This window comes from Miscanthus floridulus, chromosome 17, assembly GCF_019320115.1.
Source record: "Miscanthus floridulus cultivar M001 chromosome 17, ASM1932011v1, whole genome shotgun sequence".
NCBI classification, from domain to species: Eukaryota; Viridiplantae; Streptophyta; class Magnoliopsida; order Poales; family Poaceae; genus Miscanthus; species Miscanthus floridulus.
Genome location: NC_089596.1, coordinates 97,597,668 through 97,741,846, shown reverse-complemented (window position 1 = coordinate 97,741,846; position 144,179 = coordinate 97,597,668). Strand labels below are relative to the sequence as shown.

General features: G+C 45.8%; 2 protein-coding genes, 1 non-coding gene and 3 pseudogenes across 3 annotated transcripts; 1 reads left to right on the top strand and 5 right to left on the bottom strand.

Annotated features, from left to right (window-relative positions):
* Window positions 1-26,694: 26,694 nt before the first annotated feature.
* On the top strand, window positions 26,695-35,950 carry LOC136517753 (lipid phosphate phosphatase 2-like; annotated as a pseudogene).
* LOC136518242 (uncharacterized) lies at window positions 27,579-28,228 on the bottom strand (annotated as a pseudogene).
* A 10,240-nt stretch (window positions 35,951-46,190) lies between the features above and the next one.
* On the bottom strand, window positions 46,191-47,990 carry LOC136517235 (AP2/ERF and B3 domain-containing protein Os05g0549800-like). The gene has a single exon (XM_066510764.1). It carries the CDS (start codon window positions 47,978-47,980, stop codon window positions 46,616-46,618), a length of 1,365 nt encoding a protein of 454 aa, XP_066366861.1. The 5' UTR covers window positions 47,981-47,990; the 3' UTR covers window positions 46,191-46,615.
* A 46,911-nt stretch (window positions 47,991-94,901) lies between these two features.
* On the bottom strand, window positions 94,902-95,804 carry LOC136518784 (uncharacterized; the record flags this gene model as incomplete). The annotated part of the gene is made up of 2 exons (XM_066512474.1): window positions 94,902-95,579; window positions 95,673-95,804. Coding segments are annotated over 2 exons (660 nt in total), but the record flags the coding sequence as incomplete, so codon positions are not given.
* A 1,498-nt stretch (window positions 95,805-97,302) lies between these two features.
* Window positions 97,303-97,375, bottom strand: TRNAF-GAA (transfer RNA phenylalanine (anticodon GAA)). Its single transcript has one exon. It is a non-coding gene; the product is annotated as a tRNA-Phe (tRNA).
* A 1,238-nt stretch (window positions 97,376-98,613) lies between these two features.
* On the bottom strand, window positions 98,614-120,400 carry LOC136518847 (disease resistance protein RGA2-like; annotated as a pseudogene).
* Window positions 120,401-144,179: the final 23,779 nt, after the last annotated feature.

Here is a 144,179-nt window from a genome sequence, read left to right as displayed (position 1 = left end):
TGGTGCAACTTGCAAGGCCAGAGGACCACCGGAGCAAGGTGGCCGGTGGCCATGGCGCGCGGCGGTGCTGCAGAGCGGCGGCACGGGCTCGTTCCGGCGCAAGGGTGGCCGGAGCGGCGTCGTTGACTCGCAACCGAGCTCCGCCATTGCGAGGCGGGCACGGTGCGTGCGAAAAGAGGAAGAGAGGGAGGCGGAGCAGGGCTAGCCACGGCGGCGTGCACTGCGGCCAAGCTCCGACGAGCGACAGCGCGGAGGAAAAACGTGTGATTGGGCCTCACCTCCGGTCGAATCGCGTGGCGAGCTGGTTGGCAACGTGGTGCGCGAGGTGGTGGTGCTGCGGGCGAGGTGGAGGGTTCAATGGTGAGCTAGGACGGCCAGGCAAGCGAGCTCCGACGAGGCGTGGCGCGCGGTGGCTATGGCGGGCGCGTGGTGAGAGGCAGAGAGGCAGCGCGGGAGAGGAGAAGTGAGGAGCGCTGGAATGCGGTGGGCGCGTGGGGATTCAAGTCATGGCCAGCAGTGCCAGAGCTGCCGCGGCGTGTGGCCGCGCGGTCAGGAGCCTGGCGACGGGTGGCGCCACGCGGCGGTCGGCTTCTGCCGGCGTCAGGACGTAGGCGCGCGAGTGCGGGCGAGTGGAAGGCGCAGCGTGGGCCTGGGCCGGCGAGGCGGTTGCTGGGCCAGGGCGAAGCGCTGCGGGAGCAAAGGCGCGGCGCAGAGGCAGGCCGGGCCACCTGTGCGGCTGGGCCGAAAGCGAGGCGGCGGCCCGCGAATGAGAAAAACAAACCCTTTTTCATTTATATTTTCAAGAAATTTTTAAATGCCATCTTTCGACTATTATTTTGAGCAAGAAAATGACATCTTTTGAAAATGTACCAAAAATGAAAGTTGCTTAGAATTTAATTCTCTACAACTTTGCTTTTATGACCAAAGCCAAATTCTTTCTAGATTTTGAATTGTAAATTCAAAGTCCAAGTTTAACTCAAAATCCTAATTTTTGGGAATTTATTTTTGAAGCCAAATTTCGAATTAATTTGAATACAACCTTGCTCCAAGAATTTGAACTAAACAATCCTAGATGATGTACAATAGTAGCCAACCATGTTTTACTAACCTAGCAAGCAAATTCAGGGCAAAACAAGTCTAACAAAGGTATGCAACATTCAGGTTTCACAACGTGTTTCAGATGTTTCGAAACAGTGTTTCAATTGTTATTTACATGATTAGGCATGTCTGATTAGAATGCTTGATGATGCATGATATGTATGATTTGCAGTGACTAAATGCAGGCATAACACCAGGGTGTTACAGCCCTCCCCCCCTTATAAAAATCTCGTCCCGAGATTTGGGTTACGAACCATTTGTTATAAAAATCTTCATAAGCTTTTTGTAGATACTCTCCTGTTTCCCAAGTTGCATCTCCCTCATCATGATGATCCCACTGTATCTTGTATGTTTTCACCACACTATTCCGAGTAGCACGTTCCTTAGTGTCTAACACCCGGACTGGTTGCTCACGATACACCAAATCTGATTTGAGTTGGATACCTCGAGGTTCTATTCTTTCCTCCGGAACACGCAAACATTTCTTGAGATGTGATACATGGAAAACTGGGAAAATGGTACTCATTGTCTCAGGTAACTCTAACTTGTAGGCTACCGGACCTCTTTGTTCCAAGATCTTGTATGGTCCTACGAATCTAGCGGCAAGCTTTCTTCGGATTCAAACCTTTTCTTCTTCATTGGCGTGACTTTCAGATAAACATAGTCACCAACTTCAAACGCAAGGGGTCTCCTTCTTTTGTCTACATAGCTTTTCTGACATGATTGGGCAGCTTTCATATTCTGCTGAATAATATGAACTTTCTTCTCGGCTTCTTCTACAAAGTCAATGCCATAATACCTTCTATCACCAGGCTCGACCCAATTTAATGGTGTTCTACATTTTCTGCCATATAAAGCTTCAAATGGGGCCATCTTGATGCTTTCTTGATAACTATTATTATAAGTAAACTCAGCCAATGGTAACCATGACTCCCATGATCCCTTAGCAGACAATACACAGGCTCTTAACATATCCTCCAAAACAGCATTCACTCGTTCAGTCTGACCATCTGTCTGAGGATGATAAGCGGTACTGCGAATTAAACTAGTTCCTAAGCCTTTGTGTAAATGTTCCCAAAAGTGAGCCGTGAACTGTGAGCCTCGATCAGATACTATGGTCTTTGGTATACCATGCAACCTCACAATTTCTACGATATACTTCTCGGCATATTGAGGTGGTCGATAATCTGTTTTGACCGGCAAGAAATGAGCGGTCTTGGTAAGACGGTCCACAATTACCCAAATTGAATCATGTCCTTTTTGAGTAGTGGGCAAACCTGTAATAAAATCCATACTTATATCATCCCACTTCCAACTAGGGACTGATAAGGGTTGCAACATACCGGTAGGTTTCATGTGAATGGCTTTCACTAGACAACATGTGTCACATCTGACAACATATGCTGTAATTTCTTTCTTCATTTTGGTCCACCAATAATGAGATCTTAGTTCTTGATACATCTTACTACTTCCGGGATGGATAGATAGCTTAGAAAGGTGAGCTTCATCCATGAGTTTATTCCTAAGCTCTCGATCCTTGGGAACCACAAGACAGTCGTCAAACCACAACACGCCCTGTTCATCCACTTTAAAGTGTTGAGACGGCTTTTCTTTTAATTTCTCTTTGATGTGGAATATCCCCTTGTCGGTTTTCTGGCCTTCTATTATCTTACTCTCCAAAGAGCAACTAATCTGAATACTATGTAACACAGCAGGATGCATTAGATCGAACCCATCTTCAAGTAATGGCTGCACATTCAAATAATGTGACTTTCTGCTCAAAGCATCTGCCACTACATTGGCTTTTCTAGGATGATATTGCACATTCAAGTTGTAATCCTTGATCAATTCCAACCATCTGTGCTGTCTCATATTTAGCTCTGGTTGGGTAAAGATATACTTAAGACTCTTGTGATCCGTGAAAATATTACACACATTACCAAGTAGGTAATGTCTCCAAATTTTTAGGGCGTGCACAACTGCAGCAAGTTCAAGATCATGTGTTGGATAGTTGACCTCGTGCTTTCTCAATTGACGTGATGCATAAGCAATGACTCTCCTATCTTGCATAAGAACACATCCTAATCCAGTCTTCGATGCATCGCAAAACACATCAAATGGTTTCTCGATATCTGGTTGTGCTAGAACAGGAGCAGTGGTCAACAGTTTCCGCAAAGTGTGGAAAGCTGCTTCACACTCCTCTGTCCACACAAACTTGTGATCCTTCTGTAGGAGACTCGTCATTGGTTTGGCAATCTTCGAGAAATCTGGTATAAAGCGACGGTAATAACCGGCTAATCCTAAGAAACTTCTAATCTCAGGAACTGTGGTCGGTGCTTTCCAATTCATAACTTCTTGCACCTTACTTGGATCTACTGAAACTCCATTCTCTGACAGAATGTGACCAAGGAAGAGAACTTCCTTCAATCAGAATTCGCATTTGCTAAACTTAGCATACAATTGATGATCCCTCAGTCTGGTCAAGACAGTTCTCAGATGCTCTTCGTGATCTTTCTCGTTCTCGGAGTACACTAGAATGTCATCGATGAACACTACCACAAACTTATCCAATTCTGGCATGAAAACTGTATTCATCAAAAACATAAAGTATGCAGGAGCATTTGTCAAGCCAAAGGACATGACAAGATACTCATACAACCCGTATCTGGTGGAAAATGCAGTTTTCGGTATATCCTGTGGCCTAATCTTGATCTGATGATAACCGGATCTCAAATCTATTTTTGAGAACACCTTGGCCTTGGATAATTGGTCAAACAGAACATCAATATGTGGCAAGGGATATTTATTCTTGATGGTCACAGCATTGAGTGGCCTATAATCTACGCACATTCTCAATGTGCCCTCTTTCTTCTTCTTCACAAACAAAGCGGGACATCCCCATTCAGACTTGCTTGGCCGAATAAACCCCTTTTTTGACAAATCTTCTAATTGCTTCTTTAGCTCAGCTAACTCATCTGGAGGCATCCGATAGGGTCTCCTTGAAATCGGAGCTGTTCCGAGGACTAACTCAATTCCAAACTCAATCTCCCTATCCGGCGAAAGACCAGGTAGCTCATCCGGGAATACATCCGGGAATTCACACACTACTGGAATCTGATGAATAGGAATGACTACCGTAGCACATGTAACACTTATAAGGTCTGTTCTCCGAGGCAATGGTACTTGGAAAGTACCCTCACCTAGGGGATCCTTAAGGGTAAGTACTCGACTTCCGGTATCTATGACTGCTCCCCAATCCTTCATCCAATTCATCCCTATAATGACATCCAAAACTAATCTAGGCATAACTATCAAGTTCACTCGGAACTTCCTGCTACCTAATTCAAGGGTTGCCCCTCGAACCATCCGGTTGGTCAAAACATCAGCCCCTGCTGAACTTATACGGTACCCATAACCCAATTCTGTGCATAGTTGTCCATGTTTCTGTGCAAATGCTTGACTCATAAAAGAATGCGATGATTCAGAATCAAATAGAACAACTGCAGGGTTTTCGTTGATAGGAAACTTACCAGCAGTGACGGGCTCTCCCTCTGGAATTTCATCCACTGTCGTACTATGCACTCTAGCATTATAAGTCTGCTGCTTCTTCTTGGGCGGGTACGGACAAAACCTCGAGAAATGGCCGGGTTGATCACAGTTATAGCAGGGTCCTCAAACTGTCCTGGCAGATCCCACAGCTCCCTTGGAACTGCCTTGTACCGCAGTTGCGGCTGCTTTGTTGGGCTGTACTGCCATCTTGTATGGCTTTTGAGGTCCACGAAAATTCTGACTTCTTGGCTGAGGTGGCCTGAACCTAGCGCCAGGTGCCGATGGGCGATAAGGAGGACGACCTCCCATAGGTGCTCTAGCTTGAGATGGCCCACCTTCAAAGGCTCTCTTGGTGTCTTGGCTGCGGTGCTGGCGTTGTTATTCTTCTCCTGCTTCAGACAATCGCTGATGAAGTCATTGAATCTGACTCGGTTGTTGGTACCAATATGCTTCATCATTTTTGGATTGAGTCCCCTCTTAAAACTGGCTATTCTTTTAGCATCTGTGTCAACCATGTCGGGAGCATAGCGACACAAGTTGTTGAAGGCATGTAGGTATTGTGTCACAGTTTTGGTGCCCTGGTTCAATGCCAGAAACTCTCCCAACTTCATCTCGGTCAGCCCGAGTGGAATGTAGACTCCATGGAAGGCCTCAGCAAACTCTCTCTAAGAAATCTGAGCATTTGGAGGGAAGGTGGTGCGATGGTGTTTCCACCACATTCCCGCCGGTCCTTGCAATTGAAGTGCAGCATACTCCATTTTCAGAACCTCAGTCATCCTCAACACACGGAATTTATCTTGCATCGTGTTGATCCATTCCTCAGCATCGAGTGGCTCTATTGCTTCCTTGAATACTAGCGGCCTGGTGTCCATGAAATCTTTGAAGCTGCTATATTGGTTCACTCCCATGCCACCACCTTGATTGTTACCACGTTGAACATTGTTGGCGATGGTTCGCAGAAAATCCTCCATGTTCTTCTGGGATTGTTTCGCATTGCGCTGACTCCCGAGCAGCTGTGCGAGGAACATCTCGGGGGTAAACGGGGGAGGAGGTGGCAAATGCGGTTCATGGGGAGGTTCATTGTTGTTGCCATGGTTTCCACCACCACCACCAGTCTCCGCACCGTTAGCACCGGTCTCAGCGGCCTCATACGTGGTTCGGCGAGTGTTTGTCATCTGCATATTTCAGCAACAAGTAATGATTGAGTGAAGCTGTAATAATTGCGGGTGAAGAAAAATTATGCCGTACTGAATTTACTGGAGAGAATAAATTCATACAATAAAACAGAGGCATAACAATCGCATCCCAATTAAAACAACAGCACTTAATCAAATTACTTCAACGGCAAACATCGTGTCCATACAACCAATTTGCCAGCATACATACACTAGACTTTTATGCGTTCAGATATCGCATTCGAAAATCAGTTCCAACCACATGCCAAGTCTCATACGTTCGAAGCAACATACCATAAGTTACATACCAACAAAAGAAAGGTCATCGCGACAGGACCTAGATACTAGCGCAAGGCAACTAGCCTACTCCTCGGGGACATCGTTGGGATCGGAGACATCACCATTGCCCCCAGGTGAAACTATCGGCTCGTCCTGGTTGTCGTCGTCGATGTCCATGCCAGCAGCGTTTGGTGGAGCATATGGGCCAACCCCATTGTAGAGCGCGTGAAACTCCTCGTGCAAGTTGCCATTGTATTCCTCTAGCTCATCGACTCTCTGCAGCAGAAGGTTTCTTGCGTTCCAGGCTTCATTCCTTTCCTGAACCAACTGTCCAATCATGCGGTCTGCATTGTTGTTGGCTTGAGTCAACGTATGCACTCGCTGCATAGCTCTATCACCTCTCTCAACTGCCTGATCTCGCTGTAAGTTCATATTAGCCAACTGCTCCTGCAAGTTAGCTATAGCACGTGCCTGTCTCTTCTTCTGCTTTTTCCCTTTTAGCTTATCCTCACTACGCAAGCCAATCAAAGTCCAGTAGGTACTCTCGAGACCCTCATACGCTCTGATGGCGGTGAACATAGCACTCATTGTCTGGTTGTCGCTAGCCTGTCCTTCAGCTGGACCTCTGACCAATGCACTTCCCTAAGGCTGAACCCAAATGGCATCACGAGAATCATCCCTAGGAAAAGTACCAGCTAGAGCTGCTGCAAGCTCACTGGGAAATCTGCTCATAATGTCCCTGATGACACAGAAGGCTGCTCCTCTGCACCCTCAGCTAGAGTGCGACCCTCAAACTCCAAATGCCAACCATCCCAATCTGGAGCATCACCGAGAGCAGGAACCGTGATCTCCACCACTGCTAGTCCATCCTCTGCTAACTGGCTCTCATTCCAAGAGTACACCGGCTCTTGACCCTCTGGGTACCCCACATCATGGAGCACTCTCCAAAGCAAAGTTGGCATGCCAAACTCGCTCAAGAAGGTGTCCGTGGTGCGGTGCTCCCTTAGGGCCAACGGACGTCGAGGTGCTCTTCCTCAGGTGGACTTACGGGCGGTCTGCTTCGTGCGGGCCATCTGTAGCAAAAGTTCTCTTATTACCTCGAGGAAACATATTTTAGGTGATACAACTTTTATCAAAATGAGATAATCAATTTATAAGGGGAGGAATGCATAAGATGAATGAAATGCACAAGTAACATGATGTATGTACGTGCCGTACGTTCTCACAAACTTAGGAAATAAATAATTTCTAACGATGAATTTGGTGGCATACAACGATCTCTCAATACGTAGCTAATACGTTCTACACGATAGCGTTGTTATGTACCTGCAGAAGATTCATTTCAGCCCAATTCCCAATGAATGCATAAAAGCAGTAAAGTTTTATCTACACGCTCTACACGAATTCCCAGATACGTGTACAACGGTAGTAACTACCCGAACCATCGTCCTATTAACGGCATCGCCTCAATAGACGGAAGACCCATACATGAGATACCTTTGTAAAACATGCGTAGAACATGTAATTACTCCAGCATCATATAAGCATTCACCCTAGATCGGCGGTGTATCCGATCATGCTCTCACCACTCACACTTACCGAGGCATAGAGGCAAATGATCCATACATTACCACTCAAACAAGTGGCACTCATACAATAACACGCCGTATGAGCGACGAAAGAGAAATATGATGCAAGAACCCCAGTCAGTACTTAATTAAGCCACCTAAAGTCCTTAACTGGGCATAAAGGATATGACCACTGGCACACTTTATAGTTTGGAAATCACGTTTTTCAAATGCCTTTTTGTTTTAAATACACTTGTGAACAATAACACGCTAAACCATGCTCTGATGCCAGCTGTAACAGAACCGACCAATTATACGAAATTAAGTAAGAAAATTATCCGCCAGAGCAAACAATTTAGCAAACTTAAGCCCGTATAACCCGGTAGTCCATGAAATCACGAAGGATTTCAAACCAACTTCCATTCCAGCCAAGATCGTAATAAGTTTAGCGGTCACCATCACATATTACATAAAAGTTTGCAATCTCAGATACATCAGAGTTTCAACGTAGTTATTACAAAACCAGTTCGAATAAAAGTAGCGGAAGTCATTTGTTCAAACCACACACACACGCGCGGAGTTCAAATATAGTGCCAGCGAATGATCATCTCCAACAAAAGTATCAGACAAGACGTAAGGAATGACCATGCCCATGGTCCTAAGCATCACCCATCGCAGGATAAAGGCAGTTGATACAGTAGCCATAATACATCTGCCCATCTGCAACAAGTGGGAATAAAACCCTGAGTACAAGAAGGTACTCAGCTAGACTTACCCGACATAACCGAAAATAAATGACACCAAGGATTATGAAGGGCTTTATAGTAGGGTAGCTGACTCATTTGCAAAAGAAGCATTTTTAGCATTTCAAGAACCTTTCTAAAAGCATTATTGCCAAGTTAATTATTATGAACCTGTCGACTAGATTTGCACCTATACTAGAGTAAACATGTGATTAAGCAGATAATGATAACCAATTATCATTAAACAACTTCCATACTGTCATATTCATTATAACCATCCAAGTGTTCCATAAACATTTACTACGATGAAGTAACTCAAGTCAGGTGCTCACTATCCAGGAGCGATGGCGATTCGAATCGATTCCTAACCAGCTGGTGATTTATTCCTTACACAAACCTCACTCACCCGCTAAAGTGAGATATTGATCACCGAGTCAACTTTCCAGAAATCTCGAGTTTGCCAGGAACCACATGTACCCGGGGGCCGACCGACTGCACTTTGGTCTTATCATCCCGCCCCCGTGTCCTACCACACCTGCTCCGGCACAGTGCGTTGCGGGCAATCTACTCGGCCCGAAAAATCTCCCAGCTTCACGGTCGGAAGGTACTTTATCTGGCCAGCTAAATGTAAGGCATGTGTTCAACATGACTTGAGGCCCAACAATGGTCGGTCCTTAATCGACACAGACGGAAAGCACTACAGTCCAAAACTCTGCAAGTCTCCGTCTGGTCTCAACTTCATTTAACACTTAGTTATACCATGACTTCATAGTCATCCAAGCAGATCCAGGTAACCACCTATAGCTGGCAGGTGACAGGAAATCACCCGACTTCTACCGGTCTAAGCCAGCTAAGCATTGACTCGACTGCGGATACCAGGGTAACAAGGATATAGTATAACAAATGGTAAACAAGGTATAATGCAGCAACGGTTGCAAACAACTCCTGAACGTAATGCATCAATTAAGTAAAGCATTGAATTAATAATTGCAAACCGGGAGAAAATGCTCCGGGGCTTGCCTCTCTCGAAGGAGCTCGGACGGTGATCGGGGCACTCTGGAAGTTCCTCAACGTCCTCCTCGTCGGCTTCTGGCACTTCCTGCGGCTGCACCTCGAACTGCTCCTCGGGCTCCTCGGTTATGACGACTGGGTTCTCGGTTTGCGATCCTGTATGATGCAATGTGCGTAAGTGCTTATGCAATCGGTGCATCGGATGAGATGAATACAATGGATATTTTTGAATGCAAGGTAGTTGACATCATCCAAGAAAATATACTACAAGCACATGTCATCTACTGCATTCTCTTCTACTACTAATATGTTTAAGTCAACACATCTTATCAAATGCTTCAAAGATACACCAAAGCTAACATTATTAACTAACTTGCATTAAAGAGGATTATTTTATTTCATTTTAAACTAGGGCTACAATAGCAACCTATATTTCTGGTGCTTATAAAAATCTAAGAAAATTACAGTAGTATAGTACTACTCTAAGTAGACTACCATAACATTTTCATGGCATTTGGATAAGTAAAATAGTCTACACAAAAATCACAAGCTATGGCAAGATTATAAACATAAAAATACTTTGAACTGTGAAAAGTGTCCAACAATAGAGTTAGTATTTTTCCTATGTTCTTCATAGCATACAATGACTGTACAAAATTTATCACATGCATGTTTTATACAAAGTTTGCTCTCTAGCTAAAATAACAAAAATCAGCCATTAAAGGTACTTGAACTACACCTCAAAATTTTCCCACAGCTCATGCATGAAACATATTTTTTCTAGGAAGCACATTACATAAGAAGATTAACAAACTTGGAATCATATTTTTCTGAAGCCTATAGATTTTTCTACACATTTTTCAAGTTATCAGCAATATACATGATTAAATAAAGTTCTACAGAAAAGTATCTCAAAAATGACATGCAATATTTTTAACAGATAGATCTAGTCACAAGAAACACAACAAAATTTGTTTCAACAAATTTGGAGCCAAAATGAGTACACAAACATTTTCTAAAGCATTTAAATAGAATTCTGAAAAATCATTTTTGAAAATCCTTTTAAACTTAGCCGACACAATTGCAGGGCGCACCCGGTGCTGTACACCCAGAGAGCCTGCCACGCGGGACCCAGCGGGTCAACCGGCCCCACTGGCCAGTCACCCGGAGGCAGGGGACGGCTTTGACTGGCCGGATCTCACCGGCGGTGAGGTCGCCGGCGGCGTGGTCGGCACTGTTGGATTCAACGCAGCGATGCGCACCCGGTGGTGCAACTTGCAAGGCCAGAGGACCACCGGAGCAAGGTGGCCGACGGCCATGGCGCGCTGCGGTGCTGCAGAGCGGTGGCACGGGCTCGTTCCGGCGCAAGGGTGGCCGGAGCGGCGTCGTTGACTCGCAACCGAGCTCTGCCATTGCGAGGCGGGCACGGTGCGCACGAAAAGAGGAAGAGAGGGAGGCGAAGCAGGGCTAGCCACGGCGGCGTGCGCTGCGGCCGAGCTCCGACGAGCGACAGCGCGGAGGAAAAACGCGTGATTGGGCCTCACCTCCGGTCGAATCGCGTGGCGAGCTGGTCGGCAACGTGGTGCGCGAGGTGGCGGTGCTGCGGGTGAGGTGGAGGGTTCAATGGTGAGCTAGGACGGCCGGGCGAGCGAGCTCCGACGAGGCGCGGCGCGCGGTGGCTACGGCGGGCGCGCGGTGAGAGGCAGAGAGGCAGCGCGGGAGATGAGAAGTGAGGAGCGCTGGAATGCGGTGGGCGCGTGGGGATTCAAGTCATGGCCAGCAGTGCCAGAGCTGCCGCGGCGCGTAGCCGCGCTGTCAGGAGCCCGGCGACGGGTGGCGCCACGCGTCGGTCGGCTTCTGCCGGCGTCAGGACGCAGGCGCGCGAGTGCGGGCGAGCGGAAGGCGCGGCTTGGGCCTGGGCCGGCGAGGCGGTTGCTGGGCCAGGGCGAAGCGCTGCGGGAGCAAAGGCGCGGCGCGGAGGCAGGCCGGGCCGCCTGTGCGGCTGGGCCGAAAGCGAGGCGGCGGCCCGCGAATGAGAAAAACAAACCCTTTTTCATTTATATTTTCAAGAAATTTTTAAATGCCATCTTTCAACTATTATTTTGAGCAAGAAAATGACATCTTTTGAAAATGTACCAAAAATGAAAGTTGCTTAGAATTTAATTCTCTACAACTTTGCTTTTATGACCAAAGCCAAATTCTTTCTAGATTTTGAATTGTAAATTCAAAGTCCAAGTTTAACTCAAAATCCTAATTTTTGGGAATTTATTTTTGAAGCCAAATTTCGAATTAATTTGAATACAACCTTGCTCCAAGAATTTGAACTAAACAATCCTAGATGATATACAATAGTAGCCAACCATGTTTTACTAACCTAGCAGGCAAATTTAGGGCAAAATAAGTCTAACAAAGGTATGCAACATTCAGGTTTCACAACGTGTTTCAGATGTTTCGAAACAGTGTTTCAATTGTTATTTACATGATTAGAATGCTTGATGATGCATGATATGTATGATTTGCAGTGACTAAATGCAGGCATAACACCGGGGTGTTACATATACTTTACCCTTAATTTAATGATACTTAACTTGTAACATAAATGTTACTATATCCTTTTTTTATATAACTTTGATCAAACTTTAAATTATTTGACTTCTCGTAAAATAAGAATTGCATCTTTTTATGGAGAGGAGTAACTAAAAAGAAGAAAATGTCACTCGCAGAGAAGACTAAAAGAGGGAGTAGTCTACCTCAGGTCAAATGCAAAGTACTTATTTTCTCAGGCGTCAATGATTTTGTGCCCTCTGATCATGATCCAACGTTAATTAAACTTCATTTCTTCATTCTCAAATCATCCCCCATTCGTAAGAGAGGATGTAGTAGCTGAGCAGGGCCCTCAAAAACTAGGGCGTGGGAGGAAGAGAAGACATTGTCATAATAAAATCCTCTCCAAAGAGAGATCCTAATGAGGTGCCTAGTATCAAATTAATTCAATGGCCCTCGGATGAGAATCCAACGGTCCTTGAGTCTTGTTGAAGCAATGGTGTACTGTGGCTGATTCCTCTTCTTTGCGAAAACTCCCTTGTCTCTACTCATCACCCATCACTCACTGAAACTCCTGTCGCCCTTACTATGGCGGATTAGGCTCGTGCCATAGATGGAGCCAAGTTGGAGCCACCGGCTGGCCTAGCTCTTTGAGGCAGGACTACCTCGTCATGCAAGTTTTTGGCCCAATTTATTGGATCATCTAAAGATTGTTAGGATCTATCTGATCTAAACGTACGAGGTTAGCTTTTGCTCCTGCTTTTTCTTCGGTCCACAAGCTTTCTCCCTCTCTTGTTTTTACCACCGTACCATATACCTGTTCGCTCGGCTGGCTTATCAGCTAGAATCTACAGTATTTTTCTCACACAACAAAACAGCTTCAGCTGGGTTGTGTATCAACCGAACAGAGCCAACTGGGGAACAAGCTCGGGGAGCAAGCCTGAAGCAACCAACTACCATCCCAGGTCAGCATTCAGCCTTCTCCCTGCAAATCCGCCTCAGAAAGCCCCTGCCCGATTTCGACTGCCCTGGCTGGCCACCAATTTCATAAAAAAAAACTACAAAACTCGCATTATATGTACTGCCATCGTGCAATCAGTCTGTAGTCTGTGCAGCTGATCTGTTCATCTCTGCTGTCGTGCGGGGCGCGAGGATCGGATCAGAGGAGATCGTCTCGTCGCGGACGCCGAGGCCGTTGACCTCTGCAGCTACGCAGCTGCAGGACCGCCAGGACGCAACACGCAATGCCTCTCCTGTCTGTAACAGAACCGACCAAATCATAAGAACGCAAGTACAAAAACAATCACCGAAGCGATCAAATTCCTGTACTTAAGCTCCCATAATCCCGGTAGTCCGGAAATCACGAAGGATTTCAACCAACTCTCGACATACAGACCAAGATCGTAGTGATTCAACACAACACATCATCCGTTACAACATTTCATAAGTAGCATTCAGATTACATCCATCAGAGTTCAAATAAATATTACAAACCAAGTTTGAGTGTGCGGAAGCATCATAGTTTAGTACAAAACATCATAGTTTTCAAATACATTGCCAAGATCAGAGTCAGGTCCCACAAAAGCATTATCAGGTACGAGAACTAGTAGAGACCGTGCCCAACGGTCTAGTCTTCATCCCCAGCAGGGAGAAGGCAGTACTTGCAGCAACCAAAGAAGAACTGGTCATCTGCAACAGGTGGGAAATAAACCCTGAGTACGAGAAGGTACTCAGCTAGACTTACCCGCCTAAAACCAGAAATAAAAGACACCAAGGATCATGCAAGGCTTTTCAGGTGGGCTAGCTTGACACAGTTGCATAAAAGAGCTTAAGATTATAGTAACCAATTTAAACTTAGCATCAAGCTTATCATTATTTACCTGTCCGCTAGATTAGCACCTGTACTAGAGCACTCACTTATTAGGAGCAAACAATATTAACCATAGCAGGTATAATAAGGTTGTCATCATCATATCATCATTTCCGAACCATTATGTTATTAAGTGTATCTACATTGGAGATAAGCCCGTCAAGTTCTCACTAACCGGGAGAGACGGCGATTCGAATCGAATTACAACTCAGCTGAGGGGATATTCCTAACTCTCACCCTGGCATACTTTGCAAGGGTAGCCGTGGGTCACCTTTGGAACATCTCAGGAACCAAATTCGCGGGTTCGATCAGTGCCAGCACTCTCAGGGATTACCCTTCTGCCAGGACGATCAGGACTTTTAAATCACCTGCCCTTGGACTCACGCCTACGGCTCCCTTCCGAGGCGCACTTTATACTTATCGACTCCCGGCCTGAGGCGAGCTACTCGGCTTCGCGGTCGGTCATCAGGCCAGCCAACTAAGAGAGAGGCATGCGTTCAACATGAACAGGAAAGGCTCCAAGAATCAGTCCTTAAGCGACACAGACGGAGTCACTGCAAACCGGCAAGCCTCCGTCCGGTCTTCATTTCAAATTAAGACTGGTTCTTTTCCACGATAGCAAATATAGCCAACCGTGCCACATGTATCTTCCTATATCTCGCAGGTGACAGGAAATCACCCGACTTCTACCGCGTTAAAGCAGGGCTAAGCACTACTCGAGCCTGAGCTACATAGGATTCAGGGTAACAATATCTGGACAAGGAATGGGTAACCAATGCAGCAAGTGTTTGCATCCAACACCTAAACTTAATGCAACAATATATGTAATAATAATACTGTAACTGCAGTTCGGAAAATAGGAGGATTAATATGCTCCGGGGCTTGCCTTTCACAAAGTTGCAAGGACGGTGGTCAGGGCACTCAACGGCGACCTCGTCTGGCACTTCTCCTGAAGGCTGCTCCTCCTGAACTTCTAGTGTCGGCTGCTGCTGCTCGTTCAGTTCCTCGAATTCCAGCAGGGTTACTCCTTCCGGTACACCTATTGCATGCCGATGCACGAGATAAATATCATGGATGCATAAGGAATGACATGATGCTCATGATGAATGAATCACAATGGGTGTTTATGAAAACATCACTGGACACTCGTTTACCGAGTAATTAGCTCTATTCAAATCACTTTAAGCATGTATCCCACTTAACTTAAATACAAGAGCAACTTACCTAACTTGCATAACCTAAGATACAGATGCTCATCTTCAGTTAAGGGCCTAACACCTAGGAACAGTACCATGAACTTAGAATAGTACAGACATGCTTAAAATAACAGTTAAAGCTTCATATGCAACAAGTAGTAACTTAATTCTATCATAACCAGAGTTCTATAACTCCAAATGACTTGCAAGAGGACATTCTGGAAAGCTTATGAAATTCTCTACAATTCACTTGTAAACATCAAAGCATGATTCTGAAGTTAACCAAATCAAATTCCAGTAGACCTAGAATCTGTCCAGAATGACGGGGTTGCAAACTTAATTATTTAATGATGGTGCAAAAGCCTAATTTGCCAAACCAAGTTTACCAACTTGTTTTTCATATCTTAGAAACCTCAGAAAGTATAGTGCTAACTTCTAAATAAATTATTTAATATCCTTTTCCAATTTATTTAGTTAATTAGGTGATTTAAGCAATATATAGTAAAACTATTCATAAAAATCTACAAAAATTACAGTAGCTATCTCATGCTGCACATAGACTACCATAAAAATTTCAAAGCCATTGGACCAACATAACTTGCTGTATCCAAAATAACAGATGCCATGTCTATTTCTAGCATAATTAGGAAACCTTATTAAAAAGTGTCAAGCAACAGATTTCCCATTTTTCCTAGCATCCTTCTAGCATAAGAATAGCACCCATAAAATTTCACCTTCTCTGGATCTATAGAAAAATTATGAAAATTCACACAAGATCCACCTATTAATAAAAGGAAATTCTATAACTTAAAAACTATACATGCACTAGCTCTGAAATTTTTACCAGAGATTCTAATAAACCAAAATAGAGGACCCACAAAATTTCATAATTTTTGGACCATAGAAACTCAAGATAAAATTCAAACAAGTTTGCATGCTTCTAAAAACACATTTCAAAGTCCTATTTAAACCATCAAAAATTTCTAAAACAAGTGCCCATATAATATTTTTGTTAAATACTAGTCATGACCAGGAACTTAACAAAATTAGAACCCTAGCATTTGGATCTATATACAAGGAGATACATATTTTTCAAGATGTACATAAATCTGTGAAATAAATAAAACAAAATCGGAAAAACAACTCTCAGCCCTACTCGGGCCAGCCCAAGAACGGCGGCCCGCGAATACACAGTCGCGGCCCAAGACTTGGCGCGGCCCAAGCTGGACTCCCACGGCGCGCGTCAGCGACTGACAAGGAGGGCCCGCATGACAGCGAGAGAAACAGGGGAGGCGCGACGGTCGGTGGCGTAGCTCGCCGCCGGTGGTTCCTCCGGCGAGACCATCGGCTCTACCGTGTTCGTCACACACGCGCACACCTAGTGGAACCCTCAATCGAAGCTATCGTCGTGGCTACTGGGGTTAGCGACGAGCGCGGCGGCGCACGGCCACGGCACGGCCGGCTCCGGCGAAGATACGGCGTCGCAGCCCTAACGGATGGCGCTACGAGCTTCGGTGGTGTTCACTGGACCTGGCTGCAGGCAGCGGAGGGATGGGAAGGTCGCGCGGACAGCTGGCCGCGTGGAGCGCCAACTCCGACGAACTTCCGCCATGGCTGTGGTGGGAGAAAAACCGGCGATTGGCCCTTACCGATGCACGATTGAACCGGCTGAGAGGTGGAGTAGGTGAAGGGGATCACGGCGGGGCTACAGGCGGACGGGGCAACGCGTTTTCGCGGTGGTTTGCTCATACGGCAGCGGCGATGCTTGGTCAGCAATGGCAGAGGGCTGCTGTGGCGTGGCGCTGCGCGCGGTGAAGGCGAGAGAGGGAAATGGCGAGACGCAGAGAGAGTGCCGAGGCGTGGCTTTCATCTGGAGCTCAAGCACGCGACGTGGAGACCTTGGCCGAGCATGGACGCCACGCGGCGAGATGCTCCTACGCCGGTCGGCCATGACGGACACTGCCGTTTTCTGAAAACGGCGATTCAGTCCTCCATTGTCCCGACTGACAGAGCATGTTCAACGATAATTATCTCCTAATCCGTGACGAGTTAGTGGAAGACATGAACATCAAAGCTGTAGACCTATCTTCCCTCTACAATTTCTTTTCAATGATAAACACCTAAAATGTCATGGATCCGAAGTTACATGAAGCTAAAGTTGGCTTGATGCAACTAGAAAACACTATGACTTAGAATATTTTTCTAAGTGTTGAAAACAGCATGTATCTCTGACTTGTGGGCCATGTTTGACCATGTTCCACACATTTTCATGACTTGGCTATAAAACAACTTTTGTTCCTTACTAAATTAGCTACAACTTTGCTTTAGGTTGCTCAAGCATGCATAGACTCTAAGTTACACTTTTTAAACAGTCAAACAGTGAGACTCCAAGGGTCAATTCAAGTCAAACTTGCACTTGAGGGCATTTTGGTCATTTTGATCTACATGAACAATGTCCCAACAAGTAACCTAAGTGTAGTTAAGGTGTATTAGACCATAATCAACCACTTTACAAAGTTGTTATACCACTTCTACTGATCACATGTGATAAAGAAAGTAAAAACAAGCAATTCATACATATGTTTCAATACAATGTTTCACATGTTGCATGACCTTGTTGTTATCCTACACTTGTCACATTACTACCATGTTGCCATGTTTCATGGTATAAGAATTTCATGTTGCATTCACAAGTTGCACTACTATTATTCATAAGCACTCAAGTACGAAACACATACAATTTCAAATGTTGCATATGTATGTTTCAATGATAATGACATGGTGATATAGATAATGCACATGTTTATGAAATGACATGCAATTAGTAGAAGCCAAACACCGAGGGTGTTACAGCCCTCCCCCCTTAGAAAAATCTCGTCCCGAGATTTGGAAAGCGTACCAATCAGTATAGAAAGCTGGATAGTTTTCCTTTAAATAATCTTCCCGCTCCCAGGTTGCATCCCGTTCACTATGATTACTCCAAACTACCTTATATAATTTAACCACTCGTGTACGAGTCACTCTTTCTTGAGTATCCAGAACTTGCACGGGCTTTTCCTCATAAGAAAGATCAGATTTCAAGTTGACTTTCCTTGTTGCTATTCTTTCCTCGGGAATACGAAGACACTTCTTCAGCTGGGACACATGGAATACCGGAAATATAGCTCCCATCTCACGTGGTAGATCGAGCTTATATGCTACTCTTCCACTTTTCTCGATAATGCGGTAGGGTCCAACATATCGAGGCTCAAGCTTCCTTTTAATTCCAAAACGCTTGACTCCTTTCATAGGGGATACCTTCAAATAAACATGATCACCTACTTCAAACTCAATAGGTTTCCTTCTCTTATCAGCGTAGCTCTTTTGTCTAGCCTGAGCGGCAGTCATATTCTTTTGTATAGTCCGGACTTGCTCTTCGGCTTCTTTTACAAAGTCAATACCATATAATCTTCTTTCCCCGGGCTCCACCCAGTTCAAAGGAGTTCTACACTTTCGGCCATAAAGAGCTTCAAAAGGAGCCATTTTGATACTCTCTTGATAACTGTTGTTATAAGAGAATTCAGCGAGAGGTAACCAGTCTTCCCAAGAGCCTTTGCAAGAGATAAGACAAGCTCTAAGCATGTCTTCAAGAATTTGATTAACACGCTCAGTCTGTCCTGATGTTTGCGGATGATAGGCAGAACTGCGGATTAGATGAGTGCCAAGATTCTGATGTAAGCACTCCCAAAAGCGAGCCGTGAACTGAGGTCCTCTATCAGAAACAATGGATTTGGGTACACCATGGAGACATACCACTTGTTGAAAATAAATCTCAGCATAATTGTGAGGATGATAGGTAGACTTGACCGGAATAAAGTGAGCAGATTTAGTTAGACGATCTACGATAACCCAGATGGAATCACAACCCTTTTTGGTAGTGGGTAGTCCAACAATAAAATCCATACTAATTTCTTCCCACTTCCAGCCAGGAATAGATAGTGGCTGCAATAGTCCGGGCCTCATGTGAATAGCCTTGACTCTGCAACAGTTATCACACCTTGCCACATAAGCTGCGATTTCTTTCTTCATCTTGGTCCACCAATAATATAGCTTGAGATCTTGATACATTTTACTGCTACCAGGATGGATGGACAATTTTGAAGAATGGGCTTCCTCCATAATTTGATTTCTAAGTTCTTTATCTTTGGGTACCACCAGCCTATCATTAAACCAGAGAATTCCCTTGTCATCGACTTTAAAGTGCTTGGTCTCTTTCTCTTTCATTTTCCGTTTGATATGAAACACACCCACATCAGTCTTCTGGAGTTCGATAATTCGACTTCTAAGAGAGCAATCCACAGTGATATTGTGGAGTACTACAGGATGAAGGAGGTGTGACAGATGAAAGTCTTCACTAACTAAGGAATTGCAATGGGCCTTTCTACTTAAGGCATCAGCAACAACATTTGCCTTACCAGGATGGTAGTGCACTTGAAGGTTGTAGTCCTTGATCAATTCTAACCAGCGCCGTTGACGCATGTTCAACTCGGGTTGAGTAAAGATGTACTTGAGGCTTTTATGGTCAGTATAGATGTTGCACACATTACCTAGCAAGTAATGTCTCCAAATCTTCAGGGCATAAACAACTGCGGCTAGTTCTAAGTCATGGGTAGGATAGTTGACTTCATGCTTTCGAAGCTGGCGCGAAGCATAAGCAATTACTCGGCCTTCCTGCATAAGAACACACCCCAAACCGGTGCCACATGCGTCACAGTAGACATCAAAAGGCTTCTCGATGTCAGGTTGTGCCAATACAGGAGCAGAGGTTAGTAAGGTCCGCAAAGTGTGGAAAGCCTCTTCACACTTCGGAGTCCACACAAACTTCTCATCTTTTTGCAGTAGTCGAGTCATGGGCTTGGCGATTTTTGAGAAATCCGGGATAAAGCGACGATAATAGCCAGCCAATCCCAAGAAACTTCGAACTTCTGTGACCGTAGTAGGTGCCTTCCACTCAAGGACTTCTTGCACCTTCGTAGGGTCAACCGAAATTCCATCACCAGATAACACATGACCTAGAAAAGGTATCTTGTTCAACCAGAATTCACACTTGCTGAACTTAGCATAAAGCTGGTTGTCACGTAACCGAGTTAAAACAATTCTCAGATGTTCCACATGCTCTTCTTCATTCTGAGAATATACCAGGATATCATCAATGAACACGACGACAAATTTGTCCAATTCCGGCATGAATACCGAATTCATCAGGTACATAAAGTGTGCCGGAGCATTTGTCAACCCAAATGACATGACGAGGTATTCGAACAAGCCATAACGAGTAGAGAAAGCTATCTTAGGTATATCTTCAGGACGAATTTTGATCTGATGATAGCCAGACCTCAAGTCGATCTTAGAGAATACCTTAGCTTTGGAGAGTTGATCAAACAGAATATCGATGCGAGGAAGAGGGTACTTGTTCTTGATAGTAACAGCGTTTAGGGGACGATAATCCACGCACATGCGTAGAGACTCGTCCTTCTTCTTCACAAATATAGCTGGACAACCCCAAGAAGAAGAACTAGGCCGAATCAATCCTTTCTTCAATAGCTCATTCAACTGACTCTTCAGCTCAGCCAACTCATTGGGCGGCATTCGATAGGGCCTTCGAGAAATGGGAGCCGTACCCGGAATGAGTTCTATTTTGAATTCTACATCGCGGTCCGGAGGTAATCCAGGCAAGTCATCAGGAAAGACATCTGGAAACTCACAGACAACCGGTAGATCCTTAATGGCTTTGGCTAGGGTAGCATTGGCTGTATTGTGAATAGAGATGTCATGAGGTAACTGCACGAGAAAACCCTTCTTATCCACAGGATCCCTCAACATTACTACACGGGTTGACGTGTCGATCAACACTCCATTCCCGCTCATCCACTTCATTCCTAGGATTATATCAATTCCTACCTCCAGCGGACTTGCGAGCAGTGCGTTTCGTGCGCGCCATCTATAGCAAAAAGTTACAACGTAAGGGGAGAATCATTTATGGGATACGAAAGTTTAATTAGCCGGGACAATCATATTTTAAAGGAGGGAGTAATGCAAGAAATGCCATGTATGCTTGAACATGATGCATGCACGATCCGTACGTCCTCACCATCCTAGAAAAATTTAAAGGCTAGCGAATATACGGTGGCATACATACGTTCTCTCATATACGATAGCTAGTCGATCTACAACGATACGTTGTTAGTGTACCTGCAGAAGATTTCATTTCAGCCCAATAATTTCCCAAAAAGTATAAAAGCAAGCAGTACACTAAATACTCTCATACATACATCCCCTGATGCATATACTCTAGTATCACAGCTACCCGTCAGAGATACCCACAATTATGTACTCTCATAGATACATGATCAAACATGTAAGTATGAGAGCAACCACAACTACTCTCCCCTAGACCGACAGTTGGACGGTCATGCTCTCACAACTCACACTTACCCAAGCGTAGAGGTATTTTGATCCATACATTACCACCCAAGCGGATGGCATCCATACAATAGCACGCCGTATGGACGACGAAACAGAAACAAGCAGGAACCCCCAAGTTAGTACTTTAATAAGCCACCTAAGAGTCCTTATTCGGGCATAAGGGATATGACCACTGGCAATACTTAGTATTTAATTTAGGATTTTCACAAATACTTTTGTTTTAAATACACAAATGACGTGTTTAGTGTCAAATCTTGCTCTGATACCAGCTGTAACAGAACCGACCAAATCATAAGAACGCAAGTACAAAAACAATCACCGAAGCGATCAAATTCCTGTACTTAAGCTCCCATAATCCCGGTAGTCCAGAAATCACGAAGGATTTCAACCAACTCTCGACATACAAACCAAGATCGTAGTGATTCAACACAACACATCATCCGTTACAACATTTCATAAGTAGCATTCGGATTACATCCATCAGAGTTCAAATAAATATTACAAACCAAGTTTGAGTGTGCGGAAGCATCATAGTTTAGTACAAAACATCATAGTTTTCAAATACATTGCCAAGATCAGAGTCAGGTCCCACAAAAGCATTATCAGGTATGAGAACTAGTAGAGACCGTGCCCAACGGTCTAGTCTTCATCCCCAGCAGGGAGAAGGCAGTACTTGCAGCAACCAAAGAAGAACTGGTCATCTGCAACAGGTGGGAAATAAACCCTGAGTACGAGAAGGTACTCAGCTAGACTTACCCGCCTAAAACCAGAAATAAAAGACACCAAGGATCATGCAAGGCTTTTCAGGTGGGCTAGCTTGACACAGTTGCATAAAAGAGCTTAAGATTATAGTAACCAATTTAAACTTAGCATCAAGCTTATCATTATTTACCTGTCCGCTAGATTAGCACCTGTACTAGAGCACTCACTTATTAGGAGCAAACAATATTAACCATAGCAGGTATAATAAGGTTGTCATCATCATATCATCATTTCCGAACCATTATGTTATTAAGTGTATCTACATTGGAGATAAGCCCGTCAAGTTCTCACTAACCGGGAGAGACGGCGATTCGAATCGAATTACAACTCAGCTGAGGGGATATTCCTAACTCTCACCCTGGCATACTTTGCAAGGGTAGCTGTGGGTCACCTTTGGAACATCTCAGGAACCAAATTCGCGGGTTCGATCAGCGCCAGCACTCTCAGGGATTACCCTTCTGCCAGGACGATCAGGACTTTTAAATCACCTGCCCTTGGACTCACGCCTATGGCTCCCTTCCGAGGCGCACTTTATACTTATCGACTCCCGGCCTGAGGCGAGCTACTCGGCTTCGCGGTCGGTCATCGGGCCGGCCAACTAATAGAGAGGCATGCGTTCAACATGAACAGGAAAGGCTCCAAGAATCAGTCCTTAAGCGACACAGACGGAGTCACTGCAAACCGGCAAGCCTCCGTCCGGTCTTCATTTCAAATTAAGACTGGTTCTTTTCCATGATAGCAAATATAGTCAACCGTGCCACATGTATCTTCCTATATCTTGCAGGTGACAGGAAATCACCCGACTTCTACCGCGTTAAAGCAGGGCTAAGCACTACTCGAGCCTGAGCTACATAGGATTCAGGGTAACAATATCTGGACAAGGAATGGGTAACCAATGCAGCAAGTGTTTGCATCCAACACCTAAACTTAATGCAACAATATATGTAATAATAATACTGTAACTGCAGTTCGGAAAATAGGAGGCTTAATATGCTCCGGGGCTTGCCTTTCACAAAGTTGCAAGGATGGTGGTCAGGGCACTCAATGGCGACCTCGTCTGGCACTTCTCCTGAAGGCTGCTCCTCCTGAACTTCCGGTGTCGGCTGCTGCTGCTCGTTCAGTTCCTCGAATTCCAGTAGGGTTACTCCTTCCGGTACACCTATTGCATGCCGATGCACGAGATAAATATCATGGATGCATAAGGAATGACATGATGCTCATGATGAATGAATCACAATGGGTGTTTATGAAAACATCACTGGACACTCGTTTACCGAGTAATTAGCTCTATTCAAATCACTTTAAGCATGTATCCCACTTAACTTAAATACAAGAGCAACTTACCTAACTTGCATAACCTAAGATACAGATGCTCATCTTCAGTTAAGGGCCTAACACCTAGGAACAGTACCATGAACTTAGAATAGTACAGACATGCTTAAAATAACAGTTAAAGCTTCATATGCAACAAGTAGTAACTTAATTCTATCATAACCAGAGTTCTATAACTCCAAATGACTTGCAAGAGGACATTCTGGAAAGCTTATGAAATTCTCTACAATTCACTTGTAAACATCAAAGCATGATTCTGAAGTTAACCAAATCAAATTCCAGTAGACCTAGAATCTATCCAGAATGACGGGGTTGCTAACTTAATTATTTAATGATGGTGCAAAAGCCTAATTTGACCAAACCAAGTTTACCAACTTGTTTTTCATATCTTAGAAACATCAGAAAGTATAGTGCTAACTTCTAAATAAATTATTTAATATCCTTTTCCAATTTATTTAGTTAATTAGGTGATTTAAGCAATATATAGTAAAACTATTCATAAAAATCTACAAAAATTACAGTAGCTATCTCATGCTGCACATAGACTACCATAAAAATTTCAAAGCCATTGGACCAACATAACTTGCTGTATCCAAAATAACAGATGCCATGTCTATTTCTAGCATAATTAGAAAACCTTATTAAAAAGTGTCAAGCAACAGATTTCCCATTTTTCCTAGCATCCTTCTAGAATAAGAATAGCACCCACAAAATTTCACCTTCTCTGGATCTATAGAAAAATTATGAAAATTCACACAAGATCCACCTATTAATAAAAGGAAATTCTATAACTTAAAAACTATACATGCACTAGCTCTGAAATTTTTACCAGAGATTCTAATAAACCAAAATAGAGGACCCACAAAATTTCATAATTTTTGGACCACAGAAACTCAAGATAAAATTCAAACAAGTTTGCATGCTTCTAAAAACACATTTCAAAGTCCTATTTAAACCATCAAAAATTTCTAAAACAAGTGCCCATATAATATTTTTGTTAAATACTAGACATGACCAGGAACTTAACAAAATTAGAACCCTAGCATTTGGATCTATATACAAGGAGATACATATTTTTCAAGATGTACATAAATCTGTGAAATAAATAAAACAAAATCAGAAAAACAACTCTCAGCCCTACTCGGGCCAGCCCAAGAACGGTGGCCCGCGAATACACAGTCGCGGCCCAAGACTTGGCGCGGCCCAAGCTAGACTCCCGCGGCGCGCGTCAGCGACTGACAAGGAGGGCCCGCATGACAGCGAGAGAAACAGGGGAGGCGCGACGGTCGGTGGCGTAGCTCGCCGCCGGTGGTTCCTCCGGCGAGACCATCGGCTCTACCGTGTTCGTCACACACGCGCGCACCTAGTGGAACCCTCAATCGAAGCTATCGTCGCGGCTACTGGGGTTAGCGACGAGCGCGGCGGCGCACGGCCACGGCACGGCCAGCTCCGGCGAAGATACGGCGTCGCAGCCCTAACGGATGGCGCTATGAGCTTCGGTGGTGTTCACTAGACCTGGCTGCAGGCAGCGGAGGGATGGGAAGGTCGCGCAGACAGCTGGCCGCGTGGAGCGCCAACTCCGGCGAACTTTCGCCATGGCTGTGGTGGGAGAAAAACCGGCGATTGGCCCTTACCGATGCACGATTGAACCGGCTGAGAGGTGGAGTAGGTGAAGGGGATCACGGCGGGGCTACAGGCGGACGGGGCAACGCGTTTTCACGGTGGTTTGCTCGTACGGCAGCAGCGATGCTTGGTCGGCAATGGCGGAGGGCTGCTGTGGCGTGGCGCTGCGCGCGGTGAAGGCGAGAGAGGGAAATGGCGAGACGCAGAGAGAGTGCCGAGGCGTGGCTTTCATCTGGAGCTCAAGCACGCGACGTGGAGACCTTGGCCGAGCATGGACGCCACGCGGCGAGACGCTCCTGCGCCGGTCGGCCATGACGGACACTGTCCGTTTTCTGAAAACGGCGATTCAGTCCTCCATTGTCCCGACTGACAGAGCATGTTCGACGATAATTATCTCCTAATCCGTGACGAGTTAGTGGAAGACATGAACATCAAAGCTGTAGACCTATCTTCCCTCTACAATTTCTTTTCAATGATAAACACCTAAAACGTCATGGATCCAAAGTTACATGAAGCTAAAGTTGGCTTGATGCAACTGGAAAACACTATGACTTAGAATATTTTTCTAAGTGTTGAAAACAGCATGTATCTCTGACTTGTGGGCCATGTTTGACCATGTTCCACACATTTTCATGACTTGGCTATAAAACAACTTTTGTTCCTTACTAAATTAGCTACAACTTTGCTTTAGGTTGCTCAAGCATGCATAGACTCTAAGTTACACTTTTTAAACAGTCAAACAGTGAGACTCCAAGGGTCAATTCAAGTCAAACTTGCACTTGAGGGCATTTTGGTCATTTTGATCTACATGAACAATGTCCCAACAAGTAACCTAAGTGTAGTTAAGGTGTATTAGACCATAATCAACCACTTTACAAAGTTGTTATACCACTTCTACTGATCACATGTGATAAAGAAAGTAAAAACAAGCAATTCATACATATGTTTCAATACAATGTTTCACATGTTGCATGACCTTGTTGTTATCCTACACTTGTCACATTACTACCATGTTGCCATGTTTCATGGTATAAGAATTTCATGTTGCATTCACAAGTTGCACTACTATTATTCATAAGCACTCAAGTACGAAACACATACAATTTCAAATGTTGCATATGTATGTTTCAATGATAATGACATGGTGATATAGATAATGCACATGTTTATGAAATGACATGCAATTAGTAGAAGCCAAACACCGAGGGTGTTACACTGTCTCCTCTGTGAGTACTGCGCGTTCAGTTCCATTTCCATCCGTGTCGTCTCCCTCCCCTGTGCTTGCCATGTCCGGATCACGGAGGTTGCAACCTGCCGCGCCAACAAGCTGCTGCTCCCTCTCCTAACCGGCCGTTGCAGCTGCCATGTAGGAGCTGTACCAGCCCGCCTCCGCCTTGATTTCGTCAACTGTCCTCCTGTCCTGACTCCTGTCCATGCGATGACGCGATCGTTCGTTCACCATCTTGTTCTTGGATTGCCATGCCAGAGCCAGACCAGCCGGAGGAGATGCCATCGCCGATGCCGCCGCCGGCCATCCGCCTAGGGCCTCCGCACCCGTACCTGAAGACGCACGGGGGCAAGGTCGCGAGCCTGCACCGGTTCGACTGGGCCGTGCTGCTCCTCCTCGTCGCCGCCGACGTCGGGCTCAACCTCATCGAACCGTTCCACCGCTTCGTCAGCGAGGACATGCTCACTGACCTCCGATATCCGTTGAAGAGCAACACCGTGCCCGTCTGGGCCGTGCCGGTACATACTGTTGATTGTAATCCTTGTGTACTAGATTAGCTTACCATATTTTTTAGCAGCTATTTAGGCGCACTGATTGTGATTGTGTTTAAAGATCTTGATTAGTTTCCTTGTAATAGCTTATTTAAGCATGGTAATACAATAAGAAACGTTGCCGCTTTGCAGCAACAAAGATCATCGTGTGTCCACTGTGTTCGCGTGTGTTCATCGTCTTCTCCCTCTCGCCGGTTCGGGATTCTGACATTTGGTACAAGAGCCAGGTCCCGACGTCGCCATGTCGCAGTCACCATCCAAGAAGCTGCTGACTGGTGATGCCTCCGGCGAGAAGAAGGTCCAGTTGTCGAACTCACCGCCACGTCGCCGTGGCCGCTCTCACAGTCGCCGCCCGCGCAACCAGGACGCCAGGTCGCGCGTCGTCGAGCGCATCATTGAGCGACCATCAGCGAACGCCGCGTGGCCGATGTTGACCCGGACCAACTATCCGGAATGGGCCCTGGTCATGGAGGTAAACTTTCAGACCCTCAGAGTCTGGGACGTCGTCCACCATGGCATCGCCGAGGACCCCGACGAAGATGAGTACCACGACGACCGACAGCGCGATGGCCGGACTCTTGCGCTCAGTACCCTTCGAGCTCTGGAGCACCCTCGCCGTCAAGCGCACGGTGAAAGAGGCGTGGGACGCGGTCAAGAACTTGCGGATCGGCGACGAACGCGCGTGCGACGCCAGCGCGTAGTAGCTCCGCCGGGAATTCGGTAACCTCTCCTTCAAGGAAGGGGAGAGCATCAACGAGTTCGGCATCTGCATCACCGCGCTCGCCACCAACCTCCGCTCCCTCGGCGACAACATCACCGACGCTGAGGTAGTGAAGAAATTGCTGCAGGTGGTCCCTGAAAGGCTGAACCAAGCCGTTGTCTCCCTCGAGATGTTTCTTGACCTGAACAAGGTCACCATCGAGGGGTGGTCGGACGGCTGCGCGTGTTCGAGGAGCGCGCCAAGCCCAAGGAGGTCACGGACGCCATGGGGCGCCTGATGCTCTACGAGGAGGACTGGGAGGCCCGCCGTAAAGCGCGCCGTGAGCAGGAGAACTCTGGTGGCAGCGGTGGCCCCAGCAGCCACGGGAAGCGCGGAGGGCGCGGACGCGGTCGCGGCGATGCAGGATCCTCGACGCGTGACGGCCGTGATGGCCAGAATACAGGCGTCGGGAACGCCAGTGGTGAGAGGCCACCACCCGGTACCCTCTGCAACAACTGTGGCAAGTCTGGCCATTGGGCCAAGGATTGACGCGGGAAGAAGAAGGGCGCGACACATGTCGCGCAGGCTGAGGAGCATGAGCACGCGCTGATGTACATCGCCGCGGACGCCGAGGTAATCGCGCCGTCCGTATCATGCTGCCACCCCAGGTCGCCACCGCCCGTCATTGAGCCACAGGCGCGTGTCCACCTCTTCGAACCGAAGGTGCTCCTCCACCTCAGTGAGGAAGAGAAGGAGGCTGTGGTGTCTCACCGCTGGGTACTGGACACCGGGGCCACAAACCACATGATAGGTACACGCACTGTCTTCGCCGAGCTGAACACCGGCGTCAACGGCACCGTCAAGTTCGGGGACGGATCGGTGGTCGACATCCAGGGCAAGGGTACCATCCTCTTCGCCTGTAGATCGGGTGAACATCATCACCTTGATAGGGTGTACTACATCCCGCGCCTCACCACGAACAACGTCAGCCTGGGGCAGAGGACGAGGATGGCCACAAGGTCGACATCGAGTCCGGCATACTGCGCCTCTTCGACCTAGAGCGGAAACTGCTGGCGAAGGTGCACCGATCACCGAGCCGGCTCTACTTCCTCGACATGAACATCGCCGCTCCAGTGTGCCTCACCGCACGTGTCGGCGACGTGGCGTGGCGCTGGCATGAGCGGTATGGTCACCTCAACTTCCAGGCGCTGTGCAAGCTCGGGCGTGCGGACATGGTGCGAGGACTACCGGGGATCGACCACGTAGATCAAGTCTGCAAGGACTGCGTCCTAGCAAAGCAGAAGAGGACGCCGTTCCCCAAGGCCGCCAAGTACCAAGCTCAGGAGGAGCTTGAACTGGTCCATGGAGACCTTTGCGGCCCGATCTCGCCATCAACACCGGCCGGGAACGCCTACTTCTTGCTGCTCGTCGATGACATGAGCCGCTATATGTGGCTCACTCTTTTGCGCTCAAAGGCGGATGCACCAGCGGCGATCATGACGTTCCAAGCACGCGTTGAGCGCAAAACCGGCAAGAAATTGAAGGTGCTCTGCACCGACAACGGTGGTGAGTTCTCCTCAGTTGAGTTCTGTGAGTACTGTGCAGGAGAGGGCGTCTAGCGTCACCACTCGGCCCCATACGCGCCACAGCAGAATAGCGTGGTGGAACGTCGAAACCAGATGGTCGTGGTGATGGCGAGAAGCATCCTGCGCGCGCGGGGCATGTCGGGCCACTTCTAGGGCGAGGCGGTGCACACCGCCGTGTTCCCCCTCAACCGGGCACCCACCAGCGCGCTCGACGGGATGACCCCGCACCAGGCGTGGTACGGGAAGAAGCCGCCCGTGCACTTCTTCAAAGTGTTCGGGTGCGTCGCCTACATCAAGCGCCTGCGCCCGCATCTCAGCAAGCTCGACGACCGTGGGCAGAAGGTTGTCTTCATCGGGTACCAGGACGGGTCAAAGGCGTACCATTTCTTTGACCCTGTCACCGAGCGCGAAGTTGCCTCGGTCGCCATCAACGAGCACTCCTTCACCATCGCGGACGACTATGAGCTGCGGCGCCAACATGCCGAGGCGACGACCCAAGAGCCGACGTCTCCTAAGCAGCGCTCGCCGGCTTCCTCACCACCGACCACGTCACGCTCGTCGTCGTCACCTGGCGCACCGAGCTCACCGCCACCTACGTCGCCGGTCTCGACACCATTGATGGCTGGGACGCAGGTAGAGTTCGCGACACCACTCACTGTTGACCCAAACCTTGATGCTGCTGATGATGATGAGGGGGAGCACCGGTACCGGACGCTGGACAACATCCTTGGCACGGATGCAGCACCCGGACTGGCACACCGCGACACCGTGGAGGCTGAGCTGCATGCAGTGAGCCATGCCGTGAGCGTGGAGGAACCCAGGTCGCTGAAAGAAGCTGACAGCGACCCCAACTGGGATGCTGTGATGGAGGAGGAGATGCAGTCGATCCGCGACAATGAAACATGGTCGTTGGTCGAACTTCCGCGCGGACACCAAGCCATTGGGTTGAAATGGGTGTACAAAGTGAAGCGCGACGAGAACGGGAGCATCGTCAAGTACAAAGCCCGCCTTGTCGCCAAGGGCTACGTGCAACGTCCCGGCATCGATTTCGAAGAGGTGTTCGCTCCCGTCGCTCGACTGGAGTCGGTGCGCCTGCTCCTCGCCATCGCAGCGCACTACGGCTGGGGCGTCCATCACATGGACGTCAAGTCGGCGTTCTTGAATGGAGAGCTCCAGGAGGAAGTCTACATCCAGCAACCTCCTGGCTTCGTCGACGACAAGCACAAGCACAAGGTGCTTCGACTTCACAAGGCACTCTACGGCCTCCGTCAGGCTCCACGCGTATGGAACCAGAAGCTGGATGCCGAGCTACTGTCGCTCGGGTTCACGCGCTGCGTCGACGAACACGGGATGTACACCCGTGGCAAAGGTGAAGGGCGCCTGATCGTGGGCGTATACGTCGACGATCTTATCATGACTGGAGGTAACACAGATGTCGTGGGGAGGTTCAAGAAGCAGATGCTGAGCACCTTCCTTATGAGTGATCTTGGGCTCCTCTCCTACTACCTTGGCCTCGAGGTCACCCAAGGAGTTCATGGGATCACACTGCGCCAAAGTGCCTACGCCACCAAGATCCTCGAGAAGGCTAGGCTGGCAGGTTGCAATGCAAGCGCCACGCCCATGGAGATGAAGCTGAAGCTTCTGAAGGAAGGCTCGACGCCAAGTGTGGACGCCACCGAGTACCGCAGCCTCATTGGCAGCTTGAGGTATTTGTGCAATTCCAGGCCGGACCTGGCGTACGCGGTGGGCTACCTCAGCCGGTTCATGGAGGCGCCGCGGCAAGAGCATCTGGCAGCTGTGAAGCGCGTCCTTCGCTACGTGGCGGGCACGGTGCACTGGGGTGTGCACTACCATCCGGGAGGAAAGAAGGGAGCAGTGTCTCGGCTGCTGGGCTACTCCAACAGCGACCTAACAGGCGACGTTAACGATCGGAAAAGCACAAGCGGTCTCATCTTCTTCCTTGCCGGTGGGCCGATTGCATGGCAGTCGGCGAAACAAAAGGTGGTTGTGCTGTCGTCCTGCGAGGCGGAATACATCGCGGCTGCTGGAGCTGCGTGTGAGGCAGTTTGGCTAGCACGGTTGCTGGCTGAGCTCGTCGGAGGAGCCGTCCTCGCACCCAAGCTCAAGGTGGACAATAAGTCTGCTATCGCCTTGATGAGAAATCCTGTGCATCATGACCGGAGTAAGCATATTGATGTGAAGTTCCACTTCATCCGGGAATGCTGCGACAGGAAGCTGATCGACGTCGAGTTCATTGGTACTGAACTGCAGCTGGGCGACATTCTCACCAAAGCGCTCGGGCGCATTCGGTTTCAAGAGCTTCGAGGAAAGATCGGCATGCTTGATGTAAATAGTAAGCACAGCAAGGCTTAGGAGGAGATTGTTGATTGTAATCCTTGTGTGCTAGATTAGCTTACCATATTTTCCAGTAGCTATTTAGGCGCATGATCACTGATTGTGATTGTGTTTAAAGATTTTGATTAGTTTCCTTGTAATAGCTTATTTAAGCATGGTAATACAATAAGAAACGTTGCCGCTTTGCAGCAACAAAGATCATCGTGTGTCCACTGTGTTCGCGTGTGTTCATCGTCTTCTCCCTCTCGCCGGTTCGGGATTCTGACACATACTATATACACACACAGCTAGCCTTTAATCCCTGCGAGAGAACTTGCAGAATTACTCATCTCTGGTGGATTAGTAAAAGATTGTTGCTTTGGAATTAAACCGCGCAGATATACGCGGTGATCGGCCCGATCATCGTCTTCGTCGGAGTGTACCTGAAGAGGAGGAACGTGTACGACATGCACCACGCCATTCTAGGCAAGCTCTTGGGCCTTGGCCCTCGCGCCATCAGTTTTTTCAGCTGTTCTTCTGCAGGCTCTTCTGACTTGTGGGTTCGGTTCACGTGGGGTGGCTGAGCAGGGCTTCTGTTCTCTGTGCTCATCACCGGCGTCCTGACCGACGCGATCAAGGACGGCGTTGGCCGGCCGCGCCCCCAACTTCTTCTGGCGATGCTTCCCCGACGGAGTGCCGGTGAGTTCTCTGTTCTGATTTTTTGCTCTTGATTATCACCGCATCGTGCGCTGAAAATGAGTGATTCGCTCGCTCCGTTGCAGAAGTACGACAACATCACAAGAGGTGTCCTATGCGACGGCGTCGCGAGTGTGATCAAAGAAGGGCACAAGAGCTTCCCAAGCGGCCATTCTTCATGTAAGCGACCAGAGACCACCTGCAGGCTGCAGCTCTGAAACCAAGACATTCAACAGTCTGCTGACTGATCCTGAACATACCTTTCCTTCATGTCCTCCACTCCAAAATTCTATTCCAGGGTCCTTCGCTGGGCTAGGCTTCCTGTCGTGGTACCTGGCGGGCAAGATGAAGGCGTTCGACCGGCGCGGCCACGTGGCCAAGCTCTGCGTCGTGCTCCTGCCGCTGCTGCTGGCGGCGATGGTGGCGGTGTCGCGGGTGGACGACTACTGGCACCACTGGCAGGACGTGTTTGCCGGTGGGATTCTTGGTAGGCACTCTCCCCTGTTTCAAGTTTCAGCTGGCTCACCTACTGTCCGTGTCGTCCATCTGCTGCCAACTACGGAGTACTCTTCTCTTCTGTTCTGAATAGAGATGAGATCTCAGGCTCACGCGCTCGTTTGGTTTGGTGTGGTGTTGTCCCTGCAGGGTTGGTGGTTGCGTCGTTCTGCTACCTTCAGTTTATCCCACCGCCATCCGGTGTGCATGTGCAGTTGCTACACGAACGACAATCCAGCCTGCATTTGTTTATTTCCAGCATAGTACAGCGCTCACGTACACATTACATAACACGTAACGTAACACCCCCGTACTTACCTCTATAAACATACGCAGCCGTGGGAAGCTGAGTTAAAGGCCAGGGCTTCTCCACCGGCTTCAGGAGCCGTTTTCTATCAAACGGGGTAAAGTAAAATAGCTTCACTTGTGAAGCCCTTAAAAATATGCTCTTACAGTGATTTGGGGTGGGATGGAGCAAAAAAAGTGGCTTCTCCCGGCTCCTCCTCCAGGCCCCTAAAAACATGCTCTCACAGGGAAGCCATTTTGCCAAACGGTTTACCAAAACCGCTTCAGCTCCACAGGTGGAACTGTTCGTGGAGCTGAAGCAAAAAAAAAATGGCTTCACTGGTGAAGTGAAGCCCTGCCAAACGGGGCCTAACTCAGTTGGAAACATAGCATGCATAGGAAGCTGAACTAATTCAGTTGATCGAGAGTGTAGTAAATGTATGCATAGACCATTTAGATTCAACTTCTCATCAAGATGAATTTAGATGTCTATTTTCTTCTTAATTGATTATTAGTTATAATTATGATTATATATAATTAATATAAAGATGCTACCTGCTTCCGTATAGTTTTTTTTAACAAGTTATGGTCAACGGGTACATTAGGTCACTAGTAACCTTCTTACTTATTACTAGTTCGAGGCTTGAATCCAACACAAGACGCAACAAAAGAGATAAATCCTTGAAGTTATAGCAAAATTCAAAAATATCTAGCCAACAATTTGGTAGTCTTTAATATTCATTGATAATAATAGGTATTTATCTATTTTGTTTTTTTAAAGATACCCACCTATGCTACTCTGCCATTATGAAACAACATAAAATGAACCCCTCATTCTGTTTGTGCATTGCTCACCTCTACTATGAAACATACTCATAATATAAAGCGACCCTTTAAATTTAAATCTATATTACCCACATTGCCATTATGACAAATCATTTTAGTAATACCATAGCTTTATTTGCATCTAAATTACCTAATTTACCGTTATAAAAAATAAACTAAACTATCCCCTCAAATTTACATCTAAATTTCCAACATATGTTATTATGGAAAAAGTTTAAATAAATATGTATGGCATTTCTGTATTGATAGTATAATTGTAAGTATTCTATTTTCTTATAAAAGTACAACCACAAATATAATTCTTTGATAGAGGAAATTAGATACCGGCCTTGAGCAGCGGAGGAGGTGAGTGTAGAAGAAAGGTGGCCATGGCCTCCATCGATTTTAAGATTCATTTGGAGCAACACAATGGTTGTTAGATTCAAATATTAATACATTATTTCTTGAGGCTAGCACTGTTGGCATCTCCTAGAGCTGAGTTGCATTGTAGCATTGCCGTCAATCTTAGATGTCATGGAGTACAATCTAGAACATATAGTCCTTATTTTTAATGAACTTCAAAACATAGTTGTAAGTAAAAAACTATAATAAACACAACAGTTTCATCTTAACATGCAAATAAAAAAACTTAGCAGCTAATAAGTTTGAAGGTTGAAATTTTGATTCATAAGGCAGGCTGCAATAAGATTCATCATAACTTAGGCTAAGATTTCAAGTAAATACATATTGAAGACACATGAAGCCATGAAGGTGCTAGGGGTGGGGTGTGTGTGTGTGGGGGGGGGGGGGGGGGGGGGGGGGGATGAGGGAGAGCAGTACCGATATTGTTGAAATAAAAAAAAGTAGATAATCGATAATCTATCACAACTGAAGAGAGATTGCACAGTATGTATTAATATGACATTAGGAAGTTTTACATCAATGAATGCACCGTTAATATGAAAAGTGTGCATGTAAATATTGTCTCGAGGGCGAACACAAGAATAATGGCTCTTAGGGGCTCGTCTTCCTTCTTCCTCCAGCCCCCCTCTTCTTCTTTATCTCCTTTTTCTTCTCTCTTCCCCTCTCTTCTCCCTCTCTATTAACTCCATGGAGCTTTGGTGGGTAGGGGGCTTGAGCCCCCACAGTCCCCACACTAGGTCCACCCCTACGTGTACCATATGCTGTGAGAACCTCTTTGGTTACCCATTACGTGTATTTATCTGCACCATCAGTGGACCAAGGGCTTGCATACAAATCATTCGATGCCATTTCGGTTAATTTATAACGGTGTCGTGTCAAAAATGTTAGTTTCCCTATCACATGTGTGACCTGGTGCACTCTAGGTTCTGCTGTCACTATAATCTATTGATGTGTTACACCTTATGCACATGCGCCGCTGGGTCATGTTGGCATCAGTTGTTCACCAATGCTTCGAATTAGAAAATAAATAAATAAAGATAGCATAGAAAAAAATTGTTTAGGTATAGTACTAAACACACACTTTTAATAATTACATCTACTAAGATTTTAGTCCATATATAAGAGTAAGGATCGATGGGCTAGCTAGTTTGTCTAAAAGGTACTAAAAGAGAAGAAATGTGCAAGGGAAAAAAAACCAAACGTTTTTGTTTATCTGAGCTTAATTAGGTCTGGGCTGAAATAGGCCCAGTTTTTTTCTTTAAGAAAAAGGCCCAGTTTCTTGGAGCAGGCCTGATGTCATAATGGGCCAAAGTGTGCTCTGCGTCTGTCTCACAGTCCATCTATGATGTCTTTTTCCAAGATTTATTTTTCTTCTCTTTTACAAGAGTACAAGACTAGTTGGCTTATGTGTGTTGCCCGTGGAGTTGCAGGATTTTGGCCCCATGCGTACTTTGAGCACATTCTTAACCCTGAATGCGAGGGCCAAGCGCAGTCAACAACCAACTCGAACCACCACCGATCCCTGTCCACCAGAGAGCCTGTTGCGGTGGAGATGAGCACCACGAGCCAGGAAGCATTAGATTCCTTGGAAGAAGGACGCAGAGCTCGGTGACAAATCGGAATGCTACCTGCTTTATGAACAGCACTAGCTAGCTTCAGTCTTCAGAGTCGGTTCCTTCCTTCCTTCCTTCCTTCCTTCCTTCCTTTCTTTCTTTCTTTTTGCTCGCTTGATTGATAGATGTTCTAGGTGCTATTTTGTGTCGTCCTGTAAAGGTAGGTAGGTGAAGTCGAATGAAGAGATTTTCGTCCACCACAATGTTCATATGTTTGAGGTAGTACGATGATGATGATGATGGTCACCGGCCGATAGATCAGTGCATCTGCATGATTAGCACGACGGAAGCATGCAATGCAAGCGACAGATTCAGATTCCTGTGTCATGGATGAGCACATCTCACCTAGCTAGGAGTAGTTATCATTGCCAGAGTATAAAATGGAAGTGGTTTCTTCCATATTTTCCTCATGGTTCAGTCAGTCACATGCTGGGTGTTTCATCAGTAAAGACAGCTGGTGGGCACGCCGCGGCATGACACCACAGATGGCATTGGCATGTACTGTACTGTATCACTGTTCTAGGTGCTCAGCTACAGATTAATAAATAATACTAGTAGAAGAATTACAGCTCGTGTATTTTGACTTTTGACTTGCACAGCCACTGTAAAGGACGAGTCCACCTGACCATCTGGATCATTAGTAGTAGTAAGTAGCAAGTCGATATTATTATTGTGATTTTGTACTCCAGAGACGACTTGGTTAGTCCAAGACTTGAGTCTAGTACTACTGGACATTGGACAATCGTACACGGGGTACTATTCTTGATGGGATATTGCTGTGCTGTGAATTCTCCCGGCCGGGCCGGGCCGTTGGAAAGGCTAGCTCCTGAAAACTCTGCATGGCAACGGCATATGGGAAACGATCGGTTTGGACTGTTCGCTCGTAAATTTTCAGTCAGGAATAGTGTTTTTCTCTCACACCAAACCAGCCAGCAGTAAATAATCCACGATCGTTTACGGCCTCCTGAACAGGCTGAGATCAGATCATTCACAGCTGACAGCTACCTAGCTCACATGTTGCCTCTGCTTTCTTCTTCCACGTGATTTTCCTTTTGCCCTTCCCCTAGCTAGCAGTACTCTGTCTCCGACGTACTCTCCGCCATCTGCCTGCTACGCGATTCGGACATTCAGGTGATAAACGTTTCCAGCAACCCCCAACCAGCCATGTTTGCTCGAACTTATCAGCCATGGTACAGTGTTTTTCTCTCACGATAATTAAGTGAACAGTACTTTTCAACCTAACTTTTCAGCGCAACCAGCCTTCCGATGGAAAAGAGACGATGATCAGCACAAATTCACTGAAACATTGAACCCTGCAACTGCATGCATGCTCCATCCATATACTGCATATATACGTGTGCAGTTTATTCTTAGCTGTGATAGAAATAAAACAGGATCACTAGCCATAGATCTAGCATGTGTATTTGTATTTGGAATAAACAGCGAGTCCTCGAACATCTACTAGTGCGGGATTAACAGATAGAGTGAGAGGGAGAGGGGGTGGAGGAGGTGCAAACAATCGGCCGCCTTCATAGAAGACAAGCTGGCTATGGGGTTGCTGATGGTGGCGCGGGGAAGCCCGGCGGCGAAGACGCTGTCACGGTGGTGACGGTGCAGAGGCGGCGGTGGCCGGTGGCGGTTTTTCCGTCGCTGACAGCACCCCCTCTCTCGATCGGTTAGGGTTTAGGGACTGTAGGTAGGGCGTCTGGCGGCTCAGGTGAACCTCGTGCCTTGTGCCCTGGCCCCCACCTCCCTTTTTATGGCGCTGTGCGACGAGGGCTCACCAATTATGGAACGGTTGGGCGTCCCGATCAGAACGTGGATCCAAGGATCCAATTGGTCGTGGTTGGTGGAGATCATCAAACACGTTGTGCATGTGGTGTGTATTGTGTAAGTAGCTGGTCATCATGGTCCATGGAGACGCATCATCAGCCTGCAGAGAAAGAGACACATGCACAGCACACTTGCTCCTGTTCTGTGGCTCTAGGCTGTTCAAACAGTAGAAATCCAGCAGAGGTTTGAACACAGTGATAAGGTTTGAATGGATCCATCCATCAGGCCACTTGGCTGCTGTGGTGTGGTGGTGCTAGTTCCATCGTCCCCCACATGCAAGCAGAGAAAAAATGCAGAGCTGATCTGAACCTGACACGGTGACTTGACTGTTACCTTTCTTTGCCCCCAAGGCTGCGCAACGTCGTCCCTGCAGAAACTTCCGTCTCATGTCATGTGCAACCTTGCATTGTCTGGGTGAGCGGTGACCAGTTGGTGATGTTTGTGCTGTCAACGGGTGCCATTGAACGCTTGTGGAAAATTAGCGCTCAACTGCATGCTCAGCGTAATATACTGACCATCAGTATTTATGCATGCACTTTGTATATATATATGCCGGCAGATATCACTCCTGAAACAGCATATTTCAAATAAATATATATAGCCAAGTCACTAGCTAAGCAGCTATATACAATCTCTAGTGGTAACTAACGACAAATTTTACGTCAGACATATGCTTAGATCGAAGTTTGCGTGAGCTCAACATGCTCGATCCCTTATTTGCTTGCAGTGTCAGGGGTATCTTTGGCAACATCAAGTTGCACTGCACTCTCGCTCAAGCTTCAGAAGCAAGAAACCATTGAATGATTCCTCGCTCCATTTTGTCCCATTTGAGGACTGACCTCTCGATCCAGCGATTTAACGGCGAAATGACGGCATGAGATATAAATTAAAATAAGCACACGTACTTACTTGGTCACCATCTTCTCCTAAGTCCTACCTGTCAGTCAGTCTCCTAATAAGTAACAGTCGTTGTCTTGAGCTCTCTGAACTCTGACCGGCACCTGATGCCATCTAGCTATAGCTTGTTCAAGCAGCAGTGCGAGCATCCAGACAGGACAACGCGGCCAGCACATGGGTTTAGGCCCTGTTTACATCCACTGTGTACACACATCGGGTGTTACATGGGGTGTCGCATAAGATGTTTGGATACTAATAAAAAAATAAATTACAGAATCCGTCAGTAAACCGCGAGACGAATTTATTAAGTCTAATTAAGCCATCATTAGCACATGTGTCACTGTAGCACCGCATTGTCAAATCATGAACTAATTAGGCTTAAAAGATTCGTCTCGTAAAGTAGCCACAATCTATACAATTAATTATTTTTTTAGTCTATATTTAATACTCCATGAATATGTCTACATGTTTGATGAGATAGGATGTAAACTTTTTGGGAGGCTTAGAGTTTGGACGAACCATCCAGCCAACTGGATGGCCATGGCCTAGCTACGAATAGTGTGGAGATGGCTACCCATACATTTGAAAAGTCCTTATTTTTTGACTCGCAAATCCTTAGGTCGTCCGTCCATCCTTCCTTCGTTTAGTATTAGTACCCAAGATGCCTGTTAATGTAGATAGGTACCACTGGATTTGTTTACGACTTTGAAGTCTCAACCGACGACCTGATTAGGCCACCCTTTTAATTTTTTTTCTTATTATTAGGTTAGAAAAAAGAACGTACTACAGTGGTGTGGTAACGACAAGTTGTGTGGCTATTCCTTATCATGTGTCATACCATGGCTAGATGCCTAGATCAGAGTAGATAGCAGAACATATCTGCAGTGCGGCAACAGAGTTCTCTGAAGATGACAGGCACAATGCAGCTATAGATCCTGCTGATGCTCTCATGGTTATCAGTAAACAGCAAACTGAAGTGTATGGTTAACTGAAAAGTCATCGTTGGACTTGGCAACCATGCATGTTGCTTTTGAGGTACTATTGCTTTTTCTGAAGACATGTGGATTCCGTCATCTGTTGTTGTATCAGCTTGAGGTTGAGGGTCATTATACTCATTCTTTTTTTCTGAAGATTAGTGCTACAAATGGGGTCTGAGCTGAGCACTAGCTGTTGGACTAAGCTCGGTTCTGATGCGCTAAGCATGGGCTTGTATATCTATCTATATCAAGTTGACGTTTGCCTAGCACCCACCGATCGCATGGCATGTTCTCCCAAAACACACGTAGTTATCCATCCTCCCCCTATGCCCTATCCATCAAATTTTTTAAACTACCAGTGACAGCGTCGGTGGCAAAGTGGCACATGGTGTATTTTTACCGCGTCTTCCCGTGCTCCCCAAGCAACAGCAAAATTTTTACTCCAACTTGCTGTTGGCTTGTTGCATGCACATAGGTCCAACTTCAACTACAAGCTAATAGGCTATGAGTATTTAGAGTAGAGATATCCTTATATAAAACTGCAGATTACTCCTAACAAGCTAGTAGTAAGTAAAACTAGTGTTGCTTCTTGATGCGGTCAAGTGTGACAAAGACCGGGTCATCAGGGTCGTAAACTTCACCGTGCCTTACATCTCCCTGTTGATCGAGATAGTAACTTTTTTCTTCTCCAGGATTCACATTTTAACGGTGACGACCCCGACCCGGTAACCGTTGACTCCAAGCCCCCGACGAGACATTAACACACGGCGGCAAGCAGTGCAGATGCAGACAAGGTTTAACAACTCACTGGAGAACACACACGGCTTTCTCGTCATGGACAATTGGATATTATGGCCAATGAGCTTAGCTAGGAAATCCAGGCGTACGTACGGCGAGAGAAGACGAGGCCGAACCAAACGAAATCGACCTAAGACTGTCCCCGGCAAGGAGACCTAGACCCAAAATGCGTCACTCACAGTGCCTTTGCCTACCAAAAACACCCTCCAACGGAGGACCCAAACCCACGACGCATTTTGGCTATCAGCTGAAACGTTACGCAAAAAAAAACATCCCTCTCTCCTCGCTATGCAAATCGCCGCCGCTGCCAAGGTCGAGGAGGAAAGGAGGAAGCGGAGGAGGAAGGAAGGAGCCCCTCCGCCGCCGCCCGGCACTTGCACGGGCATTGGCCGGCGCCACCGCAGCCACAGCAGGCGGCCCTGCCGAGCCCCACACGGCTTGCGCGAGGGCGCGCCCCGTCGGCCCGCTGCTCCGAATGCCGCCATTACCGCCGAGCGCAAGGAAGAGGAAGAGCCCCGCAACCGGCGCCCCTGGCCGACGGCTGCCGCCTCAGCGCGCGTCCTAGGGCGCAGCCCCTTGCAGATCCGGCGCCAAACTGGGCCGGAGCCGCCGCCGCCGCCATGGGTGTCGCCCAGCGCCCGCCCAGGCGCGGCCCGCCCGAGCGCCACACGGATCCGGCCCTTGGACCGCTGGATCCGGAAGCCGGGGCAGGGAGGCCGCCCCGGTCCGCCGCAGCCGGCGGCGGCGGTGCACAGCGGCCTTGCCGCTCGCGAGCCCATCCCCGACTGCCGCAGCTACCACCGAGAAGGAGAGCCCCGCTGCCGCCCTCCCAGCAAGCCGCGCGGCCATGCCAACAGCCTGCTCCGGCTGCGGCGCGGCGGAGGAGGGGAGAGAAGGATGCGGCGGCCGAGTGCAGACTCCTGCGGTCGCTGTTGGAGAGAGCGAGTTTACGAGTGCGTGACCCTTTCCTGGGAGACCCAAAAGCTGGAATAGGTGCCGTATTTAGGTGTGCGAGACAGTCTAAAACGACGCAAACTTGCAAAGTCGCTGGGTCAGGCAGGCGGAGGCGGGCATGCAGAGTTGCAGAGGCAGCAGGTCGTCGTCAAGGCACCACCAAGTCGCCAACGCCGGGTTGACTCGTCATCAATAGCCTGCTGCCTGCCAGCGTCCAGCGTCGTCGTCTCCATTCCATCCACTCCGTCCGGCTAGATGGGCTTGGCGCTAGCTGCTGGTTCACTTCACTCGCTCAACCAACGAGTGCAACCGCGCCTTGCAGGTGTGTGTGTGTGTGGCTGTGACTCCGACTAGCCGCCGCGGGGACTGTTGCGAGCTTAGCTGCAGGCTGCAGGCTGCAGGTGGTCACTGGCCGGCCGGCGTGCAGCCTGCATAGAGGTAGTACAGGAGTAGGTGGAAGGTCCTGGCTTTGTCAACGGTGGCAGAAGTCGGGCCGTCTCTCCTGACTCTGATCTGGTGTGCTGTCTCTGACTCGTTGAGTGAGTCTCGTGAGACTCTCGCTCTCCGCTGTCTGTGACTCTATGTGTGCCCACCCGGCCACCCATGTCTGTACTCTGCAAAAAGTGTCGCTGGCTAGCAATATTTTGCTGTACAGTACCCCTCGATCTCACTCACTCATCAGCCGCCGAGAAGGATTCCAACGGGAAACAGTGTCCGGCCGGGGTGGCTGTGGCTCATCTCATCAGTCGTCGATCAGGATCAGGATTAGGTGGCAGGCAGGCCAGGCCAGATTGCAGAGAGGCCATGATGAGTTGACGCCTACACATACTGCTTCCTGCTTGCTAACTGTGGGAACGAATTCTCTGGATCAGCTTTTCGTCAGCAGGAGAGATCGACTTGCTGCCGATGCATCGCCAAAATGGCAAGGATCAGGCCATCAGGGTCTCTGCTTGCAACACAGAAATTTTTTCAAAGGAATGAGCTCTACTTCAAAGGAAAAAACATAAGAACATGAAATTTTTCCGCATTCCAAATAGACCCTTAGCGTGGGCTGCGTATATTAAAAACGGCTCAAGTCATGCAGCTCAAAGATTGCGTACTATTATGAATTCAGATATAGGCGGTAGTGTCAAACTGGGAGTACAAGACTGCCGATAATAACTCTGAGCGAGAATAGACCTGATCATGGACCACACACGACCAAGGCCGGATAACGAGCTGGCTCGGCTCGGCTCGTTAAGATAACGAGCTAGCTCGGCTCGGCTTGTTATCCTAACGAGTCAGAAAGCCAGCTCGGCTCGGCTCATTAATAGCTCGAGTTGGCTCGTTAAGCTCGCGGCCCAGGTATAAAAAATACACAAAATATAATATTTGTATTTATCTAAAGTTTGAGGATAATGATAATATAAAAGAAATGCATCTATACCGGTTACCAGTCAATTTATAGGTCTAGACCAGTTACCAGTCAATTGTAAAGTGTAAAACATGAAGTAATACAAAAACTAATATAAGTTTTGATACTTTTTTTCCTGAAAGCTTGGCTCGTTTAGCTCGTGAGCTGGCTCGAATTGGCTCGTTATAGCTAACGAGCTAAAATCTTGGCTCGGCTCAGCTCGTTATCATAACGAGCCGAGCCGAGCCGAGCCGAGTCGAGCCAGCCATGAGCCGAGCGAGCTAACGAGCTTCGAGTTTTTCGTCCAACCTTACACACGACCCAACCAATCTGACCTGATCTGTCCCCAAAAAGAATCGACCCAACTTAGAATAATTTGGCTTGGGATAAACTAAAAAATACTTACAATTCAAGATTGATCGAGTAAGTTAGGTCCTATTTGGTAGAGATCCACTCCCTAATTATTAACTCTTTTGATTTTTTGGTGCAGTGATTCTTACTATTCAGAATTCACTCCCTGATTCTTACTATTTAGAATTCAGATATAGGCAGTAGTCTCAAACTGGGAATACAAGACTGCGAGGACTCTAGGAGTATGTTTCAGTGCAAGGGAATTGCAACACTAAAATATATACTCCTTCCATCGTGAAACATTAGGATTTCCGAGTTTATCCCAATTAACTCAAATTATTCTGAGTTTGACCTGATTTCTACATAAGAGTATTGATATCTAGAACATATAGTAAACTATGAAAATTTTAAATTATAATAGATCTAATCATGGGTATTTGTTGTTGTAAATATTATTATTCATTTTTTTATAATATTGGCCAAACTTAGAATAATTTGGCTTAGGACAAATTCAAAAATACTTATATTCCGAGATGGAGGAAGTAAGTGAATGAAGTCCCGTTCGAATCTCCATAGAAAAACGGCAATGGGGTCCAACAAACACTTGGATTCTATAATTGCTAATTCTAGAATGCAGCTATCTACCCAATCACTGCTATTTAAAGATTTTCACTATGCAAAGACAATAATCACTATGAGAATAAGATCCAATGCAAAGAATCCTCACAATATCTTTAATCTAAAATCCAGAGTTTACATCATTATCTAGAGAATTATAGCACTGTGAGAATGAGACCCAAATGGCGCCTTATGCTTATTTTCTTGTTAGCTAGCTTAGGCATCTAGTGGTTAGTTACTTGCACAACAATGAGACCTTAGTTCTACTTAGAGCCATTGTGAATTTGCGTTATGTAGTTTGCATATATGATAATTGGTGTCAAGTTGCTAGCCATTACTTTGACCATTGATAGTAGCTCCCTCTATCCACATATATATAAAGACTTTTGGGATTCTTAGGAAAATTAAGCAAGGATGGAAAAGTCTTTATACCCATCATTAAAGCAACCGAGCCAACTTTTGATTGCCAAGCTCTAGACTGGATATTCAGAAATCTTAATATACGTGGACACTACAGGGGTCATCTTCTTACTCATGGACGAATGGAATAGTATAAAATGTATAGAAAATTTTGTAGAATTATAATACTTTTAAAGACAAATCTAACCATATCATTTGTAAAAAGTTCAATCAGAGTAACTAAAAAGATAATGATGTCAAAGTTTAAACTTGTGTTGACTGTGTACGAATCTCGAAAGAATACACTTAGGGCCCTTTTGAAATGCATGAATTTCACAGAAATTTTACAGGAATCAGTTTATTTTCACATAAAAAACGCATGAAGTGGAAAAGATTCCCGCGATCCAAAGAGAACCTTATTGGTGACTCGCGAGAGTAGTATACATTTGCTCAGAATGCATGAACTATTTCTTGCTTATTAACAAGGGTAATACTCACTTTGTTCCAAAAGAAGAATAAAAAATCTCGTTTCCCGATATGCTACCAATATATATAGAAAAATAATAACATTATAATATATAATAAGTGTTGCTAGATTAATGATGGAAAAAATTATAACACAAATATATTTAAAGATATAAATATTTATACTATTTTTTTATAAGTTTAATGGATTGTTTAACTCTCGGGAAGGGAGATTTCCAAGGGCAACTATTAAGATAAAAAGCAAGCTAATATAAATGGAGCATCCATCTTTGGTTGAATAATCTAGACGTGTAAAATTAAGCGCGTGCACGGTGTGCACCACGTCATGTCGAGCATCCAATGCACAGATGGCGGCCATAGTTTATCTGTTTCGATCAGGATCGCAGCAGTCGGTGGAATTTATCTCGTCTCTATCCAAAGCCGGTCTAAAACCGTTGAACGTTGCTCGATCGTGTCTCTTCCCACTGGAATTTACCTCGCATCTGTCTATATAAATTAACTAAGATAAGATAGATATATTAGACGCATGACCGAACCATTTTTTTGTTTTCAACTAGAATTTTAAAACCAGGAAGAAGAAAGTAAAACTACAAATAATAATATCATTGCTTATATATACTACATATTGCTATCAACCTGCATTCTCTAGAAACCCGCGTGCTTCGTTCCTAGATGCCACGCGCACTGTACGTTTTCTCCATCCGATCCCCATGTTCTTTCAATCCTATCGATCATCAAAGTCTCCAAACAGCTAAACGTACTTTCCGTTGCTTTCCGGCCGGCCAGTGGTGTAGTCTCAGCCTCTCAGGATAGCAAGATTCACAAGAAAGACATCTATCTCAGCTCACTGATCATCATCACCTTATTAACACTGTCCGGCGATGACCAGCTGAAAATTCGCAAACATTACATCGCACCCACACTGATCATGCATGTGTTGTGATGCAAAAGCTTGAAGAAGAGGACCATTAGAAAGGGGCACACATATGTCGAGAATATATATAGGCAGAGGCCACCATGAACTTTTGAACTTGCTGAAAATGACTACGCATGCAAAGCATGTATATATTGGTGACACTACAATCAAAACATCTTGTTATTGTTTGTACGTTCCCTGAGATATGATTCTTCTCTGTTGGTATTATTGGTGACCTTTATCTGGTTACCTAGCTAGCTATAGATACATATCGTCTCCCCTGTGAAATAACGTATATGTCATTCATTCCACTTTATATATTTTCCGGGACATATGTCGATCGATCGTATCACATCACACTGTGGAGATATATCATCAGGTGCATGTATACATGCAATTATGGGGGGCACCTCCCTCTCCCTTTCCTTTTCCGCGCTGGGATTGGGCCGGATCAGATAACTCCAGGAGCCTTTTTGCACTTCAGGTGATACATGCAATGCATCTGGGGGTGCAGGTGCAGCACACACCCATCACATCTTAACCACATGAAAGCGCCAGAACAAGGGAGTCAAATTTGCAGCACATATACGCGCTATCCGCTCGCTTATAAGCAGTACTTTTTCGAGCAAACAATCAATATTTTTCTCTTACAACAAATCAATCTTCTCTCACAACAAATCAATCTCTCGAAGAGGAAGAGAGATGAGTTCCAAACATTGCTTCTTATGGCATGCATGTAATAATCTCCGATCCATGGCTTCTTTTCTTCATTAACTAGTATACACTTGCCACAAAAAACACATGCTGTTTAGCTAATTAATTTACGGCAGATAGAGTTATGCGAGAGATTAGGACAGGTAGTACAAAGATAAAGAAGAAACTAAACAAAATGAACAATCCAAGGATGAGATCAGATGAATGAAGGTTTAAAAATGCAAGAGCTAGCACCAAGCTACTAGCTAGCTACCACCACCATGCATATTATCATCATCCGAGAGCGAAGCAAGCAAGAGGTGGGATGGAGAGCAAAAACGTTAGCTAGCTAGGTCAGCGCGAAGTCTATGCATTGCTTCTTGAAAACCATGTGTACTGGAGTAGACGAGGCGATGGCGTCCCTAGCTCTCTTGTTCGCCACGGCCACCATCTCCTCCTGCTCCGGCGCCGCTACGACCGCTGGCCTCGGTGTCGTCGTGAGCAAGTCCACGCCGAAAAGCCTCACCGCCTTCACCGCGGCGTGGGGCGGTGTGGCCGTGGTCGTCGTCGCGATGACGAAGGGTGGTGCTGCCGTGGTCATCGTCTTGGGCCGGAGCTTGCAGTCGATGAAGAGCTGCTGCTTGCCGGCGGAGCGGTAGAACCCGACGGCGTCCCCGGCGTGGAGCCTCTTCTCCTTGACGAAGCGGCTCCACCCCTTTGTCAGCACGTAGCTCTGGCTGCTGTTCCAGTACGAGTACCGGAACCTCCACACCTTCCCGTCGGCGTCCTCGAAGTTGAGGAGCACGCCCTTGCACTGGCCGCCGCTGACCGCCGCCGCGGCGGCCGGGACCGGGAGCTGCAGCGGGAAGTGCTTCTCCGCTTGCTGCTTCGGTATCACCAGCCGGTTCAGCTTCCCCACGTCGCTCGGCGTCACCGTCTTGTCGAAGAGGTGCTCGCGCGCCGCGGAGGCCGCCGCGGGCGACGACGATGCGGCGGGGTTGTTCTTGGCCGGCGGCGGCGAGGCCGCCGGGGACGCCGCGGCGAAGGCGCGCCGGTTCTGCGCGAGCTCCTCGCCGTAGGTGTGCTTGCGGAGCATGTCGACGACCTCGGTCTTGGACCGGGACGCGAGGAACCGGAGCTCCACGGCGGCGTCCGGGTGCGATTCAGCCAGCGGGCGGAAGTTAGTGACGGCGTCGCGGCCCCGGAACCGCTGCGCGGCCACGTCGTAGGCGCGCGCGGCCTCGGCCTCGCCCGTGAACGTGCCGAGCCACACGCGCTGGTGCCGCTCGTAGATCTGCGCGCCCCACCGCCCGTTGGGCTGCGGCACCACGCCCTTGTACTTGGACGACGGCAGCTTCCCGTTCCCGTTGACCCCGCCGCTGCCTCCGGCGGCGCGCCCCGCGCCGCCCGAGCCAGAGTCTGCCTCCGCGCCCGGCTCCGCCGCGTCCATCACCGCGCTGGCGCCGCTGCCCACGCGCTGTAGCGGCTTGCCGGTCGCCGCAGCCGGAGCCGGCGCCGGGTTCTTCCCCGTGGACGCGCCGCTGCTCGCGTCGTCCACCAGGCAGCTCACGCTGTCCATCCGATCACTACTACACCCACGCGAAAGGGAGATGCTTTGGGGAAGATTCAGTTCAAGGAGCGGAAATGGTGGGGGGAGGACAAGTGAAGGGTGTGTGCGTGTGATATATAGTGGGGGAAGGTCCAGGTGTGGCATAACACTAAACCAACAACAACACTTCTCATCACTCCATATATACTAAAGTATACATGGGCATATGTTCTTTTTTTGTTGTGTTTTATTAAATACCAATATATGGCTTTTTATGTAGAACATGATAATTTTTTGATGGACTGATTATTAGTTAGTATAATATGTGTGTCATGGACTCATGCATGGGTGTATGTGTATACCTCATGGGCTTGTGTTGGTGTGGGTCAACTCAAAGTGAAAATGATGTGATGGTGGCATGGTGCACCCCAGTGGCCATGCATACATGGTCTCACTGTCACTGATATTACTCGTGTAATTATCCTTGCCTTTTTTGTTTTCATTATATTTCTTTTTTGAGAGAGCTGAGATTTTTCAATTTTTTTGTGTGTACATGCATGCTTGGCTTCTGATGTTGCTCTAGCATTTGGGAGGAAAAGTAAAAGAAAGCCTGGAATATCTCTCTCTCTAGATTAGTGCTGCTAGCTACTAGTCATGTTTGGCGATTATGCTCCTGCAACTGCTGGCGCAGGTCTTCGTGATGGTAAATGGTGATCGTGACGGCGTGGTAGAATTTTCAGGACTTTCTAGAGGATGGATATGCATCAATCGCTGCGTCAACAGTGCTCTTGACTCCAAGATTTACCTAAATATTCACTGTGTACACATATTCATGGCTTTGACTCAATTACCCGAAATGCCCCTCGTTACTTTTGTTGTTTTTTTCCATGAGACTCTACAGCTCTAATGGTACCAACCATTACTGCTTCTTTTTTAGTTAATATAAAATTGTTGGGCTTCAAACTTCTTCGTAGAAGAGGAATTAGATCATGATTATTACGAAATCAACTCGAGTTCAAAACAAAAAAAAAGGTGCTTGACACTATTGATCAATACGCAACCTAAATAACCATCATTGTAACGCAAACAGTTGCGCAACTCTTGACTCTAGAAGCTGGCACACATTAACCATTTCTTGCTGTCATAACTGCCAAAACTAAAGGCAGTGTGTCTCCGTGAATAGAATCTAAAAAAAAAGTTTTTATATAACCATTATAAAACACAAAATCATTCTTTATGAGTCAAACTGTCCAACAAAGTCCCGCCACTCCTGTCAATAACAAAGAAGCAAGATTTTGCACCCTATGTATAGAACAATTATAAAACAAGTGAACTAAACTTGTGTGTGTGTGTGTGTGTGTGTGTGTGGGGGGGGGGGGGGGGGGGGGGGGGGGGGGGGGGCTATAATAACAATTTTAGAAGATAACTCCTTTTATTTACAAAGGTGGTCTCTGAAGTCTCCTTGTGTCTAAAAATACTCTATGGTTTTCAGAGATGTTCAACCAATTTACGGGGACACTAAAAAATCTACTGCCTCTGAAAATGATTAGTAGATGCGGGCCTCTTCATTTTAAGAGACTATCATGTGTAATTATGTCTTGGTTTGTACATTATGCCATTCAATTTGTATTGACTTCATCTCTACCTATTATGTATGGTTTTCTAATTATGATGTAGTCATTATCGAAGCAGTGAGATATGTGATAGGAGTGAGATATGTATTAATAATATCAAATGTAAAATATTAGACGATGACCTCTATTTAAATGTAATAATAAAGAATATAAAATTTTAAAAAATGAAGGTCACTGCAGGTTTGAAGCCAATGACCTGATAGTGATGAGTATGACACTACCACCGCCGGTTTGCTGTGATCCCTCAGTGCAATGCAAGCAGCTGACTAAGTACGGGCTTTGATACGCGGAGAGGTCAAAATCGGTGCATACGAAATATTGGGGAGTGAAGAGAGATCAGGAAGTTGCCGTCAAAAAAAAAACATAAAAAGAGAGATCAGAGAGATGGCTTTGGGTGTCTAGCCTTTTGTTTTTGACGTACAAATGGTCCCAGTTTGGCCTCTTTATCATCCAGCTAAGCAAGCCGGCCTATCTATCTTTTTTTGTGAAATGGATATGTATGTAGACACACATGGTTAATTAGTTTACAAATAAATTAGTAGACGCATCAATATATTAACTAGTATTCTAGTAACGATCATGCTCACTGACCTTACTTAAATATGGTCAATGATCCATCCAATGGGACATATAATATATATGTTTTATATTCTCCCACATGATGCTAGCTAGCTAGCTTGAACAGAAGTCGGCTCACAGAATTGGATTTTAGCATGCATAATACCAAGTGTTGTTTCAACAAATATGCGTGGATCTATGCATCTTCACATAATTCAGAGCTAGTTGACAAATGACAAGTAATAAAGCAGATAGCTCAGCTCAGCCGCAAGTTGGCCGGTTCAGGATATTAAGTTTCAGCGTGCAAGCTAGCTGGACTGATACACACACACACACACACACACATACATACACAAGAAGATACACTAGCAGGTAACACAGAATTTAATCTGGTCAGGTTTGACATTGCTGTTGATGATGCGGTTGACCGATTGTACGTGCCGCTATCGATCGATCATATCGCTGATTAATTAAGAATGAGGAAATTGGTTGTATGGTCGTCGAAGCAGACGACTTGGTACACGCCTTGCAACATCTTACAGCTCACGGAGTTTCAGCCACTATGTGCAATGGGCTTTAATTTCGATCTTTGCAACAGTTTTGCTGTTTAATGTTTTCTGCGCCGCCTTTTCTTTTAAGAAAAATAGTCCCTCCAGTCACATATTGGATGTCGACATGTGCATGATCCCCAAATTAACTACAACTTTGGTATACTAATATTTTTTTTGTTATTATAACATATATTATCACAAAACAACTAACTAAAGATAAATCTACTCATATATTTGAAAAATATCTAAACTCATAACGATGTAATTTGTAGTCAAGCTTAAAATATCTAACCACGTGTCTTTGGGGACATCTAGGGAAAAATGGTTAGCTGCACGCAACCCAAAACAATACTTTCTTGATTGCTACATAAATGGTTTTCACACTAACGGTATGTTTACTGTTAGTTTTATTCAAACTGTTGGTGGTGATGTATCGCTGCCGAAATTGTTGGTGAAAATAATTTTTAGTGTCGATTTGTGATACGAACCATTGGTGAAAATGTTCACAGTAACTCAAATATTGTGGGGCTCGTGTCACCTCTTTTTATCCACATCTCATTCTCTCCTTTATCTCTTCACTCCCTTAGTGTCCCTACTATCTCCTCATCAGTCTCCATCTCACAGAGAGAGAGAGAGCACTAAGGAACAGACGCGACAATGGTCCTGGCCATGCGCAGAGCACAGGCAGCGATGGAGGCGGCCGAGCGTGGACTAGGTATGAGAGGCGGTCCAGACGTGACGAGGCACAAGTGTTCCAAGCACAGCAGATGGGGCAGCAAAGGTGTGCATCGCCCTTGGCTCGGTTGCCCTCGACTAGGCAGCGGTTGCTTCGATGGTAGGGCTCGATGAACTTGATGGACTTGGTTGCTGTTTTTTTGTTTTGTTTTTTCGATTATCACTGCCAGTTCTTATAATGAATCATCGTCGACTTTCACCAGCAAGGACAAAAGTGGGCGATGATAGGGGTTATAGAGGCAACGGTGATAATGTTTTATGTGGTAGTGCTCAATGCATGGACGTGTATTGCTCTAACTCATAGATATGAGAGAGATCGTCTCCCTGAATGCCTGTTGGATGGTACGAGCGATGTCGTCCTAAGAAACTTCACTAATTTTGGACCTGGGGGTATGTTATTATACTGTTATGTCTGAGTTGCTGGATCCACCTGCTTAAAACAGACAGATAGATAAGCTCGGCCAATGAAGCGTCAACAGTTGTGTGTGGGTATCCGATTTATTGCTGATGAACAGGTGGTGTGGGTATGCGATTATTGCAATGAAGTGGAGCGTGGAGAGTGACGACCCAGGTCCACACGCCAATGATTGTCCATGTACGCGGGCACACCTGGCGAGACGCCGAGACGCGAACCAGAAGAACAGAGCAGAGAGGCAAGCAAAAGGCCCAGCTGCCTCCATCCCCTCGCCGCGCCACGTCGGCGCCGTGAGGGCCACGTTCGCCATGCGGCGGATGGGAAAGCGAAGGCCGCCGAGGATGCAGCGGCTGGCTGGCACGGGGGCGCTACAGCTGCGGGGTCCGGTCCGGGGCCGAGGACGGGGAGGGGGAGGCAGGCGCGCGCGGCCGCGGCGTGGTGTTCACATGAAGTGTGGACCAGAGCAGCCGGCTATCATCTCCTCTGTGTGCGCGTCAGATGCATCCCCCCTCCCCCTGGACAGCGGCAGCGGCGGCAGCGGCAGCGGCAGCGGCGGGCAGGGGCATGCAGCTGTATCGCCAACAGCAACAGTGGCCGTAGCCTTTGCTTATTAGCTCGGGTGCCCTGCCCATCGGTCATCGGTGTATCTCCATCTCCATTTCTATCCATCCCCGACCGGCTCCACCCCTGCCAGCTGCCACCGCTGCCATACATGCCAATGCATCTCTCTCTTATTGCACACTGCTGTGCCCACGAATGAACCCCATGCATCGATCGAGACTCCAAATCTTCTCTATTTGCAACAAGGCGATTTATTCCGACCAGTTTTTAATTAATTGTACCCACTTAATTGGTGGTATGCTTTTCTTTTTTATTAAAAAGAAAACTAGTATTTCAACAGGACATTCAACTTCTTGTGGTTATCTAAGGACAGTCCCAATGTAAAAAACTGATTCGGTTTCCATAGCACAAGAAATCATCTATAGAAACTACCTTTCACAGTGAAGGTGTCTTTGTGTAATAATTATTTTCTCTTTCTCTCTCCCAACTCTATCTTCTTCCTCTAATGGAAGTGTGGCACGAGCCCCTTGGAAACTGGTAGTTTCTCCCCAATGACGATTTCATGGTTTTTTGGTGCATAGGGTCAAGAGAAGACCTGATTTCTTCATGAGGAAACTATTTCTAGGATTTTTGTTCTCTTTCTTCATTAATTACGTTGCCATGTCAACATTTTACCTACGTGGCAAGTCGTTTAATGAGGATAGAAACCATCGTCAATACACCATTAGGACTGCCCTAATACCTTTATGGCTTTGAAGATTTATCCTGCGATCATATCATGCTTTTCAATTCGTCCGAGAATCAAACGATGTACAACTTATATATATAGGCTAAAAGATTTAATGACCGCGTCGTGGTTTCCAATTCATTTGTATATCGGATTCTGTATCATGCACGAATACTATACTCTAGCTAGTACATGCAGACGAGAGAGTGGTAGACCATTTAGACGGTCCGTACTTTATTTATTTTAGAATCAGATTATGCATCATGTTTGTATATGTTACTCTAACTTATACAGACATGTAAAAAGCTCGACCTGTGTGTGGATTGGCAGGTGTGTGTGTGGTGGGGGTAGTCACAACCATACACAACGGTACCCTATAGCTCACGTGAGACGCCTACAACCAGCGGCCGGATTTTAGACCTGTGTTTCGGTGTGGAATATATATAGAACATAAGAGATTAGATCTTTTGGATCTCGTTGGACGGTTAACTATAAGCAATGAAAGAAGAGAAAACCCTCCGCCATTTAATACTACTTCTTCCTTTTCAAATTATAACACGTCTTGTTTTTTATATGTTGTTTTTATTGCTATGTATCTATATATTTAAATACATAGAAAAACTATATATCTAAAAGATTAAAACGTCTTGAAATTTAGAGGGTAGTGGGTAGATTAGAGATGGAAAAGAAAGAGAACATTTTTATGTGAGCTACTAGCTCTTCGCAATATTAGTAAAGCGGCCGGGTGGGCCATCAGCAGGTGCTGGATAGCGGGCGCGCGCGGCGTATATCAGCTTTCCGTAAAGTGGCATGCGTGTACGTGAGTGATCGATGTCGATCGGATACGGAGATTAACTAGTTTAATCGTGGTCATCTGCGATAGATGCGGGTGGTTAAGGGCATCGTACTAGCTCCGCGCGTGGCTGACGCCAGCGCATTCCTATTTCGCGTGTGCATTGACAGGGCCAGTTCCAGCAAGCCCACTGGATTTGCGTTCGGACGCATGCACGCGCGTCTTTTTATCCATTTTTACTTAATCAATATTGTACGCGTCGAACGTGACCTCATCACAAGCCCCAAGTTGTTCACTCTTTTTTTTCTTCCTCGAACAAAGTTGTTTACTCTGTAGCACCACAGGCGGCAGCACAAAAGACACAGAGGGAGAGGGAGAGAGAGAGAGAGTTTTTTGGTATGACACGTATCTATCTACAACTTGCTTGCTTGCCGATTTTTTTTTTTGACATCAGCTTGCCGACAGTTTAGTTTGCGATGGAACAAGAAGAGGCCGGTGCTCGAGCATAAAATATCGATAATAATACGCCACAGGTGTCGGTCACACGCGCTCTAAAAAAACACTATAAAAAAACTCCTCAAATGTGGCCGTCCGTTTTTTCCGCTTTCTGCTGTGCCTTCTGTTGTAACATGGCTTTGGCGGGTGGCGAAGGCCCCCGACAACAAGGTGTCGCCAAGGCGTCTTCGACCGTTTTAGGGTGGAGACCCGGCGCTGACTAAAGGAACTTTCCCGGCTATGCTCGAAGGGTACTAAATCTCCTTCTCATCGTGGACTGCGCCAAGGCCAGGCACGCCGCTCTGGTGGGCGTCTCCGGTAATACGGGCGGAGGCCGTCTTATCTCTAAACTAATCAGACGAACGATCTTGCCTAAGTGCGTGCAGGTACTCAAGCGCAGGCGCTCGCGGTCCGCGTAAATGCGCCAGCATGGCCCCTGCGCGGCCGGGCGGAGACCTACAGATGGTGTCTCCGCGCGGACCGGCGGAGACTCTCCAGGGCGATGGCGCGCCCCTGAAGGTGGAGGGCCAGCGGCGAGAACCATGGCCCCCGCGCGGCCGGGTGGAGACCCGCGGGTAATGTCTCCGACCGTCCGGCGGAGACCCGCCGAGGCAGCGGCGCACCCCTGGAGACGAAGGCCAGCGCCGGGGACCCAGGCCTTCGGGCCGAAGACCGAGGTATGGTGGGTCGGCTGCTCATGGAAGCCCATCACTTGAAGACGGTATGGCAGGTTTGCCCTGCGAACAAGAGGCTAGCGGCGGAATATTCCAGGAATGTACTGTAGCAGTTGAGGGGTATTGTAATAAATTCTGTTATGTAGTAGTTGAGTCCTATAAATAGGGGGACACTTGTAACAGTGCAGGGCGGTTGGTGGATGAATTAATGAAACCATAGCTTTCCGTGCCATTCCCCTACTCATCACTCTCCCCCCTATCGTTCCTTCCCGAGCCTCCGCCCAAGGGCGACGTCCGACAGAAGGAGGCCTTGGTCTCTCCCACGTTGTTGGAACCGCAGTTTCAACATTGGCGCCCACCGTGGTTTGGCCAAGGCAAACCAACGATGACAGGGAAAAGAAAGACCACCACCAGAGCAGCAGTGACCACGGGTCAGCGAGGAAGGCCTAGGCGCAACATTCGTAGCGCCTATGCAACCTCGCCAGCGGAGGATGACACCAGAGCAGATGCCCAGGGCCAACCAACGGAACCCCAAGATCCAGAGATCCAAGATCCGGAGGCCCAACCAAACTCAGCCACAACACCCGAGCAAGAACTACAACAGCTGCAAGCACAGTTGCAAAGAGCGCAACAAGAGAGGGACAGAATGGCAGCAGCATTCACAGCTAATCAGCAAGCTATTCAAGCGTCATCACAAGCAGCAGAAATAAGGCAGCAGTTGGCAGTCCTACATGCTGAGATGCTAAGTATGCAGCACGCAGTACCGGCAACAACCTCCGCAATCCCAGCCTCCGCAGCAACACCAACCGCAACCATGCTTCAAGGTCCTACGCTAGTGATCAGCCAGCCGACGATGCCATCTCAGGTGATGCGGAGGCCTATCGATCTCAAGTCCCCACTATCTGAAGGCATACAACAGACGCCATGGCCAATAGCCCAATCACACTACCAAAGTTCAACGGAAAGACTGACCCCCATCAGTTCATTATGAGTTACGAGGCAGCAGTAGCCTCCACCGGCGGAGACGACGCCGTCTTGGCAAAGTCATTTGTCATTGCAGCCGAAGGCGACGCGCTGGCTTGGTATTCTATGCTCAAACCAAGTATAGTCTACTCTTGGGAGAACCTCCGGGACAAGATATTGGCAAACTTCAAGGGGCTAACAGCATAGTCGCTGACTTCCACAGATCTGTTCCAGTGCAAGCAAATGCAGGGAGAGACACTACACGACTACTTCCAGAAATTCGTGCAACTAAAGGCGAAGGCACCAGACGTCCCAGACGAGATCGCAATCGAAGCAGCGATCAAAGGCCTCCGAATCAGGCCATTCGTAGCACACCTAGCAAGAGAGAAACCAACTTCCATATGGCAGTTGTATAACGAGTTCGAGAAGTACTGCAGATCAAACAACGACCTCCGCAAAAGGCTAGAGGAGCAAGGTCAAAACAGACAACAAAACAGCAGCAAAAATTCCCAGAAAACATATACCAACCAGAATGTATCAAATCAGAAGCCAGGCCAAGGGCAAGTGCTCAGCATCAAGGGTCAACCTCACCCCGAGCAAGGGCAATAGGCAGCGCCAACACGGCCGAAGACCCAGACAAGGAACCAAGGTCGGCAAGGTTACCATGGCAAAAACTAGAACAGAAACCAAAGCCAGAAACAACGCAGGCCATATTGCATTTTTCACGGCGAAAATGCAGGGCACAGCACCAAAGATTGTCTGGAGACAAAAGAAACACAGGAAAGAATAAAGAACAAGCAGACTGCCCAACCTCCGACACATCAGAGCGCAAGAGAGGTCAACACCACCTACACAACTGGCCACCAGCAGTACTGCCCAATGTACCCAGCGCTAAACGCAACCCAAATACATCCCTCCACACTGGCCTCTGCCTATTACCCAAACTTCCTACCAGCATGGCGGCCATCACCTTCGCAGCAGCCTCCGCTGGGTAACTACAGGTCGGAGGCAAGCCTGACCTACATAAACCCAAAATCTCCCCATATAACCTACCTCGAAACAAACCCACCAGAACAAAACCGAACAAGGTTCGAGCCTCCGCCGCCACAGCACCACATGCAGCAATTACCTCCGCCACCACCTCACAACCCACCCCCAACGCCAAAAAATGAGCCAAACCTAGAAAACCAAGTCAACCCTCATGGAGCACTGCCAACAATAGGCATGATATTGCCAATCGCTGGAGGATCATCAATGGAGTTTCAAACTAAAAAGCAGAAAAAGGATCACCTCCGCCTGGTAAACAATGTAGCAGTTCAAGGCCCGGCGAAACACTCAGATTGGTCCAGAGTCCCAATCACCTTCACAGAAGAAGATCTCCAGCTAGAGAGCTACCCTCACGCAGACGCAATGGTGATCAAGACCAACATAGCAGCATGGGAGATAAGCAGAATACTGATCGACACTGGCAGTTCAACAGATACCATCTTCGCAAATACCTTCGACCAAATGAAGCTCAGCAGAAATCAACTTCAGCCCTCCGAATCCCCTTTAATAGGATTCAGAGGCAAGCAGATACAAGCATTAGGAAAAATCTCGCTCCCAGTGTCGTTCGGAACCCAAGCGAATGCCAGAACCGATTACATAACCTTCGACGTCGTTGATCTGTATTACCCATACAATGCAATCTTGGGCAGAGGATTCACAACCAAATTCAACGCAGCCCTGCATATGGCCTACCTGTGCATGAAAATACCAGCACTCCATGGTATTATCACAGTTCGAGGTAGCCAAAAAGAAGCAAGGAACATAGAGAAAGCTATCTACAGAGCCCAAAGAAACATCAATGCAGTCGAGTCGGTGAACAAAGAACTAGAGCCTCCGGACATGCCCAAAGGAGAAACAGATATGGCAGGTCAAGAAGAGACAAAGCTAATCCCTCTACAAAAAGAGTTACCAGACAGAAAAGTAACAATCAGCTCAAAATTGAGCAAGACAGAAGAGGAAGAGCTCATGGTAACCCTAGTAAAAAACAAGGACATCTTCGCCTGGTCAGCCTCCGACCTACAGGGAGTCAGCAGGGACATCATACAGCACGAACTAGATATCAATGAAAACATGAGACCAAGAAAGCAGAAATAGAGAAAAATGTCAGAGGATAGAATCCTGGCAGCAAAGGCGGAGGTGCAAAGACTGCTAGATGCAAAAGTGATCAGGGAAGTCAAGTATTCAGAATGGCTTGCAAACGTAGTCTTGGTACCAAAGAAAAACGGCAAAATGAGAATGTGCATAGATTTCACAGATCTGAATAAAGCTTGCAAGAAAGACCCTTTCTCATTGCCAAGAATAGATGCCTCCGTCGACAAGGCAGCTAGATGCCAGAGGTTCTCTCTCCTCGACTGTTTCTCTGGGTATCACCAAATTTGGATGAAAAAAAAGACGAAGACAAGACAAGTTTCACCACCCCATTCGGGACATACTGCTACACCAGAATGCCTGAGGGACTCAAGAATGCCGGAGCAACCTTTGCCAGAATGACAAAGGAGGTCTTGGGATCACAGCTAGATAGAAACATCATAGCCTATGTCGACGACATAGTGGTCATGAGCAAGAACAAGGATGATCATGTCTCCGACTTACAGGAAACCTTCGCCAACCTCAGGACAGCTGGCCTCCGCCTCAACCCAGAGAAATGTATATTTGGAGTCACAAAAGGGAAGATGCTCGGTTATATCATAAGCAGCGAAGGCATCAAAGCGAACCCGGACAAAACCAGAGCAATAATGGCAATGGCAGAGCCCAAAAACAAGAAAGAAGTACAAAAACTGACGGGAAGAATAGCAGCGCTCAACAGATTCATCTCAAAATCAGTAGAACGCAGCTTACCCTTTTTCCAAGCCCTGAGGGGCGGAGACAACTTCGAATGGGGGTCCAAGCAGTCGGAGGCATTTCACAACTTGAAAGAGTATCTGGCAAACTCACTGATGGTCTCTGTCCCAGAATCGGACAGCCACCTATTGCTGTATGTAGCGGCCTCCGACCATGCAGTCAGCGCAGTCTTAGTCCACGAGCTGGAAAAAGAATCAGGCAAAACTCAAAAACTAGTTTATTTCATCTCAGAAGCACTGTCCGGAGCCAAGCTAAACTATATAGAAGTAGAAAAAGTTGCCTACGCAGTGCTGATGGCATCGAGAAAACTAAAGCATTACTTCCAAGCCCACGAAATCTCAGTCCCAACGTCGTTGCCACTACAAGACCTGCTCAAAAACAAAGAAGCCTCCGGCAGAATAGACAAATGGGCTACAGAGCTATCATAGTTTGGTATCTCATATGTCCCTAGAACAGCAATCAAATCATAGGCATTAGCTGATTTTGTAGCAGATTGGACACCTCCAACAGAGCCCAAGGTACAACCAACAACTCAAGGTTGGATAGCATTCACGGATGGAGCCTGGGGCCAAGCCGGAGCAGGAGCCTCCGCCGTCCTAATGGCACCCTCCGGCGTCGGACTGAAATACGCAGCAAGGGTAGAGTTCAGATCAACAAACAACATAGCAGAATATGAAGGCCTGATCTTAGCGCTGAGCAAAGCAAAGGCCCTAGGGGTAAAAACATTGACAATCAAAACATATTCTCAAGTGGTCACTAGCCAAGTAGAGAAAGAATACACAGCAAGAGAGCCAGAACTAATCAAATACCTATCAGTTGTCAGAAATTTGGAGCGGAGATTCGAGGGTTTCACCCTGAAGCACATCCCAAGATCAGAAAATGCAGAGGCAGATGAATTGGCAAAGGCTACGGCAAACAACCTGCCACTGCCACCAAACACTTTTTACCAGATCTTGAAGTCTCCGGCAACTGCGGAGACATCTAAGGCACTAAAACCCATACTACACCTGCAAAATGAAGATTGAAGAAAGGTGATAACAGAATTCCTAGAAGGCAAAACCACCGAAGAAGATGAAGCAAAAGCAGCAAGAATACAGACCAGGGCAAGAAATTACACAATCATAAATGGTGTACTGTACAAGAAAGGAGTAGTCCAGCCTCTCCTCAAATGCATATCGCAGAGCGAAGGCATAGAGTTACTTCAAGAAATACACTCAGGAATTTGTGGGTCGCACATTGGCTCCAGAGCTTTATCATCAAAGGCAATAAGGCAAGGCTTTTATTAGCCAACACACATACAAGACGCAGAGCAGACAGTCAGAACATGCAAAGCATGCCAAACATTCTCTCCAGGACAGTCAAAACCATCATTGGAGACCCAGCTTATACCTCCGACATGGCCGCTGCAAAGATGGGGGATGGACCTGGTCGACCCATTACCGCCATCCCAAGGAGGAAACAGATTCACAGTAGTAGCAGTGGAATATTTCACAAGATAGATAGAGGCAAAGGCGCTGGCGAAGATAACCTCAGAAACTATCAGAAAATTCTTCTGGCAAAACATCATTTGCAGATTCGGTGTACCGAGGATCCTGACAGTAGACAACGGAAAATAATTCGATTCAGAGAACTTCAAACAATTCTGCAAAAGCATAGGGACAAAACTAGCCTTCGCCTCGGTGTACCACCCAGAGTCCAATGGTGCTATGGAAAGAGCAAACAGAATAGTGTTTTCAGCAATATCAAAAACATTGCTGGGCCTTCACAAAGGAAAATGGATAGATGAATTACCCAGAGTTATTTGGTCACACAATACATCCGTCTCAAGAACAACAGGATTCACACCATTCAAACTGCTTTATGGAGAAGAGGCCATGATGCTAGAAGAAATAAAGCATGAAAGCCTCCGCACAACGAGTCAGCTGATGTTGCAAGATGAAGAATATGCAAAAGAAACAATAGAAGCAATAAGACTGGAAGCAGTCGAAAACATTGCAAAATATCAGTCCCAAACCAAAAACTGGAGAGACTCCCAGGTGGTAAGGAAAGACATAAAACACGGAGACCTTGTGCTCAGAAGAAAACCCAACGCACAACTTGTCGGCAAGTTGCAACCGAAATGGGAAGGCCCATACACAGCAAAGGCAGTAGGCCGACCTGGCTCTTTCCACTTGACTGACAGCGAAGGCGTCACGACAACCCACACATGGAATATTGACAGCCTTTGTAGATACTACATCTAGGCAATGTACCAAAGGGCAACCTCCGCAAAATATAAGCGGAGGCCCCTCCATGCATTTACCTTAGTTTTTTTACTTCAATCAAAACAAAATGTAAAAGAGCCTGCACTCTTTTCCTCACAGGGGAACTCCAAGCGGAGGTGAGGTTTTTAACGAGGCAGGCTCAATGTAAAAATCCTCTAAAAAGTATAAAGAGGTAATTACCCAAAAGAATGCCCCAAAAACCCAAAACCGAAAGCGGCCAGCTCTGGCGCCGCAATATTCGGTAAACAAAAACTAAAGGTCCTTTCAAAGCGCCAGCCACAGGCAAGGGCAATTTGAAACGACCTTTATGGCCAAACAGGCCTTCGACCTTGACAAAGACCTGACCAAAGTCAGGCATCAAGGCAAAATTTTCTTATGGCCAAACAGGCCTTCGACCTTGACAAAGACCTGACCAAAGTCAGGCATCAAGGCAAAATTTTCTTTTGGCCAAACAGGCCTTCGACCTTGACAAAGAACTGACCAAAGTCAGGCATCAAGGCAAAATTTTCTTTTGGCCAAAGAGGCCTCCGACCCTTGACAAAGACCTGACCAAAGTCAGGCATCAAGGCAAAATTTTCTTTTGGCCAAAGAGGCCTCCGACCATTGACAAAGACCTGACCAAAGCTAGGCATCAAGGCCAAAACTTTTGGCCAAACAGGCCTCCGACCCTCGAATAAGACCTCAACAAGTTCAGGCGTAAAGAAAAAAAACAACCTCGGCTAAACAAGCCTCCGACCTTAAAAAAAACCCTTGCATCAGAGGCAACAAATTTGTGACGCCAGAACCAGAAAAAGGTCTCCGCCATCCAAAACAGGATAAACGATAAGTGCCTGACAAAACACCGCCACCAATGCGGCGCCAGACCTCTTTACTTCAAAAAGATCCCAAGGGGAACAAATAATTCAGGGAAGATACATGCCATTAAAGCCAAGATACGTTCCAACTAACAACGTACAAAAATGTTAACACTCGAAAGCCACCACCCCACTATAAAAACGGATTCCCCCCATGCCCTTAAGAAACTCAGTCGGCATAAGGCGCAAGGGCCCAAGGGGGGAGCAAGGCATAGCACAGGCAAAAGCCATAGCGATAGCCATGGAGGCAGGGGTCTCCTTAGATACCCAAGTCGGCCGTAGATATTGTACGAAAACTCGTAAAATCGAAGGCAACAGTAGATAGTCGGAGACGGTGGGAAAAGAGAGAGGGCCTACGGCACGGTGATGAACAGCAAAGGCCTACGGGAGCAGGGGGATATCGCACGAAAACTCGTAACATCCCCCTGACGCCGGAGACCTAACCTGCCATCTCTAAAGATCAACCATGTCCCACGGGTGTGCGGCGTCGGAGACCCATGTCTCCAGACAGCTAAAACACCCAGCTGAAGAAATATCAAGAGTCTCTGCCGTCTGCACAAGCTGCGCCAAACCTCCAGTCGGATCAAACACCGATTCGGCAAGCCTCGCCAGGCGGACTTCAAGTACGCCTCCGCCGGTCGAAAAACCGCGGAGACTTCTACCCCGGCCATCAAGCAAGCATAGAGAATGAGAAAAAATGGGGCGAAGGTCCTAGCCACCACCTCTGTATCGCGCTCGATCGCCCAAGCAAAGGACAACGGTGCGCAAGCTCGAGACTAGACGAGATATGTAAACTACCACGACGGGCTCAAGCCACCGCACAAACAATCAAGAAAGTGAACCTGTCTTGTATTCCATAGAGCGTCGAGAAACATTCTTACAGGACACCAACTTGGAAATAAAATCCTAACTATTGTGGCGGAGGTCCGCGCCAAGCTAGCGCGCGAGTAAACCCAGCGCGCTCGTCGTCTATGTCAAACCTAATTGACTCAAATACGTCACGTGCAACGCTGCGGGGAAAGGCCGAACGCCAATACTCCCAAAGCTCTCCGCTCACGTAAATACCGTCGTTGTAGAGACTCAAAGGAGCAACATCTTGCGCAGGCTCCCGATTCGGAACCTGCGCAAGGTTAGAATTTTCCACAAAACCATTTAGAACAAAATAAACTTTATTCACAAAAGTCCAGCTGGACTGCAAGATACACACTAGAACAACTAAATGCTACAAAGAGCCTAGACCTCCGGCGCATCAGCCACAGCGGAAGTCTCTGGAGCGGAGCTTGCACCAGCTATGGGCGGGCACGGCACCTGCGGCCTCCGACCACCGCCACCGCCGATCATAGATCCCGCTGGAGCGCCACCAGCGGCGGAGGCACCGACTGCAGTCGCCGAGCGCGGAACCGACGGAGGCCTGCCCGCAAGACCCTTCTGCGCATCCTACAACATAGGCTAGAATGTCAGGGGCAAAAGCAACGAAAGCCTCCGTAGCATAAAAAAACGGCTATAAGGACTATAAATACCTTCGCCCTCTTGTCCTCCGCCAGTTTCTGGGCAGCAAATCTCCCAAACGGAGCCCAAAAGTACCCGATGAAATTTCTCAAGGTTTTTCACAAACCAAGAGAGGTCTCACCGAGCTCCTCCGGACCAGGCAGCGCCCCCTCCGGAATACCTTCCATATGCGTACACCTGCCGCGTGCCAAAAGTTTAGCATAGTTCATCACTCCAGCTAGCGCCCCGTAGTCTGTGCAACCGTTGATCAGACCGGGGAGCTTCGCAAGGTGACGTTTTAGCCAGGAGGCGAGGGCATACACGCTGTCTTCCTCCGGAGGAGCAGAGGTTTCGCCTCCAAGCTCGGCGATGGTGGCCTGGTAGTGACCAACGGTTGCAGCAAGGACTCCTTTGACCGAGTCCAAACGCCTCGTCGTTAGAGAAAGTTGCTCCCTCACCGCTGCTGCGGATTCCTTCTCGGAGGCAAGCTCTTGCCGGAGACCCTCGGCCAGCTCATTCGCCCTATGGGCCTGCTCGACAGACAAAACCTCCGCCTCCCGGGCCTTGGCGAGATCGGCCCTCAAGCCATCCTTTTCTCGCTCCTTCTCCGTCAGAGATAGGCGGAGAGCCGTAAGGGAGTCCGACAGACTCCCTTTTTCGCCTTCCAGGCGCTCAATCTCCACCTTGAGCGCTTCGATCGTGGCGTCACGGTCGGAGACCTCATGGGTACAGTGCTCTTCCATAACGACACCCATGTGATACCCCTACGACCAGAAAAAAAACACAAAGCGATCAGTGACAGAATCAAGAACAAGTCTAGAAGCAAGCATACACAAAAAATAATAAAAGAAGGAAAGAGGCAAAACCACCGGAGACGCACCAGGCTCTGGTGTTCCAGGTGAACATGAAGAAGTTGGAAGAAATCCATATCCCTCAGACGCTGTTTGAAGCGATCTGTTCAAAGAAGAACAAACAAACACGAAACAATGAGGTGAGAAAAGTAAATCTCACGTTAAACGCACCAACAGCCAAAGACCACCTCCGACGTCTCCAAGAACGGCAAGATAACACTCCTCCCAACCTGAGATAGAAGTGTCGGAGGAGCCTACATAAAAAAACAACAACAACAGCTTAGGTCAGAGGGCAGATCACATGCAGGCCAGGTGATGATCAAAATAAAAACATTTTTACTTACTTGGACCCGGCGCCGTCAGCCCCAGTTGCCCCGGACCGAACCTAGCGCCCGCAGCGGCTGCTCGCTCCTCCGGGGTGAGAAGTCCAGCCATGACATCACCTGCAAAGCAGCAGATGCACAGTATTGACACTTAGCGCAATACGCAAAGGAATGAACTGGGCGTAGACAGTAAACACAAGGATGTGCACCAAACAAACTTACTCATAAAAAGCCTAGGCAGGGCAGCTTGCCACGCCCTCTGAGCAGAAGTCTCTGCCGTATCGTGTGGCGAAGGCCCAAAGGGTCGGACTTCCTCAGCCAGCGGCCCGACGGGCAGAGGACTCGAAGAAGGCCGAGCCACCGGAGCCTCCTCAGCAAGAGCGGCCCCCAGCCGCCCGACGTTGGCCGCAGGCATGGGCGAAGGCATGACAGTTGCAGGGGACGAAGGAGCATGCCACGGGATGGCCTCCGTGTCCTCTTTAGAGCTTGAGCACAGCCCGCCAAGAACGTCAGGCATAGGCTCGACGGCGCTATCTTCCGGTTGTTCGCCGACGCTCGTAGCACCATGCGAGGAGCGTGCTGAGGCAACGCCTGTCTCTAGACGCCCGGCACCGCTCACAGCTCCGCTCGTCGGGCACACCAGAGCTATGGGAGAGCCGCGATCCCCTCCACTCGCAACTCGAGCGTCCGCTGACGGAGCGGAGGAGCTCTCAACATCTTCGCTGCCGGCGGAGGCAGCGCCCGCACTGCCAGTAGAAGACAAGGCCAGCACGATCAATGGAGCTCCACTCTTCATCTTCTTTTTTGCAGGTGCCTGAGAGCCGGCGGCGCCCTTCCTCTTCTTAGACTTGACCTTCGCCGTGACATTCTTTGCATAGGCCTTCTTCTTCTTCTTCTTCTCAATCGAGGCCAGGACCTCAGCAGGAACCTCGCGCTCCCGATAGACGATCCCGACCTCCTCAAAAACTCGATTGAGCCGCGGCATGGTGCCTGCCATGGCCATCCGAGACGTGTACTCATGCTCGGAAATCTTGCCAACCAACCCTATGGCGGCCTCCTCAACTTTGGAGACGAAACTGTCCTCTGTCACCTCCTCCCCCAAAGACCGACCAAAGCGGGGGAACGGAATCCTGGCCTCTGGCCTAAAAATGGGAACCTTGACCTGTTCCAACTGAAAGGCTAGGTTGTTTTTGCCCAAGGGCCAGTAGTTGGAGGCCATGATCTCCTCCACCAGATCGTGGCCACCAGAGTAGCAGCATGCGGCCACAAAAGCCTGATCACAAGCCTCCCTCGTCGGAGACACCTCCTCCGGTGGATCCACGCGCGTGTGTGGCGCCATCTCCTCCATCCAAGAAGTCAATGGATACTCCGAGATCTCCTCGCCATCCTCAGTTGTGCTGCGAACCCCGTAGGTCTTCACGTAGAACCATTGCTCGAGCCAGCCGTGGTCCCACTTGCCCTTCTAGCAAAAAGAGATCTACAGGCGGTCCACGCCTTGGTTCCTCTTAGACATGAAAGTGCAACTACCGTACTGGTAGGTCACCTCCACCTCCTTGCCATCTCGCACCTCCTTCTTCTTCTTCGGCTGCTTCTGCAGTTCATAGTACGTGCAAAAGGTGTCCACATCCGGCTCGGCACCGTAAGAGACGCACGCCCAGCAGAATTTGCTAAGCGTCAAGAAAGCAGTGGGAGTCAGATGATGGAGCTGGACATTGAAGGTCTCCAGCACCCGGCGGAGGAAGGAAATGTAAGGAAGGTGGAGGCCACACGTGAAGAAGTCTCGAAAGACCACCGCATATCCTTCCTCCGGTTCCGGAACAGTCTGACCCCGCGGAGGGATTTTTACCCTGGAAGAAGGAAAACATGACTCCTTCAACATCTCCGTGATTGCCTCCTCAGTAATAGAGGAGGGGCCGAGGTCCCAAGACTTTATCGCCATGTCTTCGAAGTCCGCGGCAATCAGGTCTCCGATAGACGCGGAGACACTCCCCAAATCCTCCTCCACTAGTTTTTCAAACTGCAATGCGGAGGCAGAGGCAAGCATGCACTCCTCAAAGCGCGCACCCTAGCCGACGGCCCTAACACCGAGAAGGTGGCGGTAAGGACCGGAGAAGGCGGGCCGGCGAGTTTGGGCGGAGGCGGAAAGGAAAGCCACCGCGACAGCAACCTAAGCGCAAAACGCAAGCAGAGAGACGGAACACGCGAGGGCAGCGAAAGGCGAAAGAGAAGAGACCACAGAGCGATTTCTCGAATGTAGTGAAAGCGAATGAGCGATGCGGGGGGGGGGGGGACCCCGCCACCAACAGCACCCTTATATAGGCAGCGGGCAGGCGGTCCGGCTCCCGCCACACAACGGTCACCTCCGGAAGAATCGCCCGCCGCATAACGATCACCTCCGAAAAAGTCGCAAGATGCACAACGGCTATATTTCAAGCCAAACGGCTACTTTGACAAGACCAACGGCCGCACCATAGCGGGCCAGGGGGGAACCGGCGGAGATCGGTCGGAGACGCGACTATGCACAGCCTCTGCCCCCGCGGACATCCTTGCTTAGGGCGTTTGGAGCTCACGGCGCGCTCAGGCGGACTCCGGCTCCCACCACACGACGGTCACCTCCGGAAAAGTCATAGGGAATGCAACGGACACTGACACGGCAGAAACGGCCACAACGTAGGGCAACGGCTGGATTTGCCACCCAACGACTACTCTCATCGAGACCAATGGCTACGCCAGAGCGGGCCAGGGGGGAAGTAGCGGGGCCTCGCTCGAAGACACCGAACACGGCCTCTGCCCCCTGCGGACGCCTTCGGCCAAGGCGTTTTGAGCTCACGGCGCGCTCCGGCGAACCATGGTCTCAAAAGGGGGGAACTGTTGTAACATGGCTTTGGCGGGTGGCGAAGGCCCCCGACAGCGAGGTGTCGCCAAGGCGTCTTCGACCGTTTTAGGGCAGAGACCCGACGCTGACTAAAGGAACTTTCCCGGCTATGCTCGAAGGGTGCTGAATCTCCTTCTCATCGCGGACTCCGCCAAGGATAGGCACGCCGCTCTGGCGGGCGTCTCCGGTAATACGAGCGGAGGCCACCTTATCTCTAAACTAATTAGACGAACGATCTTGCCTAAGTGCGTGCAGGTACTCAAGCGCAAGCGCTCGCGGTCCGCGCAAACGCGCCAGCATGGCCCCTGCGTGGCCGAGCGGAGACCTACGGATGGTGTCTCTGCTCGGACCGGCGGAGACTCTCCAGGGCGACGGCGCACCCCTGAAGGCGGAGGGCCAGCGGCGAGAACCATGGCCCCCGCGCGGCCGGGCGGAGACCCGCGGGTAATGTCTCCGACCGTCCGGCGGAGACCCGCCGAGGCAGCGGCGCACCCCTGGAGACGAAGGCCAGCGCCGGGGACCCAGGCCTTCGGGCCGAAGACCGAGGTATGGTGGGCCGGCTGCTCATGGAAGCCCATCACTTGAAGACGGTATGGCAGGTTTGCCCCGCGAACAAGAGGCTAGCGGCGGAATATTCCAGGAATGTACTGTAGCAGTTGAGGGACATTGTAATAAATTCTGTTATGTAGTAGTTGAGTCCTATAAATAGGGAACACTTGTAACCGTGCAGGGCAGTTGGTGGATGAATTAATGAAATCATAGCTTTCCGTGCCATTCCCCTACTCATCACTCTCCCCCCTATCGTTCCTTCCTGAGCCTCCGCCCAAGGGCGACGTCCGACGGACGGAGGCCTCGGTCTCTCCCACGTTGTTGGAACCGTAGTTTCAACACCTTCATCTCGTGCCATCCCCCGGAGCGCTTCCACCGGCCGCTGCGCCCGCCGCCGGCCCATTCTTTTCGTCCCCCACCCGGCCAGAGCTCCGAGCCGGCCCCTTCTTCCTGCCCTCGTCCGGCTAGAGCTCACCGACAACCGCCTGCGCCTATGGCCGGCCCCTTCCTCCCGACCAGAGCCCCGCTAGAGCTCACGTCGGGCTACGCCCATTGCTGGCCTATCCCTGCCCCCCTCTCCGCCCGCCTGCGACGACGATAGCCTGCAGTGCGGCCAAAGCTCGTCGGCGTCCTATCCCTGCCGGCCCCTCCACTCTCCTCCGATCCAAAGGGGCCACGACGGCGCTGCCCTCCGCCTGCTCATCTCCTGCTCTGCGCTGCGTCGTATGGAAGAATGAGGGTGAAAACACATGTTTAATTTCAACCGTATGTTTCAATAGTTTCAGATCAGAGGTATGTTGTAAGTACTTCATGCGGATGTTGCAAAAGTAGACCGAGATGTTGCATATGCTACAATGGTTGTACACTTATGTTGCAAGATTCCGTTTCCAATGTTTCATCTATTTTTTCCAGACATATGTTGCAAGTGTGTTTATTTTGATGTTACATATGTTTCACACATGTATTGCAAGTGTTTTATCTGAATGTTGCATATGTTTTACAATGGTTTTCAAGTGTTTGTCATGTGTTTCATATTCATATTTTAAGTGTTTCATCTGTCTTCAGACATATGTTGTAAGTATTGCATCGGGATGTTTCAAAAATAAATCGGATGTTACACCCCTTCTCGCCTTTTTGCTGTCACCTCCTCCTCCCAACACCAACTGGGCCTCCGCCACCTTCACCCCCTCTTCTCATGTTCGTAACATTCGGAGCGTTACGGACGCCGCATGGGCACGCAAAACGACGTGGAAAATGGACTGCATCTGCGGACGTCCGGACGCCTCGTCCGTGCGGGCATCCAGACTCTAGCAAGGCCGATAAAAATATTGCACGAACTTATTAGAACACGGACGGACACGGCCATCTATCCTTAATCCTTATCTATCTCGCGGCCGGCCGGCGTGCGTGTCCACCCAGGTCCTGCACACCACATCTTTCTGTGATTCTTCACGCACCTTTTTTTCCCCATTTTGTTTGTTCCTATATATTACTACTACTAATACTAATTAATAGCGCACGTCATCCCTTTAATTTGTGCGTGCGGACGATCGATATACATATACATTCCTCCGACCCATCATCCTGCGTCTGTTCGTTCGGAGGAATTCTGGAAAAATTTGGATGATTTAGAGGAACGCTGGAGGAATCTGTGAGAGAAAAACATTGTTCTGGATGAAAAAAGAAACGGATCAAGCCGGATTTAAAGACACGCGAATGGGGCAATAAACTCGATCGAAATCACGCCTCACTGACACATAGTTAATTCCAGTAATCCAGATTAGGCACGCACACGCACACGCACACGCACACGCACTTATCTGTCGTATCATATCACACCAAAAGAGATCGATTCCGTCATCGCCAGTAATTTTCAATAGGATCGACTTTCTATAGTTCGATCCACACAGTCAGCAAGTGCTTGCTTACTCATCGTATCATTGATCGTCCTTGGGTTAGTTAGTTAATTACATGTCATCACATAGATGCACATGTGCACGTTCGATCGTACGCACCGACGGCGGCTCCCATTAATTGGAGATTCCGCGATCCGGGGGTTTTTTAATCGCGAGGGTTTATCCAACTGATGTGGCACTTTTGTCTTTCATTAGGCTGGCATCATAATCATACGTAGACGCACTAATACACTCTTTCTCCAGGACGGGTGCCCGGCTTCCCTCTATTCCGGTCGATGGATAGACAGATAGATATAGATAGATTACGTACGAGATCTCGATCTCATCAAAAGGAAAAGGCGATCATGTAGTTTTTGTTCTTTCCAACGTGGGCAACGCAGCTGATAACAATCATCATTTGGCGCACATTTAACTTACCGGAATTTCAAAATTCGCTAGCTACCTCTTTTGACCAATGGACGGACTTCTGCTGCGAGTGCTGCTGTCCGTGCATCATTCGTCGCGGTAATAAGTACAGTACCAGTAGCAGTGGTGTTTTCACGTTTTATTTACAGCTGACGGAACTGCATGCGGCTGCGCTGATGAATTAACTAGCCATCAGAGCTTTCCAGCAGTGTAGTAGATATGTCAGTTATTTACTCTGAATTATTACGGGTAGCTATATATAGCAGCAGCTGACGACAACTAAGGCCTGGCTTAGTTGGGTGAAATTTGGGAATTTGGTTACGGCAGTACTTTCGTTTTTATTTGGCAATTATTATTCAATCATAGACTAATTAGGCTCAAAACATTCGTCTCGCGATTTTCAACCAAACTGTGCAATTAGTTTTTTTTCGTCTACATTTAATGCTCCATATACGTATCGTAAGATTCGATGAGATGGCTACTATAGCACTTTTTGAGAAAAATTTTTAGAACTAAACCAGGCCTGAGTAACGTCTCTGCTCTCTCTCTCTCATTATTATTATATATTATTGCCCCCTCTGTTCTAAAAAAAATGACGTTACGAGTGTGTGCTGGTCAAACTTTCTTAAATTTAATTTAATTTTTTTTAAAATACTAGCAACATTTGTATCTATAAATAAGTTTATTATAAAAATATATTTAACAATCAATTTAATAATTATAATTATGTATTATAAATATTATTATTTTTATATATAATCAGTTAAAGTTATAAATATTTGATTTTTTGGGAAGCGAAGATGACATCCTTTATTGGGATAGAAGAGTACTGCTATCCAGTGAGCGAGTTCCTTCCACGTCTGTATAGTACTGTCTTACGGCGTCAAAGTCTTAATTTTAATTGTTACTCCCTCCATTCCTAAATAAATCAATTTTTAGAATCCGTGTCAATCAATTTTTTTTTAAGTTTAACCAACTTTATAAAAAAAATAACAACATCTATGTTATAAAATAAGCATCTTATGAAAATATTTTATATGGTAAATTTAATGATACTAATTTGATATCATAAGTCTTAACATTTTTTATTAAAAAAATCGGTCGTAGTTTAAAAAGTTTGACTTAAGACAACTCTAGAAATATATTTATTATGACACAACATAATGCACGAAATTCAAGCTAATCCCGGCGTCAATGGGTAAGCTGATATGCATGCCTGGATAAATACAAGCATAATTCTCTCGCAGGTGGGTGTGGGTATCTCGTGTGATAGATAACGTCGCAGTCATCACATGATGAGGTGTGTAACACCCCCGGTATTACGCTCTAAATAAACTATTAAATCATGTCATGAGTATCATCTTTATATAATAATGTATATGATATAAGGTGTTGATAAATTTTTTGTAGCCTAAAATAACCAATAAAAATGTTAAATGAATGTTGATTCAATAGCTCAAGTATATCAAGTAGGGTTGAAAATCAATTTTTATTAAGCAAAAATACTATAAAACATATGTGTGATACATAAATAAAGTTTAAAGTACAAACTTTGTAGATGACAATGTAACTCTTGCTGTAGAAAAATAATATGACTAGCTAGTATTTCTAATGGCTTGGAAATAGAACTTTAAGTCAAATTCAGCTCAAGACTTGGAAGAAATTTTAAGTTTGAAAACAGTGTGACAATTCCATGTTGGTGAATTAATTCTGAAAAATCTAGCTAAAGGTCAATGCTGTGTTTTTGCTCCTTATGGTAGACTGATGTACCATCGTTAGCGTGGTCGAGGTAGTTTAGCTTCAACTGTGTTAGGTTAGTTTTTAGACGTGCTTTGAAATTCATGCGCACTGCGGTGTCGATGCCTGCTCGGCCTGTATGGCCGTGGGTTGGCCGTGGCCGGCCCAGCGGGCCGCTGTCGTCGCCCTGCAGCTGCTGGCCGTCGCGCTGCTGCGCGCACCGCTGTGCCGTGCCAGAGGGCTGCCACTGCGCTACACCGGAGCAGCCGCTGCGCCATCGCGTGGCGAGGCGTCGTCGCGATGCTGTTGTCGGGTGCCCCCGCTGTCGCCACGTGCGCGCGCCATTTTGACCGATGATTCCCGCGCCGTTGTTGCCATGGCTATGTGGCAGTCGCCCTGCCCTGCGATTCACCTACCATGAGCCCATGTTGCCGCTCGCCGCGTCTGGGTCAGCCGACCCCAACTTCAAGGTGACGGTGATGCCTCCCTGGTTCTCCCTGTCCCGCTAGCCAACGCCGGTGAACCACTCGGGCCCGGCTACCGCATTCAAGTGCTCCGCGCGCTGGCACACCTCTTGACTCCATCTAGCACTACTCGACGTGCCTTCTGCCCTCGCTCGTGCGGCCATGTCCTCGCGTTGTCGTACCCTGATGAGTTATGGTCGGGTCACCTCTGATGGAGTCGTGTCGCGTGATGTAGCAGGGGCGATGCGCTGCCCTCTTCCCTTCATAATCACCAACTCAAAGCTTCCTAGTCTAATTCCTCGCGTTAGAGAGTAGCAGAGAAAGTTAGCTAGACACCCCACTCTCGTTGGGTCCAGCGGTGGTATGGCCGCGGCCAATTTCAGATTTTGCTCATCGTCGGTCATGTGCGCCGTCGAGCCAGTAGGTTTGGGGGTAAGGCCCGCTCTCCTGCTTCAACCGTTAATAGGGTGTACACCACGGTGAGCTATTGATGCTTCTCCTCTATCGCTACCTTTCCGTGAGGGCGTAGGCTCGCCAGAACAGTCGCGCCGTCGCCGTGTATAGCCGCTCATCGTTGCAGCCCACGACAGTGCGCCTTCGAGTCCCTAACCGTCACCCATCCTTGCACGTTTAGCTGTAGATGGTGATCGGCCCCTTAATTTTGTTGTAGCGAGCCTAGTTGACCCGGCGTAACCGCCTTATGCCGTCGGTCGCCGCGCTGGCGTGCACGGAGGTTTCCAGGGACCTGCCCGTGGTGAGGACGAGAACAACCGAGGGCTTGGTCGCAAAGCCACTGCCGATAGGAACAGTGCACATGGTAGTCGTACTATTACCTCGAAGCTCGGGGGCTTTTCTACAAAGCCGCCGTCGCACGCGGGCTCCCCGACCTTGGGCCACGTTGGGCCGTTGTGACGCGCGCGCGGCTGCGCCCACGTTGGGCTACTAGGCCGAACTAATGGCCCTTTCCTTTTTGCGTTTTCTAATTTAGTTTTTAAGGTAAACTTGTAAATTTAATATAAATTTATGTAGTTGGTCAAAAATTGTGAAACTAATTTTGTTAGGTTTCTAAAATCATGATCTATCTGCTAGTATATTTTGTTCACATACTTTTATAATATTTTCAGGAGTTATCTAATTAATTTGAGATGCTTAATATTGTAAGATATAAACTTATATGAATTGTTGTTATAAATTTGTAATAGTGTTGTCTCTGAAACTTTTACAGTAATTTTTGTAGCTCACTGTAATTTTTGTAGCTCCATAATAATTAGTTTGGTAAGGTAGCTAAATGAGCCCTAGTTTAAAAATATACATTTAATCAATAAAATGCTGAAACACCTCCAGAGTTTAGAACTAAAACACTTGATGGGAAACAACACCTTATTTGACAACGTGGTACGTAGCCTAGCATGTTAGTTATTAGAGCTATCTTGTTAGCTTGCGAGGCGTAGTCGTATTTCTAGGAGTTTCGGTTGCCGTTGATTATTTACGTCTCTGCATTGCATCCGCGTATACTATAATAGGAACAACGATGGATCATGGAGTCGACCAAAGTAGCAGAAATGATGGTGTCTTGATCGGGTCACCGTGACGGAATGCTAACTTTTGGTTATATCTTACCCAAGCAAGCCTCGGTGCATAACTCCTATTATTCTGCACTTTATTTTATGCTTGTGCATTAAGTTTTAAGGAGTTGAATGAAAAGCCACTTGCATATATATATATATATATATATATATATATATATATATATATATATATATATATATATATATATATATATATATATATATATATATATTATCCTATGAGTCCTACTAGTATGTTAGAATCGTGTAGATTGCTATGCCATAGGGCCCAATAGAAGTCGAGTGATTACTTGTCACTCGCGAGAGATAGGAAAGATATTATTGTTCTTACTATATTACTATCGCATGGAATATATGTGGAGTATAATTAGAGACCGGGTGGAATGGTACTTTGGATCTAGAGTTGGTTAGGCATTAGACCGAGGCTCGGATTACACTTGTTCCGCCTATGTCGATTAAAGACCGTCCGTTGCTGTGGATGGTAGTCAGGTCACAGACTTATTATCCTGAGCACATACTTGCTTATGGGAGCGGGAAGGCTCGTTATGCTCTTGTCGTGGGTTTCAGCTCTTTTCGGACCGGTTGATTAGAGGCAGAGAAAGGTGGAGGTCTAAGCACCATACTGAGACCGGGTCTCAAGTGTGGGGGCTTAGAGTCCAAGTTTGGACGGGACCTGGACCCCTCGATAGGAGTGGAATGGGTTGGTCTTATTTGTGCCTGGGGTACAAGCGAGACGTGTGTTTTGGGGTACCCAGCTGGGATACATTGATTTGCGAATCGTCATTTCTGTGAGACGGTACCGATTTGGCTATGGTCTAGCACCGTAGTAAGAACTGAAATATGAAAGATGATAAAATGGTTCTGATTGGTCACCACCTGCTTGAAAGTAGCAAAGATGCTTATAAAGAATGGTTAGTTAATGAACTAATGATGACTGCTAATAAAATTTAATATAAGAACACACGTTTAGTGATGCTTTCTGTAGATGCAATAACCCACAAGCCAGATAGCCTTGCATATACTTAGAGTCTTTTATTTTTCTTCGGTCGGGTAAGTCTTGCTGAGTACAATCGAGTACTCAGGGTGTTATTCTCCCTGTTGCAGGTGATCGGAGGATACATAGAGCTGACCCTTGTGTGGAAACCTCCTGACGGGCTCAGAGAGGATTTCTTTCACACTACGGCCGTAGTGTTTATTTATGACCCTCACTAAAGGTTTTTATAAAAAAAGATACAAAATCTGCTAGCAGCTCTTGTATATAAATGTCAACTATGTTAATACTCCACCATGTCATTAAATTAATCTTTACTTCCTCTGTAACTCTGATAACATTGTTATATTCTGCTGTTATAATCAATTGAGGTGATATTATGTTACTGTAATAAAGTGATGCAAGAAATGACTTAAGAATATTGTAAGCTTTATTCTCTCATTTATGATTATGATGGAAAAATATGGATTTTTGCGTTCTTCCTTGGGGTGTGCTCGACGAAACTACGTAGTTTAGTATCCTCTCTTGAGTACTTAGTGTCTAATGAAAGACAAGTACTCTTGGAAGGTATTAGATTAGACGGTTCTGCCACAAGGTGGTCACGCTGAAATATTGTGTGGGCTGCTAGCTTTAATCATTATGCACGGGATAAAATATACATCAATACGACCCGTTCGACTTACCCGCTTGTTCGACTTCTTTTTTCAGCCAGAACAGTATTTTTCTCTCACAATAATTATGCCAGAATAGTGTTTTTCAGCCAGTTTCAGTCAAAATTCTGCCAGCCGAACGATACATGTGTGGGTATTAAATTCAAATTTAGGTTTATGTACTTTGCATAGCCTTTCATGATGTCATTGGTGGTTAATTTATATAAATTTATGGGGTTATTCTAAATTATCTTTCATAATGGTATTGGTGGATAATTTAGATATAAATTTAGGGGTTATTTTAATTATCTTTTCTAATGACTGAGGTGGTTACTCGAGATAGAAATTAATGTGTTACATTATGTATATTTCACGATAGCATAGGTGAGTAAATTTTTTAATAAACAGAATAGATCCAAGGGTTGTTGTTAGCAATAATTATTATAGTTTACTAATGTAAAGACTAGATGTTTTTAGTTATCTTTTTTCCTAGCGTATCTTGTGATGGTTAACTTGGAGTTTCTAATTAGCAACAGTAAGATTGCATCCTAAATTAACTTTTTTCCTAATGGCAATGGTGTGGGAATTTCTATAAACGAATCATGTGCCAAAGCGGGCTAACGGATAGAGTCATGTCGCCCGTTAGTCCGCTGGCCGTTCGATCCGCTAAACTTGCGATGGTGACCGTTCGATTGCGGATCGGTTTGGTCTCTACCTGTTTGTTTGTCAATCCGAAACCTTGGGAACCTTCTCGGGATCGTCAATCGGGCGAGCGGCGGCACGGGCGCCAGCCACCGGTGAGGCGGCGCAGCGCCACGGCGGGCGAGCCGAGCGCGGCCCTGCAGGCTAGCCGGATGCGGCCACCACCGTGGCCCTGCAGGTGCCTCACTCGCGTCTCACAACGCCGTGGTGGCCTCCTGCTCTGCGCGTGCGGTCGGCGCCGTAGCCATAGCGGCCCGCCGCTTAGGCTCACGCTCACGCGCCGATCCCCCCAACCGCTTCGCCCGCGCCGCCGACTACGTGCACTTGCCGAACGACACCAAGATCCCACATGCAGGGACGTGGAGCCGGACGAAGCCGTGTGGGCCCTATACGAGCGCTGGCGCAGGGCTTTCAACAAGGAGCGTAACCACGCCGAGATGGCTTCAGGCCACTCCTACCATACCTTTGCAGGCCCTTGGGCAGGTGATGCTCGACGGGGGCGTTGGTAAGCTCTCTCTCACACACACGCACACACTCAGTCTCTGTCTATCGCTTCTAGCTATTTATCTATTTCTTCTCTCTTACTATGCACACCATGTGTTTGATAAAATGCCCGTAAAGAGATTATGGAGCCAGCCACATCCAGTGCAGACCCAGGATTTAGCCAAGACTAGGGCCAAATCCTAGCGGTCAAAAATCAAAAGCTACAGTACAGTATATAGGACACACACACACACACACACACACACACACATATATATATATATATATGTCACAGAAAAACAATTCTTCTCAAGCAAAGTTTGCAAAGTGAGAGAATTTCTGCATCTATATAGTTAATAGTACGATACAATAGCTAAGAAATATCATGGAACATTGAAAATAAATACCTATTGTCTAGTGACGATTTGGTGCATTCGTATTGTCCACTTCCATATCCTCAATAACAACTCCTAATAAGAAAAGGAGCAAGCAAAATGTTAATAAGAAAATGATCAAGTAAAGGTTAATAATAAGATCTGGTGCTGAGGATGGAGTAGCTTGTTGTTCGGCATCTCCTGTTGCTCAGGAACTCAGAGAGAAATACAAAACTAAAGTCATTGTCCTCTTCTTCTTACACACTTAAACGAGAAATTAGAATCAAAGAGTCAAAATTGGGAACTTGGAAATTTGGAATCAAAATCAGTTTCAGATCCATACCTTGCTCAGATGCTCTTCTCGGCTGCTCACCTGAAAGCAAGGAGCCGGCAGGCAGCAGCGCCACAGCAAGCAGCGTGTGGGTGCCCGGCGCCCAACCGAGGAAGAACCGCGCCGCCGTAGACTGCCTAGAGCGGAGGGGTGACGCTGCGGAGCCGGACCGGAGCGCGGAGTGAAGGGCCGGAGGGGGCGAGGGGAGGATGCCGACGGCCGGTGCCCGGCTGGACAGCGTGGGCGACGGGCGAGGCCGCGAGGGCGGGTCGGTGGGCGGCAGCGGTCGCGAGTCGCAAGCGATGGAAGACCGAGCAACTCAGCGAGCAAGCACCGAGCGCCTGCTGCCCTACTCCTTCCCTGGGCTTCATGTGTTGGGCTGCTTCATGGGCCAAAACTGAAGACCTGCTCCCTTGAAACATGGGCCACAACTAGGGCCATGGCCTGGGCTGCCCTAGTGCTGGGCCCGCCCCTGGCTACATCTAGGATTATTTGAGAGTAAATCCTAGACTTTCACAATAGAACTTTTTAGTTTTCTATCTCTTTACGGTTACAGTGTTCACCATAATTTTCTCTATATATCCCTATTCCTCTTGGATTGGCTATTTATTTTCTAAAAATAAAAAAAGGTACTGCTGAAATCCATACAAGTAGATACTCCAATTTAACACTGCTTATATGAAGAAAAGATTTGGCTAATTGAAAGGATCTAGAATGTTGCCTAGAGGGGGGTGAATAGGCGTTTCTGAAAAATCAACACCTTTAAAAGCGGAAACGATTAGTAATATGAGTTTCCAAAATGGAAACTCCAAATCAAAGTAATACAACCCCTCACAAGTTAGCCACAAAGTATATAAAAGATACTAGATAAACCTAGGGAGCCAAACAACGGCAACCAAAGAGTTGAATCAAAATGCACTAGTCTGTTAATGTCGGAAGTCCCGACGTTTGGGTCAGAACTTCCGACGTGTCGGAAGTCCCGACGATTGGGTCAGAACTTCCGACGTGTCAGAAGTCCCAACAGTTTGAGTCAGAACTTCCAACGCAAACTGTCAGCACTTCCGACCCCTACGGGAAATGAACTACAAGTGCTAAAATGAACTTTGTGATGCCGATAACTTACAAACCCACTTCCTAGTGGTAAGGTAAGGTGTTGGGTCACACTCTTGACGTTGATAAGCCACCAATCCGTAGATCAAGTCCCAAACCCTAAGAAATAGCTAGAGAGAGGGAGACAACCAAATACAAGTAATTTCGAGCAAATCACAACAACAACAAGCACGCGGGAGACAAGAATTTATCCCGAGGTTCGGCAGCCCCACAAAGGAGCTCCTACGTCCTCGTTGTTGAGGTGACCACTTTGGTCGGAGTCTCTTCCACCTCCTTGCCTCACTCAAGGATACCACAAAGGTCACTTGAGTTTCTTCACTAGAAAACAAGGGTAATACAAACTTCCCAAGGCTCTTCCACAAGATGGAAGCTCTTGGGCGACGCCTCGCCGGCTAGGGGAAAATCCCCAAGAGTAACAAATGCAAATCAAACCGGCTTGACGAAGAAATCAAGTGCTCAAGCTTGCTCAAAGTGTTTTTCTCACTCAATCCACTCTCCAATCACTCAAACCCTTTAGGAATTGAAGTTGGAGGCAAAGGAGAGAAGAGTGGCGAGCCTAGAATGCTTGGGGGCTGTTTTGGCCGAGTGTTCGTTGCAATGAAATGAGTGGGCAACGGTTAGAATGGAGGAGACGGGTATATATACTCCAAGGCAAAATCTAACCGTTCAGATCTACGTCGGGAGTTCCGACGCAGATCTCGGGACTTCCGACGTATGAAGAAAACACTGTTCATGCGAGGTCAAAGTCCACTCGAGACAGCCAACGTTGGAACTTCCGACGAACGTCGGGACTTCTGACGGTCGGAACTTCCGACAAACGTCGGGACTTCCGACGGGCACAGTCAGCAGGTCAGTAGAACCATCGATGCCGGGACTTCCGGCTTAGGTCGGGACTTCCGACTGTCGGGAGTTCCGACTCACGTCGGGACTTCTGACGTCCACAGTCGCCACGCAGGCTATGACTGGGAGTCAGCACTTCCGGCAAGAGTCATGACTTCCGACTGTCGGGAGTTCCGGCTTACGTCGGGACTTCCGACACCGACAGTTAAAGAAAATTATTCTATGTGCTCGTGAAGTGCTAGAGTGTCTCTCTTTTGATTTAATTATTATGCTTGAGCACTCTATCTTCCTCAGACCACCTAAACTTGCATCCCTCTTAATAGTACGGCATACCTATTAACTCAAGATCAAAAGAAAAACGAAATTAAACCTTTTGAGTTGATCTTCTTTAAAATTGATGCCGTGTCTTTCAATCTTCATCAAGTGAGGGTGCCAACATGTCAATATTGATCTTGTCACTTGAGCATAGCCATCTTGAGCACGTGACTTGATTCCATTCATCAAATATGAATAACTCCAAATGCATCAAGTCACTTCCATCAAACACTCCAATAGTGATTTGATCCTCCACAAAAACGTGGCCATCATAGCTTGATTAGTACCTCAACTAAATGCAAGTACTTCCTTCTTCACCCTAGCTAGGTTCTTCGGCCGCCAAGCCGTCGCTTGCCCTTCACCCTTGCTTAGTACCTCGAAGCCTTTCCTTGCTATCTTCACCATCTCAAGCCATCAGGTCACATCTTGTGTTGAATCATCCATTCATGTATTGTCATCTTTTTCATTTTAATTTAGCAAGCTTCAAATATGAGACCATTCCATATGCAATCCCTCATGTCTCATTAACTAATACTCACGAGCTTGCTTTCACATAGTATATGGAAATCCCACAATAAACAAGCATTTGCATGAATTCCATTTGCATTGTTGTCTTGTGCTTGAACTAGATTGTTTATACAACAACACATCATTTTGGCTTTCATTAAGTACCTGTGAGATAACCTATTTCCTGTCCACACTTAGCAAACGGGTTAGTTCTTTAATCACGTTGTCATTCAATCATCCAAAACCCACTAAAGGGCTAGATGCACTTTCAATCTCCCCCTTTTTGGTGATTGATGACAACTTGATTAAAGCTTACAAAATGATATAAACATTTAAACTTTTGGGTTCAATGATTTATGAGAGGCTCCCCCTTAATATGTGCTTATGATTAGAATTCACAAAATGACCTCAAATGTCAATTGCACATACTAAAACATATAAGAGACTCCCCCTAAATCATTGCATCCGTGGGGTGCATGTGTGTGTGACACAGTGAAACCATGATGCATATGACAAGATATATCACAAAAGAATAAATATAAAGACATCACATCAAATATTTTCATTCTAGCATGCATAGTCCTTATGAAAATAAATATAACACATGTAATTCACATATAGCACTCATTACGCATTTTCTCAAGTCCACAAGCCACTAAAATATAAAAAAAAAGATCATGTCTCAAGAGATACATAGATAAAGCATAAGTGAGTCTCATCTCTCACATGATACAATCTATCTCAAATCCAAGATACATCAATGAAGCTCAAAAACAAGAAATGACAGCCTGCAGTACATATCTTCAGGTACAAAGATAAGCAAATGAGACTATCCTGAAGCTTTAATCAGTCTCTCTCCCCCTTTGTCATCTATCACCACAAAGGTCCAACAATGACATACTAAGGACAAAGGGGCTACAAGCTGTCACACAAAGCACAAAGGGTGCTTAAGGTTCAAACTTTGTACTAATCTCTCCCTTTGTATTAAACTCTCCCCCTTTGTCATCTTAAAGAGGTTGTACTTGTCACTTGTTTGCAATTCAAAATAGATCAAGTACATTGGTTTACTAGCTCATGAACAAACTCATACACTAACCACTAGATTATATAATCATTCAAGCAATAGTGGTATTCTATGAGTCTAAAAATTTTCATTTGTAATGCATGATCCTATAAGCATGTACTATATGCACTAACCGCATACTAGTAAGGGATGAAAAATGATCATGCACAATACAATGATACCTTTGCTATGTTGGAGAGGAAGATAGTCATATAGATTTCAATTCATTTCTCCAATAACACCATGAAGTCCAATTATAAGCTTGGTGAAGACCAATAGATATCAATTCTTTGAATTCCTATTCTTCACCCATATGAATTAAGAATCACTAATGATTTAGTGCACTCTTCTTGTTGTGGTTGGCTTGCTTCTTCTTTGATCATTGCTTGCTTGAGAGAACTAAAAGATGCACCACTTGTAATACCACTTGAAATTTCATGATACCACTTGAAATTTCATGACTTGTTCTCTTTTGGGTGTTGCTTGCTTTCTAGACCAATCTCTTGATTTTCTTCAACCAAGTATCTCAAATGTCCCTTTAGATTACCACTTGATTTTAGCCATCCAAGCCTAGGGCGAAGTGACCTCTCTCCAAAGAACCATCCTTGATACTCACTTGAAATAACTTGAAAGAAAATCACTTGATCCACTTGAAAGATTTTGTTTGATTGATCCATATTGTTGGACTTAATTTGATGAATAACTTTGAATCCTTCTTTAAGTCCTTTTCTTTCTACTTGTTTAAGTCCTTTTGTTTCTATCAAAAGATCTCCAATTATCACTAGAACTTAAACTTCATCTTTATCTTGATCTTGGTCTTGATCTCTAGCTTGAGTACCAAATGTGTACCAGATACACTCTTCAAACAAATTGTCTTGTACTCATCATTTGTCATGCTTCTATCTCAAACCAAAACCAAAACATAGGTACCTCAATCACTTATAGATATGATTCTAATTTGAGGACCTTTGAATCTAAGTGACTTTTGATCAATCCAATAATTGTCACTTTCCTGGCAGATTCTGTACTCTTCAAAGAATAAATCATATCTCCCAAAGTACATATCCAAAAACCATGAAATTTGGTGAAGATGTGACACACTAAGTCTTATAGTAGCTGTAAAAATTTGAGCTTCTTTTGACTTATATATTGCTATCAGATTTTACATCTTTCCACACCGCTACATGCTGAAAACTATTGCACTATAGCTGACAAGATCTACTCCAAATCCGAAGTATCACTTATCCAAATCTCATGAAATTTGCACAACAACTAATACCATAAGTGTAGAGCATGCAGTCCAAATTTCAAGCCAATACAAATAGATTTGATTACTCAAACATGTCTATGATCACTGCTAGCTCAGATTTTCAATATTTGACAGATTTCAATAATTGAGCTATTTTTCTTTAAATTGAACCAAACTTGAAATCAACTTGTTTGAATACTCTCACAAGACATATGTCCATTCAAACCACTTACTAGAAGAAATCTTATGAACATATCCAATCAAACCAACTTCAAACTTGATTACTTAAGCATTTAATCCATTCAAACATCTCATAGCAAGCAACATATGCATATATATCCAATTCAATTAACTCATATGCACCCAAATAAACTTTGATCAACAAGAGATATACCTTGATAGCTTATGATCATCTTTGCAGGCTTCAACTCCACTTATTTGCAGGCCTTCAAATATATCAATAAATTCCCACAACTTGAATATGACACTTGTATGTTGATAGCATATGGACTTTACTCAATTTTGACTTGGTATTGGGATAGAATTGCACTAGGCTTCAATACTTGACTCAACATAAGATGAACAATAATAATTCCATTAAATCAAGTCTCCAATGCCATGGTACCTACAAACGATCATCCACTTTTCGATGGTACCCCAAACTAGTTTGGGTCCTCTCATGTTAGATGCAACATACTTAGGCATAGCCTTAGTATGAATAGCGGATTTTTTGCAATACTAACCAATAAGGTACAATAACAAACCTTCCTAGACATAATATTTGCATCAATTGAAATAGGCTTAGGATTCTCACTTAGGGGACATGAATTAGCCAAGAATTGATTTTCTCCTTTTTGAACATTTGGCAAATTTATGATTTTCAAAAACTTGAGAGAGATTTTAGACGGACATAGGGATTTTTATGGACTTGAGAGAACCATGTCACATGTGATTAGGCAAATAATCAACCAAGGGTAGCAATAATCACAATATGACATGACTAGGTCACAAAGACCCAAAAACCACATGATTTTCAAAAACCACACCACCTACACATGCTAGTTAGGGATTTTGAAAAACATCTATCCTATATCACACTAATGCACACACTAGCATATAAAGGGCCTTAGATGCACTTACAATGCATGTATGTAAATACATACCTTTGCCTTGAGCCCACAATATCACCACTGAGATAATACATGGCATGACAACATCATGTTGACCTCACTTGTCAAATAATCATACCATATATCAAATCAATTTTCATCCAAAGGACTACAAATAATACTAGATAAATTTGTTAGTCCACAATGGTGCAAAATAGAAACTGAGCTCCCCCTAAATAAGTACCACAAGTAATTTGAATGACTTTCAACAAGCACTTTATTCTTTTAAGAATTTGGGAGTCAATTTTCTATTTTGACCCACACAAAGTAATTTGCCATATTTAAATTTTGTTGAGACATACTCACAACCCACTTAGGTTTGATAGATCACAAGCTTCTGAGCAAATTAAGGATATATGAAATCATATGGATCAAACCTCAATTGCATCCCAATTAGTGCTCTGGTTCCTGCCATACCAGACACGTCCGGTAGACATACCGGACACGTCCGGCATGTGAAGAACATAAACACTTTTCCTTTCTGCCCTGGCCATACCAAACACGTCCGGTAGGTGCAGGACAGAAACAATTGAAGCGCTGCTTGTAATTCTTCATTTTAGCTCTAGTACTTCTTGTATGCCTGCATCTAAATAAATGCATTGCTCTACTAGAGAGCCATTAAAAGCATCACATGGCAAACATGATAATTATTAAATGAAACTAATTAGTCACTTCCGATTATTTCACAAATATGCTTATTTGTGAGCCATTGAGCACTAAACACAAAGTGGCTATCCTATAAGGTTTTTAGGTACTTGTTACCAATGATAGAGATGAAGTAAACGATATGGTCATTGATTTATCTTTGGGTCAACCATATATGAGATTATGATAAGAATTGATTGATAGATTGAGTGAATATTTTCAATTTGCTTGCTCAACCACCCCGAAGCTTTCATCTCACCACCAAGTACCTACATTATCAACCTAAGCACATTTTGGTACCCAACTCTTGTTGGGTCCTTTTGGGTTAGTCAACAAGTGCTTAGGCACCCAAATGGCCTTAGTACTAGTTTGTGGTGAACACATCACCTTGCTAGTGCTAATTCTATTTGTGGTCTTCCTAAGCATATTATCATAAACAAATATGTTTGGCTTAGGGATGTTACCATTTGGGCAATCATAGCTTAGATGCCCCTTTCTTCCACAAGCATAGCATATGCGACCTTTGTTTGCTCTATGCTTGTTTTGCTTGTATGGACATCCATCAACCTTGTGGCCCATCTCATTGCATCCATAGCATCTTCTTGTTGCAACTTGGGCTTCCTTTCTTGACTCTTGATATATTGGGCATTTCTTGGTAGGATGCCCCAATTTCTTGCTCATGAGACAAGCGCTTTGTCCATCACTCTTCACTTGCTTGGCCTCCTTGATTGAAGCCTTTTGAGTGGCGGCTTCAACCTTGTCGGCCCAATTCTTATGTGGACACATAGCCCACTCATGTCCATACAATCCACAACCATAGCACATACTTTTTCCATGTTTCTTGCCCTTGGTTGTGTTGGCCTTGCTTGAAATGTGATTCCTTTGTTGGGTTTTGAAGGAAGCAAGGTTTGAACCCTTCTCAAGCTTCTTCATCATGTTATCACGGTTATCTTGAGAAGGTTGTGCTTTCTCCTTACCCTTCAATCGAATCACATCTTTCTTTAATCTTTTCACCTCTTCTTTGAGCTCTATGTTTTCTATAAATTTTTGCTCAATCGAAGATTGGCTTGCTTGAGAAGCACACTCATTAGCACAAGAAATATTCAATTGAGATTGTGTACAAGTGAGTGTGTGAGTAGGAGGTTGAGATGATTTTACCGTTGTAATCACAACCTCATGAGCCACCTCAAGCATGATGCTTGATTCTACTAATTCTTCATGAGAGCACTTGAGATGAACATAGTTTGCTTGTAGCACATTATATTTGCTTGAGAGTTCATCTAATTTTTCCTTGAGCTCAAAGTTTTCCTTCTCTAGTTGTGAAACACTAGAAGAGGAGTTAGTAACTAAAGCATGCTCAATTGATAATTTTTCATACCTCTCATTTATGGCCTTTAGCTCTTGCAATTTGGAGATGAGAAACTTTTCTTGATTTTGAAGTGATTGCTCTTGTTTCTCATTCTCTTCCTCTAGCTCATCATTCTTCTCAACTAGCTTCATGAGAATGAGCTTGTCTTTGTTGCTTAGATGATCAAGAGTGTAGCTATCTTCAATTTCAATATCACTCTCTTCTTGATCATCTACTCGTGCTATCTCCTTGGCTTGATCTTTCTTGCTAGCCTTCTTCTTGCTTTTCTTGGTCATGAGACACAAGTGATGAGTATCATGAGATACTGAGGTTGACTCATCACTTGGCCGCCACCGGGCTTGAGCCTCATCATCACAGACTGTCTACTATCCGGCTGCCTTGGCCATACTAGACATGTCTGGTAGGGATACCGGACACGTCCGGTATGTGCTTGCAGACAGCCCAGTCGCCTCGGCTTGCACCTCTTGCTCTGGCTCGGTGCTCTTGAGGTCTTGTGAGGCTTCTTCGCTGCATAAAGACATAATGGACATATTTTCCATTGACTCGGCCTCAAGTGCATCATCACATTTGGATTTTCCATATAACTCAACGAGTTTGGTCCAAATGAGATGAGCACTCTCTGGAGGTGGTTGTCCATTAAATATTGCCTCATCTTGAACCTCTGCACTCAATGTACTCAAAATGATATTAATAGCTTGAGCATTGAGTTGCACGCATGTCTCTTCCTCTTTTGATAAATTCTTATAGTTGCTCCAATCAACTATAGGAAGAGGTATGCTAGCAAACACAATATACTCAACAAGAGGACTAATATCTCTAAAAGCATTGAGTACATGAATTGACCAAGGTAGAAAGTTAGAACCATCATTTTGGAGAAGCACCGACTCCAACTCGATAGGCGTCAACATCCTTTTCTCACGGCGGTGAAGCTTTAGGTGAGAACCTTGCTCTGATACCAATTGAAAGGATCTAGGATGTCGCCTAGAGGGGGGTGAATAGGCGTTTCTGAAAAATCAACACCTTTAAAAGCGGAAACGATTAGTAATAGGAGTTTCCAAAATGGAAACTCCAAATCAAAGTAATACAACCCCTCACAAGTTAGCCACAAAGTATATAAAAGATACTAGATAAACCTAGGGAGCCAAACAACGGCAACCAAAGAGTTGAATCAAAATGCACTAGTCTGTTAATGTCGGAAGTCCCGACGTTTGGGTCAGAACTTCCGACGTGTCGGAAGTCCCGACGATTGGGTCAGAACTTCCGACGTGTCAGAAGTCCCAACAGTTTGAGTCAGAACTTCCAACGCAAACTGTCAGCACTTCCGACCCCTACGGGAAATGAACTACAAGTGCTAAAATGAACTTTGTGATGCCGATAACTTACAAACCCACTTCCTAGTGGTAAGGTAAGGTGTTGGGTCACACTCTTGACGTTGATAAGCCACCAATCCGTAGATCAAGTCCCAAACCCTAAGAAATAGCTAGAGAGAGGGAGACAACCAAATACAAGTAATTTCGAGCAAATCACAACAACAACAAGCACGCGGGAGACAAGAATTTATCCCGAGGTTCGGCAGCCCCACAAAGGAGCTCCTACGTCCTCGTTGTTGAGGTGACCACTTTGGTCGGAGTCTCTTCCACCTCCTTGCCTCACTCAAGGATACCACAAAGGTCACTTGAGTTTCTTCACTAGAAAACAAGGGTAATACAAACTTCCCAAGGCTCTTCCACAAGATGGAAGCTCTTGGGCGACGCCTCGCCGGCTAGGGGAAAATCCCTAAGAGTAATAAATGCAAATCAAACCGGCTTGACGAAGAAATCAAGTGCTCAAGCTTGCTCAAAGTGTTTTTCTCACTCAATCCACTCTCCAATCACTCAAACCCTTTAGGAATTGAAGTTGGAGGCAAAGGAGAGAAGAGTGGCGAGCCTAGAATGCTTGGGGGCTGTTTTGGCCGAGTGTTCGTTGCAATGAAATGAGTGGGCAACGGTTAGAATGGAGGAGACGGGTATATATACTCCAAGGCAAAATCTAACCGTTCAGATCTACGTCGGGAGTTCCGACGCAGATCTCGGGACTTCCGACGTATGAAGAAAACACTGTTCATGCGAGGTCAAAGTCCACTCGAGACAGCCAACGTTGGAACTTCCGACGAACGTCGGGACTTCTGACGGTCGGAACTTCCGACAAACGTCGGGACTTCCGACGGGCACAGTCAGCAGGTCAGTAGAACCATCGATGCCGGGACTTCCGGCTTGGGTCGGGACTTCCGACTGTCGGGAGTTCCGACTCACGTCGGGACTTCTGACGTCCACAGTCGCCACGCAGGCTATGACTGGGAGTCAGCACTTCCGGCAAGAGTCATGACTTCCGACTGTCGGGAGTTCCGGCTTACGTCGGGACTTCCGACACCGACAGTTAAAGAAAATTATTCTATGTGCTCGTGAAGTGCTAGAGTGTCTCTCTTTTGATTTAATTATTATGCTTGAGCACTCTATCTTCCTCAGACCACCTAAACTTGCATCCCTCTTAATAGTACGGCATACCTATTAACTCAAGATCAAAAGAAAAACGAAATTAAACCTTTTGAGTTGATCTTCTTTAAAATTGATGCCGTGTCTTTCAATCTTCATCAAGTGAGGGTGCCAACATGTCAATATTGATCTTGTCACTTGAGCATAGCCATCTTGAGCACGTGACTTGATTCCATTCATCAAATATGAATAACTCCAAATGCATCAAGTCACTTCCATCAAACACTCCAATAGTGATTTGATCCTCCACAAAAACGTGGCCATCATAGCTTGATTAGTACCTCAACTAAATGCAAGTACTTCCTTCTTCACCCTAGCTAGGTTCTTCGGCCGCCAAGCCGTCGCTTGCCCTTCACCCTTGCTTAGTACCTCGAAGCCTTTCCTTGCTATCTTCACCATCTCAAGCCATCAGGTCACATCTTGTGTTGAATCATCCATTCATGTATTGTCATCTTTTTCATTTTAATTTAGCAAGCTTCAAATATGAGACCATTCCATATGCAATCCCTCATGTCTCATTAACTAATACTCACGAGCTTGCTTTCACATAGTATATGGAAATCCCACAATAAACAAGCATTTGCATGAATTCCATTTGCATTGTTGTCTTGTGCTTGAACTAGATTGTTTATACAACAACACATCATTTTGGCTTTCATTAAGTACCTGTGAGATAACCTATTTCCTGTCCACACTTAGCAAACGGGTTAGTTCTTTAATCACGTTGTCATTCAATCATCCAAAACCCACTAAAGGGCTAGATGCACTTTCACTAATCTATGCAGATGTATATCCTGAGGAGCAAAGTTCATTTGGTGCTAGATGTTATCCTAAATCATGCTAAAGGTACCTGAGTTATCATGTCCAACTCAGCTCTAATAACTATCAAAGCAGAGAAAAAATGGGTAATATCAATAAAAAAACGTGTTTTACGGTCTTGTTCACTTCTCTTATAATCCGTCTTTTTCAACTTGTTTTTTCAGCCGGAACAATATTTTTCTCTCACAACAAATCAGCCAGAACAGTGTTTCGGCTTGTTTTTTCAGCGAAGCGAACAGGGCCTTATTACAGCCATGTTTGGCTCTGCTGAAAGCTTTGAATTTAAACTCAAAAAGCATATAATATTTGCATTATATACTATTTCAGACATTCTCTTCCATTGCAACATCCTGACTCTGAACTATAAGGCAGGCAAAAAAAAATGCAAGTCTACTATACCTCCATCTTTGTTGTGCTATATTTTGTGCTGATTGTTAAAGCTCTCCACATAACTTTCTCAACTCATCGACTTCTCGTAATTTGGATTTTAGCTGCACTACTATCTCTCTCCTTCTGTAAATGATTTGGCTAATCTGTGTAGTTAAATTTTTTACTTTGTTTTAAAAGCTTTAGATCTTAATACAGTGCTAGAGTGTGAATCTTAGACGACACTGCCACTGCTATAGGCATGATCCTTTTGTTTTCTACAACTACAGCCACACGAACAGTTCGTATAGGGATGCATGCCAAAATTTCCTTCTCAGCAGTAGAAATAGAGCAACAGTAAGAGAAGCCGTTTAAATTTGTTCTCTCTATATAAGAAAAAAAAGTGCACCAAGACCTACCAAAATTTAATCAATTGGAACTCATTTCATATTTATTTGAATCCTTCTAATATGCTAAACTAACAATTGAAAAAAATAATAATAAGTAAAAATAAAAATAGTATCTCTGGCTGCAGTTCCCTGTATCATGCTTATCCCATTCTCCAATCTCTATAGTTCTGAAACTTAGTATAGGGATACATACCAAAAGAGCACGTTCTGATTTTTCCTGTTTTTCACAATCTAAACAAAGGACAGAATTGGAAGAGAAGAATTCTGTAGCCACCGCATATGCTGCAGTCATTATAGGAGCTCTAGCAACTTCTTTGTGTATGTCCATGTGGTACCCCTTGGTGTCTATCGTGTATTTGCTGCGACATCTACGAAATCAGATTCATGAGATGTTGACATGTCTGCTTTGGTTATCACCGAGTTCTTGACTTGTTTTTCTGAATCACTACCCTATCTAAGCTTATCGTATATTTTGAACTTATTTTTCCTCTCTTCAAGTTCATATAGGCAGTTAGGCATACTTTTTTGAGAATGGTCTCCTTAAAGGCTCGTTCGTTTAGCCCTCATTCCGTGTGGATTCATTCCAGATGATGAAAAATAGCATAAATTTTCACTGCATTCCAGGCTGAAATCATTCCAGTCATCCATTCCGTGAGAAACGAACAGGCCCTAATCAGGTTGTACATGTACACGTCAGTACGTACGAAATCCGTTCTATTTCTACCTGGCGAAGACAACATAAGACAAAGGCAGGGCACGGCAACGCCGCACATGATTTCTAGTTTATCACGTATCACTGAAAATTTACAGACCTTAGGTTAGAGTTAACATAGTGGAAACTACTTCAGATATTGTCCCAACCTAAGATATGTAGAGAGTTTCAATCAATTTGTTTCTTCTGATATTGTCAAGGAAAAAATAGGACTCGTTTTTCTTCGAGTTATATATACATTCAGATATACAACCCTGCCAAACCTGTTGTTGTCTCAGACAGTCAGGCTCTGATTGCATTGTTCAGTGCATGTGGACTCAAGCCGATCTCACCCAAAATCCAAAATTTTTCAAGATTCCCCGTCACATCAAATCTTACGGCACATGTATGGAGCATTAAATGTAGGTAAAAAGAATAACTAATTGCACAGTTTGCCCGTAATTGGCGAGACGGATCTTTTAAGCCTAAATAGTCCATTATTGGATAATTTTTACCAAATACAAACGAAAGTGCTACAGTAGCCAAAAGCCAAAAATTTTCGCATCTAAACGGGGCCTCACTCAACTGATGATACGTAGGTGTTTCTCCAACTAAACATGAAGTACCCTCGCGGCGCCGCAAGACTACCTTGGCACGCATCTGATTGGATGGATCCAATGCAACCCGACGGTCAGAGATCGAGACGCGCCCGTGATCGACGACAATTGACGATCCACACCACACGTATTTTAGTCCGCGTGTACACTGCAAGTTGCCACAAGCCCACAAGTACAGTCCGCCTGTGCTTGCAGCAGTTTGGATGGATCCTTCCAGGAAGCTGCAGACATACTTGTTGCGTACGTCCAATCCAACATGCATGCTTTTTTGTTTCTAACAATACCCTGTCGTAGATTCGTAGTGTGTGGTTGCGTAAGAATAGAGGTGTTACACAATCGAGTATATATTATCGCTGCATTGACCTCGGATTACAATGAAGATTTTGTGGAGCAGACAGTAGGCATGCATGAATCCTAGCTAGCTAGCTAGCTCGATCGGTACGTATGCAGCCACACGATCAAGAGTGATTAGCAACCTGTTCGCTTGTTGGTTTCAGTCAGGACTTATCAGTCAACAACAGTATTTTTCTCTCACAACAAATCAACATCAGCTGAACTTATCAATCCAGAAACCAACCTACAAACGCACTGATAATGTACGTACAACATTTTACCAGAGCTACCCAGCTCTCTGGTACAGATTGGTACTGATGGCACATGTACTACATCTACAGGATGCTTGTCATGTGAGTCGGTCAATGTTGTCTCCACTTGGCCTTAATTACTGCTAGTCGTCGTCGTCGTTGATCTTGACCTCGGGCTCTGTACTGCGAGGTTAAAAGTCTTTACAGGGGAAAAAAGAATCGCATCTCGCTTGCTTGTACTTGTGCGTACTTGTGTGGTAGTAATATAAGAGTGAGACACCATCGTCTCACATCTCAACTGAACTAGATCTCTCAAGCTAGTATATATCTCGGTAAGTCACGACGTGACAATATATTATTTGTGACAAGCGGTAAAAAGAAATGGGTGCGATGTGGAACGCGCCTACTAGCCAACCAACTTTAATTTGGATGGACGGTGACAAGCACATCGGTTTAATTTGGTGCCACATAAAATAATTTCTTTTACGTATTGATTTAGCTAGCCGAAAATAAATAAGTAGCTAGGGAACGAGGATATTATCTTCATGTTGATGATATAATAATATACATATATGTTTGGAACGAAATCGATCTGACCATTATTTACGCACTGCACAACTAATAGTATTTTGGGTGGAGAGTTATCTCCTACTATACCATATTTGTTTTAGTTGATTGTCATGGACATAATTTTATACAATAATTAATTGCTTGAAAGCATAAAAAGGCCCCGTTCGGCTTACCTCATATTCGGCTTGTTCGGCTTATTTTTTCAGCTGTAACAGTGTTTTTCTCTCACAACAATTCAGTAAGAACAGTGTTTTTCAGTCAAGATTCAGCAAGCCGAACGGAATTGCATAGGGAGCTAGGTGGGGTTGTATATATACATAGGGAGCTAGGCGGGGTTGTATATATGCATAGGGTTTTTTTTCCTCGCGCGAACGTCCATAGGGTCTCTATTGACACTGGCCTAATAAACTATGCGAACCTCAGGGCTCCGGCGTCCGTAGGTCTCTCCGGCAGCTAGCTAGCAGCGCGCGGATCGGCGTGCGGCACATGGTAACTTTGACTGAGTAGGAATGTGGTGAGTTGCATCGTCATGCATGCCGCATTGCTGGGCCGATCGGTCGTCGTCACCTCGCCGACATCACTCTCTCATGCATCCACGGCCGTTTCTCGAGCAAGAAATTCGACAACCGCGTGGAGTGGAGCAACTGGGCGCATCGATCACGCCGCGATACCTAGCAATATGCAGCGCAAAGCATGGGTCTCTCTTTACAACTCACTAGCTAGCCCATTAATTCCATCCGCTGGTCGCGGTGGCCCGGTGGCCCAGCGCGACATACATGACGGGCCGAGACAGCAGGCTGTGCACAGTGCACTCTTTGCTATTCTGCTGGTTGATGGGAAAGCCTGGCGTGTTGAGCGACCTCCGTCTCACCCAAAATAGATAGCAGCTAAAATCAGTCTTCAATATAGTACATATATGGAAGACTTATTTTGGGTTGCATTAGAGGCATAACCCAAATATGAGTATCTCTCTCCTGAAAACTCATTTGTAGAAAGAATTATCTTTTGTGTTCTGTTGTTGGAGAAAATATCAAATGAGTATCGAACCTTTTGGTTGTAATACTACTCAAATATAAAATAGGTGTTATTGTTCAAGATAGTCTAGGGCCCTTGCTCTAGAGCTCGATCTCTCGAAGGGTTTGCCTTGCCATGTGGGGCTGATGATCGAAACTTTGTGCGTGTAGCGTCTGGACATAATGTGACTAGGACAAGACAAAAATAAGTTCATGATCCAAAAACTATTAGTATTCTTTATATATTGTACCTAAATGCAAACTACAATACAACTCATTGCTATTTGTGGAAATAATTATTGGACGTGGTCACTAGTGGAATATGAAACGTTGTCTAACTACAATTCTAAGAAAATAAACAAAGTCCTTGATGAAAAAAGAGTGAAAACACAAAGCATCCTTGATGAAAAAAACGATAGTTGCACTTTCAGTCGAGCAAGTGAGAAAAAATAAAAAAAGATAATTAGCACAGCTAGAAAATATATAAAAAAGGGGAAATAGTTATTAGTTGCATTTTTGGCCAAGCATACTGCAAAAAATAGAAAAAGAATAGTGAGAAAAATAAAATAAAATAAAAAGAGAATGAGCACAATGAGAAAAGTATAAAAAAAGAATGCAAAAAAATTGTAGTTGCATTTTCAGTTCAGCACAGTGATAAAAAATAAAATAAGAATTAATGAGCACTTTGACAAAAGAAAAAAGAGAATGAACACAGTAAGGAAAGAAGAAAAACACACTGAGAAAAAAAAATAAAAAAAAGAGAATGAGCACAATGAGAAAAGTATAAAAAAAGAATGGGAAAATAAAAAAAAAGAGAATGAGCACAATGAGATAAGTATAAAAAAAAGAGAATGCAAAATAGTAGTTGTATTTTCAGTTGAGCACAGCGAGGAAAAATAAAATAAGAATGAGCACACTGAGAAAAGGGGAAAAAAGAGAGAATTTTGTATTTGACACTGAAACAAATCGCTCTTCCGTATTTGGCACTAGAAATTTTGAACTTCCTTATCTAACGTCAACTTGAAAATTCCTTCTGTATATGGCCATTCCGTCCATTTGATGCAGTAACGGTGTTAAGTGCCACCTAAAATGACATATATACCCTTCTATGTACTAGCAACACGTAGTGCCATATAGGAAAAGAATAAATGTACATAATGTCAAATAAGGAAAGCACAAATATCACAAATATACTTGTGAATGAAACATAGCATTTTGATAATTGAAGAGTGGCAATAATAATCAATAAATTTGATACACAAGCTTCACAAATCTGACCACATTGTCAACATACTTAAAAAACAAAAAAAATGTAAACACCTTGCACGCCTCACATTAGCTCAACAAATCCATACAATAGGGGTCTAAGTTCACATGTCCAGGTTCATAAATATGCATCCATTACCAGGTTCATAAACATAAACACATGAAGGTTCATACATAGGGGGTCTAAGTTCATATTACAGAATAGCAGGTTCATCGTACACACATCAGTTGCACTACATTAGAGTTCATAGAGCATATGCCTTACATAGTGCAAGGCGAACCGAGCTTGTCCTCTAGTGAGGCCTTGTTTGCTGGAGCAACATGAGGTGTCATGGTGCCAGTCCATGATTCCTTTACCTTCAGACTTTGCTCTAGATCAGGATGATTATCATCAGAAATGGTTGACTTTGAAACAGGTCTGGCAAGATTATTCAACTGGTCAATGCTAGAAGCTGTCTTCATTTGGGTTTTTGATGTTGGGCACCTTGATGAGCATGCTTTTGTTTTTGGCAATGGTGTCAAGTGAAACAACTGCTTTCCGCTCTCGACCATACAAGATCCAGTGTGCCATGAGACAAGTGGTGAAGGTGAGACAATCATGTCGGCCTCAGTAAAGTTGCTACAAGGTGACTCTACTGGATCTGTATCAGGTAGCTTGCTGCTGCCGCTGATCAACATGCCATTCCCTTTTGCAGCAGTATTTAGGCACGTCCCCGATGTGTTTTTTGAGATAGCTTCGGTTTCCACCGGACCAGTCTCTAGTGCTTGCTTCAGTCTGGAAGACCATTGCTGTTTACAAAGAAAAAGCATGATGGTAAAGAGAACTGCAATACCAGGGGCTCATACATAGAGGATAATGAGAGATTTGATTACAGTACACACCTTGAAGGAAGCCTTAGTGGCTGTTAAGAAGCCATTGAATGATTCTATCTCTTGTGTTGCTCTTTTGGACAGAGTTTCGCATTTAAGGGCATCAGAGACCAATTTGTCAACATGACAAACAAAAAGAATGTGAAAACATTAGAAGAGTATGTTTATGTTACACAGACAGAAAAACTAACTGTTCAAAATAATTTTTAAGTATATATAGTCCTTCATACTGGAACTAATTCAGGATCAGTGAGCCACTAGTTGTTTGTGCACAAACAAATGAGTTACATTCCAGTTTAGGAACTGAAAGATATTCTGTTTTTTCGCCTTATTTTATAACTGCAATATTCCAATTGCTGGTCACAAATTGAGTAGACAATAAACAGATAAGCTCTACAAAAACATATCAACATAATCAGTAAGGAGGTTTCTTAAGCACTACATTTCTGAAACTAATATGAAACTAACTACAAGTACACAAGTATTCAAACACATCACCACAAACTCGTCAACCCAAATCGACAATAACGCAGGTAAACACGAATACCAATCTAATTTGACCAGATAGTTAAAGGACGCACGCAGCAAGTACCAAAGGAGATGAAGATCGGAGAGCTAGGGTTCTGATTGGAGGGGGGTCGACCTGGGAGATGATGCCCGCGAGGTCGGTGCGGGCGAAGAGGAGGGGGTCAAGCGCCGCGTCGACCTCGGCGGCGGTCGCCTACGCGGCAGGGGTGGCGGGGGCGGCGGGAGGAGCGGGCTTGAGGGATTCTAGCGCCGGTCTCGCCTTGTTGCCGGAGAGGACGCTGAGCGGGCGTCGCGGCGTCATCGAGTTGGCTTCGAGGCTCTTCTGCATAGTAGTACACAAGTAGTCAAGCACATCACCACGCATTTGCCAACCCAAATTGCGAATAGTGCAGGCAAGCGCAAATACCAGTCTAATTTGACCAGATAGTTCGATCGACAATCAATTTTATTAAAGGACGCACAGGTTCCGGCATCACGAAATCACCAAGTACCAAAGCAGATGAACAGAGAGCTAGGGTTCCGAGTGGATGGGGGTCGACCTGGGAGACGATGCCCGCGAGGTCCGTGCGGGCGAGCGCCGCGTCGACCTCGGCGGCGGTCGCCCGGGCGGCGGGAGGAGGGGGCTTACCGACCAGGGATTCCAGCGCGGGGCACGCCTTGTTGCCGGAGTGGATGGTGAGCGGGCGCCGCCGCGCCGTCGAGTTGGCTCCTCAGCCCCATCCTCATCTCCTCCGGCTTCCGTATAGGGTTTTTTTTTTCACACGAAAGAGAAGACTGACGGGGGAAGAAGGGGAGCGAGCGTGCGAGTTTCGCCCGTAGCGACTACCGAGCAGGTGGGTGCGGCCAAATTAAATAGAGGGGTATTTTGGTATTTGTCAAAAAAAAACTGACATATTAAGGAAGTCAACAAACGGATGGACAACTAAAATGAACGGAAGTGTCATATACGGAAGAAATTTTCAAGTTGATGCTAGATAAAGAAGTTCAAAATTTTCAGTGCCAAATATGAAAAGAGTGATTTGTTTCAGTGCCAAATACAGAATTCTAAAAAAAAAAGAGAGAATGAATAAGAAAGAAAAAATAAAAAGAAGAAAAGAAAAAAACTAAAACAGAATGCGGTGAGCGTGGATCGAACACGCGACCTTCAGATCTTCAGTCTGACGCTCTCCCAACTGAGCTATCCCCGCTTTTGTGCTTTGTTTGTATAGTTTTGTTGGTATCAATTAATTTATCGGCGACTTACACTGTATAACCAAGCTGTGCTGTGTTCCAAACAGAAGCAGTGTGTCCCGGCCCAGGGCTCAATCCTGGGTGATGAGGTCCTTCCTCTGACTGAGACAACCCAATGTCCAAAACCATGCCGTGGATTTGCCTGACGCCGGAGCACTGCAGGTCTGAACACTGACCGCCGCTAGCACCTTGGATAGTATTATAGTACGTTTTTACTTGCTCATCCGTCATCCCTACAAGGGACGTGTATTTGGTGCTGTGTTCAGTCTTTTTTTTTTTTTTTTTTTGCTATCTGGATCATGAATCAAAATGATGGCACCACCAACAGCACTACAAGAGTTAAAGGAGCATGGCCTGGTTATTAAGTAGCTTGTAGTTGTAATTCAGAGCTGCACTGAATCACTGATGCACAGTTCAAAAAAGTCCATTTTGCTTTCTTTCTTTTTTGAAAAATAAAAACTTTATCCTCACCTATCATATGGTGCTGTTTTCTGGATAAACACGTTGCAAGTTTCAATATTTTTGTCGACGACTGATCATAATTCGATATTGCAAAGGTGCGCCATTAATTATATTGCGGCTACATGAATTCCGCATAGTCAAGCTAACTAGTACCTTGAAGAGTTTGAGTTTGGTGTCAATCCAATAGCTACAAATTCTGTCTTGCGATTGTGCAGAACTGATGTCCCTTCACTAGTGTTGCACCTAACAGCCATTGTAGAGAATGCACTCTGCTTTCACAGGTTTCCGTCAACACTCAACAGCCATTTGCAGTCTGAATTCCAAAACTCATCCATGCGTTGGACCGTTCCTTGCGATTGGTGCTGCTCGCTGTAGAGGTTTATAGCAGAGAAATAAATGAGTTGCTTCAATCCCATCCCCATTATGTCTACTGGTTAGCAAGAAAGCAAGATGATTGAGGATAACATTATTTACACCAACTCTTTTGATTACGGAAAGTGCATTCTATATATATTGTAGTCCCTTCTGTAGTCAACAAAGTAAACAATAAACACCCTCGGGAAGAAAATACTAATAGGCTCCTTTCAGTCATATGACAACAGAACCTCTACTACCACGCTGCTTTCAGAACGGCCGACAAGGCCAATCAGGAAAACCGTATTCAACATTCAGCAAAATGAGCACTTGAGCAACGAGGACAAGGTTTACAAGTGAAACAAAACCCTGTGCAGAATCAGAGAACCTGTCACAAGAAACATCAGGTTTTTGAGGCTACAGAGTGAAAAGAACAACACTTTTGACACTTTTGGCATTGGCTTCTCGCCCCTGGGCCGTGGTCAACAATAAGCCTTGTAATTTGTAGCAGGTCTCCTAGGAGAAACAGGGAAGTGCTTTCAACACTTCCTCGAACAGCTTGTAACAGTATGATACTCCTATAGATTGTGACGACGGTCAGTGCAGCCATGGTGTCAGCTTGAATGCCTGCAAATAGACTGCTTACTTTAGCATGACACAATAATGTATGTAAACCATGAAGATAACAAGATCTGTTGTAGAATTATACCTTGCGAGGCGATGTGGCTAAACCTGTTGTGCTGGTAGGAACGTGTGCTTAACAAGCCACCCAGTAATCAGTTCACATATTCATCATCAATTATTACCTTTAGCTTCCTAGTTGCTAGCGTTCTGCATTGCTCGGTTAGCAGCTCACTGCACTCGCAGATCTCCAGTTCTTCCAGGGAAGGTGGGAGGCCCCTTTCTGGCAGCCTTCAGATATTCGGGCAATAACCGATCGCCAACCTCTTGAGAGAGAGAAAGCTATGCAGACCCACAGGAAGATCCGAGAGTTCGTAGTAACGTTCAAATCGGAGCTGTTGCAGGGACACGAGAAGCTGGAGCGCTGCCTCTTGCTCGCATGTTAGTCCTGCCATGTCGATAAGTGCATATTCGTCCACGAGCTTGTGGGGTATTAACCCCTATATCCTTACGGTTAGGCTTGGGCCGACTCAGTCTAAGGGGTCCGGTCCACTTAAAGACGACGCGCGGCTCGACCGATCTGCTCGGAGTCCCGCGCAAGAAGTCAAGACAGACTTGGAGATCAAGCAAGATCCTGGTCGGTTATAATAGCAATCCTTATCAGACCACCTATGGCAATTTTAACCGGTTAGGATTAGTTTCCAGATCTGTAACCCTGCCCCCAGACTATATAAGGCGGGCAGGGGACCCCTCTAAAAAACATCTCTCATTGACATACAGCAATACAATCAGACGCAGGACGTAGGTATTACGCCTTTACGGTGGCCGAACCTGGATAAAATTTCGTGTTTGTCTTGCGTCACCATCTTGTTTGTAGCTTGCGCATCTGTCTACCGATAATCTACTACCTTGGGCATACCCCTAGGTAGATTGCCGACCATATTTCGTTGATAGTGGCGCGCCAGGTAGGGGGTATGCGTACTGCTCTCCAGGCGAACAAGATGGTTATCATCCCCGGTTCCATGGCCACGCCGAACGGTCTCACGTTCACTATCGGCCAGATCACCTGGACCACTGACTCCGACGACTTCATCGCCATGACCCTGGAGGAGGCGCAGGTTCAATCTGCGTCGACCACTGCTTCACCTGCATCGGCTACGGCTCCGACCACGGTGGATCTGGCTCCAACCACACCAGCATCGTCTTCAGCCACGCCGACAACCCGTCGTCCACTTCCTCGCTACAAAGGGAGGCAGATCGACAACACCGACCTGCTCGACTCCATCGATCGGGTCGGCACCAAACTTGCCGAAACCCTAGCTCTGGTAAGTTCGATTCGAAGTCAACCCAATGAGCAGGTAACTACTACCCACAACAGATCTACCCGACCGGCTCGGGCCAGTCGTCCTGCACGACTCGGTACGGATCTTGTGGTCACATCTACTCCTGAAGGGCGCTCTGTTCGTCGCCGGCCAGCCCCCGCGATGGGTCTCCGGCTCTCCGAGTGCGAAGCCTCGATGGAGAACCACCAGGCCCAGTCCTACAGCCTGCGCCACTTTGTCAACATGGTCCGGATTGGGGATTATCAAGAAGGATTAGTCCACACAGTTCAAGAATGTGGCTCAAGCTCCTCGTCCGGCATCGCATCTAATGCCTCCGTCCACACCGAGCTCCAGCATCATGACGATGAGGACGTTGAATACGATCTGGATATCCTAGACCACGCCCTGGGATTTCCACGATTCCCATCCTTCCCACCAAGGCGAGGAGACTTGATCAATGTTGTCAGTAATGACGAACCACCGGCTGTCGGCGAAACAAAATAAGAAAGGCTAGCACGCGAAGCACACAATATTAACCGGTTTAATCGCCGACAAATCGAAGCCGAGGCAGAAGAGGAGGCCCGACGCATAAAGGTCCAGCCACGTGACCTTAACAATGCCTTTGACAGGGTGGGGGACAAGCAGGTCTTCAGGACTCCAAGCGCCAACGTAGCTGTTGCTATGGCGACAATGCAACGACTACCTAATACTCCAGAAACTCAGGTAGTTCGTGATGATATACAAGCTTACCTGACGGCTGCTATGGCCCAGACCGCAGAGATTGTAAATCAAGCTCGGGCTCCATCCGTCTCAGTCGAATCAAGCCACAGCCGCCAGTACTCAAGTCGCTCACAGCCACCCAACCAATGTGGCTCGCGCAACAACGACCCATCAGACAACCGTCAAGGCAGAAACGGTGGCCATGATGGTGGTCGGGATGACAACCGCCGTCGGGATGACAACCGCCGCGACTACCGGGACAACAACCGCCGAGACAACCACGATAATCGCCGCGATAACCACGGTCGCAGGGTCAATCAGGGTGGCAATCGGGATCGCCGTGATGGCAATAACGATCTCCGCCATTACCTCGGAGAACGCGATCTGCGCGATCGCATTAACCAAAGAGCCAACGATCATGCATCCCACGAAAGCTATCGCCGTATGGAATATGATACTGCCCACGGCCCTCCGGGTTTGAAGCAGTTTACTCCGTACCTTCGCCAAGTCATATGGCCCAATAACTTCAAGCTCAAAAAACTTCAGAAGTACGACGGCAAGGAGAACCCCGAATTATGGGTCATGCTCTACGAAACCGCGTGCAGATCAGCCATGGCTGATGAGCACATCATGTCTAATTACTTCCCAGTTGCTGTCGGCCATGCAGGCCACCAATGGCTGGTCAGCTTGCCGGCGAACTACTTTGATTCTTGGCAAGAGCTCAAGCAAGCTTTCATCGACAACTTCATTGCTACTTGCGAGCAACCCGGCAACAAATATGATCTGCAGCGGATTCGAGATCGGAAAGATGAGCCACTACGCGAGTACGTCCGACGTTTCTCGGAGATGCGCATCAAGGTCCCGTCAATCTCCGACAACGAGGCAATTGAGGTTTTCATCACTGGTCTTCGCTTCCACGATGCCCTACGGGACAAGCTCCTCCACAAGAGACCTGAATCAGTCATAGCGCTCCTGGCCACTGCCAAGAAATATGCGGATGCTGACGATGCTAAAAAGATAATCATCGAAGAAGCGGCAAGGGTTCCACGCTCCGACCACCCTCCACACCGCGACGACTACCGCGACAACCGTGGTCGGAACGACAATTTTGATCGCCGCAACCAGCGCAACGACCCCCGCGACCACCGCGACCAGCGTAATCAGCGGCGTAATCGCCGTGACGATTACAGGGGCAAGCATGCTCGGGAAGACGATGGCGAGGTCAACACCGTTAAGAAAGGTGGCGGACGTCGCAACAACGAAGAAGACTACGCCAAAGCATTGAAAGGACCTTGCCAGCTCCACCCAAAGTCGAACCATACCATGGAGAATTACCGCGTTCTTAAGTCTATCTACATGCGTCGACAGGCTCCGGATACGTCCGACAAGCCTAACGACGCAGGGGAACAGCACAACGAGGTCAACGATGATGAAGACGCAGATCCCCGTCACAAGTACGTCAAGCCAACCGATCGCGTCCACACCATCATTGGAGGCAAAGTGTCCATCGAGACCAAACGAGAACGCAAGTTGCTCGCCCGCGCTTGCTTGAACGTGGCCAACGCCGACAACCTCATCGCCGATCCATGGCTCCCTCCTTGGTCTCACCGCAAGATCTCCTTCAGCAGAATGGACCAATGGGCAGCAGTACCTGAGCTAGGACGTTTTCCTCTGGTCCTCGATCCTTGTATCAACAGGGTCCAGTTCGACAGAGCGCTGGTTGACGGCAGCAGTTCCATCAATATACTGTTCAAGAATAGTTTGCCAGCCCTGAAGATAACCCAGGCTGATCTCAAGCCATACGAGGCATAGTTCTGGGGTGTTCTCCCTGGACAGAGCTCTACTCCTCTCGGGTAGATCACGCTACCTGTGCAATTTGGTACTCCAGACCACTTCCGCGCTGACAACGTCAACTTCGTGGTCGCCGACTTCGAAGGCACCTACCATGCTATCATTGGTCGACCAGCGCTCACCAAGTTCATGGCCATACCTCACTACAGGTATTTGGTGCTCAAGATGCCTACTGAGAAGGGGGTTCTAACTCTCAGGGGAAACGTGTACGCAGCTTACACCTGCGAGGACGATAGCTTCAAAATAGCAGAGGCTCATGACCTCTCTATTCGCATGGCCGAGGCCATGCTCGACGCCAAGAAGACCCCAGCCGACCACCTAGAGATCCCAGAGCTCGAGGCCCCATGCAAGAATGTCAAGTCCAAAGAGCATAAAGCGATCCGGCTGGTCGACGATGATCCCAGCAAAATGGCCCTTATCGGGGCCAACCTAGATCCTAAATAGGAAGACGCGCTCGTCAGGTTCTTGAGGAGCAACGTGAGCGTGCTCGCATGGAAACCCACTGACATGCCCGGTGTACCTCGGAACTTGATCGAGCACTCCTTAAATGTCGACGGCAAGGCCAAACCTATCAAGCAGAAGCTACGATGGTTCGCTCACGACAAAAAGGAGGCTATTAGGGTAGAAGTTACATGGCTTTTGGCAGCCGAATTTATCAAAGAAGTGTATCATCCGGAGTAGTTAGCCAACCCAGTTCTTGTACGCAAAAAGAATAATGAATAGAGAATGTGCGTTGATTACACTGATCTCAACAAACACTGCCCTAAAGACCCCTTCGACTTACCTCACATAGACGAGGTCGTAGATTCAACTGTCGGTTGTGAGTTGCTGTCCTTTCTCGATTGCTACTCTCGTTATCACCAGATCGCTCTAAAAAAAGACGACTAGATCAAGACATCCTTCATCACGCCCTTCGGCGCTTACTGCTACACGACCATGTTGTTTGGGCTCAAGAACACTGGGGCTACCTACTAACGCGCCATACAGGCCTGCCTCAACGACGAGATAAAAGACGACCTCGTCGAGGCTTATGTTGACGACGTAGTTGTTAAAACCAAGGAAGCGTACACCCTTGTCAATGACCTCCAACACACCTTTGCAGCCCTCAATACATTCCAATGGAAATTAAACCCAAAGAAGTGCAGCTTTGGTGTTCCTTCTGGTATACTGCTTGGCAACGTCGTCAGTCATGACGGCATACACCCTAACCCGGAGAAAGTCAAAGCTATCTTGGACATGAAGCCGCCCAAAAAGGTGAAGGATGTTTAGAAACTTACCGGATGCATGGCTGCCCTCAGCCGTTTCATATCAAGATTGAGCGAAAAAGGACTACCGTTTTTAAGCTGCTCAAAGCATCCGAGAAGTTTGAGTGGTCGGAGGAAGCAGACGCTGCCTTCACACAACTGAAACAATACCTTACATCACCTCCGGTCCTCACTGCTCCCAGAGAAGACAAAACCCTCCTGCTTTACATTGCGGCAACAAATCGGGTGGTCTCCACTACCATGGTGGTCAAGCGCGATGAGCCCTGCCACGTCTATAAGGTACAGCGACCAATCTATTTCATCAGTGAGGTACTCAATGAATCCAAGACCAGGTACCCACAGATTCAGAAACTGATCTACGCCATACTGATAATATCCTGAAAGTTGAAACACTACTTCGACGGATATCGTGTGGTGGTCATGACCGAGTACCCTCTGGGAGACATAATTCGCAACAAGGATGCGAATGGGCGCATCGTCAAATGGGCAATAGAGCTATGCCCTTTCTCCTTAGAATTTGCAAGCCGTACTACAATCAAGTCTCAGGCACTTGTCGATTTCATCGTCGAGTGGACAAACTTAAGCACACCTGCTTCTCAGGGGCCCGACGAGTATTGGAAGATGTACTTCAACGGCTCTCTCAACATCGACGGCGCAGGAGCAGGAGTCCTCTTCGTGTCTCCATCCAAGGAGCAGCTTCGATACGTCCTCAGGATTTATTTCCCGGCGTCTAATAACGCCACCGAGTATGAAGCATGCTTACATAGTCTGCGCATTGCGGTCGAGCTTGGTGTCAAATGTCTCTATGTCTACGGAGACTCGGCTCTGGTCATCAACCAACTCAACAAGGACTAGGATACGACCAGCGAAAAAATGGATGCATACTGCAAAGCGATCAGAAAGCTGGAAGGCAAGTTCTATGGCATCAAGTACACACATGTGGTCTGGGACAAAAATCAAGCAGCGGATGCGCTGTCAAAGTTAGGATCATCCCGAGCCAAAGTCCCACATGGCGTATTTGTTCAAGACCTGCTCACGCCTTCCATCAAAGAAGATGATCCTGCGGTCGACAAGCCTCCAGACCAGCTATTGGTGGCTACGGTTCCAGCGTTTAACACCACCAAACCACCTCCGACCACTAAGGAGCCTGACTGGAGAGTACCTTTCATCAAGTACCTGACAGATGGTAGCGGTTACACCGATCGGACAGAAAACGAACGCTTGATGCGTCGTAGTAAGCAGTATCTGCTCGTCGATGGCAAATTGTGGCGCAAGAACGCAAAGGAGGAAATCTTGATAAAGTGTAAAACCCAGGAGGATGGTGAACGTCTCCTGGACCAAATCCACTCTGGCTCCTGTGGCAACCACGCGGCCTCGAGAACACTGGTTGGCAAGGCTTTCTGAGCAGGATTCTATCAGCCGTCAGCCGTAGCTGATGCAGAGAAGCTAGTCCGCTATTGTGAAGGTTGTCAGTTCTTCGCCAAGAGGATCCACGTACTAGCACATGAGATTCAGACAATACCAACCTCTTGGCCCTTTGCATGCTGGGGACTGGATATGATCGGGCCTTTCAAATCGGCCCCTGGGAAATTTACATGCGTCTTTGTGTTGATCGATAAATTTTCCAAGTGGATAGAGTACATGCCTCTGGTACAGGCATCTTCAGAAAAGGCTATCTGTTCATCGACCGGGTCATCCACCGCTTCGGCATACCTAATAGCATCATCACTGATATGGGTACTCAGTTCACCGGGAACGCTTTTTGGGACTTCTGCGATGAAAGGGGCATAGTAGTAAAATACGTCTCGGTGGCGCACCCTAGAGCTAATGGACAGGTCGAGCGGGCAAATGGTATGATCTTGGATGCACTTAAGAAGAGGATGTACAGAGAAAACAACAAAGCTCCTGGAAGATGGCTCAAAGAGTTACCAGCCGTGGTCTGGGGCCTCAGAACCTAGCCCAGTCGCAATACCGGCGTATCACCATACTTTATGGTTTACGGCGCTGAGGCAGTGCTCCCAGCAGATATGGCCTTCAGATCCGCACGGGTAGAGAACTTCAACGAAGACAAGGCCAATGAAGTACGGGAGCTAGAAGTGAATAGTGCAGAAGAGAAGCGGCTCGATTCTTGTGTACGTACAACCAAATACCTTGCTGTTTTGCGCAGGTACTACAACAAGAACGTTAAGGAGCGGTTCTTCGTAGTTGGGGACCTGGTCCTGAAGTGGAAGACGAATCAGGCTGGCGTCTATAAACTTGCAACCCCATGGGAAGGGCCCTTCATGATCAAGGAGGTTACGTGGCCAACATCTTACAGGTTAGCTCACCTGGACGGTACAGACGTACCCAATTCATGGCACATCGACAAGCTTAGGCGTTTCTATGCTTAATTACTAAGATATGTACTCCTCTTGTATTTTCGATTTAATTCAATAAAGCTATTATGATTTCTCCGACCACTATAATGTGTCACTTCGAAGTCCATTGTTAATCTAACTCAACTAGTTAAAACCGACCACCATCCCTTCTCGGGTTTTCAGAGTAGGCCCTGTCTCCGGTTCCTCCCAACGCGTGCATGGGATCTGCTCTCTACGCTACGGGTGATCGGCAGGTGCTCTCTGGTTTGACTTGTGTGTGTCTACGTGTGTACAGGCTCCGCACCTCACACTCCGACCATAAGACAAACCAGGGCCATACAAACCTTTCAGGATGACGTGTCGACTAAACTGGTACAACTAAATAGAACGCTAACATGTTCTCACTTAGTTACACCAACACGATATTCAAGCTTAAATAAGTTTTCTACAAAACAAATAAGCTTATGCAGATATACAGTTACGTTATTAGAAGCTTGCCTGAAAGGGTTCAAGTTTACAATAACACAACTACATCTTCTTCCACAGCTATAGCCTATACTATTGGCTGGTCGGGTCACGTGGCACCTGCTGCTCGCTGGGCCTGACATCGTGCTCGAGTCTTGGGGACTCTTGTACTGGTCGAGCTGAAGAAGATGGCCCCACCGATGCCTGGCTGGTCGAGACCGCAGGCTTCACCGGTTGGCTTAAAAATGACGGCCCTTATAGCTGACTTGTTGATGGCGTACCCTGTACAGGTGCTGTCCCGCCTCCACACAGGTTAATGTCGCCAATTATTTTTGTCGACAAGTCTAGCTGGGTCATCCGAAGCTCCTCAGCCTTGTCTGGATCTACCTCCTTCGGGTATCCAGCTTCCAGACGCTTGAGATCAATCAAGGGGTAGTGAGCACGTACCGTGCTTAGCACATGTGTGCCTATGTACTCACCTGCCTCCTTCACGAACTCTTGGAACCATCCCCATGCCTTTCAGCATCTATCGACCAGTCCAAGTTGTGGTGTCCTTGGCACGTCCTCTGTAAGCGCTGGATCGATGAGGTTGAGGATCGGCAAAATGCCCGTTGCCACCTCCTGGCACCGGTTTTTCCATGTGTCCCAATCCTTGGTGATCTCTTGGCACTGCGCCTTTCAGTCGTCACGGTCTTTTATCACGGCCTCCAGATGCTTCTTGGCATTGACTTTTAAAACTGGAAACCGCACAAGCTATTAAAACGTCATACCACGACAAGATAAGGCGGGCAACAAAAGTGAGCAAAGGGGTTCAGAAAACTTACTTTTCAGTTCCTCTTTCATCTTAGTCATGTGGTCCCGGAGCTGCGACTGGTCGTGCGCCAGTTTTCTGTTATCCTCCTTCAGGCGATCACACTCCATGACCGCACGACTATTCTCCTCTCGGAGACGGACCACTTCGGCTTCTAAGCCAGCACTACAGCTGTTACTACCAACAACGCAACAACACTTGTCATGCACTCGTTGTGATAAAGTGACTACTTACTTGTTCTTTCCTGCTCTTTGTTACTGAGCTGGACAACCAGGTTTTGGTTCTAAGACTTTTGCTCTGTCCTCTCATGATTGGTGGCTTCAAGTTGGTGGCGCAAGCGTTCCACTTCCATCGTTAGCTCTTTATTGCTTGCAGTGATCCCCTCAATCTGGTCGAAGCATTTCTTACAGTACCTTGCGGTCTTCATTAAGTCCTGTGCGTAAAAAGATAAGTAAGAAAGTTTGACTAGACAACAAAATCAGGTGGTGAAGCAAAGTATACCTGGACCTCCGTCGCTAGTCGTTTCGCCGCTCGTTCAACTTTCTTCGTCTCTTCAGCCTCTGGGATTTCCTCATGAACAACCCATTGGTCGTTCCGCCAACACGACATATACACATGTTATCGCTTGTCCTGTGGATGGCCCAGGACCTCCTCCACTTCATCCTCTTCGGGCTCTTCTTCGGGTATCGGTGCTGGTCTGGAGTTAGCGGCTTCTGCGATCACTATGGCCTTCCCACGGGCTATAGCATCGACAAACGTGCTCTGTACTCTCGCCTCTGGCCGCTGCTCCTCAGTCTATTCCGTTATCCTTGGTGCTGAGGTGTTGCCCTCAGCAGGGTTAGTGCTCGGAGCACTCATGCTCGGCTCGGCTCTTCCCTCGACCCCCTACTCGGGGACTGTTGCCTGACTGTTTGTTTGCTGAGGCCCCAATGGATCTTCTGCTATGGGGTCCTTGATGGCCGGCTGCTGGGCAGTCTGCTCTGAACTTACTGGCGGAGCCACGCCGCTCCCAACTAGCTGGTCCAGATTTTCGGTGGACGCCGACCTAGTACATCTGATATACGTTTAGAAGGCAATCATATTCAATGCAAATTGTTGCCTTACATCAAGGTTACAAATACTTACATGTTGGAGGCGTGGAAGGATGTGGTGAAGGCGCGTCTCTTCAGCCGTGCTTGCTCCATGTGCTGTGCGGGTGACTCCTGGTCCTCCTCTACATCCAGCACTGTCGCTGGGCCCTGGTGCTCGACCCCTCCGCTGCTTGTCCTTCGCGCTGTAGTGGTCGGCGATGTAGGTCCCACCGGCACGGAGGAGGCACCCTGCTCCAACGACTCTAGTTGCCTCCTCCTCTTTCGAGGGACGAGTCGGAAGATGTTTGCATCCTCTCCCTCCTCTGTGTCATTGTCTAACAAAGTAAAGATCACCTGACAACGCTTGCTGTCCGCCAGCCGCTTACCAGCAGCTTTGGCTGCTGCCTCCTCTCCAACTCTGAGCACAGCCTAGTCGATGTCCTCGACCCCGACGCTGGTCTGGGTGGTTGGGTCAGCAACTTGCGGCCAATCTACACTAGGGGGTGGCGACACAAACACTATCGCTCTATCCCGACCATTAATCTGGGAAACAAATAGGAGATAACACAGTAAGTTTCTACTACAATATAAGACTACGGGTACAAGGCAAGATGAGTTACCTTCGGGGGAGGTCAGGCGAGCTTGAAAGCGTGCTCGATGTCGCTCAATCTAACATAATTTGGATCAGCTAAGTTAAATAGCTCTCCAATTCTGGCTCTGACTTCGTTCTTCTCAAGTGCCTCCTGCCTCGTCCTTGTCGGGTCTGCGCTACCTTGGTACTCATAGCCAAGATGTACCCTCCTCTGGCAGGGCTGGATTCGTCGACTGATGAAGCTCCTGACCACGCTTGGACCATCCAGTTTCTTCTACGGGATCATCCCAAATATTTCTGGAATCTGTTCTAGGTGCTCGGGTTTCTCTGACCAGCTTGTCTTCTTCTTCGAAATGAATCCCACGTCGCACAGTGTGATCGTGTTCGGCTCTTCGTGGATGTAGAACCATTTCTTGTACCAGTCGTCAAGCGACGTGTTCCATGGGCAGTGCAGGTACTGGGGCTTCATTCCATCATGGAGGTTGAGGTACACACCTCTGGCTATCTTCGAGCCACCGCTTCCTTTCTTCCGCAGACAGAAAAGATGGCAAAAAAATCGAAATGGGGCTGGAAGCCGCCATATGCTTCGCAAAGATGAATGAAGGTGGCGACAAGGAGGATTGAGTTGGGATGCAGATTGCAAATCCCAATCTCGTAGTACATGTGGTAGAACCTCCTAAGAAATCAGGCTCACATGCACCTATCGTTGTCTTGACAGACCTCGGATAGCGTACACGAGTTCCCAACAACTCAATAGGTCTGTCGGGTGTCCTCGGGAAACCCGAATCATCCACGATTCTCTTTTGAAATAGGATCCCAATCACAGACATTGCAAATTACAACAGTTTATTCAAATATATACATCAGAGTAAAAGATAGCGGAAGTCTTAAGATAACATAGTTTACAAACCAGTTGTTTTCAAACTTATAATACCATAAGTGTCATACAACCATAGTAGCGGGATAATATTACATTAACATTATTTATTTCACACAAACTAGTGCCTTGTCCAAAGGCCATTCATCATTCCTCATCATCATCAACTTAAAACACGGACATGCAGCAGGGACCAAAATAAGCCTACGCATGTGACTCACTTGCAACAAGGGTTAACAAACCCTGAGTACGAAAGTACTCAACAAGGCTGACCCGACGTAAAAGGGGGTGAAGGACTTTAGAGATGCAGGTGTTGGGTCAAGGTAAGGATATAGCAAGATTCAAAAGTTCTTTGCTAAAAGCTTACTATTCTTGATTCTATTTTTCAAGTTTTACCCCTAAGTACTTTAGTTCATTATCTCAAACTTAAGTGTTCATAACCCATATTCTAATCTTTCTCATTCCATTCCTTTTTCTCATGTTTTAGTAATTCACCAGTCCTACATTACTTCTGTAATGAAATGAGTCTCCATATCCACGGAGCACCGGCAATTCAAATTGATTCAAGTCCCAGCTGAGGATTCCTTATCACACGACATATGTAGAACTTAATCTTGCATATATCAACCTCGCTACCGGATCCTCCTATACTAAGCCATCTCCACGCCACCCGAGAGCACAGCACACCTCAAATCCGACCACATTCCAGCCATGAGGGTACATGCTACTCCCACCATTTCTCCACTCCTAGTGCGTGGGCATTCGTCTTAGTATCGGATTAGCCGAAGTAGGCTTACCGGAGTATGTGACTAGTACTACAAAGTGTCTCGTTCAGAAGATCCACAATGAGTGGCCTTTAAGCGACATAGTCGGCAACATTACCCAACATTCAAGATAAGTCACCCGACTAGTCTCTAGTTCATTCTACCTTCTTTCTTTCTTTGGCCAGTATGCCATCTTTGATTGTATCAAAACTTTTTCTTTGAAAGCCTACCATAAAGCATACTAAGCATTCTACGCCTTTGTAAATAAAATCATCTTCAAGGATGGTAAACAATTAACAAGGTAGGCAATGCATCAAGTAGGTAACATTTGAATAAATCAACTTAATGCAATAGGTAACATAGGTGATAAACTTTTCAAAGTAAACAAGGTAAGGGTTTAATGCATAAACCGGGGCTTGCCTTCGTTGACGATTTCGGGTTCGGATCAGTACCACAATTATCAAACCCCGTGACAACCGGGGATTCTTCCACAACTTGCTCAACTAGAATCGGTTCACTCTCAGATTCTACACGAAATAATAGCATATGCTTCAACATGATGATAATGTAAACATGATGCTTTCATGGTGCATGAAATATAACAACACCTTGAATACAACTTTCCTTCATGGTACAGTTACAAGCCAAACTAACCAAACCATATTCGTAACGGATGTGACCACGCCAGCACCGACCACTTCGGCGAGCTCTCCGACCACTTTGGTGAACTCTCCGACCACTACGGCGAACTCTCCGACTACTACGGCGAACTCTCCGACCACTACTACGAATTCTCCGACCACTACTACGAACTCTCCAACCAGACTGATCTTGAAACCCTACTGGTCACAAAACATGACCAAAACAAGATCAAACACTAACCAAACACTTAGGGTTTGCTTTTATTTATTTTTGAATTAATTTGGAAATAAGCTCAAAAAATGAACTTGTTCCAAATGACCTCAAAATTTTATGTAAGCTTCCTCATGACAAATTAGTGTACCAAAACAAATTTCATAATTTTTGAAATTATACAGTGGCCTACAAAAATCATGGAAATTGCATTTATCAATTAATGGACTGAATATTTGAACATTAAAAATTTATTCAAATTTCAAGTTTCATATTTTTAAACCATACTAGAACATGTACAGAAGCTACACACAAATTTTCAGAATTTTTGGAGCTATGATTATTTTCCTACAAATTCCCAAAGATTCAGCACTATTCAAAATCAGAAAATATCAAAACCTTACTGTTCTTCTCTTTCTTTCTCATTGACAACCCGGCCCCACTCGTCAGTGACACATAACAGGACACGGCGGCGCTGCCATCACTGGCCGGCCCAAAACGCGCCGACGGCGAGTCTCCGGCGAGGCAGACCGCACCTAAATGATCTACACTATCCTACGAATCCATCCCAGTCCTTAGAACGATAGTAGGCGCACCGGAGGGAGCTCCACGCCGGCCATGGCGGCGCGGGCACGACGGCGCACGGCGTAACCCCGGCAACGATGCATTAGAGTCTAAAGCGAAGCGAGCATCACGTTCAGCAGCTCACCACGATCACGCCGGTGTGCTTGGTGAAGACGGAGATGGGCTGGAACGTCCTGGCCACGGCGAGGTCGATGGTGGCGGAGCTCCGGCCGGTCTCGAGGAAGAACGCATTGCACCGGGTGATTCCGGCCAACACAAGCGATGCAAGCAAGCCGCAGAGGAGCGCAAGGCCAAGGCGATCGCGTTGGCGTAGCTGGGCACGACGGACGCGGCTCGACGGTGGCTACGGCGAGTGGCGGAGCTGACTGGCTGCGGAGCAGAGCAGAGGGGAAAACGGAGAGCGACGGCGGCGGTTGCTGCTACTTATAGGCGGGAAGGAGACGCCCGGCGTCGACAGCGCACGAACGACTCGCCACGGTACCGGCTGCATGTCAACGCGCGAGGAAGTGGCGCAAATCGATCGGCGGTGACAACTGTGTGGCGCCGGCGGCAAGCAGATAGGTGGCGCTCGGCTGATTTTCAATTTTGAAGTATTTACAGAATTGCCACTGCGTTAATTTTGCAAATTACTCACAAATTTTCTAAAGAAGTTGAAAATCTCCAAAAATGAAAGTTGCTCAACTTTTCAAACTCTACAACTTTACTTCAAGGAATATTTTCAAATTCTGCCTCCATTTTGAAATTTGAATTTGGGGTGCATTTAAGCATTTGAATCCTTTCAAAATTACTCCAAATTTTATATGTAAACTTGAAAAACTTTGAATACCAAAGTTGATCCTTATAAAATAATCTTCAACTTTGCTTTTTGCCTCAACCCCAAATTCCACATGGATATTGAATTAGTCAAAAGGGGCAAAAAGGACCTTTATGATTTGAATTTGAATTCAAATTTGATTTGTTTACCTTTTTACTTTAACTTTGATTTTTGACCAGTAACATGGCCCATTAGGGTTATTTGAGTCAAATGACACATGGTCTCACATGATCACATGAAATTTGACCCTTGTGGTCATGATCTTTATTTAGGGTTTTGAATCACATCACATAAAATAACAACATTATGAAATAAAGCTTATTTAGTGAATGCATTCAAAATTTTCTACTTTATGAATGCTTTGCAATGCATATGATGACATGTCAAGTTTTAGTGCTAGGTCAAAACACCGGAGGTGTTACAGTACAGACAAAGCCCCTGAAGGAAAGGATGTACCGGAACCCCAAATCCCCGCTTAAAGAAGTCTTCGAACACCACGATCTCACCTAGTTGTGGATCGGGGTACCCTTCGCCCTCCAGCGCACGCCATCCTACGAGCTCCTTGTTGTGGAGTACTCCCATGGCGACGAGGTCTTCAATGGTCTGCTCGTTGCTTCTCGATTTCCACCACTCCTTCGCCATGACTCCTGCTTTCTTCTATGCGTCACTTTTCGCCATGAATCTGGCCTTGCTGATGAACGAGGAAACTGTGAAGGGTTGATTGGTGGTGATTTCGGAGATATTAGAGTTGGTAAGAGGAAGAAGAAGGCTGCGGCTGCGAATGGTAATGGGGTTCAGTAAAAAGTAACCTCCAATTCTATACTGTATTTAACCACGAGTTCTGCCGTTTCGTCTGCCCGAGATTCTTGGGAGACGTGCGCACGCACCGCCGATTGTTGTTTTCACAGCCTCGAGATCTATGCCAATATTGTGCCTCTTCGTTATAAGTGTATGCGCCTCTTCGTTACCAGTGTGAGAGGGCCCACACTGACGCACCTACTTACAGGTGCCATGCAATAGTTTGCTTGAAAAGATAAGAAGGCAGTATGACGTGCTATACCCATCTACTTTTTTGACCAGACGTGTCAGATTGGATTTGACAGAGCAAGTAAATAAAAAATACACAAAATAATAGTATAAGTGGCATATGGTTTTTTGCCGCACTTCTCGTGCTCAGGGGCTGTTCAGACTACCGTCGTGCTCGGGGACTGTCCAGACCACCATTGTGCTCGGGGACTGTCCAGACCACCATTGTGCTCGGGGACTGTCCAGACCACCGTTGTGCTCGGGGACTGTCCAGACCACTGTAGTGCTCGAGGCCTGTCCAGACCACCATTGTGCACTGGGATTGTCCAGACCACTATCGTGCTCGGGGACTGTTCCGACCACTCTCCGAACATTGCTCGGAGATAGTTCTCCTCGGCTACATGTGATTTGTACTCATATACAGTCGAGAGGCATTTATTTGGACCTTGCTACACGGCTGATACCTCGCCTTCCAGCAAGCTCGGGGACTACATCGGTACGATGCACCTATCGGTGCATCTCATATCGCTTGTATTATGATTGGATTTTCAACTTAATTGTGAATTCTTTTTAGACCCTGGCACCACGTGCCTGCGTCACCTACTACCAGGCTCGAGGACTAAGTGGGCACACTTCACCTTGCGGTGAATGTGTTTATTTTATCGACTCCTACGCTCTGACTGTTGGCCATAACAGCTACTGTACAAGGGTTACTTACATTTCTTTTCAGAAATACAAGTGGGCACACTTGATCAAGAAAGAAATCTTTTTCTTTTTTCTTTAGAGCACCATGCATTCTTCGGACAACCGGAATCTTTGGCTATAATCGTGGTTCATTGCTCTCTGTGCGGATCAAAATACTAGCATATTTGCTTGGTCGATATTTCAACCAGTTGGAGATGATGTGAAGACAGACTGCATTAGCCGAAGAAGATCAAACGGCGTGTCGCAACATAATACATGGTGCTCGGGGACTAGCTGTGGGGGTATTAACCCCTATACCCTTACGGCTAGGCTTGGGCCGGCCCAGTCCAAGGGGTCCGGTCCACTGAAAGACGACGCGAGGCTCGACCGATCTGCTCGGAGTCCCGCGCAAGGAGTCAAGACAGACTTGGAGATCAAGCAAGATCCTGGTCGGTTAGAATAGGAATTCTTATCAGGCCACCTATGTCAATTGTAACCGGTTAGGATTAGTTTCCAGATCTGTAACCCTGCCACCCAGACTATATAAGGCGGGCAGGGGACCTCTCTAAAAAATATCTCTCATTGACATACAACAATACAATCAGACGCAGGACGTAGGTATTACGCCTTTACGGCGGCCAAACCTGGATAAAATCTCGTGTCTGTCTTGCATCACCATCTTGTTTGTAGCTTGCGCATCTGTCTGCCGATAATCTACTACCTTGGGCATACCCCTAGATAGACTGTCAACCATATTTTGTCGACAGAGCTTCAGGCATTGGAGAGAGGTGAGGTGCTTGCAGAATGCTGTGGTAAGAAATGACGGGTCGTCGATCCGAAGTCTTTCCAATCGAGGGCACAGCTCATAACCCTGCATCTGTATACTTCCAAATACCTGAGACTGCGGAGGGACCGGACACCCTCTAGTGCGTCTAGCGATTTGCAACATCGAATTGTCAGCTCTTCCAGTGCTGTGCAGGAATGCAACTGTAGAGATTTCAATGCATCATTTTCCGACACTTCTAGTACTTTGAGGCGGGTCAGATCTCCCAGAAAGCAGGGCTGCAACGTTTCTAGGGAAGCATCATGGATATCCAGTATGCCAAGTGAACACTGGAGAAGCCATCTTCCGTTTGCCTGGTCATCGATTTCGTCTTCACGCACCAAGGACGATATCAGCTCGGGGCATTCAACAATTCTTAGCTTCTCAAGGGAGGTGAATCCAGAGAAGCATTCCTTGTTCCCCAGAAACTTTAGCTTGCAAAATGCAATGGACATCTTCTTGAGAGAGGGTATGAGGTTAGATGGAATCCGCAGGAGTTTGTTAGGACATGGCCTTGTCGATGCGCCATCTTGATATGGATTTCCTTGTGACAAAGCACGTGGAGCCGAGGTGAGATTTGATAAACTATTCTCCTTTCCTTCTATTGATAGCCCTGTTATCTGCCCACAACTCACTAGATGCAATTCCTCTAGGGCTCGCACATGTTGGAGTATCAAAGATAACCACTTCCCGGTCATTCCACAATACTGAATGCTGAGACGCTTGAGAGATGGGAGGGCATCAAAATCTGCGGCTGCCATGTCTTCATGGGTACACGCTGATGGAACATCGGTAGAGAAAAAATTTTCGCAGCGCTTTATTTTCAACCTCTTCAAGCAGACGAGTTGCTTAAAACCTTCGAGTGAAATAGAAGATAATTTTTTGCAGCGCACTATTTTCAATCGAGTTATGGTCCTCAGGTTGTGAAATGACAAAATTTTGTCATCCAGGAACTCAATGGAAGATGGGTCACCATAAAATCCAATTTTCACTTCCCCATTTGATGATCCCTCCATTGTTGGAAGTGTTGAAACATCTGTGATCGATAATTTACAAAAGCTACTTGATGGTGGTAGAGGATTCGATACCACTAAATAAGGACTCATGGATGGTCAGCTCACTAATATTTGGCAACCATGACTTCTGGTCGATTTCAAAATTTTCACAGTTCTCAAATAGGGGAAAGGCCTTCAGTACCCGGCATCTCCTGATCTCCAGTACCCTCAAACTTGAGTTCAAGTCCCTCACTGAATTAGAGAAACATGTTTCCAACTTTGGCATATCAATCAACACCAGCTCCTCTAACGAAGGAATTAGCAACTCTGTTACTTTTGGCATATTCCTTAACTTCAACTTTGTAAGAGATGATAGACTTTCTAGAGATGGGATTATTTGCCATCCTTTACAATCCTCTAGATGGATCATCTGGAAGCTAGCAGATCTAGCTGGGGTGCAAGCTCCTTTTATCAGAACAAGATGCCTCATGCTGATGAGATCACTCATATCATGAACAAGTGCTTGGCACCCGGCATCTAATATTTCAAGGTGGTAAAACTTGCTTAGAGATATAGGCAAAGATTCACTTTTGCCTTTGTTCTCAAGTTTTAGGTAGCGAAGATGGGTACAATTTACCAAATTGGAGATAAAGGTATGGAAGGACTTGAACTGGACGAATAAAGAATCATAGCGCCCAACTAAGATCACCGTCCTCAATCTCCTTAATGAAGAAGCTATACTTTGCAAATTTTCTTCAAACTTCACGTTACCAACTATGTTCTCACATTCATCTATATGGTACACCAAATCAGTTTGAATTGACAAATGGCGCACAGTTGGTAGCACTTCTTTGCACTCTAAACCATCTATAGTTGCAAACTCGGTCCTTGAAACCAGTCTCGCAAATTCATGCATCATACCACACATAACATAGCATTGTTGTAGAATGGAGTCATCTTTTGTTCCAACGGAGTCATCTTTTGTTCCAACCTGCTCAAAGAAACATGAGTTGACCAAAGCATTGAGATAATCCCATCCTGTCTCAATAGATTTCACAAATCCCGATGATATCCACATGGAAACCAAACCATCAATATGAAATTGATGGTCACTAGGGAATATAGAACATGCCAAGAAACACTGTTGTAAATGGTAGGGCAGATGATAATAGATATTCTTCAAAGCAGTCACGATGCCTCCACGGAGTTGCAGAGATTCCCAAATACCATTCTTAATGATGTTTTCCAATGGTCAAGAGTAGGCTTCTCTCTTAACATTTCCACTGCACTTTTCGCTGCTAATGGGTTTCCCTTTAACTTTGCACATATTTGTACGCCGGTGTCTAGATGCTCTTTATAATTGTTATCACCAAATGCACAAGCTCTAAACAACTGCAAAAAAATCATAATTTCCTAGAGCTCTTAATTCAACTGGTTTGATTGTACCCAACCTTTTTGCAATAGACAAATTTCTAGTTGTCACAATAATCACATTGCCGTTTGTGCAACTTGATCCCAATGCATCCAATAGATCTTCCCATTGGGAATTATCCATGCAGTCGTAGACATCATCTAGAACTAGGAGAAACCTTTTGGACAGACATGCCATATGTTTCTTTAAGACCTCTAGAACCTTCGAGTAGTTGCTTACTCCTTCATAACTTTCTCTTTTGCGAGATCCTTCATGACTAGCCAGAGTAACAATGTCTAAGATCTCCCTTGTCACTCTTACTTCGTCAAAGATGTTGGACACCCAAACCCATATCCGCTCAAATTTTCTTTCAACATGTGGATCATTGTATACAAGCTTAGCTAAAGCTGTCTTCCCAACTCCTAGAGTACCTACAATAGGTAGCACAGTTATGTTGTCCGACTTAGTAGCTTTGATCGCTTTTATGATTTTGGCTTTCTCCACACCCCTTCCATATACCTTTCCAGGAAGAGAGCTTTATGTTCTTACTCGTGTATCTGAGTTGTTAATCTGATACTGATAAGACCTTGCAATAGTCCTTGAGATACTCAATCACATCGCCTCGGATGCTTCTTAACTCAAGAACTATTTCCTGGATCCTTTTCAAAAATTCAGCCTTGTCCCAGAGGTGTGTGGTTGTAGCTACATTGTACTCAATTCTCATCCTTTTTCTACCGTCTGAATCATTGGTCGAAATTGTGGCACCATTTTGTACACTGTTGCCAACAGTACAATAGGAAAAGGATCGTGTGTTAGTCGTCAGGGCTATGATGTTCTGGTGTTGAGTATTTTCTGTGTTTTAATCTGTGCCTATGTAAGGTTTTTAGGCCTGGTTTCCCTTATAAACTAGGCCAATTCTATTCTTCTTAATTAAAAGGCAAAGCTCCTGCTATTACTTTCAAAAAAATAGGAAAAGGATCACAGGTTGGTCATCAGAAATTTATTACCATAATTTGAAGTTGCACTGGTTGTCATAGTTTCAGTTTGCTTTCCTATAATAATAAAAACCTGTACGCATATATTAAGGTGTTGGCTCCAATGTTTTTTTTTAAGAATGAAGGCGTTGCAATGATCATTATTTTTGCCCATCATAGTTGGATACAATGCAGAGCTTGAAGGTAAGTACCTTGGAGGGTTCAGCGTCTCTTCAATTGCTGAACGTTTTTTGTTGCAACTTTTGAGATGCTTGTGCAAAGCTGATGTCCCGTGACCCCATGTAAGCTCTCTGCCGCAGTGATTGCACCTCGCTTTTGCAGGCTCTCTGTTAACAGATGGTATAATCTGAAAGTAGTCCCGCATCTCGGATCGGTTTTTGCGGCCGCTACTATTCAGCGTACCAGTATTGTTGGCCGATGCATCTGCTTGCCCTTCTCGATCTCTATCTCCATCTCCAACCATTCCTTCCGGTTCAGTAGCAGGAGCAAGCATAACTGATAGAGAACGGAGAAAGTAGTGAGGACAGGTCAAGCGTCGCATTTATCATCACAATTTACTAAAGAAAAAAAAACTGTGGAGAATCACAGATCAAGGATCAATGTATACCAGAAGTATTGGCCGATGCATCTACTTGCTCTGCTCCATCTCCAACTATGCCTTCCGATCCAATAGCAGGAGAAATCATAACTGAGAGAGAAAGGAGAAAGAACGTGTCATGAGGATTATCACAATCTACTTAAGGAAAAAATTGTAAAAGAAAATCACAAACCATAAGGATCGATGTATACATACCTCCTTTGACCTGGTCCTCCTGGAGCCTGCAATAGTCGAGCTCATCCACCACGTCGTCGGCGTCGTACATGAGCTGCTTGACACGAGCGAGGGAGCGAGCAAGCGGCTTGTTCCCGACCGCCCTTCCATTGATACCATTAACCACCGTCTCCATCCTCTCGACCTCAGATTTGAGTTCCTCGATGGCAGCAGTGAGGCCCACTTGACGAAGCCAATCGGCAAGTTTTCCTGGTTGAAGAGTTTCCAGGATGGTTTGCGCTAGCCATATAATCGCACCCACCACAGCGGTCGCCTCTCCTGCCTCCAGCAGATCTTGCCGAGACATTGTTCTTGACTATTGAGCGATGGCCAGCGGAGGAGGAAGCAAGAGAGGGTAGCCAAAGCAGGGAAGAATCAGAGGAGCATGCCGACGCATGCCGGCCAGGATTCTCTGACTTGCTGCAGTAAAGTCACATGTGACTTTCCATCACCTGGATGCCATCTGTTTCCCATCCAACGGTTGGAAAGCTCTTCACTTTATTAGTGCTAGCCAGGATGCAAATAACAGCCCATCCAAAGTCTAGGGCCTGCTGGTATTAAAGCCGGCTGATAAGCCGGTCTTGATTGATTTGTTGTGAGAGAAAAATACTATAGATTCTAGCTGATAAGCCGGTTGATAAGTTCAAGTGATCAGGGATAGTTGGCAGATTTTTCTTTTTTCTGTGCGGTTTATCTTTTCAAAACTTTTACATATGAGCTTGGATAAATATAAAATTTATAAGAAAATTGCGGTCTTAAAAAATATATAACTATAGTATATGAACTTTTCATTTAAAATCATTTTATGTGAATAAATTGCCTCAAATTATCTACCATTACCAGAAAATTATATTTTTTATATAATCTCGGATGTAGATAAAATTTAAAATAATCCTACTTCTCAATAATATCTATAACCTTTTAGTTTCATAATATATTGATCAACAAATATTTTTGTAACGTCCTGAAAAGTTATTCAAAATCACCCATACTCAAAATTATTTCAAAATTTATTTCGAAAACTATAAATCATTTTAGCTCTATTTTAATCTTCTTTTCAACTCATGTCTACCTCATATATCCGTCCCGGTCCTCTCACCCAGACATATATCCTACATACTGTAGCAACAGTAACCTACTTGTGGCAAAAGTGTACAACCAATAACAGAATGTATAGTCTATCTAGATAGTCGTGTCTGCGGTCTCGGACGAGTAAGATTATTTTACAAATTTTATCTTCATCCGTGATTATTTAAAAAAATATAACTTTTGAAGTGCTATGTAACGGTAGTTAATTTGAGGCAATTTCACACAAAACGATTTTAAATGGAAAGGTCATATACTAATAGATGATAATGACTATAAAATAGCAAGAGAGGGTAATAGCTAGGGTAAAGATGAAAATCAAATGCTTCTGAAATGGTTTCATCTGGATGTAACTCTTCTCTTAGAAGATATGAGCAAATCACTAAAACAGTCCATTTTGTGGCAAGTATCTAATAACTCTAAGCTATATGCATATTTAATTGTTTATAATGTGGAACCATACATTCGTTGATGTCTCGTCATCCCATTTGTTTATCTGAGCACCTTGTCATTTTGTTACTGCATAGAAGACTATCTCGCAATTAAATTGCAGTAACCTTTTGTAATTAGCATCTTGAACTGAAACTGCTGTGGCAAGGCAGTTTCTTGACTGCTAGCAAAACTAAATGTTTTTTTATCATTCAAATTTTTTATATCTAATTAGAACATTTTCTGATTGATGGGCAACAATGAAAGGACCATGGCAAGGCAGATTATTTATCCATGTGCATAAACTTTGCATGGCTGTTGCAGGCGTGGTGGACCAGTTCATGCAAACATGATTAGGAAAGAAAAATAAAGATAAGCTGAACAAACGGCAAAGCTCATGTTTCTCATCCAATGATACTGCCATGGAGTTATAAGTAACACAAGTAATGTGTAACCGCAAATTAACCATGTAAATAATTTCAACCAGTGCATGCTAGTGGTAAAACCGTAAAACATGTTGTATTTTGGTGTATTTCTATCTAGTGTGCTTATGCACAGATGCTTTCCTTGTCCAATCCGCCATAATTGAAGCATAACCGTACAAGACAGCATGAACAAATACCAAGGAAACCAAAGAAGTCATCAGAACATCCAGTAGGGGCAAGCCCCTCTTGTTTCCTAAAAAAAAGTCATGAGAAAAGTGGAAATGACAATGGAGTCATACACAGTTACAAATTTCGCCAGTGATTTGCATCATAAATAAAAAGCATAGGCCGCCATGAAAAGATAGTATCTGCCAAGATTTTGTATCTATGTTGACTTTTTTTTATTCGTCTAGAAGAACAAATAGTAATATTTACCCAGGTTTATGCAAGATAAGCAATCATCAAAACCTACCATAATACTATTTTCTGAGCAAAAAAACATGACCTTTTTGTAAAAGATATGTACCTGAATATCTATAGCTTGCACATACAAGTAGCTTGTTTTGGAAGATAGAATGAGAACAAGAATGGTTATCAGTACTTCAGAGCAACTTACGGCCTGTTCGGCTGGTGCTGATACGATCGTATATGATCGTGGATTATTACTGCTGGCTGGTTTGGTGTGAGAAAAATATTGTTCTGGCTAGAAATTTACGATCGTTTTCGACCAAGCGAACAGGCCGTTAAATAATGCCAATGTGTACATCTAGTATTAAAGAATATATGCAGCACAACCTAGGAAAATTACTTGAAAGAACATCATTAGTACATCTAGAGAAAACAGACAAGCAACGAGCTGAATGCAGTAGGTTTTCTGGATGTACCTCATCTTATATAGGGTCAAGAATGAAAATAGAACACAATGCCTTCACCAAGATCAGGAGCAAAGGCAGATTGGAAAAGCAGCAATAACAAAATTAATTAGAGAGCTGAGTGGTTTACGGCCCATAGATCCTCATTGGCATGCAGTAGCTACATAGTAAATTTAGACAGTTATGTAATGTTGAGTGCAAAATAAGCAAATCACCAAACACCTAGTATTAGAGAGTCAAAGAAGCTGCCAAAATATATCAAGAGAACATATATATGGCTATAAAGATGCAGGTGCAAGTACAGATACAACCAAATTCTGTAAGAATATGAAGTAACAGCAAAAAGGAAAATTAGTCTAATCCAGGAAACAAGCAATGCATTTATTGAACTGGTATAACATGCCCGATTGCCCGAGCATCCCAAACAGCAACAACAGGAAATTATTGCAATATAGAATACACATGTGACTGAGGCATACACATCAGTCAAGAAAAAAAACAGAAGTTTGCAGTGGTAGCTCAAAGGGGAAGAGGAAATATATATTGTGTTGAATGCCTAAATAAGATCCACCGTGTAAAGCAATGCAGGCGCGCTATCAACACAAAGAGTAACCTTATTTTGTGAAATGTAGAGAATGACAGGTTTCCAATTAAACACAGGCATTTAGGACCACGTTTAGTATTTTGAAAAACCTATGGCATTCAGTTCCAAATATATTTGTACATGATGGTGGTTTTTCAGGACAATTCTTTTGGGGTGTGAAAACATAGTACTAACGCAAAATGATCAAGGAATAGAAGAAAATACTCCTAAACTAAAACAACAGTGAAGCTACAGGCAACAGGAGTCAACCAAGTGAATTTCTATAACCTGTTTATTTCTGATTTTCCAGATCCACCATGGAGATGGCACAATTATTCTAAGCCAATTTCGTTTGGGAGAAGATCATTGCAAGCATTGACATAAAAGCAAACTCCAACTATATACACCATGTGATGATAGCCAAAACCCCTTTCTTAATGACTCGGGTCAATGAAATAGGAAAGAGAATAGATAAAAGCAGACCAGGCAGGGAGGAAAAGTTTTTTTTTTAAAAAAAGGAATAATCCTACCTCCATGTGGTCATTTGCTTGGTCCATAAAAATGTGGACTTGATTGCCATGCAGAATAATTCTATCCCTAAGAGATTATTTATGATTAGAGCACAGCAGAGATTATTTATGCTCATGTTATTATCTTCTTGGAAACAAAAATCGAAGTAAAAGAACCTTCATGGTTTTTTAAAGAACTGCAGGCATGTGTGGTACATGATCAACAATTATGTTAATCTTGACAATAGAGGGTTTTTTTTTGATGAAACGATAATAGAGGTATTTTCTGGGCCGTGTCGTGATCTGGGCATGGTGTCAAGTAACCAAGGATCGGGTCGTCGCTTCCTTAGTGGCGCGCTACATCGGCGCCCGGGTGTAGTGAAAAATGAGCAAGGGTCTTCGCATCTGAGTCGACGGGTGCGAAGGGTAAGGAAGCTAGTCGAACCAACTAGGATTCGTTTAGGTAGTTGGAATGTAGGGTCACTTACTGGTAAGTTAAGAGAATTAGTTGATACCGTGACTAGGAGGCGTGTAAATATATTATGCGTTCAAGAGACTAAATGGAAGGGTCAGAAGGCGAAGGAGGTGGACAATACAGGTTTCAAGCTTTGGTACACAGGGACAGTCGCGAATAGAAATGGAGTAGGAGTTTTGATTGATAAGAGCCTCAAGAATGGTGTGGTGGGAGTGAGAAGGCAAGGAGATAGGATTATCTTAGTCAAGCTTGTCGTTGGTGATATGGTCTTGAACGTAATTAGTGCGTATGCCCCCCAAGTAGGCCTCGACGAGAGTGTTAAGAGACAGTTCTGGGAAGACTTAGATGGCATGGTTAGAGCTATACCTAGTAGTGAGAAGCTTTTTATAGGAGGAGATCTTAATGGGCATGTAGGTACTACAAGCGCAGGTTTCGAGGCAGTTCATGGAGGTTTTGGGTATGGTAGTAGGAATCAGGAGGGGGAGGAAGTTCTGGACTTCGCGGTAGCTTTTGACCTGATGATAGCCAACACTTTCTTTAGAAAGAGAGAATCTCATCTAGTGACCTTCAGTAGCGGACAACACTGTAGCCAGATTGACTTTGTCCTCGCAAGAAGAAAGGACAAACGAGCATGCTTGGATTGTAAGGTGATACCAGGAGAGTGTGTTGTTTCTCAACATAAGCTTTTGGTGGCAGATTTTCGTTTTCAGGTACGGGCCCGTAGGGATAAACAAGCTAAGATTGAAAGAACAAAGTGGTGGAAACTGAAAGGAGAGACGTCAGAGGTATTTAGGGAAAGGGTTATCAAAGAGGGCTTTTGGAAGGAAGAAGACGACATAAACAACATGTGGGACAAGATGGCAACCAACATTCGGAAGGTAGCCTCAGAGGTGTGTGGAGTAACCAAGGGAAGGGGACGCGAGGCTAAAGATACTTGGTGGTGGAACGAGGAAGTCCAAAGGGCTATTAAAGAGAAGAAAGAATGCTATAGACGCTTGTACCATGACAGGAGTGTGGACAACATAGAGAAGTACAAGGTGGCAAAGAAGACTGCAAAACGAGCTGTAAGTGTGGCAAAGGGTACAGCGTACGAGGATCTTTACCAACATCTGAGTACGAAGGAAGGAGAGAAGGACATTTATAGGATGGCTAGGGTTCGTGAAAGAAAGACACGGGACTTCAACCAAGTTAAGTGCATTAAGGATGAAAGGGAGCACCTCTTGGTGAAGGAGGATGAGATCCGACATCGATGGCAAGAGTATTTTGACAAATTGTTCAATGGTGAGAATATGGACGCAACATTTCAGTTGGATGACTCTTTTGATGACACCAATAGGCGCTTTGTGCGGAGAATCCAAGAATCTGAGGTCAGAGAGGCGTTGAAAAGGATGAAAGGAGGTAAGGCGATGGGACCGGATGGTATCCCAATCGAGGTGTGGAGATGTCTTGGGGACATAGCTATAGTATGGCTAACCAAGCTGTTCAACCATATTTTTCGATCGAACAAGATGCCTGATGAGTGGAGGAGAAGTATATTGGTACCGATCTACAAGAATAAAGGGGATATTCAAAGTTGTACGAATTACCGGGGAATTAAGTTGATGAGCCATACTATGAAGCTATGGGAAAGAGTTATCGAGCATCGCTTGAGAGCAATAACGCGGGTCTCTATGAACCAATTTGGTTTCATGCCCGGAAGGTCAACCATGGAAGCCATTTTCTTAGTAAGACAAGTTATGGAGCGGTATAGGGAGAAGAAGAAGGACCTACACATGGTTTTTATTGACTTGGAGAAGGCTTATGATAAAATACCAAGGAATGTTATGTGGTGGGCTTTGGACAAACATAAAGTCCCAACGAAGTACGTCGGGCTCATTAAGGACATGTACAACAATGTTGTGACTAGAGTTCGAACAAGTGATGGAGACACGGATGACTTCCCGATTAGGATAGGACTACATCAAGGGTCAGCTTTGAGCCCTTATTTGTTTGCTTTAGTGATGGATGAGGTCACAAGGGACATACAAGGGGACATCCCTTGGTGTATGCTTTTCGCGGACGATGTAGTGCTAGTTGATGAAAGCCGGACAGGAGTGAACCAGAAACTGGAGTTATGGCGGGAGACTTTGGAGTCCAAAGGTTTTAGACTCAGTAGAACTAAAACTGAGTATATGAGATGTGATTTCGGCACTACTACTCGGGAGGAGGAAGATGTTAGTTTGGAAGGTCAAGTAGTGCCTAGGAAGGATACCTTTCGATATTTAGGATCAATGCTACAGAGGGACGGGGATATTGATGAAGATGTTAGCCATAGAATCAAAGCAGGGTGGATGAAGTGGCGGCAAGCGTCTGGTGTCCTATGCGACAAAAGGGTACCACAGAAGCTAAAAGGCAAGTTTTATAGGACGGCGATTAGACCTGCTATGTTGTATGGTGCAGAATGTTGGCCTACGAAAAGACGACATGTTCAACAGCTAAGTGTCGCGGAAATGCGTATGTTGCGTTGGATTTGCGGTCATACAAGAAGGGATCGAGTTCGGAATGATGATATACGTGAGAGATTAGGGGTAGCGCCAATTGAAGAAAAGCTTGTCCAACACCGGTTGAGATGGTTTAGACATGTGCAACGGAGACCTCCAGATGCACCGGTGCGTAGCGGAATCCTAAGCCAGGACAGTAACGTGAAGAGAGGCAGAGGAAGACCGAAGTTGACTTGGGTAGAGGCAATAAAAGGAGACTTGAAAGGATGGAATATACCCAAAGACTTAGCCTTAGATAGGAGTGCTTGGAAGACAGCTATTCACGTGCCTGAACCTTGATTGCTTCTGATGGGTTTCAACTCTAGCCTACCCCAACTTGTTTGGGACTTAAAGGCTTTGTTGTTGTTGTTGTTGTTGTTGTTGTTGATAATAGAGGTAATGCCAGGTAAATAGTTTTCTTTTAGCAAAAAAAGCTACGGCAACGAAAGGTGCACATGGGGAAGTGGAGGACAGTGCCGGAGCTAGACTAGGTTCAGATTGACGCCCATGTAGCCTGTGGTGAAACCAAGGGGTAGTCGCAAAATTTTGGAATTCGGTTCCATAAAACAAATGAATATCCTAATACTATGTGCACAAGTTGATAGCAGAAACATCATATAGACGATTAGCTGGGTCTGGGGAAGGGCAGGCCTGGTGCAGTGGTGTCATCAGGTCACGGGTTCGAAGCAGCTTCTCCGTAGATTTTGCGGGGGGAAGGTTTGCCTCGGTTTTTCCTTTCCCTGGACCCACTCATGTGGGAGCCTCCGGCGCTGGGTCTGCCCTTTAGCTATGTGAGAGCAGATCAGTTGCGCGGCTTGCGCTGCTCATGCTCGCTATCAGGAAGAGGGCGACTCTGCAGATTACAGACCCAAACATGAGCTAGAGCCAAATTAGTACATCTACCATGAAATTTCTTTAATAACCCATCATTATTCAAATGCTAGAATTGCAAGTAGTTCAACAAAGAACACCGTCAAAAGCCCTGAATCAATTCCTGATATCTCAATGTACTTTCACAAATAGGAGGGGATTTTGCAGCACGCCCTTCCCCGGTGCTTAATCCACCTCCGCAACTGCACAAGCTGCACAAAACCGGCACCCACCACGTGACATCGTTCGCGGCCTAGGCGAGTCCGAATCGAGGAGGCGATGCCGACGAGAAACCTGACTCACCGATCGAAGTCCGGTGTACCGATCTAGTTGACTAGTTGGGCTGCCGCGTGCGAAATCCGGAGAGCCATCTCGCAGGCCCAGGGCTGGTGGCGGCGGTGGTGACGCGATAGCAGGAGCGCGCGGGGCCAGGCGGCGAGGTGCGGGCGGCGGGGGAGCGGGACAGGCACAGCAGCCCTGGGCTGGTTCACGGAACTCGGTGGGGTGGGGTGGGGTGGGGTGGCGGCAGGGCAACACGCCAACACGGCTATGCCCTCGTTTAGTTCGGCCCGAATTTGGCGCCGGCAAAGTTACGGTAACCAAAGCAGCTACCGTAGCATTCGTTTGTATTTGGTAATAATTGTCCAAATGTTGGCTAATTAGGCTCAAAACGTTCGTCTCGCAAAGTACAACCAAACTGTGCAATTAGTTTTTGATTTCGTCAACATTCAGTACTCCATGCATGTACCACAAGTTTGATGCGACGAGGAATCTTCTTTTTGTATAGTGCCAAAGTTTAGAATTTGGGTGACTAGACACCCCCTATGGCGATTGCCCAACGCAGGACAGGGGTAGGAGTTAGACTTTCATCGGTCAGATTCGACTTAGGTCCACTTAGCAGCGATGATCGTTTTAGATTCTTAATGAAAATTACTAAAATCACCAGACTCTCTAACTTAACTTAGTAGGCTGATTCTTGGCAAAAAAAAAAAGTGATTCACTTAGTAGGCTGATTCTTTGACGAAAAATATCTCTCTAGGATAATACAGTGAGTCTTTGACGAAAAATATCTCTCTAGGATAATACAGTGAGTCTCTGTGTATGAACTGAATCAGAGGAGGCTATTTTTTATATGTTCCTAACACCTTGTTTATTTATGGAAATCACCCTATAGAATCAGCATAGAATCACGTACTTCTCAGTAATTGTTTGGCAGAGCTTCATTTAAATTCAATCTAAAAGCTGCTCTGAGAGTTCTACCAAACAGACCTAAAGAGAGAATCGTTTCAAGAGAATCACTTAGAAGTCATTCTTGTTTTTGTACTAGTGCAACCTAGACCCTAATTTCTCCTGACTCTAATTCTGGTTTCAAGAATTGAATGAGTTAGCCAAATAATTTCACGAACTAACTCTACATCATCATAATGTTTTCCAAACGGAATTTGGATCTAAAATGTTAAATCTGAAACCCTACCAAAGTGACTTAATTAGGACAGACTCCCACCATAATTAAGATATCTAATCAAACAAATATATAAATTTTATTAATGTCTTTTATTTTATCCCTCTACATTCTAAAAATAATTATGTAACCTAATTTTTTCGTCGTCCCGTGAGTCTTGGTGGTTTAGAATAACTTCTCTATCTCTGGTTCGTATTTTGAAGAGTCCCTCTCACCTCTATCCATGACCAGTGAGAAGCCATAAATACAAAATGGTAATATTTAGAGGCCTGATTAAATAAGTTGCTAAAGGCTTATTTTCACCAAAATTTATATTCATATAAATATAGAAGGTATAAAGAAGACTTGAAGTTGCTCTTATGCCGAATAGGATCTTTATATGTTTTCCGGCGCCCGTAAAAGCAACTTCTGCGGCCTTAAACCGTCTCTCTAAAATTATCAGCTTCAAAATAGATACGCTCTTAGCAGATCCCCTAAATCAAAACTATCACTTATTGTTAAAGTACACAGCGAAATCCGTCCCAGCTCGCTATACATATGAGTCGGCACCCCTCGAGCCCAAATCCATCAGAGCCCACAACGTACTCAGGCCTTAGGCCTAATTCAACCCAAAAGAATAGTCCAATAGATGAGGACTGTCCTCGCCTTATATGTTGTGTTTCTCCCCCATCAATTACTGATGTGGGACTAAACCTAACTGTTATGCTGTCCACTGACGGAGTGATCGTGTGAGTTGTTTCCGCGTGCAGGAACAAGCGAGGCACACGGGAAAAGGCAAGCCGTGGCAGATGCCGAATGCTCCTATTATCGATCTCAAAGCAATTTTACCATATTCCCTTTTCGTTAAAACCATCTGTAGAGGATTGAGAAAACCAAATTCATGTTTTTAGGAAATTATTCAGCAGATTCAGAAAAACACATTCCTTCTATTTGGGATCCACCTATCAATAGCTCAAAGCATCTTGTTCTTTGTCCCGTCTCCTCTGTCTCTCTCTCAATCTCTCCGCACTGCGGCTCTCCTCTCGTTCCCAGTGGTCGGTACGGCGGAGCCCGCGCGGCTCGCGCCACTCAGGCTGTGGGATGGGACGAGGCCGCACGAGCACGAGCATTGCCAGGCACGCAGATGACATGTCGTGCTAGGAAGGGCGGCACGTGTCGAGCAGGCAACAGGAGACAAATCAGGATGTCCAGTAGCCTTCTTCGTCAATAGAATCTCTGAAAAGAACCGTGGAACCGGAACTGAAACGGGAAACGGAACCGGAACTGGAACCGGAGCACGTCCAGTTGTCTTCATCACAATACCTTGTTGCTCTGTTCCGGCTAATGTTGATTCAGATGCAAACAACAAGCTAATTGCCAGCCAAGTTACACCAAATGGCTTTTCTAGTTGACGTATAATTCAGAGTGTAGCATTTATTTATGTCTAGGTAGATATATGCAAACATGAAACACAGGATACACCAACTTAGAGCCACCAGAATCTCATTACCTTGAACAAATACAAATCATTACGGCGCAATAACACAAATGACTCTTTCTTCGGACAGAAAACTGACTGAAAAATTGACTGACAACAACCATTTCTCTTAGGTACAGATGACACTACAAATGGGCAAAACACCTTCGAATCTCATCTTCCAAAACGAACGCAGCTAAACTCTGGTACAATCATACAAGCATACGAGATACTCCAACAATCCCAACATTACAAGGTGTCTGGAGCTACTTTTTGAGCAAGAAGAAGCTGACGAGAAGGCCAATGACAGGAATGAGAGTGAGGGTGCACGCGCAGAGGAGCGCCATGCCAGTGGCATGCCGGCCTTCGAGATCGCGTGCGACCCAGAAGGAAGCAGAGGCCGTCGCAGAGCCGACGATGCCCCCGGCCGTAATGATGCCGTAGTACACGACGACGAGCGTCTTGCCGTGGTGGGAGAAGATACCTTCCGGAGTGTTGGCGACCAGGAACGCGAGCGCCACCACCGCCTCGAAGACACCGGCGGAGAACATCGCCGACGGTACCATCATCCTGCTGCGGAGGGCGCCGGAGATCGAGCTCACGACCCTCATGAATGACGCTGGGGAGTCCATCTGTCTTGCTAAGAGTGTGCGTGTGTGTGTGTCAGAGAGAAATGGCTGGTTTTGGGTGGAATGGCAGAGGTTCAAGATTGAGCTTCTACTCTACCGATGATGAGTGTGGCGTCTTGGCTTGTTGCCTGCGTATATAGAGGATCATGGAGACATGGACGGATGCATCCTACATTGACCGCCAACTGCGCGTTTTCCAATCTTTAAAAGCTAAGGAACCGGAACCGGAACTGGAACTGGAACTGGAACTGGAACTGGAACTGGAACTGCATCTCTCATGTCTGGAGCCGGTGTCGCTATCAACCCTACGCTGTCGTCAGCATGAAATGTTCATTGTGCCCAGCAAAGCACATCCCGAGCATGTGTTTGATATTTCAGACAAAACACAACCGACTTGTTTTCAGAACGCTAGGATTTTTGTTACGCTTCCTGCGTTTTTTTTCCCGGTGAAAATGAATTGTCTTTATTTAGGACAACCCAATTTCACTAAAGAAGTAGCTTTTTTTTTTCTGCCTTCAGCTCCGTGAGCACCTCTACCAGTCTACTGATATATCTATAGTTGTTTTGGTAATAGTGGTTGGCAAAACAGCTCCTTATGATAGAAAAAAACTATAAAATAACCATAATGCTCCTCTCCTTTTTCTTCTTTTCCCCCTCCATCCTCTCTTTAGCAAAACAAGAGGGCCTGCCCCTACTGGAATTTAGTATTAAAAACAGAGTAAGAGTACAAAATTACAAACTCAATAGACAAAAAAGGAAAAGTAGAAAATTAACAAAATTACCTTTCATATTTCTTTCTTTCCTTATCCAGTCATTCATTCGCAATCCTCTTCTTCCCGATCTCGAACAGCCCACGCGCCTGACACCCTGCTGGCAACCTGTGCGGCTATGTGCCCCGACGGCCGCACCCCTGCCCTGCCTAGGGCAAATCAGACTTCAATGCACGTTAGCCCATCAGAGCGAGTGTGAGCTAGGAGAAGTATTTAGGCCCCGTTTGGCCGGGCTCCCGCGGGCTCCGGCTCCTGCACTGTAGCCGAGTGTCGGCCGCTCAGGAGCCGGAGCCGCGGAGCCAGAAAAACGAACTTCTCTGGCTCCGGTTGTGTCAGTGAGAGAGGAAAGGAGGAGAGAGAAAAACGGCTCCGGTGAACAGTAACCGGATGTCGGCCGCCCAGCAGCCGACAGGCGGGAGCCAGAACCGCCGGAGCCCAGCCAAACGGGACCTTATTTTTAGCGTTATCCCAAATCAATCCCTTATGAGGGCATGTTTTCAGAAGCTTCACCTGCGAATCTGTTTTAAAAATACCTATTTGACACAGAAACAGCTCGTGAAACCGGTGAAGATGCTATACCAAACAGAGCCTAAAGAAATGCTACTAGCAAATAATGGTTAGTGAAGTGAGATGACGGTGAACTAACAAAATGCCCTTTCTTGTCGTGGAACGTGTCTGAAAAATGATAATAATAAAGATGCGACCTCATCTAAACAGTCTGGTCATCTATCATTTAACCAATTAGCAGAGCTAAACGACCATTTAAATTGTCTAAACAGTGTTTAAATAGACTCTTATATATCGTGTAGCGTTTTAAACGAACTAGACTGCGGTTTAGACAAATTAAAGGTGTCTAGTCATGCCAAAGCTTTATTGGTGAAGATGTCCAGGAAGCAAGAATTGACTAGCAGATAATAAAACAGTCGTTGCGGAGACCGGAGAGGTATCAGCTTTGAGGTCGCTTTCACCTTCACCTTGCTCGCTCTGCTTCAACCAGGAACTGGAACCGGAACCGGAACCAGGAACTGGAACCGGTATCCTTGTGCAGTTGTGCTGAGCGCTTTGTAGTCAGCTACTCAGCTTTTGATGTTTCGTGGCATAGCATGAAAGAAGGCCAGCCAGCATGTGCTTGCACTTTCAGCGGATACTTCTATCTGTCTCTGTCCGCCGTCGTCTGATGGAACAATTGGTCTTCAATTTCAACGACCGTGGTCCCGGAAGCCGACTTGGAACTGGAACTGGAACTGGTACCGGAACTGTATTATGAAAGGGCTGGCCGTGCCCAGCCACCGCGGCCTGGTCGTGCTTGTGTAAGTAGAGGCGGATATAATTAACCGAAACCGAAGGACTGAGCTAAATTAATTGAGATTAAAACCGACATGATAAACTAATACTCCGTTCACAAATTCAGTCACCATTTTTAGCTTTGATCGATTTTACTAGAAAAATAACCGTGCGATTGCTACGGGGACGTATAGTTTATAGTTTAGTCACTTGAATGACATAAAGTTCAGAAGATTTGTTCAACAATCGTGTCACGCGTTCTCATTCATCTTGAAATCAAACTCTATAATATGTCCGGGCATGCTCTACTCGAATTCATATAGGTAAATGACGTTTGAAGTTTTTATCCAATAATGGGGGCATGCATTTCAATTTGTCTTGGAATCTAACTCATAAAAGTATGGGAGAGAGCAAATGATAACAAAAACACTAATATTTACTCAAAATATATCATAACCTTAATTTTCATACTATCCAAGTGTTGGTATAGTTAAATATCTATTTTTGTGACTTACTATGAGGACCCATAAGAATATGTAGTCCATCTTATTAAGCCCAAAAATATTTACTTGTAAATATATCCTAACCTTAATTTTCATACTATCCATGTGCAGGTATAGTCAAATACCGAGTTTTATGACTTACTTTGAGGACCCATAAAAATTTATAATTCATCTTATTAAAAGTAATAAGAGTTTAGTTACCCATGTGTCAAGGTAGAGGTAGCCTCCCAGCGCGCTCCACCGCCAGGCATGTTTCCACCATGAAAGGGACCGTGACGCTTAAGAGAGGGTGAATTAGGCAACTTAAAACTCTAACTCTAAACTATGGCCTCTTTTTCTACCCTTAGCAAAACTTATGCAAAAGATAAACTATCTAAATGTGCAACTACGGTTTTGCTATTATGTTGCTATCACTACCGCAAAAGGAGTTATGCAACCTAGGTTCCAAACCTATCAACTAGCCTATCACTAAGCTAGGAAAGTAAAGCACACACACTAAGATTACAATGTAAATGCGGAAGCTAAAGAGTAAGGTAGAGATATGCAAATTTCCGTCGACGACTCTGGTATTTTTACTGAGGTATCGAGAAGCGCGCAAGCTTCCCCTAGTCCTCGTTGGAGCCCCTCGCAAGGGCCAAGCTCCTAGTCGGGTAACTACGTGGATAGCCTCGGGCCTTCCCCGCGCGCAAGTGGGTCTCTGACGTGCCTTTCGGCAAGCCTCTCCCGAATGCTCCCCGCCGTCTTCACTATCAAGCTTCTAGCCGAACCGTCGTGGGCCTTGTTCCCTTCGGTACACGGTGGCGGCCACACCACAAATACGGTTGGTGTGATCTCGCAAGACTACAAGCCCCTTCGATGTACAACAATGATGCGCGCAAGCACCAAGTGATAAGAGGTGTGCAAACCTCACTAAACACTAGGCCTAAACCTAGAGCAAGCGCATAAGCGGTGGTCTAATCAACCTAAGCACTTTGCAAAGCACCTACGCTAATCACCTAATGAATCACTAAGCACAATACAAGTGGAGATCACTAAAATGGTGTATCAACACCCTTGGTATATTTTCTAAGCTCTCCACACTTCAAATGGCCGGTTGGGGGATCTATTTATAAGCCCCATGAAGAAAATAGCCATTGGGGGTGAAACCCAGCTTTCTGCTACTGACCGGACGCTGCTGTCGTCCTGACCGAACGCGTCCGGTCGTCCCGACCGTTGAGCACGCGCTTAAAGATCGGACGCACTACCAAGTCCTGTCGTATTTGCGCCGCTCTAGAACCTCTCTGGACTCGACCAGATGTTGTACTTTGTGCGTCCGGTCATCCAGTGCCGCTGCGTTCGGTCCTCACTGAGTTGTTGCCGCGATGATGAATAGTGAAGTTCGTGCGTCCGGTCACTGCCTCGCTCAACGCCCGGTCGCTGCTGCTGGCGTCTGTTGTTGCCAAGCAACTGATCGAACGCATCCGGTCCTCATTGGGCCGTGTCCGCTCACCTCTGTGGAGCTCATTTCTTCGCGATCTTGCATCCGGCTTAGTTCCTATCTTCGTGCTTAGCTTCGTTTAATATCTTGGGTCTTCTCTTGTGGTTTTAGGGTCTTGCTTATGGTGTTGATCGTGGGATCATCATGTCGCCTTCGTCCAAGTCACGTCTTGCACCTTAGTGAACTACAAAACAATTACTTGCCAATTCATTAGTCCAATTTGGTTATGTTGGTCATCAAACACCAAAATACAAAGTAAATGGGTTTAGGGTCCATTTTCCTTACACACCATGCCACCACTGTTGTAAGCACGTAACGCATGCAACGGTTTTTGCTAAGGCCTGGCCTCATGGCCTACTGCAGGAGGTGCGGTGTGACGAGTAGGCACCTCTCTCCTCATGGTCATGAGGTGGTGAGACGCGTTGATCTTGTCAATGTCATCCACTCGTTGATTTTGATCTCTCTTCGTGGGGTGCTCCACCGTGACTCCGGCCGAGGTCGGTCGAGGAGACGTGAATGAACATCGTAGGCGGCAAATCCATGGCCAAGTGTGTGAATCCATAGTAGGCAGAGCGCTGGATTTTCAGCCATCCTATGAGTCTGTTCGTCCACCACATCGACCGACATTCTCGCTCTACAGAAGCCAATGGCAAGATCACATGGCTTAGTTCATCTCCTTCATCTAGATCGTTCGCCAAATTGTTTTGAGACATTCAATTTGGTTATGTTGGTCATCAAACACCATAATCCAAAGTAAATGGGCCTAGGGTCCATTTTTCTTACAATCTTCCCCTTTTTGGTGATTGATGACAACACGACCAAAACAAGCAAATAATAAAATTTTGGAATTTAAAAATTATTTACTTGCTAGGATGCAATGCAAAGGGCAAGATTATAAGAAGCTAAAAGATACCACATGTAAACATATTTGAAAACTTATCTGGCCCTTGCTGATGTCCCCATGTGGCATTATGGATTTAAGCCTCCCCTAACTCCATAATCCACTATCCTCCCTTTCCCGGACTATTACCACTTGTAAATTATTATGATCGAGCTTGCTTTTGGTCCTACAAATTCTCCTCTTTTGGAATCAAACACCGAAAAGAAAGACATTAGTAGCACAAGAGAGGGTCAAACTTTGTGATCCATTATATGTGGAGTGGAATAGATCACAAAATTTGACTCTCACATTACATAGACTAAGCCCCCCTAAATATATGCATACATATGATGGAGAATGTAGTTTATGCATAATTGGCAAATTAATGCTCGAGGGAGTTTAATCTATATAATGCATGGAGAAAGCATACAAATACCAAAGTGAAATCAACATGATGATACCGGTTTAGAAATACCACATGTGGAAACCAATTTGATTTATACCACTTGCAATAGGTGGTGGATATTTGAAGTATGATGCTTAACTGTGGGGACTCCATTTTCCTTGCAATGAGACTACTACACACATGATAAGCTTGAAAAGGTGTTAGTCTCAAAGCATCCAACTTGTAGAGTAACCCCCCTAAATTTGTGCACACAAGTATGAAATACTTGTAGGAGACATGCACATTTATTTTAGAATAAAAAATACCACTTGAAAGATGACATCACATGAATGTGAGAATCATTTTTAAAAGTGATATTTGGAAGAAATTATCTACAATTTAAACTTTGGCACATATTTGGTAAACAATTGTAAAACAAGCTATGTGTCGTGCTCCTAAACAATTAAACCATGTAGGTTTGCTCCAAGGGTTAAGAGTGAAACCGAGCAAGCCTACCATAAGATATACCTAGTGTATGCAAGACAAAAGATTAAACATGCAAATGCAAACCTAGGCATGAACAGGAACTAGACGCTAATTGAAATTGCAAGAAATTAAATCTAGTTACCTAACATGGGAAGGAGAATTTGGGTCCATAGTATTCACTAACCTACTTGACAATTACCTTGTCCATAATGATGCACCCCATGAAAAACGCCCATACTTTGCCAAGTCTCTAAATTCCCCGAAGTCCATCGGACTTCTCACTTTTCTTTCGGGATCTGAACCTTCTTGGTGCTCTTCATGTTGGAAATGATCTCCTTTGGCACCCAAATGCATTTGGCCCCATTATTGGCTTGCTTGTTCTCCTTGATGGCCACCATCTTGTTATTTTTCTTCTTCTTCAAGAGATAAGGTGTGGAGGCCTTTTTGTCCACCTTGTTGGTGTAGGTGTTGGAGAGCTTGCTTGTTTCCTTTTTTTTCTCTTTCTTCTTAGCTCCTCCTCCATTCTTCACCTTGCACACATAGGACTTGTGGCCTTCCTTGTGGCACACGTAACAAACCATGGTTTGTCCTTCATCAAGCTTCTTCACTTCCTTACTTGATGATGTTGGGCTTGCTTCATTTTACCTTTTACTTGAGTCAAGTCCTTGGTAAGGCGAGCCACTTCTTGCTTGAGTTGCTCATTCTCCATTGCGACCTGTTGTGTGCATGTATCTACAACAATTTTCTCAACACAAACTTGGTTGCACAAGGGTGAGTCTAAACATAAATCATTGCAAGAAGTAGAAGCATTCTTTTTAGGCATGGCAAAGATAGAACTTTTCTTTTTAGGTGCCTTGGTGAGGGTTGTACCGACGGCTTCAAGATTAACAACTTTATTAGTTAGCTCATCACAATGTTTGCACATGGTTTCCATTTTAGCAAGTAAACTTTTATAAGCATCTTGTGAGCTAGCTAACTTTTCTTTTAATTTTTCATTTTTCTTTACAAGTTGATCATCATTGATTGTGCATGCATTTGTTGTTGCACTAGCCTCAAGTTGCTCAATTTTAGTAGATAGTTTAATATTGAGATTAGCAAATATCTCATATTGTTCAAGCAAGGTTTTATATGCTTCTTGTGAACTATCTAGCTTTTCTTGCAACATTTTTAGCTTCTTTTGTTAACTAGTGCAAGCCTTAGCATATTTAAGATTTTCTTGCACAAGTTCATTAAGAGAAGGCATTTCATCATCACTATCACTCTCACTAGAGGATGAGCTTTCGTTATCTCATGCCATAAGGCACACACGAGAAGAGCTTGATGATGAGTGCTTGTGGCCTCGCCTCTTGTGATGGTCTTCTTCTTCACTTAAAGAATCATCCCATGACCTTATTGATGTGAGGGCTTTGTCCTTGTACGCCTTCTTCTTTGTCTTGGGTGTTGGCTTGTTTGGATAAACTTCCACAAAATGCTCAAACTCACCGCATCCATAGCATCATTTCTTTCTTTGCTCATTTCTTTGATTGGTGAAGATGAAATCTTGAATTTGGATGAGCACACCATTGACATTGAGCCTTTGGATCATCTTCTCTACCTTGTTGATAAGTCTGATTGATTCTTCATCAAGGTCTGAGGAGGAGGAGGAAGATTGATCATCATCACTTGAATCTATATCATCATTATCATCATCCTCATCTTCTTCTTCATCTTCACTTGAGGAGCTTGAGCTTGAGCTTGTCTCAACTTGCTTGCCCTTCATCTTCTTTTTCTCACTACATGCGAGAGCTTTGCCTTTGCTTGATGACGAGGCTTCTTCTTTACCCATCTTCCGTGACATTTCAAATATCACTATCTTGCCAATGACTATGGCTAGGGTCATGGTGCTCAAGTCCTCCATGTTGTGAAGGATGGTGATGATGCTTGCATATTTTTTTTGTGGTAACACGGAGATGATCTTCCTCACGATGTCCGCATCATCAAGCTTTGTTAATCCTATTGAATGGAGCTCATTGATAATTAGATTCAAACGAGAATACATATCATGAACAAGTTCATCATCATTTATTTTAAATGAATCATAATTTTGTTTAGCTAGACAATGTTTTTGCTCACGGACATTAGTTGTGCCATCATAGCGCTCTTGGAGTTTTAACCAAATTTCATGTGCCATATTTAAAGTGAACACTTGGTTAAACACATCCATGCTAAAAGATTCAAACAAGCATTTTTTAGCTCTAGCATTGAAATGAATTTCTTTTTCTTCACTCTTTGTAGGTTTATCGGGATTCTTAATGGGTTTCATCCCGTCATGAGTGACTCTCTAAACACCCAAATCTACTACCTCAAGGTGACAAGCCATTCTAGCTTTATAGTAGAAGAAGTTAGTGCCATCAAAGTGCGGAGGCCTAGAGGTATCTATCCCAACCACTCTAAATAGCGTGGACTCAACGGCGGTGAAGCTAAAGGTCCAAATTGAGCCAATCGGCTTCGATTCCACTTGTAAGGGACCGTGACGTCTAAGACGGAGGGGGGGGGGAAATTAGGCAACTTAAAACTCTAACTCTAAACTATGGCCTCTTTTTTTACCCTTAACAAAACTTATGCAAAAGATAAACTATCTAAATGTGCAACTACGGCTTTACTATTATGTTGCTATCACTACCGCAAAAGGAGTTATGCAACCTAGGTTCCAAACCTATCAACTAGCCTATCACTAAGCTAGGAAAGTAAAGCACACATCAAGATTGCAATGTAAATGCGGAAGCTAAAGAGTAAGGTAGAGATATGCAAACTCCCGTCGATGACTCCGGTATTTTTACCGAGGTATCGAGAAGCGCGCGAGCTTTCCCCTAGTCCTTGTTGGAGCCCCTCGCAAGGGCTAAGCTCCCGGTTGGGTAACTCCGTGGATAATCTCGGGCCTTCTCCACACGCAAGTGGGTCTACGACATGCCTTCCGGTAAGTCTCTCCCGGTTCCTCCCCGCTGTCTTCACTATCAAGCTTCTGACCGAACCGTCACGAGCCTTGTTCCCTTTGGTACACGGTGGCGGCCACACCACAAACATGGTTGGTGTGATCTCGCAAGACTACAAGCCCCTCTGATGTACAACAATGGTGTGCGCAAGCACCGAGTGATAAGAGGTGTGCAAACCTCACTAAACACTAGGCCTAAACCTACAGTAAGCGCATAAGCGGTGGTCTAATCAATCTAAGCACTTCGCAAAGCACCTGCGCTAATCACCTAATGAATCACTAAGCACTATATAAGTGGAGATCACTAAAATGGTGTATCAACACCCTTGATATGTTTCTTCAGCTCTCCACACTTCAAATGGATGGTTGGGGGTCTATTTATAAGCCCCATGAAGAAAATAGTCGTTGGGGGCAAAACCTAACTTTCTGCTACTGACCGGACGCTGCTGTCGTCCTAACTGGATGCGTCCGGTCGTCTCGACCGTTGAGCGCGTGCTTAAAGATCGGACACACTGCCGACTCCGGTCATCATCGACCGGACGTGTCCGATCGTAATTGCGCCGCTCTGGAACCTCTCTGGACTTGATCGAACGTTGTACTTTGTGCGTCCGGTCATCCAGTGCCACTGCGTCCGGTCCTCACTGAGTTGTTGCCGCGATGATGAACAGTGAAGTTCGTGCGTCTAGTCACTGCCTCGCTCAGCATCCGGTCGCTGCTGTTGACGCCTGTTGTTGCCAAGCAACTGATCGGACGCGTCTGGTCCTCATTGGGCTGTGTCCGGTTATCTCTGTGGAGCTCGTTTCTTCGCGATCTTGCATCCGGCTTGGTCCCTATCTTCGTGCTTAGACTTCGTTTAATATCTTGGGTCTTCTCTTGTGGTTTTAGGGTCTTGCTTATGGTGTTGATCGTGGGATCATCATGTCGCCTTCGTCCAAGTCACGTCTTGCACCTTAGTGAACTACAAAACAATTACTTGCCAATTCATTAGTCCAATTTGGTTATGTTGGTCATCAAACACCAAAATCCAAAGTAAATGGGTCTAGGGTCCATTTTCCTTACACATCATGCCACCACTGTTGTAAGCACGTAACCCATGCGACGGTTTCTGCTAAGGCCTGGCCTCATGGTCTACTGCATGAGGTGCGATGTGGCGGGTAGGCACCTCTCTCCTCATGGTCATGAGGTGGTGAGACATGTTGATCTTGTCAATGTCGTCCACTCGTTGATTTTGATCTCTCTTCGTGGGGTGCTCCACCATGACTCCGGCTGAGGTCGGTCGGGGAGACGTGAATGAACATCGCTGGCGGCAAATCCATGGCCAAGTGTGTGAATCCATAGTAGGCGGAGCGCTGGAATTTTCAGCCATCCTATGAGTCTGTTCGTCCACCACATCGACCGACATTCTCGCTCTACAGAAGCCAATGGCAAGATCACATGGCTTAGTTCACCTCCTTCATCTAGATCGTTCGTCAATCTTGTTTCTGTTTTTTTTTTTGTTTTGAGACATTCATTGAGGTAGAGATTTATACAGCTGTCATATGTTTCCTTTTATTTGACAGATTTCTTTCTTCTATTTTCTTTACTTCCCTGTTTTTTTATGGGTTAGCTTCAATGAGCTCCAATTGGACTCCATATTGAACGCCCATCGGATAAAACAAAAACAGAAAAAGCAAAACTGAAAAACCGGATAAAACAAAGAAACTACTCATGGTATATTTGTATTAAAATAGAAAACCTTGTGGGTATATATATATATATATATATATATATATATATATATATATATATATATATATATATATATATATATATGCATGATGTGGACGTACGGCTCATGAAATAGAAAAGAAAAGAAATTTGAAAAGGACACGGATGTGGTCGACCAAAACAGGAAAAAGAGCATAGCCGAGGGAGATTTCTATTCATTTTTTTTCTATTTGGATTATAATTCCTATTTAGATTACTCGGGATCGAAGAAATCTAATTGGATTAGGATTCCTATGTATCCAGACTACCTTAGTAGTAATGAGAAGGGCTATATGCGGTTTCCATATTCATGAAATTAGTTAAGGGATGGCTAGACGAAAAAAATGAGTAGAGAGAAATTTTGCCTCTTTAATATTATGTATGGATATAAAGTTACACCAATATTAGTAGTATCAACAAATTAGTCTTATTAAATCCACCATGAAATATGTCATATATAGATTAATGTATTTTTATAAAAACTTAGTTGAAGTTATAAATTTTTTAAATTGAGATAAAACTAAAACGACATACATTTTGCAAAGAATGGGGAACTTGTCTAAGTACACATAGTATTTTAATGTTCATAGTACTACTACTTCAGAAAGTTTACACACCCCACTAAGAGCATCTCTAAGAGCATTTCTAAATCTCACTCTCTAAATTATCATTTGGAGAATCATTTGCATAAAAATCGTTTTCTATATCTTTTCATTCTCCAACAGTTTATCTTATCTCATACACACTCTAGAGACTTCTATTTTTTGGCTAGCGAAAAATTCGGAATAGAAGATGGCTATGGATAACCATATAGAGAAACGGTTGGAATGTAGTTTTAATCAAAATCTCTATTCCTAACCTTTAGGAAGGATAAGAAGAATTTTTTTGAAGATGCTGTAAAGTAGTAGTTCCAAATGCGCCCTATATTTGCTCGTTTACTCGTTTACTAGCTTCTTACATTTTCTCCTTGTATTTGAGTTTTGAGATATATACACATACACGTTCTTCTGTTAAGCGTATCATTTTTGGATCATGGGAATTTGGAATAGCATCATTGCTTCCAAATCCAAAATGAGAACTGAACTTGGACGCCAGAAGCAGCTCCTTTGACTCGGCTCTCCCCAGGCTTGGAGCTGCCGCGCCGGGCGACGCCGAGCCGAGGTCCCATCCCTTTCCCCGTCCGGAGTCCGGAGACAATTCGGCAGGTCCAGTACTCTTGTTCGTCAATCAAAGGATAAACGCGCAATAACCTTCATCAGAATCTTCTTTAAAACCAACCGTGGAACTGGAATATGAAACCGGAACGGGAACCGGAACTGGAGCATGTCCAGTTGCCTTCATCACAATAATAACCTTGTTGCTCTGTTCCGGCTAACGATGATTCAGACGCAAACAGCAAATTCAGCTGCCGGATCGAGCATGTGCTTGCACTTTCAGAGGGTACTTTTTATTTCTCCGTCGTTGTCTGATGGACCTCAGGTCCAGTTGCCGGAACCGGAACCGGAACTAGAACTGGAACCGGAGCACGTCCAGTTGCCTTGATCACTTTGTTGCTCTGTTCCGGCTAATAACGATCCAGCTGTAAACAGCAAGTTAAACACGAGGGACGATACACCAAATGATTTTGCTAAAACCTTGTTACCTTATAACCATCACAGATTCACAGCACAGTAAAACTGAAATCAATCTTTCCTCGGGGAAAAAAAAACAAAATTACTCAAATCAATCTCTTGCGTACATTCAGTTCAAAAAATTTTGGTACAATCATACAAGTATCAGCAATCACAACACATACGTACAAAGACTACTTTTTGAGCATGACGAAGCCGACGAGTATCCCAAACACGGGGATCAGCGTGAGCGTCGAAGCGCAGAGCAGCGCCATGCCAATGGCATGCCGGCCATCCAGACGGCGCGCGACCCAGAAAGCAGAGGCCGTCGCAGAGCCCACGATCACACCGGCCACAAGAACGCCGTAATACACGAAGACGATCGCCTTGCCGTGGTGGGAGAAGATGCCTTCGGGAGTAGTCAAGAAGAGCGCGAGCGCCGCCACCGCCTGGAAGACGCCGGTGGTGAGCATAGCTGGCGGCACCATCGGCCTGCTCCCTAGGGCGGCGGAGGCGGAGTCCACGACCGTCGTGAGCGCAGCTTCGGGGTCCATGGAATGCCCTAGCGAGTAGCTAAGCAGTAGTGTGTGCTGGCAGCAGCAATCAGCCTGTTCGTTTGGCCATGGCTCGTCGTAAACGATCGTAAATTTTTAGTCGAAACAGTATTTTTCTCTTACACAAATCAGTCAGCCGTACTTTTTCACGAACCAGCCAACTGAACAGGCTAATGGCGCTTGAGCTTGGGAAATGGCAAGATCGAGGTTGAAGATTGAGCGAGGCCCTGCTGCATCCGCCGAATCGCCGTGG

What these genes read in the sequence shown, in the direction of transcription:
- LOC136517235 (XM_066510764.1), bottom strand. Translation starts at nt 47,980, where the DNA reads ATGCCACACCTGGACCTTCCCCCACTATATATCACACGCACACACCCT.